This window comes from Tetrao urogallus (assembly GCF_951394365.1).
Source record: "Tetrao urogallus genome assembly, chromosome: Z".
Lineage (NCBI taxonomy): Eukaryota > Metazoa > Chordata > Aves > Galliformes > Phasianidae > Tetrao > Tetrao urogallus.
The window spans coordinates 52,873,346-52,992,351 of NC_136816.1; the positions used below are offsets into that span (position 1 = coordinate 52,873,346).

The 119,006-nt window shown below is 39.5% G+C and overlaps 1 protein-coding gene across 1 annotated transcript; it reads right to left on the reverse strand.

Moving 5' to 3' along the window:
• Positions 1 to 18,124: 18,124 nt before the first annotated feature.
• On the reverse strand, positions 18,125 to 83,647 carry HOMER1 (homer scaffold protein 1; the record flags this gene model as incomplete). The annotated part of the gene is given in 9 exon segments (XM_079548378.1): positions 18,125 to 18,313; positions 22,089 to 22,169; positions 23,153 to 23,263; positions 39,544 to 39,700; positions 63,332 to 63,474; positions 70,324 to 70,416; positions 74,629 to 74,760; positions 83,466 to 83,633; positions 83,636 to 83,647. Coding segments are annotated over 9 exon segments (1,086 nt in total).
• Between the last annotated feature and the right edge of the window lie 35,359 nt (positions 83,648 to 119,006).

Genomic DNA, 119,006 nt, shown 5'->3' on the forward strand with positions numbered 1-119,006 from the left:
CACACACATAAAAAATGCAATTTATACTTCTGCTCCTTACAGAAATCCCGTGAACTTACTTAATACAAAGCTACAGTGCCTGATAGTACTTATCTTAGGCTTCAACAGATGAAGTTAGATAGAACTAAACAGGGATTGGCATTAGATTCTAAAATTAAGGCTGTGTTAGTCTTATTTTTTTTTTATTACAACAGCAGCATACAACACTGGTCTTCTGTGGTGGTTCCTTTCTGTTACTGACGTGTGGTTGAGCTTAAGTCTGAATAAAAGATCCCCTTAAATTTATTTGTGATTATTTAAAATCTGGAGAGAAGAGAGATGACAATCTCTGAACAAAAATTATAAATCTGTTTAAAAATCAAAGGCTATTTCAAGAGTAGGTAAATGTTTATTGTCCTGCTAGCTGCGTTGCAAGGATAACCTTTTTTGATGCTTTCCATCCAGCAGTTCTATGCTGGTTAGTTTTTGTCGGTTGTCACTCTTCAGCTACAGTAAAGTGCTACAGCTGTTTAAAGTGTGTTGGTGGAGTACTGCATTACCTGCTGAACTGTACATTGATATGCTATTTTCAAATAACTATATTTAAAACTTTTAGAAAGGAAAGTAAATTTTGCATTTATTTCCCCATGGAAGATGTCAGGGAGAAGTTCTTTGCTATGAGAATGGTGAGGTACTGACACAGGCTGACCAGAGATGTTGTGGATGCTCCATCCCTGGAGGTGTTCAAGGCCAGATTGGATGGGGCCCTGGGCAGCCTGGTCAAGTATTAGGTATGGAGGTTGGTGGCCCTGCATGTGGCAGGGGGGTTGGAGATTCATGATCCTTGAGATCCCTTCCACCCTGGGCCATTCTGTGATTCTATGGACAAGTATAATAAACTCTTGCTGAAACTGAAAGTTCATTCATATTATTTTGCATTCTGAAAATTCTCACAGACCATTAGAAAGCAAGTCATAGGTGTAAGAAAAGGCTTGCTTTGGAATTGGCTTGATTTTCTCAGTGCAGTTATTTTCTTCGTTTCCCAGATCACTTAGCAAGAGTATTATTTAACACTAAAGAGCATTTATATAATTTTTATATATAAATGCTCTTTAGCTCTTTAGTATATATATACATACATATTTGAAGTCGCTTCTGGATTTATACATGTATGCATCCAGAAGTGACTTTGAATGTTCTTAATCCAATTGCTGAACTCCCTAAACACTTTCCATTGGAACTGCATCCTTACAGAAGTCTTACAAGTACATTGTTGTACTATATAAATCAACATTTTTCTTGTTACCTTTTACAGCCCTCTAGATGCATTTCAGAGTGTTGATTGAAAATCACTGCTATGCAGTACCTGTAGTGCACCAATTCACATCACCTTTTAAAGCAGTACTGAACTGAAGTATCCTGTCAGTTTGCAGCTGTGGCCATTTCCCATTTTAAGGATGCACTTCAGACAAACACTGAGATCCTGTGAAATCAGTTGAACCTAAAGCAGGGTGCAGTGTTGGAGTTGTGAGTGTGTACTACTTGGAGTTTTTCACCCATCCAGAACCTGCTTTCTCTTACTAGTGTCTTACTCTATTAAGAAAACAATCCTTTTCTCATGAGATGAGACTTAGATTTCATTGAAGAATGGTTGTGCAAACTTGCTAACAGAGCAGAAATTAAAAACTGGCCCATGCTATCAAAATATGTGAAATAATCTGCTAGAACAGAAAGACTGAAACAAAGTCATGTTGAAATTCAGCAGAATAAATACTTTTTCCATAGGTGAGTGCTTGAACATATAGCCTGGTTACAGAAGTGTAGTAGAGAAGAAAAAGAACTCGAAGAATAGTATTTTGACTACCATAAGTTACTATTGATATCAGTTTGATACTATCTGTAAGATCTGCACATCCAAAACCAGTTGCATAGGAATATTAGGTTCAAAACAGTTTTACAAAAGAATTTTGTCAGCTGCATTTCAAATTTTGCTTAGTATACGTGCATCCTTATAGACTAAATGTAATGTGATTATTTGCCTTAAGAATAGAAGCTAAATCTATATGTTTATCAGATGCCAAAAAGTGTCTTAGAATATGCATAGTAGATGAAAAAATATTATTGTACACCAATTTTCTTAATTACTGACGTTTGAAGACAATCATAATTAATTTCTGCAGGAGATGTAGCCATATCTTGTATTAGGTACTGTGCGAGTTAAATTCTGTCTAAAACTGTGATTCCCTTTTTTTAAGAGCAGTGTCTTTCACACCTCACTCTAAGCCACATACAGTAATGCTGAGGCATTCCATGTATCTGAGGTACAGCTGAACAAGCAGCGTAAAGATGCAGTGGATTCTGTGTGGGGAAAAAGCGGAACAAGATTTTTATTTATCAGAAGTATCCCAAGCTTTTATAGTACACAGAGGTGGCCATACTACATTCAGAGTACTGTAAGCAGTTGCAAAGTGTGGGTTTCTGGGAATGATGGACAGAGTAACTGGATGAAGAAGTCATCTGTTCTCTACAGCCTTTTAATCTAGGGCTTCTCCAAGCTCAGATCAGTGTTCAATGCAAAAATACAAGAAGGAAAAGGAGACTTTGTTATACTGTGTGTTAAGGTATCATTAGCTTGGGAGCAATGTTGCCCTGGGAACAGAGAATCGGGGCTTTTTCTAGATACATATCAGATTTGCATGTTGGACTTGCCTAATGTGTTGATAAGAGGACTTGTAAAGCTCTTTAGCTTTTCAGATGTTCCTTTTTTTTTTTTCCCCAAACAGGTGATATACAGCCCCTGAAGTGAGACAAGAAATCCCAGTTGAAGATCACTTTTCCTCTTCATTTTGAAAATTCAGAGCCAGCAGTTTTGACCATCAGTTCCACAGGCGGCTTTCTTTCACAAAGAAACAGTCTTTCTTTGGGCAAATGATTCAGCATCTGGAAAAAATGGCTTGAAATGTAAATTTTTCAGGTCACTTTTTTCATTAATGGTTCTAAAATTTTGGTTTGAGTAGAAAGTTAAGTTGTTTTGACATGCATTTTATATAATCAAGAATGCCTGACTCTTCAGCACTTTTCATATCTGTGTTAGTAGTGTGTGGCCAGTTAAGTGGAGAGAGCATTTTGAGCTGGGAGAATACTTGCTGTTAAAGGAACTAGTGATCTGGCTGAAACAACAGAACAGATATAAAATCTACCCTTCACGGCACTGAATATATCATCTGCTTGAAAACCAACTAAGTAGGTCCTCGCAGGAAAGCTAGCAGTGATGTTACAGAAAGAGCGGAATTCCGTGTTGTACTGCAGTAGCTGAAATTCAGTAATGTGCAACTTTTTTCTTCTTAGTTTGAAGAAGTGTTTGTCAGTATGAAAAACAGCAAGTGACTACAGCATAATGAGAAATAGGAGCTGACTTCAGTACATATTTAAGAATGTGTTTCCAGCAAGGTGCATTTATAGCAAGACATACTGGCAGCACCTTTTTAGAAAATCATTTGTAATCTTAAACTAATCTTAAACTTTTCTAACATAAACATTTTCATGCTTTTTTAAAATAATATTCAGCTGTGTTTAACCAAGTATACTTTATCATTTGTTGTAAGAAGCAATATTTTGTAATTTCATACTTAAAATTATTTTTGTTTGGTTTTAAAGGTTTTATTTGAATACTGTTTGCAGCCTTCTTTTAAAAAGATCAAAGCACTTAAGCGTAATTGACACTTCATTTTTGAAAATATGCTTCTCTTGCTTTTTGTTCTAGTTATTCTCTTCAATGGCTGCAGAAGTATTTGTATTTTATACCCAAAGGCCTGCTGGCTGAAAAAGAAAAAATGGTTTCCTTTTGTTAATGACTTTTTGTTTTAAAAGGAAAAAAGTTACAACTTCCTCTGCAGTGAATGCTTAGAATTAATCCTAAGCTTCGTGGCTGATGTCTGCAGACAGCTGCACTGAGAACGTGTGTCACTAGGGTAAGAGGTATCAGGAGAGAGGGAGTCTTGGAACATCCAGAAGCTCCATGTGATATTACATTCAGCCTGTTAAAATGTTAAGGAAGCTAAATTCTCACCAGCATTTTATGACTTACTCTGCGTTGAAAGTCTGCGGTCTGTGTCCTTGTGTAGTACGTCCCATTCACCATTCCTCTTGTAAAATAACCAAGTATTATGGGGATAGTGTTTTTTTAGAGTGGAGTTATGCTTTGCTGCTGTCATACAACAGAACACATACTGTGTCACTGTTCCTGACAGGAGATTGCATGTGTTCCTATTTACTTTTGTAAATAGGAACAGAAGCACACTCCTTAGTAACAGGTTATGTGCAGGAACCTCAGAGGTCAGACCATTCAGCTGTTCTGCTTTGGCTGTCCTGAAATTAAAACTCAATTGGACATCTCAGAAGGATGTCACAGTACCCTTGCTATTGACAGGCATTTTCTTAACCTTGTTGCCTTATTTACAGTAAGCGAACATCCATTCTTAAAGCACCCATGAGTAGCGTAATTTCAGAGTGTGTTGATTTTTGCTGCATGTATTAGTGGTCAGATTATATGCTTCTCTCCTGAGATCAGTTCTATGGCACACTTGATACTGACTTTCCAAGAACCTAAAGCTACAAGGCATATTTTCCTTAAATTGCTTTTCTGAATTCAGTTAATGATGTGGTTGTAAGCAAACACTGTGCTCATGCAACAATAACGGTGATTTCAGAGTTAATCATTAGACGTGGCCTGTACTGTGAGTGGTGCATTTTTGCTCTGCGTTTATCATCGCTTCCAGTCACACTGCACTTTGAAACTGAGTTAATTAAATTTTTGACCACAGCACAAAGCAGAATTTGTTGCAGAATGGTAATTCAGGTTATACAGTTCATCTGAATCTTAGCGCTGTATAAATAGTGGTGATTGAGCAACTATGTCGGGTTTTGCTATTTTCCAGCTTACATTTTCATTCCTTACAGTATGCATATGGGACTCTAGCAAAATTTGAGGTCAAGAGAAAATATCATAATTCTAAAATATAGGTGCAGTGGTCCCTTTGCACAGTGTTTGTGTCTACGGTTTATGGTTGTGTTGTGATAAATATAGGTAGCTCAGTGCTTTACTGCAGATTTCAGATTTATTTGCCATGTGGTCTGTCAACTTTGCCTTGAATGTGTGCATGATTGAGAAAAATTACTGTCCTTAATCTGGTTTATATTTAGTTGAAATCTTAGGTTTCCTGTAATAGCTTAGTTTATAGAAATGGATTTCTCATGGGAGCAAGTGTTTTATGTGCACACAAAGAGTAGTTGTTGTGCTGAGCATAGCAGCTTATATCAGTTCAGAACGGCCATCTTCCAGATGGAATGAAAATGGCATTTTCCTTCACATACTGCTGAAAAAAAAAAACCAAAAAACAGAAAACCACCAAATCCTAGGTTTTAATCTTAAACAAGTCACTAGATGTCACAATTTCACATCCCTACCGTGATACAGAAATTGTGCTTACGTAGTGTGCAAACTAATGCATCAGTCTTCCATCCTTCTCTGCAACTTGACAGTTTGCAGTGGGGGTGGGAGCAGCAAACAGGGAGAGCGTGGTCACAAGAACCTTACAGAACTTCTGACAATCCTGCAGGTGTGGCTCTTTCATAGCTGATAGAAGCTCTAACGAATGTGTTGGTCCTTGAGAAACCATGGCAAGCATCACTACAGGAAAATCATTTAGACGTGTGCAAGGAAAGAGAACCTCCATGAAAAAGGCCTTTCTACGTATCACTGATGTTTTTCCTTTCTAGCTGGACTTCACTGTGGTGATTGCATCCATCTGTTGCTTGTTGTTTATCTTAAGCAGTCTGTCAATTCTCATGCTTTTTCCATCTTTAGGAACTTGCTTTCATGGTTGTGGTTAAAATTGTTTTAAATGGTATGACTGATCCGTCGTGGTAAGGAGTTGGAGGTATGTTTATTGTGCAAATGCTTATCTAAGGACTGAAGCATCTATGAGTGAGAACAAGAAATGAAAAATGAAACTTGTAGGTAACCAAAACATTGGACAAACAGGAAACCTTTCATCAGAAACTGCATCTGCATCAACGTGAATTTCATCCTCTCATTCACGGAGGTCCCAGATCCCTTAAAAACGACCAATATTCTTAGTGCGTTCACTTTCTTTTCATGTTGTAGTTACCTTGCTTAAGCATCACTTCTAAGGTTTTCTAAAAAAATCTGACAGTCTGCGTCCTAAACCAGGCATCTGTAAAATAACTTAGTGTTATTATATATTGTGGTTTTTTTGTGGCTGCATTGGGGATAGAACTCAACTTCACTATGTTATTTGTAAAGAATCATTTTGATATATAAGCACTATATTCTGTAATGTCTAATATTAAGTAATGACAGATGTGTTGTTGAAATGCAACTTACTGAGAGGAGGAAGCAGAAACTGTCATTGGTCAATGTTTCCCTCACTTGTTTGTTGCACTGAACTTCAAGGGTGTAATTTGTAAATCAATTTTCTTCACATGTGTAATCAGATTTTATTTTCATTTTAATGCTTATGTAATTAACTTACCTGTGTATATTTCTGGTAATGATTCCATAAGCATGGACAGTATACTGTTATGTTTAGCACTACAGAATTAACGTTAAGAACAAGTGAAGCTTATTGCTAAGGAGCAAACGGAGCACCTTACTGAGAGAGCGCACTGCGATTGTAGTGCTGCGGGGCTGACAGACAGGAGGTCGTTCCAGACTTGACTGCAAATTGCTCTTCAGTGTAGTAAGCACATTGACACACTGCTGCCAGTGCTGTAAGAAGCCCAGCAGTGGCTGTTTTTAACCTATAAATATACTGTAATTTAAAATTTTCCTATAAAATGAGTTTATATTTAATTGCTGCCTAATACATGTACTTAAAATTAGGATTTTTAGCAGGGCTGAGGGTGGGTGGGCATGCCGGTGTATTTCTGGGCTGTTGTATATACGTTTCTTTGCACTTCCCATTCAGTTTAACTGTTAACCCAAACCCAGCTCTGACTGTGACATTTATGGGCTTTATTGTGATGGAGGTCCACCTTCTGTGGCCCCGAGCTTCAGCATTTGACAGAAAAGGTCTTTCCATTCAAATGTGAATACCCTGATGTACCTCTAATGTGGAAATGACCAGGCAGTGAATTTTACTCTGCTGAATTCAAGATGACTGTGGAGTATTATTTAAAGCCAGTATCTGAAGCTGTTAACCAGCATTTGGAAAGAGTCAGAGGGACGATTGCCTTTTGTGAGTGCAGCCCTAACTCTGCAGCGCTGTCACTGCAGAGATTGTTACCTGTTCCGTACTGTTCTGCCTTAGGTGGCTTTGACTTTCAGATCCTTTCAGGAGCACTTTTGATTTCTGAGTTGCGGAACAGGTGTTGGGGATCAGGGACACTCACTCAACATCTTCCAGTGTGTTACTGTGCTTGCTGTATGTGTTGGATTTAGTCTTACGTATTTACAGATACATCATCATGAGATTAAAGGAATTCAGATGACTGCAGATTGTCTCGCATGAATGACATCAGTAAAGGTTAATGATGTTAACTTCTTCTTTTAAAACCTGTTGAATAAATGAGAAATAATCAAAACCAGTTTGCCATTCACTAGCTTTGTGCAGTATTACTGGCAGAATCGAACACTAGTGCTTGGCAGTAAGGAAGTCCTTTAACACCGTTGTATTCAAAGAAGACATATTAAATGCGTATTTTATTGTAAACAACTCTGCAGATTTGCTATACCTAAAAATGCTCAAGGCTATAAAGTATTAGGCAACAAGTATCTCCTAAAGTAAAAAAAGGTAAACTAAGCAAACATTTCCAGCAATACCTAAAAACTAAAAAAACTGTAACTGTATGCCTTTTGCTCTCTTTTTCTTTAGTGCAGTTTCCCTGCCATGCAAGTTTATTGCTGTGTATTTCATGTTTTTAGTATCGTGACTCAGAAGTTTAAACCTGTACACCAAGTACTGAGCTCACCTTCTTGTACATGCGATGTAACATCATACTCACAGTTTTGGTGCTTAAAAATGATTCCTTTTTTCTTTATTAAAGGATATTTATTTGACCACTGTTTCATTTGAGTACATAGCAATGTTGAAAATATAAAAACAGTGCAGTTTGGTTCCTACCAAAAAATGTTCACCCATTGTTAAGTTTCTGTTGCTACTCTTTCAGTTCCTCAAACTGCCCAACTGCCACTAATGGCAGGTAGTGATGCCTGAGCTGAACTGCTGCAGGGAATAATTGTACCCGTGTAGAATCTTTGTAAACTGCTGCATAAATAAATCAGGTATTGTGGGAGAACCTTGCTCTTCAGTAGTGCAGGGTAATTGAGCTTAAGTGCAAACAGAAAACTAGTTACCATCACTTAATGAAAAGACAAAAAATCTTTACGAAATGAGCAGATGTTTAAACTCAGGAACACAGATTGCTCAGATCCATTGCCACACTCCTGCACCTGAGCTCACCAGTGGCAATGCCATTGTGCAGGGGCAGAGTGGCCTCCAGCTGTGCTACATGTAGAAAGGCAAGGGGGGTGGTGTGGTGGGAGACAGCAGGGCTGGAAGCATCTGGCTTCACTTTTTTTTTTTTTTTTTTTTTTGTACAGGCAAGATGTAATTTGAATGGCCTCACATGGCAGCAGGGGAGGTTAGGCTGGATATTAGGAAGAATTTCTTCTCGGAGTGGTGGTGCACTGGCATGGGTAGCCCAGGCAGCTGGTGGAGTCACCGTCCCTGCAGGTGTTTCAGAAGAGGACAGAAGTTCTTAGGGGCATGGATTAGTGGGCAGTATGCGTGGAAAACGGGCAGTTGGGCAAGATGATTGTGGAGGTCCGTTCCAACCTGCATCCTGCTCTGCAGCGCAGCGCTGTGCGTAGGGGTGTTTGTTGCCATCAGCAGTGTCTGCCTTGTTATCGCAGGGAGCAGATAAGAGGCTGCTTTTCACTAACTTGTAAGGGTATTCCTGTGGGCTGGAAGTAGATCTAGTGCATACAGCAGATCTACAAATCAGTGTATGGTTCTTGATGCACTTCCACAGCAGTGGTAGTCACAGTGAGGCCCAAATGTCTGCACAGCACAGAGGGGAGGTTGGAGCTGAGCAGAGCTGCTTTTTTTTTTTTTCATCTTATATGTCAGACGGAAATGTACGTTGTAAATAAGTATCACTGGGCCCAGGTCCACCTCACACTTAACAAACAACACTTGTCTCACAGAGGTCATAGATGTTTGGGGTTTACTCCTGCTCCAGCACTCAGCAGAGGGGCTGTGGGGAGGGAGAGACTTAAAAACACAGAGTTTGCCAGAGCTCTTTTTCTGATTATTTTAAGAAGCTTTTCTCAGTAGTGCTCACTGCTGCCTTCTGTTTTGCAGGTTTTCCCTTCCTGTTGCAGGAGGGAGGTGACAGCGAGCAGACCAGGTGCAGCACAGAGAGCCCATTTGGGCCTAATGCTGTAATGTTTTGTGCTGCGTTTTTATCTGTCAGGATAAAGCAGTGTAATTAACCTAAATATAAGTGTTCTCTGTAAAACTCAGATGAATCCCGCAGGCCATGCAACTTGCAAGCATCACTCTGCAGGTGCTGCGTGATAGCAGGTGATGCTCCAGATGTTACCCAGAATGGTATCTGTACAGCTGCATTCAGCTGTGGCTGCAGGCACCCAGTTTTCCATTGGCAGAACTGTGGGCCCACCACCTTGTTGCTGCTGTGCCATCCCCCTCTCCCCCTTGCTCTGAGACTTGGGTCTGTCTCTTGAGCTTGTGCAAACCTTTGTTCCTGCCTCGGCTTTCATTAGCTCAATAAAAGGCACACCTCCCTCAGCACTGAGCCTTGGCAGCAGGGCAGCTGGAAAAGGGCAGGCAGAACTGCTGCCTGTCTTCGTTGCAGATGCACTTCTCCTTCATCTGCCAAAACTCTGGCAACAATTGGAATAATTACACTCCAGATGAGCCCCTGTATCCACCACCTGCTCCCTTCCTCCCCATTGTAACCATGTGCAGTCTGTGATGTGTGCTGTGATAACTGCCTGTGCTCGCTTCCCGCTTACCACGTGGATGTGATTTCTCTGCACATCTCACTACACGTGTCCTACATTGCTTGTGTGAGGCCAAGAAAATCCATGATCTTTCAGACATAATTTATTCTTTAGTTCATTTTTTAATCTTTCTTTCTAACTCGCAACACAATCCCTCTGTATATTGCTATTTGAAATTCACAGGAATAAGAAACTTGAAGAATCATGCAATCCATACAAAACATTTATATTGGCTACACTTTTTCTTCATATTTTATTTCAATCCCCATTAAATTCCAGCAGGAATGTATCTGAGCTCTGAGTGTACAAAGTCATCAGCGCATGCTTGAACTGCCATGCATGTTACCCACACAGTGTAGACACGACAGATGCTGTATGAACTGACGTAATGTGAAGCACTATGAGGCAGTGGCCATTCTTTTCCCACCCCCTTGCTTGCTGTGAGCAAACTGACATCTGGAGAAGACAGAGACCCACAAAAAACAGTTAGACAAGCCCCTCCACACCGCACCCAGCTCTTCAAGGCATGTTAAAAAAACCAAAAAAGGTCTTGAATAGACATTATAAATAAACTGCACAGCCTACCCCCTTGCTGCAGGAGCACATACGTCTGCATTTGCCTGAGGGCTTCTCCTTGCGCGAGGTCGCAGACTCCAACCATCAGCACAGAGCCAAGAGGCTGAGGGCCAGCAGTGCCCGAGCAGAACCGCCAGCCAGCTGCTCCTCGTCCCGCCCGTATCTCCACACCAACAAGCCATTCTCACCCGCCCACAGCAGCCCTCTCACACGCCTGCCATCCCACTCCTCTGCTCGCCTTCACGCTGTTGGGCTGAGCTGTTGGCCACCTCCTCCAGGGTGTGTGGTGGCAGATGGGGCCGAGAGAAGCACTGTGCACGTTGCTGGTGGAGCCAATCAGTACGTGTGTGTTCTGAGTGATGCCAGAGGTAAAACTAGTTATGCTTGATAGGGCAAATCTCTGATTAGAGTATGAAATTTTGTCACTTTAAAAAGACCACTGTGTCTGTTCATGCTGTGTTCAGAGGAAAGCAACTGGAGGTTGCCTGCCAGGACATGCTTTGCACAGATTTGCAAACAGTCCTATCTTATATCTAAAAGCCAGTTATGGTCCCAAGTCAATACTAGGTCGTAATTCACAGAAAAACAGACCTTCAAGTCTCAATTTGCAGTAAGAAATGTCGCACAGATATCCAACCAGCATTTGTCAAGGCTGCACCATCAGCAGTTTGGGGTGAACCTGTGTGCTGTTCCTGTCACCAGCAGGTCATCTCTGCACTGGGTGCACTGACTGCCTTCAGAATGTCCTCACAGGCTGCCAAGTTTCAGGGATGCTCCTGAGTAAGTGGCCATGGGCACTGCCCATACCAGCTTGTTTAAACTGAATGCAGAACTTCAATCCTGCACCCTTTGGAGTTCAGCGTGCAGAAGGGACCTACCTGTTCCCTCAGAGTTCTTTTTCTTTCCATTATCCCCTCAACCCCTCACTGGCAAATAATGAGTTGCCTTAAAAAAAATATCCTGTAAATACGCAGAAATACAGTTGCAATTTCTTGTATCTGCCAAGTCACTCAGTATAATGAGGGCCTGATCCTTGGAACACAGTCACCATGGCTGCCAGCTTGGCAAGCAGCAGCAGCATTTCCCAACTCTTCCTACCAGGGCAGTTCCTCAAGCACTGCCTCCTTCTCCTGGTGCAGCACATCAGAAGAGGGACTGACAAACTCCGCCGCCACCCTATGGCTATTCAGAGGCAGATGAGCCTACTGCCACTTCATCCCATACGTAGGGATGGTATGGATGGGTCTCTGTGTGCAGAGCACTCACTAATGAGCTGATTGCGTGCCCCATGGTGCCGTGGCTCCTTTTTCGATTTTATGTTTTGGGTACACAGCCCCCTTGTTAGAGCATCATAGCTACAATTTGGCCAAACTGTGCTGATTTCAGCACAGATTCACAGCACAGATCACTGCCTGCCCACCGTGCCAGTGCAGATCCAACCTGATGCCTATCCCCACACAGGTGCTCCCTGTGAGCTTTTCATGCTTTTACAGCACTTCTTACAGCACCCCCGGTGTTTCGTTGTTGCTCTCCTCCCCACTTCATAACTTTCCAGCTCCTCAGGACTCAGCAATGTCCAAGGACAACCAATGCTGCCCCATACGCACACCTATCTGCCTTCTGTATGACTCTAAGTTTGCATTTGTGGAAATAACATTAATGCAAAAAATGTAAAATATAATAAAAACAGAAAAATTAAAGAAAATTTAGGACATGTAGGTTCCAATGATAACGGAAACCACACACACACACAAAAATGGCCTTCGCAATTTCTTTCAAAGAGTTGGGGAGGAAGTGCTTGTCTCAAACCAGCAATAGTTCTGTTGCTCTCAGAGTTGCACACCAGAATTCCCCTCCATTTGTCGCCCTGCATGCCAACAACGTGGAGCAAAAGGGCTCCAGAAGTAGCAATGTGTATCTGGGACCACCACCACCTTGGGCAGATGGCAAGCACCCTGGAATCCTGCCAAGGCTGCAGGGGATGCTTGTGCCTGCTCAGCTGCACGCTGCCGCCCAGCAGCTCACACCCACTGCAAGGCAGAGCCTCACTGCATTCACACCGTGTTTCCCATTCCTATCGCTGTAGATCCTGGCAAACAACTGCTGCCAGATTCATAAAAGAGCAGTATATTCAGATACAGAGAAAATTCATCTCTTACATTCCCACCTACTGATTAGAGGCTGTGATGTCTCTTTTGCAAAGTCAGTTTTGCTTCCTCTTTTCCTTGTATTTTGTTTAAAGAAAACACAAGTCACCATTTAACAAAACACAATCCAAAGTTGAAGAACTCTAAGGGCTTTTTCCCTCCTTGAAAAACTTCACTTGCAAATTCTATAATCTCACACTGAATGTAACTCAAACGGGGGACTCCACACAGGCAGACTGTACTTAAATGTACTGTGTCACTGTGAATCTTCTCTTCCCTTAGCACTGGGGTGGGTGTGTGCTGCTCATGACAGTCTTGGTGATCAGCTGGGAAATAACTTCTCTTCTGAGTTACTATGCACAGAAACACGAGCTTTCTCCAAGAACACCTCTAGGTGGCTGTTCTCAGCCCAAGGGATCAGGAGCACCTGCCACTGCTGGGGCCCGCAGTGCAATGAGACAAGGGTGGGAGCAGGGGAAAACCCCAGAGCAAGGATGCATGGGGCCAAAACTGCTCACAGCTGCAGAAAGAGAACTGTTGCACACCACAGATGGATGGAGCTGATGGCAGGAAAGCAGGAAGGGCCTTCAGTCACTGCCATGACTAACACCGGTGCCGATCCTTGGGCTAGTGGAAGTAAAAGAAAGGCAGGAACGGGTTTGCAGACTGCAGGGATTTTGGCTTTTGTTACAAAGCACAACTCTAACGCTGACTTTGATGAGCCTGCAGCAGTTTTGGGGCAAGACAGATGTGCTCAGCAGGTCCTCTGTTCTCTGCTATGCAAGATGTTCTCACCTATCTCACAGCTGGTGGTGCCACATAAGCAAATCCTTTTGACACCTATACATTTTTTCCCCCAAAAGCTCTTACATCTTTGTTCCTCCCCCTTCCCATAGTTGCCAACATAACAGCCAGCATTTGAAAATGCCACAGGCTATGGGATGTAATGCTGATCTGAGTGTGTGCAAGAGTAGGCAGGGGGAGAAAGTGGGAATAAACTGCTCTGGTTTCTTTGGTCCTAGGATGAGCTGCAAAGGCAGCACCGACAGCTGCAAGAGAGGCTGTGAGACCCAGGAGGTTTGTCAGGAGCTGCGGCACCACGGGCTGACACCAGGGGCTAGCCAGCACTGCTGCTTGCTCTCAAACACTTAACACAAGGTGAAATCCATCATACTTGTCAGGAGCAACTGGAGTAAGCCAAGAAACTAATTGTGTAAAGAAAAACACAGGTTTTAGGAAATACCTATTATTCTGTGGTATGTTCTCTGCTTAGCACCATTCAGAGGTAGTGCACATATGCAGCACTGTTAAGAAAATGTAAACGACAGTCTGGGCATTGCTTTGCACAGCCAGGTTCATTTCCCGAAAAAACATGGGTGTAAAGCCGTGCACTTCAGCTGGCATGTTCAGCTACTGAGACCACACATGCTTGGCTGCAGATTCTTCATGCTTTTTTTTGACCCCCTGTCAACCCTCAGACCTAATCTCTACTGATATTTGGCCTCAAGATCCAAGGTTTTCTCATCAGCCAGATCAATCAAGCGCCTTTGTTGACACCCGGTTGTGCAGAGAATTAAGCTCCGTGCCATTTTTCCATTTCCCTTCCCATGCTGTACTTCCAACAAAGATTTTCTCCTTTTGCCTTTGAAACTAAGCTCCTCATGAACGAGGTGCTCACGGGGCACTGCTCACAGCCACTCTGGTACAGAACATGAACAGCAACGAAACAAAGTAAGGTTCAGCCCCTCGCTGCAGGGGAGCCTGGAGTTAGTCCCTAACCTGTAGAAAACAGAGCAGAAAACAGAAACCTTCCACAACTGACAAGACGCATCCCAAAATATTCATTTTAATTGACGCATTGCTCACTCCTGCAGGGTTTTGGTGAAGGAATTACCCTCAGAATGCCACCAATAGCATTAGACGATACTTGTTTGTGTTACATCTGTTTTAGCCCTTTATTATATTTTACCTGAAAATGTATTTTCGTAGAGACTTTATAACAATATTTCTGCATTATCAGTTCATTTTGTTTGCCTCTTTCCTGGTATATTAGCCAGGAAAAGGAATCCCCAGTCTATAACAGACATTAATTCACACATTTTACTTTGTGCACATAGAAAAATGCGATTTCTGGATCATTGAGGCATATGGATTATGAACAACACACTCCAAAAACCAACTATCTGGACGGGAATATACTTACAAAAATCTTTTATGTCAGAGTCAGGATTTCACAACATAACACGCTAATGCAAAATCCAGTAGCACCTGAAAGATTAAGGTAGCTGCTGCTATCACTTGCACATACTTGAAAAGATAGAAGGAAAAAAATAAAGAGTAAAAGTACATTCTCCAGAGAACAGCAAGTGTATTTCAAAATAAAAGCTGTATTTCTGATTTTTCTTCAGTTTTTGTTAGATGTTTATCAGTTGCTTGTTTTTTCTCACTGTAATTCTTGTTGCTCTTTTTTTTTTCTTTTTTTTTTTTTTTTTTAAACAAGACTATAGTTGCCATTTAACAAAGTCTATGCAATGTGGCTGCTCGCCTCTCCTATACAAGATCATGTTGTTTTTCAACCTGTAGTACTCAACAGTGTTTTCAGGTACACACATTCCCACAGTTTCATTAAAGATAGATACAATTCATAATACCTGTATCTGGGAAAAGTCACGTTTCAAAGAAGCAAACTATTATCTTGAAACAGAATTGGAGAGGCTACAGTAGGCATAACCACCTATGAATGAACTTCAGATTTCAAACTCTAAACACCCACCTATTGTAAATAAACATTAAAAATACTCATAGCATTCAGATTTTATTTATATGTGCACTTAAGTCTACCTTATCCCATTTCATGTTTGACAACTGCTTGGGAATTCAAAGGTGCAGCCCTCAGTAATTGTAAAAAATGAAATGAAGCATATCTACTGAATGAGAAAAGAAATTCTCAAATATCAATTTCCAATTTAAAATTTAATTTCAATAGGAAAATATTAAAAATGTGCACATCTAAATTTTTTCATGTTCTTTATATACATATGTGTGTGTACGCATACATAGAAATACTCATGTACCACACATATTCACAAAATTTAAGTGGAAGTATTTCTGTCCACTATTTTCCCACATGTAAATGACATCATATCTTTAAAAATGTCAATAATAATATCATTAAAAATAATATTACATTTATTCCATCATCAAGTTTCTAATGTTTTTATTCTTTCTTCATCCTTATTATGTCCACTGAGCAGTAATTAACGGGCCAGATTCTCCTTGCATTTCCTCCAATGTTATGTCAGCTAAACACTGCTGACACCACATCAGGGACGCATCTGGTTTACAGCAGCACAAGTGACAGGAAAATCGGGCCCAAACATCCCCAGTTAAATTGAAATCTTGTGATATTTGCTCGTGTGGACCTGATGAAGACATACACATCACTGCCTAAGATCACTGAAAGAAAAACATGTAGCTCACCACAAAGTTTTCAACCAGTAGCACACTGAGTCAAGCTCCTCTACCCCATCAATAAAGAAAATAGGTGAGAAAATATCCTAAAAATATGGATAAAACTTAAACATTGTGTACATTACATACAGTATAATACATGATGGTTTAGCATTTGACCTAAACCGCTTTCCTGACTAGTCAGGGGACACCTGATAAATCACTGGTAAAGAGAAAAAAAACGTATTTTAGAAATAGAGCATGTATTTCTAATATAAATAACCTGTGTGTATTGTATGGTATTTACATACAATACACACAAAACCAAACTTATCTTTCCTAGTTTTCAGTAGCAGTCTCTAAGTGGAGAAAATTATGTTGTACAAATTTATAAGCAGCTAGATTTCATGTTTAACATTCAAACAAACCTGGGGAGCAAACAGTGCATCTTTCAACTCTGAAGTCTGACATTCATACATTTTAAAAAAGCCCTCTTCAAAATCATAAGCAATTAGTTTATGGCAAGAATGTACTTTGAAGCAAGACACGTCACACTTGGCTTACCTTTCGGAGTTGGTTTTTGTTGTTGGTGGTTTTTTTTTAAGTAAATCTATTATATAAAGAAATGTGTGGTTGCCAAAAGTCTGTTAAAACTTCCTCAAAACAACTTTAAAACCTGCTCATTGAGGATAAAGATTCAATTTTCTCCTGTTTTTAAGCTTTTTGTCAGCAGTTGTGAATACTGCCTGGTGTTGTTTCAATAAGGATGTGATATGAAGACCCATAAAAGAGTAAACATGTCTCCATTTCAACTTGTTGTGACAGCAAAAATTTTACAAACACCCTTCTTGGCTGGACAATTTCAGTGTCCAAGTAGTCCCTTGCAACATCTCTTGCCCTTAATGCAGTCTTAATAAATATTGCTCCCCATAAGCCATTATTCACAAAATCTGAAATTCATGTGACATTCTGAGAAAGTCTCCTGCAGAACAGGCTAACAGGTAATTTGACATAGGTATTTGAAATATGTAGCAAGGCCAAACAGCAAATGACCAGCTGCTCCTCGTTATCTGTGCATGTCAAATCTTACATTTAAAATTCTCATTTTTCCTTTTTTCCTTTTTTTCCTCGGGGACTCACCTGCCATCATCGGTTGGCTTCAACATACAGATTTAGTGGAAATAGTATTTCACTGTAATTACAAGGAATTCATATGATAATGTAAACCTTACAGTGGACAATATTGTAGAACACCAGAGTAAGCTCCATAGAGAAATACAGTATATCCCAGTATATATATAGATTAAAAAAACAAACGAACAAACAAAAACCAGCTGACCAACCAACTGAAATACCCCAAAAGAATAACTTCACACAAGCAATTAGGAACTTTGTTTCAATTAAAGATGCAACTTTCTCTCACTCCTGGCAAGAATAAATTGGTAATGGCACTGTTTTTCCACAGCGCAAAGAATCCTGAGAAATTATTAACAACAAAATACAGGGCTGTCATCAGTAAGTTCTTGCACAAAACATAGCAATTAAATATATTAAATAAATGAGAAGATAGCCTATATTGTGTCTGTCACAAAAAACAGATGTATCTGGGACACTGGTAATTCTTCTATCACTGATAATTAGAAAAGGATTGCATTCAATTAGTGTTAATACCATTCAAGTTATCTATGGCCAATAAAGTACAAGGAGGTAATTTGTAATTCAAGCTTTTTGTTGTTTCTTTTTTTCTCTTCAGCTAGCTACAAGCTGAGTTCTGAATTTTACATTGAAATATGACTCAAATTTAAAACAAACCCTCTCAGAGGAGCATTTCTAATTTTGTGCAACTTTGATGCAGAGCCCAACAAAGTCCTACGAAGAGAGACAGTGCATCTTTAAGCTGATTGGCACTGAAATCCCATTTTCTTTAGCTGCATTCTATTAGCTTGGCCAAGTTATCTCGTAATTCTGTTAGTTCAAATATTTTTCCGTCAAGAATTTCTAAAAGTGTCTTCAAGTTATTGCGAAAAGCTTCTTGCTCATTCTGACTTTTCTCCAGACGTTGCTCTAGGTCAGACAGCTGGCCTTCCAGGTCTTTGTTTCGAATTTCTACTTCCTTCAGAGAAAATACATAACATGTTAACGTATTGTCTACAAACAGAAAGCAGTCAAACCTCCTCTTGGTATTCATGAGCTACTTTTGTTTTCAGAACAATGTGCAATCCTTTAAAGTTTCCGTAGTACTAAAACCAGAACTGACATTTCTATTAGGACTGAATATCTAACCTTTCTTCCATTTTTTTTAGTAATTCATCTGAAGGACAGACGCTTCTGGAGAAGAATAAAATTTTGTTGGCATACAACGTGTTATGTTCAGTTATCACTCTAATATTTGGAAATACAGCACTCACTGAAAATGGCTTTTCAGGTCCCCTTACTTAACCTGGATGAATTGCTGCAGGGCAGAGTCCCCAGGAGGTGGCCTCGCACAGAAGCTCAACCTGGTCACTGCTTTGTGTTGCGAGGAATACCACCTAACTTCTGTCTCAGGTTATTTTCACACTAAAAATTAAGACTGGAGTAAAACCTAGCAGGACTGATCTAGGTGAAATCACCGGTAGCATATTTAAAAACACAAGCGCAAGCTGTGACCTGAAGCAGCCTCCCACAGGTATGGAGCCGTGCAGATGAGCTCTGCACCTAGCACACACCGGGGCCCTCTCATATCTCACTGCTGGAGCATGGTCACACTGCTTTGCAACAGCATGCTGCTCTCATTCACTGCACGTCTCAAATATTCCTGTGGAATTTCTTAATTTTAGCTATGGAAACCACTTCTGCAGGCAGCACAGGAACAGTGTACTTAATGCACCTTGAGCAGCCATTTCTAGAAAAGTGCATTCTGAATTAGTACTTACATACGCTAGCATTTTTAAAATACCTCCTTTTTTTACAGCAGCTTTGCAGCACAAAGCTTTAACAGAGCTGCTCTGAGCTTTCAGACCAACCCATTTCAACCATCCTAGGGAGGAAGGCCTGGCACCCCACAGCAGCCTCTGCCAGCAGCAAGCTTCTCTTCCTGCCTTCCCACCTCCCACTGCTTCCACTGCCATTCCTCTGTTGCTCTCAAAGCTCTGCAAGTGCCACAGGGGTGGAAGGCAGAGCCCCAGGCCTGGACAGGGAGAGCTCTGTTGAGCTCAGGACCTCTAGTCTCATCTCCTTGTAACTGGAATACCTCGCTCACTGCTCCTCTGTAAAGTGGCAAGTTAACAGAGATTTTAAAACTCTCTGGAGCTACTCAAAACCCTCATGGGCACCTACATGTGCCACTGGCTGTAGGGAACCTGCTGTAGCAGGGCACTGCGCTAGGTGATCTCCAGAGGCCCCTTACAGTCCTTACAATTATGTGATTCTGCAACAGAATTTTGGCCACTGGTCTTGAACGGCACAGCTGACAGGAATTACCCCTTGCTGCCAGCATGAAAATTATTTTAACCCATTTGACACAGATCAATATGGTTGCCAAAGGATTAAAGGAAACCAACTGAAAAAGACTGTTTGTAGGCACAACATAAATTAAAACAGATGTGTGCCTAGGTAATGACTAAGCTACCTCACAGCTGTCAGAAACAAAAGAGCTGACTGTCACCCAGCCTGCCCACTGCAGGTTGTCCTGCACCCGGCCTGCAGACCAATGCTCTGTGGCATATGGTGCTGTGTGATGGCTCAGCACCCTGAAGCCAAGCAGCCATGTCCAGGCTGAGCCAGGGAACTCAGCGTCCTCTTGGCTCTGCTGGGATGGCACAGTCCTACCCATAGCTCATGCAGAACTGACTGAGTAAGCCTTTTACAATTAATTTCTGAAAAACATTACTTCCCAGCTGTTGTTTTTGATCCCGACACATCTTTAGCCTGGATGAGTATTAGTGATTTTTATAACAATACTGAATTGAGAATTCATGTCCTGCTAACTTGCAGCCTCCCACTGCAAATCAGTTTTCCTCAAAACTGTTCCTTATTAATGGAAGAAGCGGAGAGGTACCCATGTAACACAGTCTGTTCCCTTAGTTGTATTATAGCTTCCCGTTATATGCAGTTAATCCCAGCTGACAATAAACTGACACTGATGATCCATTCAGGCTCTGGACATTGTCTTCAGATGCTCTTACAGAAGACATAATATATTTTCACATATTACTTCCTCTTAGAAAATAAATAAATTACTCAGAAGTACGAGTTTGCACTGTATGGATCTCTTGGGGAAGTCAGAGAAAAGACCAGAATAAAATATTCAGACCATATTCAACAGCTATACTCAGGGATCAGGACAGTAATAAAGATATCCTCACTTATCATGAGAGTCACACTCATCATGACTCATTCGGATGTCTTAGCTAACAAAATTATTACGTAACAAGGGCCCTGATATTTACCTTTCACAGTGATAGCATACTTACTGAAATTTGCCTATGACTAATTTCTAAGTAATTCCCTGACACAGGTGTGTCAGAAATGCAAAATAACTTGAAATAATAATTTTTGGACAGTGCTTTTCATACAGGCTGCATTCCAATTAGTTATGTAATCCATTTGTGAACACAAGTGGGGAAAACATAAATCAGAAGAGAACAGAGTGTGATGAACAGATACAGACTCTAGAAACATCCATCCAGGCAACAGGTCTACTACATTAACATGTGAGATAGGCAGTCTGGGGCTATGGATGAAAACAGCATTTCTCTGTGACATCACAGACATAGGGTGAAGGATTCAGAGAAGGCTGTTACTATCAAAGCCGGGGAAGTGCTGCAGTAAGCAAATATTCAAGATCTTTTAAAAGAGCTGCATCTGGTCAGCAACAAGCTTGAACCTGAAGAACAGCAACTTCTATCTATCTCAGATCTTAAGACAGCTTTAAACTTATTTCAATAGAACCACTTAAGAAACTGATCACCTACAAAGTGACAGATGGACACATACATAATAGATCTACTTGCTAAGTGAAGACATCCATATGCAAAAAAAAGCTGCAACCTTTATAATTTTTAATAAAGACAGCATTCTTTATTTCTAAGACATCTTTGATCTTTTACTAGTCTCTCATTATTCTGCTTACTGAGGATAGCTGCTTTCCTACTCATTACTACTTGTCATGAGATCTCACACTGATACTATTACATACAAGAACAACTTCTAACTTTCATTATTATCTCTTTTTTAAGTCTCTCAGATAAGTTCCTTTTCAGATGAAAATTTCCATGCTAGTCTAAACTCAGCAATAATTTTTAGAGTAGTGGAACTGATGTATTAAAAACAATCTTCGAAGTAACATCCTAATAACATACTTTAAAAAAAAAAAAAAAGGATGGAGGAAAATGAATAAAGTATTTTCATTCTTATATGGTATACTCTTTAGGTTAAAAATGAGATCGAAGAAAGTTCCAATTGATATAATCTATTTCAAAAGATACTTATTTAATGATCACTTGGCTGCGTACAGCGCGATGGAGCTTGCGTCTAGTGTGAATTGGGTCAAGGTGTACAAGGAACAGCGATGGTCGAATTTAGCGCTTTGGATTTGGAACTATTTAATGCCTGAGTTTCCAGGTGTATCAAAATTCTGAAGTCTGAATTCAAATTCATTTCAGCTCCAGAGTTGGGTGGAGATCTGTGGTGTTCTAAAAGGAATTTGGGTCAGTTCCCTCGGGAAAAATGTAGTATTTTATTGCAGGTGGAAACTGTGGAATAAATTCCCAAGGAGCATCCTGACCCACCACTTATAGATTGATCTGGCAGCTTCACCCAATGCAGCATAAATTGCTGATGTAATCTGCTCACCTGAAGACCATTTTGCCCTTCTATCTAAATGAAGATGATGCAGTATAGCTCACCTGTAACTTCTGGGTCAAAGAATCCCTCTGTGCCTGGAGTTCTCTGGCATTGTCAATTTCTTGTTTCAATCTTTCGATTTCCTAAAGGAGAACAAACAATCCCTTTAACATGACATTATGTAGTTTGGCTTCAGTGCAGGTAAGCTGACTTCTTTTTCTTCTCAGGAATAAGCCGTAGCTAAAGTACCAAAATGGGCAACTGGCTACTGCATGTTAAATAAGCCATGCTCTCAATATTCCTGAATCATAATCCTGAAGAGGCCATTCAATTGTGAATAAACAACAATAATAAGTATTTTCTTGTTACAGAAGTCCAAGCCTCTTCTGCTTCAAAAGATTAAACAAATTTTCTCCTAGAGAATTAAAGGTTCTTGCAGTTGAAAATTGTATACTTCAAAGAATCTGGTCTTGAACAAGGCAAACAAACCATCATTTGAGGCTCCTTCCACCTCTTCCCTATCCTAAAAGGGCTGATTCTCAATCATTCTGTAGCTTTTCTCTAGGACCCATGTCAGTACAGGTCTTATTCCAATCTTTTCCTTTTTCTAGGTGATGGGTCTAGAATAAAGGCAGGTGCACAAGAAATATCAGTCCTGTTACTGGCTGGAGATTTGACTTGCTTTGAAAGGCTGATCTTAGGGACCATAAAAATCAGCTATATTAATAGAGCTTGAAAAACAGACTGGTTGGAAAAGAGCATTGGTCAATTTCTTGCTCCAAATCCCTCTCTCTAGAAAAAGAAAGCATGCTTATGATTGTCTTCCTTCTTACTGAGTGTTCATAGCATCAGTGTGAGGATAACTGCTCTAAAGAAACCACTTCTGCCACAATGTAGATTTATTTTTGCAAAGAAAGATCTCAGAGATACCACAAAGGAAAAAAATGATCTATGTTCAACTGCAATTATATAATAAAAAATATATTTTTTTCAAATCAGCTGAACGATTATTTTAACTTTTTAACATCTGTATGAAATAACAGTGTTTACCAGTCATTGCAAGATTAATATCCAAAATTTTTAGAAATGATGTAACAGTGAAAAATAAATAAACATTAGCAAATACCTCTTCTTTCTTCTTCAGTGTAGATTCTAATTCCTGTATTGTCTGGTTTAATTCTGTTTTATGTGTGTGGACTGCATTGGCTTGACTGCTCACACACTCTAGCTCAGTCACCTGTTGAAATAATTAGTAGCAACATATACAAAATTAACTGTAACAGTTTCAAGGTACCATTACTTCTTTGCATAAATAGCTTCATTTGAAATATTATCACTCCTAGTTCTGGGAGACTTATGTGATTAAAATGAAGATATTCGTATGAAGCCTGCATAAAATTCCTCAAAAAACATTTTTGCAGAAAATGGTTACTGTGTTTCCTACAATAACTTGGAAACAATAAATGTAACATGTGCAAGGCTAATTTAACATTAATTAAAAGTAATACTTACTGATTATTTTATAGAAGAAGCTTTATTACTGTTTCAGAAACAGTAATGGCTAGATGAGTAAACACAGATCTGTCCATTTAACTTACCTCTCCATCTGACATTTTTTAACGTTTCATCATCTTAATCAACTAAGCAACAATGTTCCCTCTCTTCCTAGCAAGCCAATTAACAATTCACAGCCTCATTTTCTGACACTGCTTCAAGTGTAATAGCAGACTCTCAGCTACCAATGCACAGCTGCCAACTTCTTAACGTCCTCTTGGTTCAGATCACAAAGCCACAGCCACAAGTCACAAAGCCAACAGCTAATGGCACTTTTTGGTTTGGTTCCTCTTTATTAGCAGGCAGCATTTTCTATCTGCCCTTCGGTAAGACACCTCACAATGGTATATAACCTTTCCATCTTACTTCCTTGATTGAAGAGATGTAAATATCCTGCCACTCATAGAAACTGACAAAAAAAAATGCACCAAAGAAATAAAACAGCCTAAACAGAAAGTCTTTCTTCACAGACCTCTCAAATTATGGACAGAGAACTCTCACACCGCATGTCTGCATTGGTATCTGCACCAAAACCCTGCTGTTAAATAACAAATTGTCAAAAATATGTGTAATTAATAAATTAATCACTTTTTTTTTTTTCCAGAATATATACACCTGTCAATTTTAGTACTTATTCTTAAATAGAATTGCATCATCTAACTACAGAATAAATCTGCCTCAAAAACTTCTTAGATGAAAGGATGTTTCCATGCTACCCAATTTGGCAAGGTAAACTTGTCTCAATTTAACTTCCTAAGAAAAGCAGATCCCAGACAGTGTGCAGGTATGCTTTGGGACAATTTTCTTGCTTTGATTTTTGTGGAATGGATATCACCAGTGAATGCCAGTGAAGCCGCTGTCATGCCAGTCATTTTAGATTCTGAATTGTTTCTAGGCTTAAATTGAGATTACAGGGTGCAGGGAGAAGTAGAGAGAAAGCCAAGATTGAAATAGAAGAAAATTAAAACAAAATCCCTCTCAGCTTTTCCTTTCTGAGTCACAGGGCACGAACCTTCCCTGTTAACAGTCATGGCTAGTCTAGGTTCTCCTCCTGTAAAGCTGTAATTTGGCATTTTTGCACATCAGGTTTATAGATGTTGAGACACAAAAATTACAGCAATTCTTAGGAGGGATAAGGGAAATTAGGGAAGAGAAGATAGCCTGACAACACCCCCAACATGAATACACTAAGAATTATCTCATTTACTAGAATGGTCCCAAAAGAAATATCTGCACTCATACAGTAACAACACTCAAACAGTAACAACAGTTTATTCAGGTTTATATGCAGCTGAGCATTATGACTGCAGTCTTAGATCATTTTCTCAGTTTGCTAAAATTACATACAATTATATATATTTAGATTTTTTTTCTGACTACTACCAATTGCAACTGTTACAGTGCTCACTATAACACACTAACACAAATGATCAGAATGCAACACACTCACTGGGATAAACCTATATGTAAAGAGTGTCTGACCTAACACGCTGTTTTACACTATTCTGTGGAAACACATCAAGAATGACAAAGTCACAGAGCAAGTTAGGCTGGAAGGGTTGTTCATTTAGTTCAGGCCCTCATTCAAATCTGGACACATTTTGAAGTCATATTTGGTGCTAAGGGTCTTGCCCAATCAAGAACCATTCACCATTTAGTAGACCTGCCACACTTCTACACGTTCCTACATTTCTGCCCTTGGCTCAGCATAAATCCTGCCACTAATGCTTTATGTTGAGCTCTAGTTCATATTAAACTTTTGCTACAACTGCCAAACTCATCCACCACTTCCGAAGTTGAACCTGTTGAACATTTTCAAGCATTTCTGCTGATGGAAGTGGTCTTTTCCCCCTACTTTGCCCTGGTGAGGCCACATTCGGAGTTCTGTGCTCAATTCTGAGCTCCTTGGATCAAGAAAGATAGGGACCTTCTAGAAAGAGTCCAGAAAAGGTCTACAAATATGTTGAAGGGCTTTGAGCATCTACCTTCGAAGAAAGACTGAGAGACCTGGGACTGTTCAGCCTGACAAAGAGTAGACTAAGGAGGGATCTTCTCAACACTCAGAAATTTAAAGAGTGGGAGGAAAGTGGGAGGAATGGATCCCGGTTGTTTTTGGTGATGCCCAGTGACAGAACAAGGAGCAATGAGCACAAACTGAAACACAGTAAGTTCTAACTGAGCATGAGGAAAAATTCCATCATTTTGAGGATTGCAGAACACTGGAACAACTGCCCAGAAAGCAGTTGCGGAGCCTTCTTCTCTGCAGATACTCATAACCTGCCTGGCTGTTTTCCAGTCTGCTTCCAATCTGTACACAATCAACTTTAGCAGAGAGGTTGGACTAGATGATCTTCAGAAATCCTTTCCAAACGGTATGATTCTGTGATTCTGTAAATGCTCATTTACACACTCAACAGGAGAGACAGAAGAAAACTCAGTCCCCAAACTACCTTCCTAGTGCTCCAGAAGCAAGGGTGCATAGGTGTCTCCCACGAGCTGGTGGGAGTGAAATGTTACTGTTCTTGGCTGCCTATATTGCTGCTAGCTGGAAATGCCGCCTGCAAGAGACCATTTATGGCCACATGGCTCAGGTGAACACTTCCCAGTGTGCTCTGGGCAACTCGAGACATGTTCTGAAATCACTTCAGCAAACACAGCTGATTTTGCTTGAGTGAGTACGGTTTGCCACATAGATCTTCTTGCCAACTGTCAGGCACTCCCAGAAGGGCAATTAATTACCCATACTAAAGGGACTGTGATGTGAACTCTAGTCCAGCTTTTCCCTGGGCAAAAACACATTTCTGTGATTCTGTGATTTCTTACTGCTTATGCAAGAAAATAATGCATTGTTCAACTGTTCTGTTTAATGTTTGTTGAAAAAACAGTAACAACAACAACAAAGCAGGCCAATTAAAAGGAGATGGTTACTTTAATCAGTCTTATTTAAATGCCTGTTCCTATACAAATCTGAAAAGATGTCAAATATTTCCATGATGCTCTCTCTCTCAATGTACCTTTACATTAAAAAATCATTTTATGACCTTTTAAAACATCTGTAGAGTAAGATGGGTTGGAAAACTGCAACATAAAGCGTATGCGATTGAAAACATAAGTAACAAAAGATAAAGCTCTAGGCAAAAACTGGATAACATTTACTTGCTCAGTTCCCTTGTTTCAAATTGAATTATTTTTCCTCATGATCATTGGTCCAAAAAAACATTAAAAATAACTATTTAAGCATTATGCACAGAGGGAGGCAAAGAAGAATGGTAAAACATTTTAGTCTGACCCTCCCAACTGCTATTTTCAGGGACATCTTACATATTTTTTTCATATTTAAGAGCAAGGTACAATCAATCATTCAAATTTTTGCACAGTAACATTTAGCAACATTAACCAATTTATTAAAACTCATTTCTGGTATAGAATTCTGACTGTATTCTGAATTCTGACAAAGACTTAAAAAAAAACTTTGAACAATAACAGATTAAACAAAATTCTTTCCACCACTATAACACTGCATAACTGAAAAAAGTCAAAACTGTGACTTCCTAATTGAGACTTAAAAAAAAAAAAAAAAAGGAACATTGCTCTTACCCCTACTTCTGTACTTTACATTATCACCAAAGTAATCACAGCTCATGAAGAAAGAAGGTCTGAAAGGGCTATTTGGTGACTACTTCATAGGATAGTTTTTTATTATATGAAAATTATTATACCTAAATGCATAGTTTAATGAGAAATACACCAGCTCAAATAAGACAGAAACACAACTGTTCTGATAGAGTCTTTTCTGCAGAAGACATTCAAGACTTTTCCAGGGATTTTGATCTAGGGTCAACAGCTTATAAGCAGAGAACACCAGGCAGAAGTTTTCATCGTAGTGTTCAGCTGTTCGCAAGACAGAAGTGAGGCCGTGTAACAGAAGGGAGAACAGATTTTATGTGAGCTCAAGACAGTGTCTGCACAAAGCTACTCCAAGGAAGCAAACCAAATCAAAGCGCTAAGAAACCAAGTGAAGAGACTGTATCAAATCTCAAAACAGACATCTGCTTAACTACTGAAGGTTTTGATCACCCCAGGCAAAGAAGTGGGAATTACAGGAATATCTGAAGAGGCCATCCTCGCAAAGCTCATTTTTTTTCAAACCACTTTCTTGAGATAGCCATGTACTCTTCTGATCTCCATCAATGGAAGTTTTTATTCAGGATCTTACAGTTAGAAGCAGTAGGTCATTATCTTGTTCTTAAACTTCACAGAAATTATTTCAGCTATTACAGAAAAACAGAGAAAGACAGCTTAAGATAAATTTTCAGTGTTACTTTAGTTTGTTTTGTGGATACTCTCACACTCTTTAATCTGCTTTCTAATGATGTTTTTGTCATTTGTATTTATTGTGGAACACAATATCCAAGATCTACTAGCCCAGTCTATAGTGCAGAACAGCAGAATATTCATGTGTAGTTTAAGTATTCCTTATGTATTTTTAGCCAGCTGAGTTACATCTCTTAATGGATCGTAACTGCAACTGTGATAATATTATTCCATCAATAATTGAAGATGAGCTTCCTACAAAGAAAAAATTCTTCTCCACAATGAGAAGAAAAATGATACTGTGTGTCTCAGCAATACTTGGAAGAACTGTTTCACATAATTTTTGCACAAGAAGTTTCTCAGTTCTTCATGGTGGACAGTAAGATGGAGAACAACATGCAAACAAGCCGATCATAAAGAACAATCTTGTACAGCTTTCAAGAATAAAAACTCTGGGAAGATTTTTGGATCTAAGAAATGTGAAAAAGCAGAAAACAAGGAAAATTGCATGTCAGGGTAGATGCTGAAAGAAAAAAAAAAGTGAAGTATTATTAAGATGGATTGTTTCTGACATCAAATTTACTCTTGTCATTTTCCAAGATTTATCCATAGATTAAATGAGAACCTGGGGGAAGAAGGAATTTTTGGGAATTAACAACAATATATAATTTTTCTTCAATTGATAAATCAATTAAAGATTTTGCTGAAAAAGACACATTTTTGTCTTTGGGCACTGAAGCCTCAAGCCATGAAAATATCAGAATGTTTTCCACAGTTCATTTCTGCAGAGTGAAAGAAGAACAATCCATCATTTGCTTGGCTTTTGTGAAGAAAGTAATGAAACCGCAGTAGGAAAATCTGAAAATATAGGAATTGTACTCAATGCTCTGAGCATCAGCCATTAATTGTTTTTTCAACTGATAATTCTGATACTAACTTCTTGGGACATCTCTTTGTCTGCAATCCAAGTAGCAAGTATTTTTTCCAGCTATCTGACAGTTTCATTAAACACATGCAATAGCAAACATGGTACAGATAGGTCATCTTTAATCCTGAGGACTTCAAGTCCTGTAATTTCCTTATTCTGCAGTGGAGTTTTGGAATGATGACAAAGAAGCAGACGATGGGCCTTTAAGTGAAAACATTTTTTTAAACCTTCCCAGACTGACAGCAGTTACTTTTCTAGCATCTCACATTAAGAGTAAGTGAATTCCCTTTATTTAAAGGGAATTCAAATTTAAGAAATTTGAAGCATTAAACAAAGATTGAATCTTGATAAAGACTATACGTGGACTATTAGTATTAGGAATTACTCATAAAATGGACCTGAGAGTATGTGCTAGCCAACAAAAGCCAATAAGAAAAGCAATATGAAATTTAGGATAGTTGAAATAGGCTTGGGGGAGAAAAAATGTGTATCTGACAGGAAAACACATACTTGGTCAAATTTAACATCATTAAACGTAACTTAGACAAGAGCTACCTTACTATTTTTTTTCTTTTTCAAGACTTTAAAGCACAACAAGAATTTGACTGCAATTCCAGATTAATAGAACATATATGAAAAAATACTGATTTGTCTATTTTCTGTGCACTCACAACTCATCAAGTGGTACACTCATCTGTTTCAATCAAATGCATTAAAAAATGCTAGCAAAATGGTAATCCCACTATATCAATTAAATAGCAAAGCTATTAACTTTACCATACTTACCCTTCAAAATGCTTATCTATGTACTTTATAAACAAATGGCGCCATATGTGAATTAAATTAATTTAGGAAGGAAGTTAACTTGGACATTTTTTTTTCTTTAATCAATCATTCTAAATTGAAATCTAATGTAAGGTCAGGCGGTTCTTTAGTAAGAGGAGGAACACATTCTTGAAGGGAGAATGACAAGAAAAAGTCATCTCAGAAAAAAAAGGTTGTTCTGTCAGTATTTTATTTTTTTTTAATTAAAATTCCACTGATCAGTTTCTTGTTAACAAACTTTCTGCCACCTTATTTCATATTTCCAATTTTAGGAAATTTCCTTCCTCACTTACATAAGACCAAACAGTCACAGTAACCTCACACTGGTGCTAATAAATGAAAGCTGACTTCTCAGCGGGTGAGAAGTCCAGAATATCAGCTATGAATCAGCAAGCAGTCACACATCTGCATGTTTAAAATTGAATCTTGGCTATTCAGTTATTAATGCAGACGGTGAAAATGAAGAGGTTACTGATAAGGGTCTGTAAAGATGGTTTATATGGAGTCCCATTCTTCTTTAAAGATAGTTAATAGCACATTTTAAAGAATCTTGTTTTCTTTAAGTAGCATAGAAATGGCCCAGTAAAATGGTGGTATTAATGTATGCTCATGCATTTGTTCAGTGTCCGCTTTAAAATTTCCTTTAATAATAGTGAATCACAGAATCACAGAATTGTAGGGGTTGGACGGGACCTCCAGAGATCATCGAGTCCAACCCCCCTGCCAAAGCAGGTTCCCTACAGCAGGTCGCACAGGTAGGCATCCAGGCAGGTCTTGAACATCTCCAGAGAAGGAGACTCCACCACCTCCCTGGGCAGCCTGTTCCAGTGCTCCGTCACCTCACTGTAAAGAAGTTCTTGCGCACATTTGTGCGGAACTTCCTGTGCTGCAGTTTCCAAACGTTTCCCCTTGTCCTGTCTCCACTCACCACGGAAAAGAGACTGGCCTCACCACTATGAAATCAAGGTCCATTATTTGTCAGGTGTTCTTGATGACTGCATAAATCTTATTCATACTCATTTCATTCACTGGATGAGAGAACCAGAATATAATAAGATAACCGCATCTTATTTCCTAAGAAATTTTGGAAAAATGACAATCTAGAATTCAGGAATTTACCTCTCTGTTCTTTTAGGAATACCCAAGAACTCAATCACTTCCCTTCACGATGGTATTAGAGGTTTCTTTTCCTGCAGATGAATGGTCTTCAAGGATTATAACATTCTTAGTATGAAGTGGTGTTATTAGACTGTGTCATTGCCCAGTGCCATAAGATGATTTACTTTAGCAGCTAGCGTGCAAGAAATGCATAGGTTCCGTTTTTTACTTAACAAAGGCGAAACTTTGGGTTACTTTCCATAATTCATATCACCATTCAATCCTCTCCTTTCTATGATACCAAGATTAATGTACCAATGCTATCTTATTTGTCTCAAGTAGCTACTTCAGATTTATTTATTTTTTGTTACAAAGCTGTTCTAAGCTAATGAGCCCCTTTGACTTCAAAAAGCTACACAGGATGTGTAGGAGTGCTCCCCAGCCCTGTTTAAGGGAAATCTCTATTCTTCTGCTTCTGAGCAGATTAGAGGACAGGAAGTTCAGAACTCTCAGTTCTAGCTCTTGACTGTGTTAAGCTCCTGACTGGCATCAAATCTTCTCAAAATTATTATCTATTTATTAGAAGGAAAAACCCATACAAGAATTTAGTGAACTTTTGAAAAATACGTCTGACAAAATACCAATATACAATATTTCTGACTTAAGCTCATAATATATCAGAAGAGAACACAAAGCTTTAATTTATTGAGACCTTTACGCTCAGTCACACTGAATCTGTGTTCTATTTCTCCTCAGCTCCAAGCATTATTAATGCAGAAAACAAACAGGAGAAAGAAGATAAAAGCCTCAGAGGAAGCAAATAAATGTGGTTTAATGTGAGAAACTGAATTGATAGATGAGAAAATCAGGAAAAAAATACTAAATGATTTTTTTTATGCCATCAAAATCAAATACAGAGACATAGTTTTGTCTCTATATTTTAGAAAGTGTAAACTGTGATACAAAGAAAAACCATTTTAGTCAAATTTAAAGCAGTTACAGAATAAAAAATCATAGAATTGCAAGAATTGAAACTACCTGCAAGATCATCTAGTCCAACCATCCTCCCACTACCACTGCTACCACAAGCTATTAAACCATATCTCGTAGCTCCTCATCCAGACACATGTTGAACACTGCCATGGCAACTCCACCACCTCCCTGGGCAGCCATTCCAGTACCTGACCACTCTCTGAGGGAAAAACTACTTCCTTATGTCTACCCTAAACCTCCTCTGGTACAATTTGCAGCCATTTCCTCAGGTCCTGTTTGTTGCCTGGGAGAAGAGGCCAAACCCTTCCTCATAACAACCTCCCTTCAAGAAGCTGTAGAGTTGTGAGGGTTAAAGTAATTTGAAACATCTTAAAAAGCAAAGCTTGCAATGAGTACTGTATGAGAATCGGAAGCTCTGCAGACGGATCTGGACAGGATGAACTGATGGGCCGCATTCAATTGTATGGCATTCAACAAGGCTAAATGCCACGTCATAACATATCTACGTAGCAGCATAGGCTTGGGGAAAAGTGGATTCAAAGCTGTCCAGCAAGCACCCAGAGGTGCTGGTCAACAGCTGGCTGAACACAAGCCAGCAGTGCACCCAGGTGGTCAAGAAGGCCAATGGTATTCTGTATCAGAAACAGTACGCCTAGCAGGCATAGGGAAGTGTCCCACTGTAATTGGCAGTGGGGAGGCCACACCTGGAGAACTGTGTTCAGTTTTGGGCCTCTCACTACAAGGATATGGAATCACTGGAATGTATTCAGGGAAGAGCAATAAAGCTGATGAAGGGACTACAGAAATACAAAAGAGGAGCAGCAGAGGGAACTGAGATTGAGTCCGGAGAAAAGGAGGCTCAAGGGAGAATTCTTTGCTCTTTACAAATTCTGAAAGAGGTTGCTGCAAGGCAGATGTCCGTCTCTTTTCTCAGGTAACAAGTCAGGACGCAAGGAAGTGGCCATAACAAGTTGTGCCATGGGAGGTCTGGATTGGACAACGGGAAAAATTCCTTCACAGAGATGGTGGCCATGGGACTAGGTTGCCCAGGGAAGTGGTGGAGTTCTCATTCCTGAATGTAGTTAAGAGGCATTTGGATGTAGCGCTAACAGACAAGATTTAGTGGTGAGACTCAGTAGGTAAGTTAATGGTTTGGCATGGTGATCTTGAAGGACTTTTCAAACTCCTATGATTCTTTGAACCAAAAGATTCATTTTATCACAGTGAATGAGAATAACAGAAACTATGAGTGAGATATAAAGTAAAACAAAAGAATGTAAGTAAATTATCACAAACTTGAAACTGATGAAAAAGGTACATAAGATCTTCCTATAATAAATAGTATTAGCAACAAAAAGACTTTATTTATATAAAGAGGCAACTATTTATGTAAATAAGGCTATCTATAAGGCTATTTATATAAAGAGAAATCTAACAACAGAAATAATAACATAAAATTTACTGATATATATTTACTAATATACACTGCATTACTTCCCCCCACCACACTCAACAGAGGATATGAGTCTGCTGTGTCTTGCAGATAGATGACTCAGGCACCAAACCTAAAGCCACAATCGAATTATATATAAACCACAAAATATAATATTAAATTGCACTGAACACAGCAGCTAGAGCTGGAAGTACAGTTCTTAATTTTGGAAGCTGGTTTATTCTGTACAAAACTATGACCTTTATAAATGAGCATATCTATCTAATGCATGGAGATGTACTCACATCTTTCTTCTCCAGCAGGGAAGATTATGTAATAGCCATCTTGGGCATATAAAACAACAACTACATTGCAGCTAAACACGCAAACTAATTTCCAAAATTTTCTTTCTCCTTGAAGTAAATTTTTCTGTAAGTATTTCTATTAATCATTTATTCACCCATTTTCAACACACTTCCTTTATGATCAAATAGCATTTGACTTTTGAATTGGTATCATGTGCAAGTTTCAGCATGGCCAACTCCAATTAGATATTCTCCATTTCCCAGGACTTGAATCATGGTCCTGAGTAATCTGTTCAATCCTACAGCTGGGTCTAACTTCAAAGTTGGCCATGCTTTCAGTGTGGAGTTGGCCAAGGTAAGTTGCAAGTTCCTTTCCATGTAAAATGATTCTGTGATACTGTGAAACAAAGATGGATTTTGTCTCATTTGACTAAAAGCATTTGTAGAGGACTATCTAGATGATTATCTTATGGAGATGGACCAGCACTTACAGAAGCAAATTCACAGACTCTACTAATAAGTTTTCTTACACTAGTACACTTACTTATGTTTTTGTTTCTATACAAATTATATATATAAAAAAAGATCACCATCTTAGACATGGTATGTAACTTTTATAATGTCAGGGAAGATGGATTCCACAGCTTAACAGATAAATATCAGACACATGTACAGACTGGGAGAATAGAGCAAATTCCTGCCAAAAAGGAATTAGAAGCACAGGTGGATTGTAAGCTGGACATGAGCCAGCAATGTGCCCTTGCAGCCCAGAAAGCCAGCCAGATCCTGGGCTGCATTAAAAGGAGCATCAGTAAGGCGAAGGAGGTGATCCCGCCCTTCTACTCTGTGCTGGTGAGGCTTCCCCTGGAGTGCTGCATCCAGGTGTGGAATCCTCAGTACAGGAGAGACGTTGACCTGTTGGACAGTGTCCAGATGAGGGCCACAAAAATGATCCAAGGGATGGAATACCTTCTCTGTGAGGAAGGCTGAGAGCACTGGGACTGTTCAGCCTCGAGAAGAGAAGGCTCTAGGGAGACCTGAGTGTGGCCTTTCAGTATCGAAAGGAAGGATATAAGAAAGAAGGGAACAGATTCTTTAGCAGGGTCTGTGCTGATAGGACAATGGGAAATGGTTTCAAACTAAAAGAGGGGAGATTTAGATTGGATATAAGGAAAAAATTTTTTTACACGAAGAGTAGTGAAACGCTAGAACAGATTGTCCAGAGAGGTGATGGATGTCGGATCCTTGGAGACATCCAGGTTGGACTGGGTTCTGAGCAACCTGATGTAGCTGTAGATGTCCCTGTTCACTGCAGAAGAGTTGTACTAGATGATTCTTAATGTTCCTTCCAGTTATAGGGATTCTATGATTCTTTGGTAAGAACTCACTGAGAACAAGACTTGTGGGTTCTGGTGGACAAAAAGCTGGACATGAGCCAGCAGCACTTGCAGCCTGGAAGGCCAACTGCATCCTGGGCTGCATCAAAAGAGGGGTGGCCAGCAGCAATAGGGAGGTTGTTGTCCCACTCTGCCGTCATGAGGCCCCATTTGGAATACTGCACGCAGACCTGGGGCCCCCAGCACAAGAAAGACTTGGAGCTGTTGGAGCAGGCCCAGAAAATCAGAGGGCTGGAGCACCTCTTCTAAGATAATAGGCTGAAGCAGCAGGAGTTTGTTCAGAATGAAGAGAAGGCTGTGGGGAGTTCTCATTGTGGCCTTCCAGTACTTGAAGGGGATTTAGAAGAAAGCTGTGGAGAGACACTCTGTCACAGTGTGTAATGACGGGTGTATCAGCTTTAAGCTAAAAGAGGAGAGATTTAGGTTAGAGGTTAGGAAGAAATTGGAACTGGATGAGCCTTAAGGTCTCTTCCCACCCGAGCCATTCTGTAATTCCATAATTCTACGATAAACCAAACGGAATGACTATATCATACAGTTTCATAACACTCCTTGCTACTGAATGTACCATAGCCAACAGTATGCAGATGCAGCATTTCACAAGCACATTTGCTGTACGTGTAATGGAGAAATATCTGTATCACAATTTCTTTCTGAAATGGAGCACTATTTCAAATTGAAAGATCAGTTTCCAACACGTGGGATAGAACAGCATTTGTATTATGCTGTACAGGTAATGAATTGAGATGATCAATGCACACTTTTGCCTGGAGAGTTTGATTTACAGTGTTAGCCAAGCCTGTACTTCTCTTAAAGCAATTCCAACACAGATCAGTACTCCTGATGAACTATCCTGTAATAATTTACACACAACTGAGAGCCATAAGCACAGAGATATGCAAGACATCAGTAAGTCTGGTGGTCAACAATTATAGGAAACTTTAATACAAGCATGTAGATGATGACTGTAGGGGCACAGTGTAGATGATCCCATGTTACAGCATTTTATTTTTCTTCAGAAATACAAAATGAGTGCAGGAAGTTTGTCTGGCAGAGGTTACAATGATTACAAATAATCATCTATTAATGAATGTAGCTAATAGTGATTGCCAATAGTAGGACAGCAATATGAAGAAAAAGGGATCATCTATCATCACAACTTGCTCATCTTGTCTCACGGGTCTCTCAGCTGTGGGCAGGAAATTCAGTTATTGTTGTTGTTCTGTTTTACTTTTTTAATCTTTGTCGGATCAGAACTGCACTGTCTCCTCTTTGCTACTGAAGTTATTAATACATATTATTATGAAGAATGCCACTTCATTATGTCTATATTTTAGCAAAAAGTTATTCACTGTAAAACCTATCTAGTGGTCAAATCTACATGAACTTCTGTAGTGTAGTAATCATGATATAAGTTTATAATCTACATAAATTTATCAGCTATGATTATTATCTTTCATTCACAAAACTGAACCGCAGGTTAGAGCTTCCACCATTCCAAAGGGATGCTTAAATGGGACAACTGGAAGCCTCCATACGAACATATATTGAGCTTGTGCCTCAATAGAATCTTTCTGAAGCAAAGCAATTTTGCCATCATCTGCCAATCTCTTGAATTGAAAATAATCTGCAAAAAAAAGCACCAGTTTTAATTGCACTTCATGCATTTAATCTAGACGGATTAACACATGCAGTTAGGGTCTATTGCAAAATGTTATTCTTCCCGATTCTTCCCAACTCATTTAGCTGGGATTGCAAGATTCTCATTTCAAGTCAGTCCAGATATAGGACATTTTCAACAGCCTGATACTTGCTATGGTTTCCCAGGTCATAACCTGTTCCATGATTGTTCCCTAATGTGACCTGCAATCTTAGCTGTTAGCAAATACTAGGTGAGATGACGCTAAGAAAAAGCAGCATGGAGGGCAGAACAGGGTGGAGGACCCATGGACAGACTCCATAATCTTTGCAGGGATGGGGACACAGTGATACTATTGGAACTGATAAGCTGCATTGTTGTAGTGAGCCAGCCATGAACCAGCAGTTTTCCACCTTTCTGTTTGACTAAAGTCACTCAAGCTCCATCTTAAAGTAAGAAAATAGTATACACATGCCTTAAGAGAAGAAAAATGGAAGGGAAGATACCACTGCTGACTTCCAAGATCAGTCAATGGGCTGAGCTTCCCTTCCTCCCCATAGGGACACCTATTGGATAACACTTGCAAACAGAGTTGTGCAGAGTGCTGCCCATGGGAAACTTAGGAATATGTTGTACAGAGTTATTCCCTAATTTAATGCATTTGCAGTTGGAAACATTATTCTTATTTTCAGTCAACCTCATGTGCTTTGCACACAGCTCACTTACCAACAGCAGTCCAAAATAACCTGTACTCGTGCTCCTTTAATAAGCTGCACTGTTCACTAATCCAGCCATGAGAGTTCTCATTGAATGCTGACAAATTCCTTACGGGTCATTGTGAGAGCCCATTTGAACATGACTAGATGAATTGGTCAGTGCGCTACTTGTGAATCCATAATTGTGATAATGCTCTACTGAACGTGATCAGACTTAGAGTGTTGAATTGGACATCATCCAGAATCTAAGCCTAGCCACCCCTACACTCTGATATCTGAGTACAAGCTGGAACACAAATGGGGTAATTTTCTGCCAAACTTATCAGTAACTACTAACTTCAAGTACTGGAAGCCTTCAATGGACAGGTTCAGTGCAGGTCTGAGAGAAACTTTTGCAATTTGGCTAACTACAGTTTCCATATCTTATTTTGTCCAATAGAGTTCACCATGTAAAATCAAATTAAAAGTCTGCTGTGTTTGTACTTGACCTTTCCCATCTGTCAGTTTATTCCAGAATACTGTTTTCATGCACAAAAGCATAGAGAATCATTGAATGGCCTGGGTTGAAGAAGACCACAATCATCTAGTTTTTACTTTCCTGCTCGCCAACCACCAGACCAGGCTGCCCACAGCCACATCCAGCCTGACCCTGAATGTCTCCAGTCTTTCTGGGCAACCTATTCTAGCGCATCACGACCCTCTGTGTGAAAAACTTCCTCCTAATATCAACCTAAACCCCTCGTTTCTCAGTTTAAAACCACTCCCCCTTGTCCTATCATTATCTACCCTTGTAAACAGTTGTTCTTCCTCCTGTTTATACGCCTTCTGTAAGTACTGGAAGGCCACAATGGAGGTCTCCCCAGAACCTTCTCTTCTCCAAGCTGAACAAGCTCAGTTCCATCTGTCTTAATTTCAACTGGGATGGAATTGTTTACTTCAAAGTGTTTGGTATGATGCTATGTTTTGTTTCTAGGAGAAAAACAATGTTGATAACACACCAATGATTACAGTAGCCTGTTAACCAGTGTTGCGTAGAGCCAAGGCCACTCTCAGCAAAGAGTCCAAGGAGCTACTATGGAACAGAATCAGGACAGCTGTCTTAAACTTGCCATATGACATACCATATAACATCACGTGGAAGGAGTTCTGAAGGGGGTGTCAGTTCTTGTTCTCTTCTGCTGATAGTGGGGCTAGCTGAGCATCAGTCGGGGAATAGTGAGCAATTACTTATGCATCACTTATTATAATACATATACATACACATATACATTTGTCATAATTATTATCCTTTTCTCTATCTTAGTAAATAGTTTTATCTCAACCCACAGATTCCACTTCATCTTTTTCTATTCTCTCCCTGTCCTGCTGGGAAGCAGATGAGTGAGTGAACAACTGTGTGAAGCCCAGCGACCTGCTGGATTAAATCACAACAAGGTCCTCTGTTTTGTTTGTTTGTTTGTTTGTTTTCCTTAAGTTAATTTCCTGATAATAACAAAACTATAATAAATTTCCCGAAGTACATCTTTCCTCCATACGTGTCTTATGGCTGCCTTCACTTTGCACAGAAATATGTCTTAAGCTACAATTACAAATTCATGTGGATAAAACAGAATGATTTATAACAATATATTAAGTATTACATAGGAAAAGAGAAGAGAAATTGTATACTTATATTCACAGTGCAGCTTTCAATGTTGCATATTTTTTATTCCTCCCAGAAGAGTGTTACTCTTACCTGCACTAAGCTGTAACTTCTGGTTTGTCAAAAGACTTCTGTGAAAGTAGAGAATGGGATCCTGTCCCTTTTTGTATGCATGCAGGAGCAGATCTTTAATTGCACATTGTGAGCTTGATCCTATGCTCAGTTTTCTTTGCGTGCAAGGACAAAAGGAAGCTGTTCTGCTTCAGCACCTCTGGAAACTACAAAAGGATTTCTTTGACTTACAGATCTGATGTCACATTTCTATGGTCTTAAAGGCAAGAGGACACTGAATGTAATGACTCCATAGCACTCTATGGAGAAGGCCCTGAAACAAATATGATGCAGCTGACATAAAATGAAGATTGAATGCTGGCAAGAATGTTCTATGGTTCACAGCTTAGGTAACTTTTGCTGCAAAAAAATCCTCTACAGAAAAGGAACTGATAAAAAAGAACTTCCTGAGAAACTCCTTGTGCTTTAAAGTGGTCATTATTGTCTGAGTCAAAGATTTAGGTAAATCTTCAACATTATGCTTATTTGTTCTATTTCAGTATGAGTAAATATATTCACCAGTAGTTCCGTCTCACTGACTCTGGCTGTTTGACTTGACTTACGCGCTTATGAAGACGTTCTGCTTCCTCCTGATATGCAGCAAGCTGTTGTTTCCATTGTTTTACATTGGCAGTGGACTCCAGCAGGGCTGCTGTGAGCTTAGCATTATTACCCTTGAGCGTGGCCAGTTCTGCCTCCCAATGCTTGCTGATTGTCGAACTGCAAGAACAGAATGAGAATCCTCAGACACCTCTATGACTAAATGTTCAAATGAGAATGCAAGTGCTCAAATATCCAAGCTTTAAATGCAAAAAATAGTCATCAACAGAATTCTTAATATAAATATATCATTATTGGAAAACAACCTCTAATGTCCCAGCTCAACAGTTATTTTGTTTTAATAAAATGTTAAGGATGATGAAATACACACCAACTTCCCAAATGCAACACCTTGTAATTTTACCATATGCATATGATTAGTCGTCATTTTAACATATATGTATTAAGTGCTTTTTCAACCTATTCCTTAATGAAAGATATTGTAGAAAGAGATCTGTTACAAGAGAAATAATGTAGTGCTTTGGAACTACAGCTTAGTAGCCCTAATGCAAGCCTTCTGTGACTGACATATACTTTATACTTCCTTTTTTAAAATTAATTTATAATTAAAGTTCTAAGATCTCATATTTCAACATCATAATAGTGTTAATTATTCTTCAGTAATATTGGCAAAGAAGCCAAAGATCAAGAACCACAGAGATTTTTTCCATTACTGCAAATTGGATTCTGGTGGTGGGGTTTATTGAGCAGCTTATGGACGAACAATTCCTGCCTATAGTTTAGTTATTATCTGAGCAAATACAGGTCTTTAGTTTTCAAAGATAAGTAGTCATCCATCATCTGTAGACTCCATCCTTATACTGAGTATGCAAAGGAAAAAAAAATGTCAGACCTATCAGGTGAATGTATTAGTATTCAAACAGGTCATCATTGTTTACTTTTGTAAAGACAGCAGCGTATGAGGTGCACACCTACACGGAACATACAGAGAGAAAATAATTCCTTTTGTCTAATCAGGTTACTGTTAAAAGCACCATTGAAAACCAATGATTTGTAACTTCGGTCAAAATGACTTTGCATTTAAGGTGAATTATGAGTAATTATTATAGTCTATTTCTCATTATTATAATGCAATATGTTTAATTATATTTTGCATTTAAATTTATAGGTTTATCTGAACTTTGCATATAGAAACAATGAAACATTCTGCCACCATTTTACCCACTAGGTTTCTTTTTTTGCAATTGCATATGCATAGCCCATCCCACAAAAGCATGTTTCAGAAACATGATAATTCTTAGAGAACTTCCTGAGGTGTTCAAAGCCAGCCAGTCATCAAGTAATATTCATTATCCATTCAGATCACATTTACTGTTTCACTAACACGGGATGTCTGATTCTTCCATGCTCCAGCATTTTCTTCCAAATATATTGTGACATCCACATGAACAGGAATACAAGTTCTTTCAGAAGAGGAACGTGGGTTCTTTCAAATTGTTCTAGCATTGCATGAACTATTCAACTAATTAGAAGTGTGCCACCAAAAATTTTAAATTTTAAATGACTAAACTAATAATCCCATTTCATCAGGGAACACTGACTCACATATTAAAGAAGATGAGAACAAATTTTTGAAGCAATGTCTATGCTTCTGTTTCTCTTATCAAATTTTCATCTACAATAGCACATCATATCAACAAATTCTGTGAAAATTCTAGTTCATCATCACATTCCCATTTCTTTCTGGATGTTCTGATCTTGCAAACAAATGACCACACCAACAGGTTCATGCAATTGGCTATATTCAATAGGTCCAATACAGCAGGACAAGTAGCAAACTGTGTGTGACACCAATCCTGCTTACAAAATGTATCATAATACTCATCTTTCCTCAAGAAGAATTACACACACACACAAGACTATATTCAGTTAACACAGCGGATTATAAGCTATGTGTCTTATTATTATTATCACAGAGGTGAACCGTTTGACCACTTCATATCACAATTGAAGACACTAAAAGGGAGATGAAGGGTTTAGCTTGTACTGTGTATACTCACAATGATACAGGTAAGCTTTTATAAGCTCAGAAGATCTCAGAAGACAGAGTACAAATTAATGCTGAGTAACCATGTGAGTGGGTTTCATGGTGTCTCACTTTCACCTTTGCTCAGTACCCTAACCATCCTGACAAGAATCCTGCTCATATCTTTTACAGATAGTGCTATTGCTCCATAAAATAGAAGTATATTACTTAAATCAGTCTGTTGTGTATTGTCACATACAAAACTAACTTTTCAATTACTTAGGATTATCCTGTTTCTTCTCATAAAAGTCCGCATTCTCCAACATAAATACAGTGTGATGGATATCAATATGAGAAAACAAAGAATCAAAGGCATGGATTATTTTTTTGTATTAACATACTTCTTAAAATCATAATCTGATTAAAATAGCCTGCAACCCATTGTAGAAGTGCTGATTTAGCTTTTTCAAACAACATATTGAGAAAAAAAGAAGTATGCTTTGTGGATTATTTTTATTAAAACTGGACTTATTTAGATTTAAATTAATTATTTTAGGAACTGATAAAATGTATAACAGGCTGCTCTCAAACCATACTAAAATTACCTGCATTAAGGTCTATACCTACAGGGCTACACTGGTTCAAATTTATCTACAGCTCCAGAGTAAAGAAGGAGAAAGACAAACTTTAGGCTCAACAGCAATTCTCCCTTAGGATAGAAAACTCTGGGGCTGAGACCTGGGGTGGGAAACATACAGGTCAGAAGCTGAAAGCACATACACAGGTAATCCAAAATCATAACCAAGCCTATGGCTAGCACTGCAGTCCCTCAGGATACGTATAAGAGGGCTACACATACTCTTTAAAGCCTTTTATTTAACTACTGATTGAAATGCTTTTTGCTAAAAGGAATTGATTGCCCTCAGTGTATTAGAGTGCATCATAGGAAATACCAGCAAAGCTCTGTCTTAATGTAGTCTTAATGGCTGCAAACATCTGAAACAAACACAAATATACTTGCTCATCTGAAATGGGAACATGCATTCAGTGGTGAAAGTGATCCAAACAGCAATGCGGCTCCTGACAGAACACCTTTAAAGGTGTTCTGCACTGCAGCTCAAAGAGTAGAGCAGTCTGTGTACACAGGATGACATGAGCACAAACATATTTGCAGCTTAAGGATTTGACATGACTAACTATGTTTTTTTTGCTGTGTTCTGAAAGCCATGCACCCTTTTACTGGCACTACCACGATTTTAATACACATTTCTTCAGTCCTGTCACAGTTAACAACACTGGATTCATGGCACACTTAAAGTTTTAAGATGGTTTTTCAAAAAAAAGAAACACCCTTCACACTTTGGCTTGTTGCCCCTTTCTCATCATGAAAAGTTCTACTGAACGCTTGCAAGTATTGTAGCAGAAGATGAAGCCTAGTAATTTCCTTTGTGAAAATTCTGAGTGTCTGAACACAAGATAACAAGCTGTTTTACAAACAGCTGCATCAGTACTTCTGCAGCAGCAGAGTATAAACCAATTACAAGAGAGAAAATGGGCCTGTAATGGCTAACAGTAAAACAGGAGTATTATTGCTTTCACTGACCACAATGTACAAAAATTATTTCCATAAGAAAGGCTTAGATCATACTGATTGTAAGTAGAATTATCTTCACAGTGTCGACAGTTCATGGGATTGTGAGCACTTCATAGTAAGTAAACATTCCCAGAACCTCTGATCCTTGGTGTTGGCCACCGAATCTCTTACATGGGTAATATCTGAGACTTCCACAGCCAGAACTGTGCCTGGTGTCCACCTTCAAGGCTAAGGCTTCAACATCAGATATTTAACTTCTGTAGCACACAGTACTTTTATCCCTGCTTTAACATGCTCCTACAGCAAAGCACTGTCTAGTATCCTATAGCATAACTGAGACATCCCTGAAAATTAAATTAGGATTCAATGATCTTGCATACCTCTAGGCATTCTGACCAATTAACACTGAGCTGATCTCTGTTCTCACTGGGTATTGGTTACAACTCCAGTAAGTCACCGAGGAATAGCTTTGCTATCTGTCCATCTGTGACCTGAATAGAGTGCCAGAGGCTATAAATGAGAATCTTTCTCTGTGAAGTAGGTCGCTTACAGAAAATTAATCCTAAAATCTCCAGTCACCATGTTTAGACAGTTGGAGAAGACTTGCACAGGCAGGGGCAGGGAGCACACATTAATGAGCTGCATTCAGAATGAAGTTATTTCAAGAGATGCCTTCAAGAAACAAAGAAACAAAAGCAGTCCAAATCAAGAGATGTTTTCTGAGATATTGCTTATTCATTACCTGCTGCACTGTAGGCAATATCAGCACTGTAAAACACGATTTAAGCTTTACTTTAGATTTACAGAAGGGTGTGCAGAATTATGCTTTTTTACTATTGTATGGCTTTATTACTAGACATGTTGCTTTAAACTGAACTAATTAGAAATTGGTTTTCCTACTCTACTGTAGTCACAGTTGCAAACCATTGGTCAGGGGCAAGTACATTCTTTTGGTGTCACTGATCTGCACTATAGAGGTATGACGAGAGTCACTGTCTTGGGATGACAGAAATGAGAAATTTGGTTGAATGGAGACTGGAGTACTTTCACTACAACATTTGGCATCTGGTAATAGTAACTAGCTCCACAAGACTTGATACACATGAATGAAGCAGAGTCTCTGCAGCTGCTGTTCAGATTATAAATAGTGGCTGGAAGCAGACCAAGAGCCTGGTGGAATGGGCACTATCATTCAGCAGGAGAGGAACATCAGCTGGCTGCTAGCAACGTATTAGCCATGCTGAAAGTAAGGAGCAATCCTTTCTGACAGCTGTGCTGGTGAACTGTACAGAGCAGCTCATCAAGCTCAGGGAAGCAAAGGGGACTTGTAATGATTTTGCTCTCTTACAACAGTATCAGATAGCTCTAGTGAAATCAGTCAGTGTTGCTTCTTCTTCCCTTCAGAAACACATTGTAAGGGTTTGAATTTACATCAAATTCTTGGGTGAATCTTGTAAGGAATTCTGCCCAAGATCCTTATGAAATGTGTCATGTGAAATAAAGTCCTGCAAATGTTCTTCCACAGTGCTGTGAGAACAGTTACTGCTCCCAGCTCAGTAACAAAAACAGTAAATGGTGCTGTAAGGAAAAGACAGTAAGCTTTAAAGGGCAACTTAAGATATCTTCATAAATTCAAGATAACACCAAGGTACTAGGCTGGAAGGGTGAGGACTCTGCAATGGGCTACAGTTGCAGTTGATTCCATTCAGATATGGCTTTGTTAGACACAGATGATGACTGCTGGCACAGAGGATGATAGCAGCATGCCACGAAGTATTCCTGAAAGCTCAAAAGAATCCTCTTTTATTCGCACGGGGTTAAAGTCCTCAATTCACATCCTGATTTAGAAAACATTTCAAACAGGCATTTTGGGAATTTCACCCATTTACAGAGATATCTAAGGGTATTTCCTATGGCCAGCTATTCAAAGTGGAAAGCTACTTCACAATAGAAAGAATTTGAATATGATGTCTTTAGAGTTTGTCCTGCTGCTCATCCAAAGTACCACATGCTATGTAGCATGAAACTCAAATTTCTTCCTCTTAAATATTCAAAACAAATTTTGAAATAGAAAAGCTTTGCTCAGGCATTCAATTATACCTAACTAGGAGTCATAGAATAAACAGAAAGCTGAAGGAAGAGCAATGGAACAGAAAGGCATCAGGTCCTACCTCACCATTCCAGGAAAAGGCAACAAAGAAAAATCCTGGTCACATAAAGTTGTACAAAGCTGTTTGTACAGGCCTAACAGATTCAAACACTCAAAAGATGCTGAAGTAGTGAGCTTGAGGGACATGGTCATCTACCATACAGTTAAATCGTGAAAGTACAAAGCAGCAAAAGAGAGAAAGCTACAGAAGGAATGACAGTTTCTGTAGGTAGGAAGCCTAAGAAATAAAAAAAAAAGCAACAAACCAACTATCTCTTCATGACTACTGTTGATTGTGTTTTTATCTGAAGTTGCTATTAACTGGACACACGCAAAAGGAAATGTTATTTGATAACCTGGAATTTATTCTAATAAATGTTAAGTCTTCTCAAAGTTATAATCAGAAGATAATTACCGGGAAATTGCTTTGAGTTAAATATTTTCAGTGAGGACGATGAAAAGCTAATTAATATTCAAAAAAGATTTTATTCTTAATTAGAGCATTCAAAAGAATTTTTAGCAAAGAAAGATAGATACCCTGGGGAGAGAAGTAGGAATATTAACTAAGCATGAAATATCTGCTCTTCCATGTGGGACAAGGAATATTCATATGATCTGAGCGGAGTTACATCAGCACAAAACAAAGGAAACTTAGTTGTGAATCGGCTCTATAGACTGGAGTAACACACACAGTTTAAATGATAAAGTCGTGTTGTAGCAAAAAGGAGGCTCATGAAGCATATTTGAAGTGAGGAGATATTCAGCATCCTTGAGCTCTCAAGTCCTACCTCAGTGCGGATGACAGAAATGCAGAATCTATTTCTGAAATTTGGACGAGAAGTGCCTATGAAGATATTACAACTTTCTCTTTCAGGGTGTTTCATACATGACTTTTCATTTGCATTTAACCTTTCAGTTTGATCATGTTTTCAAGTTCTAAATTATCTAAAGCACACATGTAGCCCATGGACAGAAAAGCTGACTCTTTGGTGTTCCTACAGACAGTTCTCTTATTAGGCATCTCTTGTCTTACACTGCAGAAAGGTCAAAATCTTTGCAGAAGAGACTTGATGGATGAAGCTGACCAAAGAGGTTGAATAATGGCACAGACTCCTTTCAACTCCTTTCACTGTGCGGCACATGACTACACAATGAAAATCAGTGGCTGTATCCTACTTATCTCCTACCACTTAAATTCAGGTTCTGTACTTCATTAGACAGTCTTAATTCATCACTGGACCTACTGAAACCACAAGGCAGACAACTTTTCAGCATCAAAACTTATCACTGAGAAATAGACCTCAATTAAATTATATTATTTTCAAGAAGCAAATACTTCATGGAAACACTTTCCACCATATCTCAGAATTAAATTCTTCTAAAAGATAACAAAGCTAGAGACAAAAATGTCCAAGTATGGTGATGTTCACAGCTTTCTGAAACACTGGAAATCAATTGTAGTAGCCTGGAAAGGCACTCCATGGGATGGAGAAGATTGGGTATTAACACAAAATGAATGCTTCAGCTACAGTCCTTATCCATCAGGGATTTAAATCCCATTCCTACCCATGTTAAAGTGGGGCAAAAAAAGAAGAGTCACTCTTCCACACAGAATCAATGAAGAAACTTTCCAAGCTTCTTGCACTGTCTGCTACTGAACTCTGGATGGATTTATAAAATCCATTCAAACTCTGATTTTCATTAAATTTACACTGTTAGCAATTTAATGTCTTATTTTAAAAGCATATTTATCTTATTAATGTCTTAATTTGAAAGTATGTCTTTTAAACATCATTTCACAATGTGAATGACTTGTGAATATCATGGCAGCACTAAGAAAATCTTAATTTTTTCATTTTAATTTTACTCTTTTACAAAGATCTGATTTTTGTCTTAGTCATTTAATTTTCATACACCAAGGAGACACTGTGTTATCTTTTCATGAAGGTCATACAGCATAAAACAAAATCAATAACTCTGTTTTATAAATTTTAGCCATTTGCAAGAGCAAGCACAACTAATTAATTCCTATGATTTTTCACACAAAACATTAAAACCTTGGAGACCTAAAATTTCATCACATATTCTGAAAAAAATAAAGATTTGTCCTCACTCCTCTACTGAAATTGCTTATCAATATCACAAAGTATTTTATTCTTATACCTGTAATGTAGCTGATATTATTCAAAATTGATAACCAGTCATGTTTTTAGTCCATTTAGTTAATACAGAATATAAGGAACAATTCCTTGCTGTTGCTATGGAGCCGAATATTTCAAATATTGCAACAGAACTAAATTTTCAAAAGCAACCTAAGTTACTTAGGAACTTATGTCTCACTTTCTAAAATGACTAAGTATCTGGCTGTGAAGAAAGTCAACCTGACTAAAGGTGTTTTGGCACTTAATCATTCACTATATAAAAGCAATTACACGATGTGGTTATCAGCAAGTGAGATATTAGGACACAATGACCCTGACATTAAAATGACCTGAATGAAGGCCACTTTCATTCTGTAACTCATCATTATACACAATAATTTAAAGCACTTTAACCTTAAATTCACACTTTGAATCAGTACAAATTAATTTTCCAGAGGCCCTAGGGAGACAAAAGCCTGTTTTCTTCAAAAATCCTACCTCGAACAATGTGCATCGATACAATTCATTCCCTGTCAGTACCATAAAAAATGAAAAGAGTGAATGTGACTGCCCTATGCTTCTCTCAGTCATTTATTGAGTGCTACTCTGGTTCTAAGAATTTCACTGAATTGTGCTATCAATTACATCTCTGTGAATTTGAGCATCTCTCTCACCTTCTCCACAGCCACGCTGTGACAGTAATGTTAAGGAACAGCTCTTTTCCTAGTGAACATACCTCCACCCCTAAGCAGAACAGGGCCCACCGTCCTGAATGTCTCAAGGCCCTATGAATTTGCAGGCACCCCAGATTTCTCTGGTCCATACCAGACACCAAACTGTGAATGCTGTCTGTATAATCAGACAGGCATCTGTAGAGTCTTCCAAAATCACACCAAAAGGCTCTATGCAATCTTCAGGCATTCCCAGCTGAAACCCTTATGTCCATACGTGCTCCACAGTGGCATGTGACAACGTGGCCACCAAAGCACTGCATGTATTTGGGAAGGACTCTGCACAAACAGAAACTATGTCTTATGCCACAAGGACACAGCACGGGCCCATGCAATAACATGTGAACACTGTTTAGATGCTGGCCCCTGGTGTCAAGGCCTGCATTTGGCAGTGTACATGTAGCTGATGAGGCAGCTGCAGCTATAGGCTGATTCTGCAGATATAGCAGTGAAGGCCAGCTTTGCAGAGTGAAGTTAGACAGAACTGCAGCAGAGTGGGCTGAGGAACTACACCACATTGAGCAGTGAGGTGGCTAAAGGCACCTCTCCTGGTCCCATAAACTGAATACCACACAACAGGATGGAGATCCTTTGCAAAAGCCTCTGCTGCATTTCTAGGTACTTCCTCTGCTTAATTTAGTGTGTGTTGCATCTCTGCCAACAACAGCAGGCATTACAAGTGTTCCAATGTGACAGATATACATGTGCTTACACTAGATTTAATGGAACTTTTTTGTCAGTGATACCAGAGGTCACCTTAGTCTCTAAGACCCTCTTATGCTGGTTCCTCTCTTAGTACCACAACAAACTGAATTAAGCAGAACAGCAATAGCACATGCAGGACCTCATAAACCCTCTATGAGGAACAGAAATATCTTCCATAAATGACAAATACAAATATTTGGAATAAAGTGCAATAAAGATTTTGAATGAAGACTATCTGACCTCTACCCAGCTAGCATACTAGTTTATATCACAGTATGAAATAATAATAACCACTTGTGCAATTAATGCCTGAACTACAACTGTCAATTTGCTTGTCCCAGTAAATACAATGATATACATTAATTGTGGAGTTGGTATAGTAGATGAGCAAGTTTACTTGTTGACAACAGTATCATTTTGTTCCATTAAGGGAATAGAAGCTATGTAAAAGCACGGTACATTTAATTAAGTTTCCTTTATCTCCTCTGATAGCCATGCAATTACTTAGAGGGAATAGCCTACATGTACAGGCCAAGCTTAATAATCTACGGATCTGTCAGAAGAACTTAAAAGAACAAGCAGTAAGTGCACATGAATGAATGCACATGAATTCTGTATGACCAGAATAAACCATACTGACTGGGTAGGTTTGAGAAAAACAACTTACTTGTGCCTTGCAAAACTTATCAGTGGATAGAATCATAAAATCAGTGTATCATGAGGGTTAGAAAAGACCTTCAAGATCATCCAGTCCAACTGTCCACCTACCACCAATACTGCCTGCTAAACCACATCCCTTTGTACCACATCTAAATGTTTCTTGACCACCTTCCTGGGCAGCTTGTTCTAATTCCTGACCACTTTTACAGAGAAGAAATTTTTGCTTAGAGCCACTCGTGTTGTTTTCTGTCTCAGATTTTTATAGAGAGTGGAAGTATTAAATTTCCCTTGTTTAAACCAAATCTGAACCCAAGAGACTAAATTTTTTGAACTACGTTGATCTTGTAGTGAAATTTGCTTTTAAAAAAAAAAGAATAAAAAGATGAAATTTGACACATGAAAGTCTGTTTTCCTATGCACTAGGTTAACATCTAGAAGAAGCATTACTGATACAAGTTTCTCTTGCTCCCCTACTATTAAAAAAAAAAAAAAAGTTCTAGAAAAAAACATAAACATATTATTTTCCTTAACTCACGAGTGGTTGCTAGTTTTTTTTTACTCAATCCAGACTTGTGTGATTTATATGACTTTATTTCCTTCAGTCACTTTCCAGAAAAATGCATAGGTCAGATGATTTGGCTCTTAACTCAACTTATAGATAAAAAGGCAATAAATATAGGCTAGTTCTGCCCAATTCAACACTTAACTGAAACACCAGTTTCAAAAAAGAATCCTCCTCTCCGCTTCAATTTACACATTTATTTTCTAACATTGTGAGTTTTATTTCACTTCATTGATTAGTCATCTGGAATAGGAAAAGGGTACAACAAGCAGCATGATGTGAAGATGTATAAAAGTAAGCTTCCCTAAGCCTCTCACTGCACTGAATGAGTAGGTGAGCCCAGCATAGATAATTTCCCAAACTGCTAAAGTAGAATTAAATAATAACACTCAAATCTCTGAAAAATGTAGCAAGATGATACACAATCTATGTTGTCATGTAATTACATTAGTTTTAAGTTTTTACAGTATTTCCTATATGAAATGAATATGTGAGTCCCAGTCATACACAGTGAGTAAAGAACAATTTGCGCTAATTAAGCTATTTTAATGATCAACTTAATATGAGTTGCTTACATGAAAAAGCATTTGGTTTGAGACAAATGAACCAAAATCTTACCTCTACATTTATTCTCACATTTAGAGAGGGAATTTATTTTTTCTTCAGCAAACTAGAGAGTTAAATAATTTACTACTAGCATGAAGCACAATTCAGTTAGGAGCGCATTTGCTTTGTTTTGTTTTGATTTTGTGTGGGTCTTGTTATTGCAATATCCCAAAAGACAGCTTCCAAAATTCTAACTTGAATTTCAAAACTAAAATCTTTGAATTCCGTGGAAGATAGAACATAGTTACACAGAAGTGCCACAGAACAAAAAATGCAGAAGCAACAACCCTACATACAAAGCCCATTACTATGATTGACCAACAGTCATATTTTATTTCTGTGCACTTGAGAAAACACAGGCCTAGACATTCCAGGCATTTTTTTTCACCACATTCACCCAGCTCCAGGTTTCTTCATTTGCCAAATGGCTTAAAAGCTGATACAGAAAAACTCTCTTAAATTCTACATCACTGCTCATTTGTGTCCACCCAATTCATTAGTGACAAAACTTGTTGACTATTCAGTGTAACTGTAGAATAGCTCGATGATGCTTATGCACTGTCAGTTTTCCAAAATACTACTCAGTGACTTGAATTCATTTCATCAGAGTCATCTGTTACGTGGTCAAAACAGTGATCAACACAAACTGCTTTCTGCCTGTATCACAAAATGTCAGTGGCACCTACAGCGATATTCAAGGTATTCAAAAGAAGCGACACTTTAGGTACAAAAAGGTACCCTAAAGCATAAAATGCTGAAATATTACAGGTGATGTTGATCACCATTTAGCTGTGTTCCCCATTCTATTCCTCAAGCTAGCTACTCCACCAGGAAGAGAATGTGTCACGTACTTCATGTTTTTTACATATAAAATATTCCACTTATGTGGTTATTTGTGCCTGCCCTGAAACTTTGCCCACATGTGCAAGACAAAAATTGATACCCTCAGACTTCCACTGCAAAAGGTCTTCCTACCAGAATGCTACAGAAAATCAAAATGATACCCTTCCTGACACAAATATTTTCAGTAACACAACTGCTGTATGTGGGGCCCAAACAATGCTCATGTGCATTCAGGATGCATTCTAGTAAGGCTTACTTTATCAGCAAGCTTTTACTTGAGCTTTCCAGGAGCTTAAGTTATCGTAACAGGAACTAACACCTGCAGAAGGGAGTCAAATGCATGAAATAACCTACCAAGGAGACAGGGCAGTGTGACAGCAATGCCAGGGAGCACACTGCTGTGTTACCTCTGCGAAAAAGAGAAGCACAGCTCTGAATCATAATGTTGGTAGGAGGTACAGTTTTATGCTGGATCTGCTAAAGAGAATATAGTGGATGTAATACACCTCTTCCAGGTGTAGATGTTCGAAAGCTAAAAGAAATACCATCAGATGGCAGATTTATCTGACCAATGTTAGGCACCTATCTAGGATAAAAGGCATTGGGCACAATAGAATAAAAAATTTCCAGGCCCTAATGTCACAGGAAAATGGCAAAATTTCCTGTTTTTCCCCCAGAAAATCCACACCACAGCTTGCTACAAAGGAATTACTACCTTAATTGGGTTTAATTGCATAGCCTACCTATAAGTAGGGGAAAAATCCTTAGTAATGTTAATTCATTTGGCAAAAATTACACAAACAAAGAGCATGATACTAAGAAGCTAGAGTGGGTCTTCTGGATTTAGACATAAAACCAAAATTTTTATTTTATGTGAAAATTAACTGCTCCCAGGCCTTGGTCCTGTGTTTTTTGCAGGCGTGAAAAGTGATCAGTAAAAGCACACAAAGCTAAATAGCTTATGAAATTCAGCCAGCACTACTCCACGTAAAATCTAGACAAAAATTACTTTGATTATGTGTATTATTATTTTTTTTTTTTGCATAAGAGCTTCATTTGAATATGTGACAATTATTCTAAAAAATAAACCAGATACTCATGCTGTATGTTTTTAATATAGAGAGTCTTCTGCTTTTCTCTGCTTTGTCAAACTTTAGTTTTTAAATATGAGTTTTTTTCAAGAAGTGGACATACTAATCCATTTAGTAGGATCCTTTCAATAAACAAAAAGATCAAGTAGCTTTATCAAATTTACCACAATTTTTTTGCACCACACAGACAATCCTATGTTGGCTTTAAATTGGAGAATCAGAGAATCAGAGAATCGTGGAATCATTAAGGTTGGAAAAGACCTGTAAGATCATCTAGTGCAACCACCAACCCATTCCCATGATGCCCACTGAGCCACGGCCCTCAGTGCCACATCTACATATTTCTCGAACAACTCCATGGATGGTGAGTTCACAACCTCCCTGGGCAGCCAGTTCCAAAGCATTACCATTCTTTCTGAGAAGAAATTCTTCATAATATCCATCGTGAGTGCAACTTAAAGCTATTAGTTCTTCTTCTATCACTGCTACCTGGGAGGCCAATCCCCAACTTTCTACAAATTCCTCTAGGGAGTTTTAGAGTGCAGTGAGGTCTTCTCTGAGCCTCCTCTTCTCACACTGAACAACCCCATATCTCTGAGCCACTCTCCATAAGATATATGTTCCAGATCTTTCACAGTTTCACTGCCCTTCTCTGAACACATTCCAGGGCCTCCATCTCTTTCTTGTAGTGAAGGAACTAAAACTGAACACAATACTCAACAAGTGGCCTCACCAGAGCTGAGTACAGGGGAACGATCACTTCCCTCCTCCTGCTGGCTGCATTATTTCTGATACAAGCCAAGATGCTATTGGCCTTCTTGACCACCTGGGCACACTGCAGCATGTGCATATGCAGCAAGCTGCCAACTAACACCCCAAATTATTTTCCTCTCTGCAGCTTTCTAGCCACTCCGCCCCAAGCCTGTAGCGATGAGTGGTGTTGCTGCGACCAAAGAGACTGGGCACTTGTCTTGTTGAACTTCATCCCACTGGCCTGAGCCCAGCTATTCAGACTGTCCAGATCCCTCTGTAGCGCCTTCCTACCCCCAGGCAGATCGACACTTCTTCCAAGCTTGGTGTCAGGTGAAAACTTACTGAGGGTACACTCAAAACCCTCATCCATGACATCAATAAAGATACAGGGGACAGAAGTGTTCAGTCATCTCTGTCCAAGCCCCTTGGCTGTGTAACCACTGGAGCTAACCCTAGCAGCTGCTTAAGGTACAATTACTCACAAGATTTAACTGTACCAAAGGAACAGGAACTGCAACCACCTAAAAAAAACCACTCTCCTTCTCCATTTCCTCTTAATGCAAGCACAATTTGGCAGAGCATTTCTCATGCCTTCAAATGGAAAAGAATCCATAACTAAAATAAAATATCTGTTGACAGCTATCTAGGGCTCAGGCTTCCATGGTCAATCCCCCAGCAGTAATTTATCTAATTGATTAAAAATTAGCTAATTTGTAAGTCCATATGGGCTTCATTAACACAACTTTAGCACTTCTCAAATGGTGAAAGAGTCCTTTCTGGAGCTTGTTTCAGTCCGCAATTAATAATTCACCATCAATGAATGTGGAAATACTTTATGACTTAAGATGACGAGCACCTTGTAACACAGGTCAAACGTAATGTAAATTCCCCTGAGCAATATCTAATTATATTCTTATAAATGCCAACAAGAATATAGTAATTGATAGACTTTTAAGCATAAGTCAGGCAAAACATGGTTCTCAGTGGAGTGATTTCTGCCTTCAGTATTCTTCACCAAGGAGGGGAGGTGGTTAAGAAAGGAGTGACACAGAAAAAACTAGGATAAAGCAAATGGATCTTTCTGTCTCAAACGTGAGCTGTTAAAGGCTGAAGGTATATGTATTTATATCCTTCTTTGAAACTTGAGGAAAAAAGTTTTATTCTGCCTCAAGAATAGTAATACAGTCATTCATACTATCATGACTGCTTTACGCTATCATCAGGCAATCCAGATAGCAGTGAAACCATAACCACCCAGCATATGAAAATGTTAGAACTCAGTATCTACCTATGTATATGTGCAGTTTCTCATATGAGAACTACAAGTCACTCATGATCCACAGTGACAACTGGTGTCCCCCAGGGGTGGGTATTGGGTCTGATAATCTTTAATATCTTCATCAATGACACTGACAGTGGGGTCAAGTGCAACTTCAGTAAGTTTACTGATGACACTGAGACAGACGTAGTCAACACACCAGAGGGACAGGATGTCATCCAGATAGGCCTAGACTGGCTCGGCCAGAGGGCCCAGGTGAACCTCATGAGGTTCAACAAATCCAAATGCAAGATCTTGCACCTGGTTTGAAGCAACTCCCATTACTGGAACAAACTGGGGGATGAAAGGATTGAGAGGAGCCCTGCTGAAAAAGACCCGAGGGAACTGGTGGATGGGAAGCTGGACATGAACCAGCAATGTGCCCTCACAGCCCAGAAAGCCAACCCGATCCCATGCATCAGAAGTGTGACAAGAAGGGTGAGGGAGATGATCCTGCCCCTCTACTTTTGCAAGGCCTCACCTGGAGTATTGTGAGCAGATGTGGAGTCTCCGGAACAGGAGAGATATGGACTTGTTAGAGCATGTCCAGAGAATGGCCTCAAAAATCACCCATGGAATGGAACACCTCTCCTATGAGGACAGGCTGAGAGACCTGGGGCTGTTCAGCCTTGAAAAGAGAAGGCAGTGAGGTGACCTGAGAGCAGCTTTTCAGAACCTAAAGAGGAGCTACAGGAAAGGACAGACTTTTTAGCAGGGTCTGTGGTGACAGAACAAGGGGAAATAGCTTCAAGCTGAAAGAAGGTAGATTTAGGTAGGATACAGGAGGTAGAAGCGTGGATATAAGGAAAAAATCTTTTACAGTGAGGGTGGTAAGGCACTGCAACAGTTTGCCTAATGATGTTGTTGATGTTCTGTCCTTGGAGATATTCAAGGTCAGGCTGGATAAGGCCCTGGGCAGCCTGATCTTGCTGCGGATGTCCCTGTTCACTACAGGAGAGTTAGACTAGATGGCCTTCAGAGGTCCCTTCCAACTCTAAGAATTCTATGATTCTATGGTAACACAAATCTTCAGCTCTTTTTTAATTTCCTTTCTCTAGAACTGTGTAGCCATTTGAATTATTTCTATGTGGATGGTAATACATAACCTGAAACTAAGGTCTAAACTATTCTCCAGTTTCACAGAACAAGATTACGACATTTCAGGAATACAAAACAGTAAATGAACAAATCTGGAGAAGTTTATTTAGCACTTGGTTACCAGAACAGCTGGTTATATGTTTGTTCTGTGCTGTTAAAAATGAGTGGACTAAGCTTTGTGCTTGAAATGAAGCAGCTACCTATCAGCTACTAGGAACTTTTAGTCTTCTTATATACTACACTTCTTACTAGCCATTTGGCCATAATTTTTAAGAGGTCCTCTTTTGGAGAGGCACAGCATGTGTATGTACAGAAGAGAGCAAACTGGGTGTACTCTTACCTGCAAAACATAAGAAAGTCTTGTCAAACAGGCAAAATTTCAGTTTCTAAAGAAAGCCCTCCAGCTCCTCACCAAGAATTAATCCCAAACTGAAGGGAGGGAAGCATGAACACTTCAGGGTATTTTGGTCATGAAATACTTTCGCCCATCAATTTCCTCAACCAACCAGGACAAAACAATGAAGTTCGCGTGATCTGACACTGAAAAGTATATTAAGAGTTGTCCTGAATAACACCCCCTCTGTCCTTGCTTTTCACCAAAGGCTTCTCATTTCAAGATTCACGACTGTTAGAAAATTCACTTGAGACTTGGGGGATAAATAGCAATGTGTTTTTCTTTACTGGTAACCTTGAGCATTCATGGCTTTCTTTTCCTGAGAAGATACTTTTTAAAGTGTGTCTGAAAAATATTTTTAAGTATGCACTAAGGCTTCCAATTCAAGCAAGGTATGAGATTTGTAGTTTCAATGTATTAAATTTTTCAAAGAGGATTTTTAAAGAATAGCACTTTACAAAGCAGCCACTTCCTCATAAAATTTTTTCACTGTGATTTTTTTCTGGAGAATGCTTGAGCATTTTTTTGTGTGTCCACGCTGTTTGATGCTAATGACAGTTGAGTGTTGAAAAGAAAGATTTAAAAGACAGTAGTGGAAGAGGTATCTGCTAAAGTTGTAAATGATGATCTAACTTCAGCAGTAATTATCAAGACAGAGCTCCAGTGTATTAAACCTTCTTCATGGTGTCCTGGGAAAGCTAAGTTTGCAGTTTATCCCTGTTAGTGGTAGAAAGGTTTCCTATGAGGACTCAGACAACTCTGAATGAAAGAAGTATGAGTGAAGAAAATATGCGATATGAACTACCTGCATAAGATCACCTATATCTGCAGCTGGAATCCTTAAAAAGATGACTTCATTCTTCAGCTTAAAACTCAAATAAAACTAGATATTCTACATACTATACATGAAAATAATCCTACACAAAATTTAGATGTCTCAGACACACACCCAGTATCAGGACATACAAAATAAGAAGTTCACTGGGCATCTAAATTACTGGTAACACATAGAATAAAGAGAATAGCTCATCACCAATGCCTACACATAACAGAAAAAAAGTAACTGTGCATTAAGACTCATAAAAGGAGTTACAAATTTCATAAAAATATATATTTTCTATATAAAAATGACAGTGAGGTAAAGGACACAAACAAAAATAAATAAAAATAAGTAAAAAAATAAAATTCACCTCTCCAGTCTGTCATAGAAAACCACCCCAGTGAGTCTGATTTTGTGTTAAATATCAGGTATTTGTAGAGCTAAAGTTCATAGTTGCTGAAGTATCAATCTTTTCATGTCATCCATGTTTGGGATTGGTTGAACACAACGGATGTATTTTTTTTAAAAGTGAAAGTTCATTCTTTCAGCAATCTAACTCCTTTTCCTTTCTACTAGGGCTTTTTTTTTTAATTGTTATGTATGTGATTGAAAGAGGAAAAATTACATGTTCCAAGTTCTATGCTTTTTTTTTTTTTTTTAAATTTAAATTGCACAAGAATTGTATTTTTCTTCGAAGAATGTAATTGACAGTTACATTAGAAAAATGCTTGCTTGTCCCTGAGGATGGTATTTACAACATTTTTTTTCAGACACCCAGCTCTCATCTTCTGAATTACCCCTTGGAGCTCTCATTAAATAAATGGCAGGAAGTGGATAGACCACGTGCTCCAGACTAGCTCTTGCTTAGCTGCTCAAAAGAGACAGTAAAATTTCTTAAGTACTGGGCTATTTTTAGTTTTGGCTCTCATCCATTCCTTCACCCATAAAAATCAGCTCTATCAGTTGCAGAGTTGCTTTATGAAAGAGCTCAGCAACACATACAGCATGGTCATTCCTCTAACAGCAGACAGAATTCCTCTTTATCTCTCCTTCCATACCTGCAGACATCTTATTAAAATGTGACAGTACAAGCTGTACTAAGCAGTATTTGGTATAAAAACATGTAGTAGTTTACTACGTATTCCAGATTCCCCATAGAATTTTCAGAAATTGTCACCATTAGGAGAATCAGAAACAAGAAAAGGTGTGCATAAACACAAGATCTTCACTTCAAATCACTGGTTTCCTAGCAAGAACTTTATTGTGAAGGATAGCCTGATTCAGCTACATCACTGATTAAGCAAAAGAGTGGGAAGTTGTTAGAGTTGGGTCAGGGAGGAAAGGAAGACTCATTTTTCCTTGTGCTTCTTCATCAGACCACCAGGGTCTTGCTAGCAGAGAAGCAGAATAGGTAGGAGAACAGCACAGCTAGGATCTTCATAATGTCAAACAAATGTTGCTTGAGGTGAAGTCAAGACCTACTTCTTAGGTGCTCTAATAATCTTTGCTTACAATGACAGTGGGAACTGAATGTCTTTGAGCTGGTTCTCTAAATGTGTACCAAGAAATAATAATCTTTTATCAAAAGAGTAGTTGAATTTACTGGAGTCTCTCTAGTGCCCTAGGATGCCACAGTTCTTTATAGCACCATGCATTTCAAATACAGGTACTCTCTTTTATGTCATAGAGATACCTTTTTAAAAAGACATCTAGCTTTAGCAGTCTCCATTCTTGGAGGTTTTCAAAACTCAACTAGATAAAGCCCAGAGCAGCCTGGTCTGATCTCATAGCTGACCTGCTTTGAGAAGGAGCTTCTATTACAGTCTTCCTGATGTTCTGCACAACACAAAAGTATCCTAAGATCAGGCTAGATAGCATTTAAAATCCAGAATGAAAAATACGTTTTGTGCACCACCTGCACGACTTGGTAAGAAAATGGTATGTATCACCATAAAGAGCATCCTAATAATGGGATTTGACTATAAATTCAAGTTACAAGACAGCACAAAAAAACCGTTATCTCAAAACTTTTCTTCAAAGCCAACTTAACAATTAAACACAATCCATAAAGTATTGTTACTGTAATATAACTAAAATACTTAAGCTTATAGAAGCACATTTATAATACACACAGTGAAAAATCTACTAAAAAATTTGTGTACAATTTTTAATGATAACTCAGTGAAAGAACACGACCTAGCAGCAAGATCTTAGGTTTGGCTTTTTTGTTGTTGTTGTTGCTTTTTTTTTTGGTTACAGAATTGGATTTACATGCAGCATTATTAAAAGTTAATCTATCTAGACAGAAAATATCTAAGATACCAACATTTGAAATGAGTCTGTTTTCACTAAGGCAGTGAGTCAAACTTTCATATTAAAAACTTACTTGAATACAAAAATAGGAATTTTAACTAACAAGCAACAAACACACACATATATATTGTGAGTTTGAAATATTAAGTTATAGAAATTCCAACTTTCATTAAGTTTAGATGGAACATCTTCATATATGACATGAAAAAATGATGTAATAGGTTCAAGTTATGGTTGACACAAAATTGAAGGCTTTCAAGATTTGTGCCAGAAGAATCCTCTCATAGTAAGCTTTGTTTCTGAAAGCGTGTTTTATCCCACAGCTTTCTACTGTGCCAAGAAACTGAATAAAACTTGTTATGAACAAATGTATTTTTTTCAAGGGGGAAAAAAAGCAAATTCATCAAACAGTTACCAAAACATCCCAAGCAGCATTTGCAGATTTTGCCGGGCATACTATTCAGTTTCTGTACTTGAATTATATTCTAAGGCTGAATAAGCTTAGAAAAGTATTCCTTTGGGCTCATTCAGACATCTAGGCACTCTACATACTGTGCATCAGTATAATTAAACTTGCATTTAAGAGTCAGGTACAGTCACATCAGAAGTGGTTAAAAACTTACTAGCATCTACTTTCTCCCTGAACTCCATTTTATGATCAAAATATTTTTTAGTTTAAAAAAAATAGAAAACAAAACATAATTGAAAAAAACCAAACAAACAAACAAAACAAAACAAAACAAAACAAAACCTCCCACAATTTAAAGAAAATGCCAAAGGTAAAAAGACAGGAGGAAAAAAGTAAGAAAGACATCTGAGTAGACCAAGACTTAATAAAGAAAGAAAATTTGTCCTTCCTCTAGCCTTATTTTAAATATTAGATTTTATTAACTGGCTTTTATAGAGAAAAAAAAAAAAAAAAAAAAAAAGTGTCCCTGGACTAGCCATCATTCAGCAAAGTACTCATCAATGTCTCGCCAAAATTATTAAAATTAAAATGCCAGCTTAGGCTACTTTTTATTTTCATTTCTTCTGGCAACATTTAATAATGATCGCAATGTTCAGGCTATTCATGACAAACACAAAGTTCCCAGGTAATAATACTTCATAATTCAACATTAACTATCATAGTTTTAAAAAAAGGCAAGAGATTTAACTGCAGGGGTTTATCTTCCTGTGCAAGGCTCATAACAGTTTAATAGTGTTCTCTCTCAAGCAGTTGACTAGAATCACACTGCTTGTGGACAGCTTTAGGACTTTTCAGTTAAGGATAAATTGAAGTAACTAGACAGACTTTTGTTCTGTTACACTTGTGGGACATGAATGGGACTTGTTAGATAAAGTTCATCTCAATACTTACAATTATTTACTGAAATAATAAGAAATTAAATTTCTAATAACAAAACACTAGTGAATTAAGTAATGCTTTTATTCAGTTTTTGGGGTATAAATGGACAGAAAATAACTATAAATACTAAAGTAGTCTACATTTACGCTGCAGAAATAATACAAGCCCAACTAATCACACCAGGACATACAAAGTGCGGAAGACGACGTATCTGTCCAGAGAGATGAGTTAGAACAAAATGAAATAGAACATTTTTCAGGTGTGCAGATTAAAAATGACAAGCGAGATGTAGCCTACAGCATGAACTCCACGCTTCCGATCCTGACCTTGTTAACGTCTATCAGACCCTTCCAGTTCACACAAAAACATAACAGTTCCCTCCCCCAGTGACTGTTCTAACAACAACTTCAACCTCCTACCCCTACCCTCTGCTGCAATGACGCTGCACACAGCTGAGTTTGCCCAGTTCTCAGCAGCAATGCAGCTCCCACCTGGACCTCCACCTTGTGCGGTGCTGCGGCACCTTGCTGCACGAAGCTCCAGCCTCTGCCTGTAGCTTCACCTAAGCCTGCCTTGTGCACCAGCCTACACCATCACTTTTGGACCCTCCCCTGGTGAGCAGGTCCTGTCACACCGAAGCAGAACATAGCTAAATCGAAGTAAAGAAGCTAATTTCCAACCCAAGTTCTGACAATGACTTGTAAAACATAATCATGTAACTGGTATCTTTCGAAATACAAGGAATTTAAATGGTAGCTTCCCTTGGATTAAGACAGTGTTCCTTGACTCTCAGATACATACAAAAAGGCTTCTTTTCCTTCTATACGAAAAAATGGTCAGAAAGTGTTAGCAAGCATTTTCTTCTTCGTTAAATAATAGTATATAAATGTCTTCGGTTGTTGTTTTTTCTCTTCTTTTGCTTCATTACAAGCTTGCAGCTGCCATCAGCAAGACAAAACTGATGTCTTTTGAGAATTATCATAAGAAATGTCATCATTCTATATTTAGAGATATCTAAATATAGACATATCTCTAAAGACAGAGATATCACTGCAATGACAATTCTTGCTACTGGTTTATCACCACACAAGAAACTAAAACCAGGCACTCACATTGCATACATGCAGATGAAAGAAAAAAGCCTGGTAGTTTTGCTACCTCTGTTCTACCCCATCCACAATTACAACCAGGTAGCTTTGAAAACATCTTCAGTCATGCTCCATGCAAAGCAATATCTGGTACTATACTGAGACATACCAGAAGTCATATTTACACTTACATAAATAGAGAGAAGATCTTGCAGCTATCATTAAATACAAACAAAAAAAACACTTACAGTCTGTGGACCTTACCACAACTACTTTTCCCCAAAATAGTGAGAATGCCAACATAAAAGTAAAAAGTACTCTTTACAGAACACTAATAGACATGCAACATTCATAAAATTCCATCAAGATGCAAACAGTGCTCTTACAAGGCACCGTTCCTTCTAAAACATGTAATAAATGCTCTGGTACTAGCTGAAGTATAAAAATAAACACAGTAATTCTGCTAAAAAATTAGTGCAAAAGTATAATTTTTTTCTCATTTGAAAAATGTAAAAGATTACTTCTATTATTCTCTCACAAAAATGAGAAGTTTTGAATAATTTCATCTCTGCTCATTCCAAATTATTTGAATAATATCTAAAGTTCTGTTGTTCCCCAAATTTTGATGAAGGGCATAAAGCTGTATTGAGACCACTTGCTAAAAAAAAGTAATGCAGTATTTCTAGCTTTCCTCTAAGTTCATTAAATATTTATGTTACTCTCCATGGTCTCAGTACATAATGTGTTTTATTGAGTTCCACTTTCAGTAATTTTTAACAAATAAGATACATCCATCTTAGCTCGTTTAGATAAAAACTCTTTGTTTTTTAACAGAACACAATGGAATACAGCATTCATAGAAACATGGAATGGTTTGAGCTGCACGAAACCTTAAAGGCTCCCTAGTTGCAACTCCCCTGCCACAGGCAGGGATACCTTCTACTAGATCAGGTTGCTTCCAAGTGCAATTAATTATAATTCAGTCTGGAGCAAAACTACACATCTCCTGTGTTCTGAAAAAAAAGTTGAAAAATGTTTTCAACTATCGTAACTGTGCGGTTAAAGGCTGCTTTAAACTGCATAATCCAGAAGCGGTATAAGAGTCTTTTTCTTCCAACAAGTTATCACTGAAAGGCCGATCCAATGTTACCAGTTATTTAAATAAAAATTGCAAAAATAATTTAACTGGAATATTCTGTGAAGTGGTTATCTTTACTAAGATCTCAGTCACTGAAATCACGCTTCCTGTTAAAGGGACGCCTGTACTAATGAGCATTCAAATTCTCATGCTCAGCTGAATAAGTTACAAAGTAATGCACTCCTAGTCTCATTCCAAGAGACTTCCCCATACATAATTTTGTTTCTTTGTTGTGAAAACAATGATTATATTGCAAATCTGAAAGCAGGTCCTGTATTTTGTTTTATTTTATTAAAAACCACATGATTTAATTCTTAACTGAGCTAGGTAGAAGCCATGGCATGGAAAAGGTCCCTTTAACAAGGAAGAAGACAGATATCATTTTATTAGGATGTGGGAATTGAATCTGTACCTATGGGTAAATGGCAATGCATTCTGGGTTGGTTCAGCCCTTGGTTCTGAATTCTGTGTCACTTCTGGCGTAGCTCTCTCGTCATCTGTCCCGTTAATGCTTTCTGGCGTTAAAGGAGACTGAATATCCCCTCCAGCCGATTCCTTATGTAAAACAAACAGATGATAAATTAGAATTACAAACTGGCCTGCTCATGATGACAATGTGCTAATAAGCATAACTTTAATTCTTACATAAGATACAAATTTTAGCCAATATTAACGTGAAGCTCACAGATTTCCAGCGTTCCCCACAGACATGTTTCATCATGTGATTTAATTTAGAAGCATATTACCATCAGATTCACACTGTCTTGCACAAAACACAACTGACATGATTTGCAAGCATTCAGCATCCTTCTTATTACAGATGTCTATCACTCTTGCCTGATATTCACATTCAGCCACAAACCCACAACTATTCACTCCCAGGATTCTTACTCCTTACTTTATATTCCAACACAAAGAAACAAATTTTGCTGTTTCAAAATCCAAACTTCATATTCAGCATTAACCTAAGTAAAGAGTAGAAGAGTCTTTGCTGCTGCAGTCAGTCTGATGTAGAAGACTCCTTTGTAAATAATGCTTGGTCAGTAGAGTCCTTGCAAAACTTATGGTCATTTTAGCCCAGTTCTCATTCTTGCTATTCATGGTACCATCTGGGAAGAGCAATATTCCAAATACAAGCAGGCAGCTTCCACTGCTCCTATGTAACTTGATACCTCAAAAACTTGATGCCTGTCTCTTAGCCAGAAGGCACTGGTGTAGTTTCAATCAATCCTTATCATACCAGAATATGCCTTTGTGTTTTGATCATCAAATATTACTTGCTGATCTCTAAACACTGAAAACTATTTCTTTTTTTTAAAAAGTACACCATATAGCCCACTTCTGAACTGAGAACATTACAGGACTTTCAATCCCTGTACACGATTTAATTTTAGTATTTTCTTTCCCATTATACTCTTCATCAAATAATGGCTGTCACAGAAGATAAAAGAGTGATAAGCTAAGTGCCTGTCCTACCTGAAATACCTTAGTAAGCTTTTAGTCGTGAAGTGGCAAAAATCTGACTCATGAAAAAAGACTTTCATTTAGAGTTAAATCAACATCATGACCACAAAGCAGAAGATGGCTGAATAACAACTGTTCTAAAAGCCAAGCATCTCCTACGACCACACAGACTCATACCATCTGCATGGGTAATGGCTAAGGCTGCTACTTAATAATATTAAACTGAAGCAAAAGCACAGGCTCTGAAAGGTTAAGTGCTCCTCTTTCCAGCTCTTTGACATTGCCTAGAAAGCTGAAGAATAGCAATCTCAGAAAGAATTGCAAAGTATGTGACTCATGGTCTTAAAAGATTAAGGTCTAATTTTTAGCATCTACTTGTAGCCTTCAACTAGCTTACAAGGCAGTACTGAATCTACATCTACAGGCAACATGGCCCAGGACCTTTGAGACTTTCATGGAATAACTCAAGATCTTTTGAGAAAAATAAGATCTAGTTGTTGTCATCACCTTCCACAAAGCCCACATGTCACTTATCCAAGAATACTGTAATTCACATTTTTCACTGTATTACTTTCTCCAATCTTATTAAATTCTGGTGGGTTGTAAAGCAGAAAATAATTACTTTATCCTAATTTGCCACACAAATATAAAGTGTTATTTGTAATATAAATGCAAATCATTTATTTCATGAATGTAAACTGCTCTCGACTTTCGGGAGGAAATCTGTTACTTTATACTCAAAAGTTACCTCATATGATAATATCCTAAAAGTCAAAAATAAACCTTGATTTTTACAGAACAATTTTGCTGAACTGAAGCTGAATTGAAATTAAGTGTGGAAGAAGAGTATAATAGGCAAGATAATCAGGCACATACATTGTGTAATATAAATTATGCATTTTTGCCTATTATTATCCTCTGATGTGATAGAGAGTTTCCACCTACATTAAACGAAAGGCAGTATGCACCCAAAAGTTTCTGTTACTTCCTCTTTTTCCCCAGTTACACTTTATGCTCTAAAAAAATACATACTATATCCCATGAAAACTGGTTTGCTTGTATCTTCAAGTTGAAATTCCTGGAACACTATTATTACGCTGATAAAGCCACAGATTATCTATTAGAACATGCTAAGTACAAAAGCATGAAAGAATTCTCTTCAGCAGAAAAAAAAATGTGCAAGTTCCATCTTTGCCTATTTCTTAGTAAGGCACAGTCATAGACTCCCAATTTGAGTGAAAATTGAGTGACAAAAATTCAAGCAGACAAACATGACAGTTTTTGTAATACCTAAAGGTTCGCTGCCTGTAAATCAATTCCAGCTTGTTTTTTTAAGTGTTGCATTGTTTTTTGTTATTAGTATTCCATACACTAGCTTGTATTTCTCTGTCCAGTTCCCGCCTTGCAATTTCACAAGGCTGCCAGCTATCAACTCAGGTGCCATAATACGAGTGGAAACACTTGCACCAATACATCCCACAGTCACTCTTCCACAAGTTGTGTAAGAAAACTGCTTGTCCACAAAGAAGCCAACAGGTGACAAAACCATGACCATTTTGCCAAAATTGGTCTATTCCTTGCACCATAGAAAGACCTGATACAAAACTTAGCAGACTATCACTATCCTAAGTAGTGTGCATATGAAAGGCCCCAGAGAAGAGTCGGATTGTTTTGAATGATAGCACAAAATTTCAGATGTGTTATTAAAATGGCTGCGGTCACAAGAAACATCTAAGGGCAGATTCTGGCTAAGAGAGGAGAAGAACTGAGATTCAGACATAACTTTTAAGAGTGGAGTGAGGGTTCTGTAACATTTAGTTCTGCACTGGAACATATTTAAAAAAAAAATTTTAAAAGGCTAAAAAATCCCAACAAAAACAGCAACAAAACAGTTTTCAGGCTATTGCCTCATGCAGTTCAGTGAACTGTGTAACAAAGTGCTACTCTTTCAATGTGCAGGCAAACCAGTAACAGAAAATAGGCCATAAGTCTCTTGCTACTGTAAGATCCATTGTTTCATTTCTCTGTATTGAAGATGAGTCTGAAAAAGAAGAGGTGGCAGAGGAGAGGAGGCTGTATTTTAGTTTTATATGAACAACATAATATCCTTGCAAAACCCTAGCACAAAAGTAAGGTTAAAAGGACGACAGATAGGGTAGCTATTTGCACAAGTGGTCTTAGAAGTACCAACATTGACATCTTCTTTCTAGTCCACCTCAGACTGATGCTTTCATACAGCTCAGATATAAATAAAGTCTGTACTGTTACATGAATCTGTCTTAATAGAGATGAGTAGAAAGTACAAGTCCTTTGATACAGAAATAATGCTTTTCTCTCTACTAGGAAAAAATACCATGCTCTCAGCGAGACTTACATACAACAAAGCAGCATCTTTCATGATTTGTTGGTCTTCCACTGTAATTCCCTGGACAAGTTATGTTCTTTTTATGGTTAAAGTGATTTTATTTATTACCTGATGTGCTGGGAAATTAAACCAAAGCCTGCTGGTAAATGGGAGAAGGACAAGCAGTATTAAAGAAACAGTAAGAATGTAGAATTTGTAGAAAGTGTTTCAGTGGGGAAAAAAAAAATAGTTGAAGAATACATGTCCTTGAATGAAACAAGTAGGAAAAAAAAATTCTTAACATGGGACTACTACTTCCTAGCCACCAAAGGACTTTTCTAAGGTGGGAAATACTTAGCTAAGCAATACCAACACTTCTAAAACTCCAGCATCTTAGAAAAATAGCCTAACTTCAGTGGACTTTAGATAAGATGGGTCTTAAGTTTCCAACACAGCTAAGTGGAAAGTACACGAGCTATAAATTCCTGTTTTATTTATGTGACATTTCTGTTGTTATCTCCTTTTTTATTTTTCTCTGTACTTTCACATCAAGTTCCTAAAGGACATTCAGAATTAAAACTGATATATGCCAGAAATATTTGCAGAGCTGCATCAGACAATGCTGAGCAGTAAATGCTTTGTGCAGGGTTTTGTTATGCTAGATGTAAACATATTTTAATAAAGACTTAACATGTAGGAACACACTGAATGCAAAAAAAGCAGACGTCCTTCTTTTCCTAGAACTGTGCAGCAGAGAGGGGTGAACAATGTACCTTACCCAATACATTTAATAAACTGGTAAACAATGAGAAAGACATTCTTTAAACACTGCTATAAGATATTTAATGTAAGCTTTAAGCGTATATTTTTCAGTTTTGATATACAGTATTTTCCTATCATTAATTTGATGCAGAAGGACTATCAGAAAGTCTGTGGCAGCAGAGGACTCACCCTTGCAGTTAACTGCAATATTCTTATAAACCACACTGTTTATACACCACTTCCCACCCTTTCCTGTCAAAATTTCCCCAGAAAAAAAACCAACACGTTCTTGGGAAGTCCTGCCTGGCCACTGAATCTCTTTCCTTAAGTTGGAAGGGACCCACAGGGATCACCAAGTCCAACTTTTGGCTCCGGACAGGAACGCTCAATATTTAAACTCTGAGAGCACAGTCCTTTTGAACACTGTCCTTTTGAATGCCTTTTGAACTCTAGCAGGCTGGGGCCATGACCATGCTCTGGGGAGTCTGTTATGTGCCTTTTTCACACTCTGGTGAAGAACCTTTTCCTAACACCCAACTTGAGCACTCTTTGATGCAGCTCCATACCAGTCCCTCAGGTCCTTTTGCTGGAATCCAAAGAAAAAGGGAAAAGAACAGTTGTAAAATGATTAAGAAAAACAACACTGGAGTTAAGTGCCCTGCAACCACTTTTGGAAAGACTATCAAAATGACAGAAAGCACTCCTTTGGTCTCCAGTGTCCCACCTACCTTACCCACTGCCAAGCATCCATCTTCCCCCTCAGTTATAAATTTCTTTGAATAAACCTAGCACCATATAAGTGTCGAAGTATGCCACAAAACCGTCACTGCTCATCTGCTCTGAACTCCAGAATTCCTGATTCAACTGCCTTCTCTCTGGGGAACTGATGGGAAGCATTGAGTATGTGACAACCATTATGCTGATATGTCAGCACTTGCGCTAACTATACCTTTTGAAATACACTGACTTACCAATGCAGTTAAAAGCCAAGAAATAAAAAGGAAGGACTGAATAAGAAGGTGTTCTTAAGTGTACAGTAATAAAATTGCAGCTCTCAACATGCATTACAGAATTGCTCAAGGTAGCATTTCTAAAGCTGCCTACAGCATAAAATGTTGGGCTCCAAGTATACAGGAAATGAACAATATTAATAGCTTATATAGAAAAAGTGAAAGCTTTAACCCTAGGCAACTGCTTGATAAAAGAATCTCGTCTCTGACTAATTCAAACTTACATCCAAACCAAGTAAGTGACTCCATTTGACTCTGTCAGATTTAACTCCTGAGTCCAGACTGTTAACTAGTACGGCAAAAACAGAAGCACAGTAATAACTTCATCTTTAATGTTCAGTAACTAGAGGCCTAGCTGAAATTCTCCACTGTCTTTAAAACTAAGCGTATACACTAGTAAATAATGTCAAAATCTGCTTCCATTATCTATGCACTTATGAAATTTACCATAAATTCAGAGACAGTCATGAAGATCAGTACTAAAAAAAAAAAAAAGACTGCCTCATTTTTCTCCTCTTACAGTACAGACAGAAGCAGTTTCCCTTTGATACCAAAAGTCAACTTAGCAATAGGGCAAAATGCCTACCAGTGAAAACAACATGAAACTATTTCACTGTATATATTCTTGAGGCTCCTCCCCTGACTTCTCCTGGAAGAACATCAGATGTATCTTTCTTCTGAAGCAGTAAACCTACTTCTACAGCATGCTGCAAACCACATACCATCCTTTTGCCATCAGTGCAAAAACACCAAAGAGATGCACTCATTCAATGAATAAAAACGCACTCTCAAAAACAAACAAACAAACAAAAAAAGCAAACACAGCTGCATTAATCCTACATAATAAGGAATCCCTGTTGAAGTTGTAAAGCTGCGTAATTTTCCAAAAATAGGAAACACCTTTTCGCAATTGCATTAAAACACTGGAATGGATGAGTACAAATGCCTCATGCAATTTCTGTTTGTTTTTTTTTTCTCCCCCAAAGCAAATTCAAAGTATCTACTTTCAAGGAACTTAATTTTAGGTATGATTAATGCAAATATAACAAATATAACCATATTATCTTTCTGCTGGGCTTATATTAACCTAGTTCACATGCTTAGAAACATCTTTTTTTAATTCTTCTTTTGCAATATGGCTAACTGTAATAAAACTCGGAACCCACACAAGACTATCATTGACCTTCACACAACACGAATGAACACTACAAAGTTGGAAATAAGTAAAAATAGTTTGCTGCTTTAACTTTGATTTTTGTTTGAATGATTCTTACATAAAGTCCTTTAAAGTGTATCAGCTCAAGTCTCAGAGATATAACAAGTAATAAAAGGTCTTAACTATAGATTTTCTTATATAACAGCTCACCATCTTTACTAATATTCTAGGTGAAGCTCAAAAAAAGGAATGAGAAAGAAACAAACATTTCATTTTTCTCCTCTGAAAAGAAAGAAAGAAATCAACTCCTAATATGGCACTGAATATCTGTTCACTTATGTCAGCTGGACTGTCCGTGCCTCCCCTTACCCCTTGCCCCAACCCTCTGGCCTCTGTTAGCCGAGTCCTGGAGCTGCCCCATGGTGGACAGCAGCCAGATCTAGCCAGCTCCAGAAACAACTCCCTTTGACTCCTCTAGAACATACATTAAAAGTGTTCTTAGACTTCTGAACACTTCTACGGTTGACCATTGAAAGGATCCAAGCTAAATGGGAAATACCCTGTTCCTTTTTGTAACAGAGCATGTGTTTGTAAGATACAATACAAATTCTTAAAACAATATGCACAGAATTTGAAATACAAGCCTTGAAAGAGGCAGAAAAACTCACTTGAGAGGGTGTACTTGTCAGCTCCATCTTTTCTTGTGATTTTTCCTTTGCTAGCCGTGCGGCTTCTTTGAATTCCTGGAATTTTTCCGCAAACTGAATGTACATATGTTATTATAAAAGAAAACAGAGAAAGAAGAGAGAAGGTGTGAATTAGTTACACTGCATGCAGAACATACTGCATTGTACAATGTCAGATTATCTTAGTAGAATTTTTAAATTTTGTTCTCCCTATTAGATACTCATTTGATCAAGTTACACAGGGGCATAGCTTTCAGTAATTTTCAGACAGAATGCACTGTTTACATAGCAGGAAATTAACAATGCAAAAATGTTTCAACCAACCAAACAAACAAACCAGTTCAGATATAGCCAGTAATAGTAATAAACCGTCTTACATAGCTGCTGTCAGATTTAGGTTTCATTCTCTTCCTTACAATGAATAACCAGATTCTGAAGCCAGATTTGGTCACAACTGACATAAGAGCTTCACTCTTTCATGACTTAAGCAATACTAATTCCTTCCCGAATTTTGTAAAAGCTTTTAGAATTCCAATAGCTATCTAAGAAATCAGCAGTGGGAATGCTGTCAAGTTCATTTCTTGCTGTAACTGTCCTGGAAAGCTTGATGTCTCTGCTACACATATTCATAGAACAGCAATTTAGAAATACCTGCAGCCTTAAACCCTGAGAGTTGAACAACTTATAAAGAACTCTGTTTAAATTTTCTGGCTAGAGAAAAATTTAGTGATCTCAGCTTTACATCACACAAATTGTAAGTAGCTAAGCGCTTGATTTCACTTGCTTCTGCTTTTACACAAATATTATTTTACTACCATTGGCCAAACACTGCATTCTGAAAAAAACACTGGGATTTTTCCCAACAGTTTATAAATGTCTCCAGCAGCAACATACAAATACATTTTTTGGAGTTGTTTGTTTTTCTTTTTTGGTTGGATGGTTGTTGTTGTTTTGTTTTGTACTGCACATAGACAGAAGCTAAAAAGGCTACCTTTGTTTGACACAGTCTCAACTATTTTCAATTAGAAATTCACTTGCTATTCGAGACACAAAAAGTCTTATTATCCTTAAATTTCTCCTGGCTATTAGGACTATTAGGAAGTCAAGGCTATTAGCACTTGAGGGAGTATCATTTTTCTTCTCTGAAATCCTACATTTCAGCTAGTAGGTTATTTAAAAACATACATTTTCTGGATACAGGAAGATAAAAAAAAATACCATGCATGAAAACTAATCCAGCATCAAAAAAGGTCTCAGAACAGATGATAAAATTGGCAATGGATCCCCAGAACTAGATCATACTCTTCTAGGAGCACTGATAATCATACATAGACCTCAAAATCTCATTGGTAACCAATTATTTAAGTGCAGTTGAAAAAAAACTGTTTGAAAAAAAACAAGACGGTAAGTATAATCTTCTGTATCACACTGGTAGAAATTATAAAAAGAGTGAATAGACTGGTAAACATGTAACATTCTGAGAAAGAGCCACCTAGGAAGAAAAATCTCATCAATTTACTAGAATTCCTTGAGATCTTTGGGTGGTGGGTAATAGCAATCTCTTGATACAATCCCCAGTTAACAAAGAGAGGTCTCATGGTATGAAAAGAAGAGTACTCTGGAGGATTCATAATCTAAGGAAACGACGAAAAACTGTGGAAGGATAATAGCCATGATGACACGTCATGCCTCATAACTCTTAGATTGTTCACAATAAATCAGGTCAACTAACTTAAATAAGACAGGAGCTTTTCTTCCCATACAGACGAATGTTATCCAAAGTACAGACTTTATTCTGGTTGGGAAATTTGCTTCAGTTTTTGATGAATATCATGGGATATTCTACTCTTCCTACTTCACAAGCAAGAGGGACTATGCCAGAAAATCCTAATACTGTGAAGGGAATACTCTCCAATGCAGAAACCATCTTTTAAAAGCCGTTGACTTCTGCCTGACTCCTTATGGAATAATCTTAAAATGAATTTGTGGTCTGACACATTGAGAAAAGCTCTAATGAAGATAAACAAATGTTTAATTAATTTTCTTGCTTGCACATAAAGAGTTGACTGCCATGTATCTATTTTTTAATCAAATATTCTCATAGCCGCAATGATAACACAGAAAAAAGTTTACCACTGATGCACTCTACTCTGGGAATTAGTTTATGAAGGACAAAGGTAAATGAACCAAATGGTTGCAAAGTCAAATACTTAGTATAAGTAAGCTTTGATAATCATTCTTGTTTAGAGTGACACAGCTAAGCGGACAATGATATAAGAATAAATATTTTATTAAAAGACCTGATTATATGCTTCATTGGCCTTTTCAAATCAGTCACTGACTGGACCAAGTGTTTTGCAGTTGTGGGCTCCCTGAAACTTTAAATACTCCAGAGAGCCTTGAGACACTTCTTCAAAACCAGCTACAAATAACAAGGACATTCACTTTGGGACTCTGATTCATCAAATACATTTTTAAAAAGTTCCCGAATTAATTTCAAGGCAACATCTAGAAGCAACCTATTCCTGAATAAATCTGGGGACAATTTCCTAAAAACATTCTGAGAATTTGTCACCGTAACCTTCAGAATAGGTCTGTGACTCGTTATTTTTCTCAACAGACTTGTGTATCCTCCATGAATCACAGCAATTTGAGTAACTGCTTATCAAAAATGTCCTTTTGACAAAACATCTACTGTACCTTTTCTTATTATTTTTACAATAGCAACATAAAATTTTAAACCAGAAGTATACTGAAAAATCTTAAATACCAGTTTGACAGCAGCTAAAGAATGATATTAAATTGGCCACCGAGGAGAGCAAGGAAAGAGCGGTGGAAAAGACAGATGAAAATACATATGTATGTTCTTTGGCAAGAACAACCCAATGTTGGAAGCTTGGCAAGCACAGGGTATGCATGACTGCAGTATCACATTTTGCTTCCAAAGAGGTGTTTTATGATTGAGAAAAACAAACAGTACATGAAAGAGATAAACTAAATTGGCATTTACACTAAATCCTTTTAGATGCTAACAAAAGCTGTATCTATATTAGTCAGCAAGAGCTTCTAAAATGTACACACCAATTTAAATGATGAAGTTTCTAAGTTCACTGAAGCAATAATGTGCATAAATCTATCTACATGCATATATATAACATTGGTATCACTTGGAATTTTGTGGATTTGTGTTGCTTCATATAAATTAAAGCTGTCTGACTGTAAAATGAAGAAAACTTACAAGAATATTACATTGTCCACATAAAGTAGATGTAGTGGTTGTCTTTTTAATGATTTTCTAACAGACCCGCACTTACCACTTGTATACTAACAATTTCTTTCCCAAATGGATTAATATGTTTTGGCTAGTTAGTTGGTTTTGTGTTGTTTTTTTTTTTTTTTTCAGACAAGCCAAATACGATTCCTTACTTGAACACAAACCATACATTCATCTCTGTTTCAGTTAGGTTTCCAGATCTTTTGTGTACTTCAGAGATGTAGGAATTCTGCTTAATGCATAGACATGTTCTCAAACTGAAAGCTTTTTATCTGTTGAAAGATGACACTGGTTTGTACAGGTTCCCATAATTATTTACCAGATTCATATTAATAGCAAAAGGTATTATAGAAGTGTTTCTCACAACAACTCTATCACTATTCAAAGGGTTTACTGTTTTCTTCAGATTATCTTTGACTCCTGCTCAAGTTGAATAAAAAATATATATATATATCTCGTGTGGCACAGAATGTCCTTATTAGTTATTTCAACTTCAGTACTGCAACAAGAAACAGTACTTTTCTTTTACGCAAAATAAATTTTTCACTAGCTTCACCTTTAGCCTACAGATGTCACATTATCTGTAACAAGATACACATAGAAGAAAAGTTAAAATGAATGTGACTTAAAAGACAAAAAAGCATCAAAAGACTATCAGTAACTTATTTTGTAGGCCATCTCAATACAGAAGTAACACTAACTTGCTGACTCTTAAACTCTATTATGAAAAACTGTAACAGAACAACAACTTTAAAATAGAGAAGCCTAACAAATTACTATTTAAAAAGCTTAAATCTTCTCCCTTTTCCCAGTTAAGAGAAAATACACAGTTATCTAAGAGTTAAAAGCATACTGCCATCATGATCTGTCTAGTCTTTTCAAATTATAAGGGTAGATACAGGGTATTTTTTTGTTATTTGTAAATAACAAGACTGAGTCAAGGCACAACAAGCAGGAATCAAATATTCTTATGGTGCTTGGCTTGCCAAACAGTTTTTGTTGCTCATACTTACTTTTGAAAGATGATGCTCAGATGAAAATCCCAAGCCATAGACTGTATTTGCCCTGCTGTCTGCCCATTGGCCAAACTTCTGGGATGTTTTAGTAAATGTCATGTTGGGGGTGATAGTGCTGTTTATTATTGCCTGGAAAAAAAAGTGAATGTTGTAAAAAAATTGGATGTTTTCTGTTTTTTTTTTTCAAATATTTTTAGACTTCCTCATAATAAAAACTATCAGCATTGCAGTCAAGTATCCATGTACACAGAATGAGACACAAACTAACAGGTAACTTTCTTCTTCTACTTCAATGGCAACTAAATTATGAAAGCCTGTAGTAGCAAACATGTCTGAAAAAAAGGAGCAGAAGCTGGGGTAGAGGAGATGCCTGTTGGCAATTGCAAGTAAAGATTTAATGGTTAATAAGTCTAAAAAGAATCCATCAAAGCAACTGCATAGGCTAATGAGATCTGAAGAGAAGAAGCAAAGTCCTTTTTCTCATGAATGTGTTTCTTTGTCCCCTAAGGCAATGTCTTCCAAGCTCCACTGTTGCAATTCCCCCATTGTATATGAAATTATCACCTGGAAACATGCAATAAAACAAGAAGGTGGTTTTTTTTTGTTTTTTTTTTTTAATGTTTCTGTATTGCAATACCCTGTTTTCCTCTATACACAAACAAAAATGGCTAACAATGCCAGGGTCATATAACTGCAGAAGAAGAGCTACTCTCAGCATTTCTCTCTTCTTGTTATGTAGAGAGTGGAAGAAGGCCATGTTCCAGCATAAAAACGCTAAACAGATTTCAACATATTTCCATCATACATTCAGAACTGTATCTGTTACGCTCAACAGATTCTAAATCTGTGATGTGGAACGATCCAGTTGACATATATGTATGTCAGGATAGATTCTTACAATGACTCCAGTGGGTTCCATTTAACTACATACCTGACATCAGTACAATTCACAGCCGGACAGTATGAACTAACCATAAAATCAAAGGCATGCAAATTAAAACTGAAATGCACAATTTAGTTTCTTATGTATATGGTGCTATTAAGAGTTTCAACTATATTTGTTATTTAATAAAACATCAGTTAGTTAGTAGGATGGCTTGGGTTGGAAGCAATATTAAAGATAACTGAGATCCACATACCCTGCCTTGGGCAGGGTTGCCTCTCACCAGATCAGGCTGCCCAGAACTCCATCCAATTTGGCCTCAACATATCCAGAGATGGGCACCCACAGCTCCTCTGGGTAGGCTGTGACAAGGTCACACCACCTTCTGAGCAAAGGTTTTCTTAACATCCAATCTAAGTATCCCTTCTTTTATTTTAAAGCCATTCCCCCTTGTTCTATCATTACCAGATCTTCTTAAAAGTCACTTCCCTTCTTGCTTGTAAGCTCCCTTCAAGGAGCGGAAGGATGCAATAAGGTCTCCATGGAATTTTTTCTCCTCTAAGAAGTTAAAGAAGACCAACTCCCTCACCTTCCTCCATAAGAGAGGTGCTCCAGCCCTTTGATCATCTTCATGGCCCTCCTCTGGATCCACTCCAACAACTCTGCATACTTCTTGCGCTGGGTACTCCAGGCCTAGAAGCAGTACCCAGATGGAGGGCACAGTAGAGAGGGACAATCATCCCCTATTCCATTATGGCCACGTCTCTTTTGATGCAGCCCAGGATATAGATGGTTTTTCAGGCTGCAAGAGCACACTGCAGGCTCATGTTCAGCCTTTCATCCATCAGAACCCCCAAGTCCTTCTCTGTAGGACTCATCTCAACTTCATCTCAACTGGGAGTTCTTCTCCCAGTCTGTACCCATGTCTGGGACTTCCCCAATCCAAATGTACCTTGCACCTAGTCTTACTGAATCTCATTAGGTTGACGTGGACCCAATTTCCAAGCCTGTCCAGGCCCATCTAGATAGCACCCCTTCCTCAAGAGGTGTCAACTGCACTACTCAGCTTGGTGTCACCTGAAAACTTGCTGAAGCATATACATCATCATCATCTATGCCACTGATAAAGATCTTGAACTGACCCCTGGGGGACACCACTTGTGCCTGTCCTCTTCCTGGTCGCAGAATCATAGAATCATAGGGTTTGGAGGGGACCTCTATAAACCATTGGGTCTAAACACCGTGCTAAAGCAGGTACCCTACAGAAGATCACACAGGTAGGCTTCCAGACATGTCTTGAATATCTCCAGAGGAAGAGACACCACAACCTCTCTGGAAAGCCTGATCCAGTACTCCATCACTGTCACAATAAAGAAGCTCTTCCTTGAGTTTTAGTTTCTGCATGCTGTCTCTTGTACTGTTGCTGCACACCAACTTTAAAAAGTCTGTCGCTACCAACTTGACTCCCTCATTTTATATATTTATAAACAGTTATGAGATATCCACTCTGCCTTCTCTTCTCTAGCCTGAACAGTCCCATGTCTCTCAACCTTTCCTCAGATGGGAGATGCTTCAGGCCCTTCATCTTTCTAGCCCTACACTGGACTCTTTCTAGGAGATCCTTGTCTTTTTTGAACTGACAAGCCTAGAAATGGACACAGTATTCTAGCTGTGGCCTCACAGCTACTCAGAGTAGAGGGGGAGAATCACCTCCCTCAACCTGCTTACTATGCTCTTTTTAATGCACCCCCCCAGAATACCACTGGCCTTCTTGGCCACAAAGCACATTGCTGGCTCACAGCCAACCTGCTGTCCACCAGGACAACCACATCCTTGACAACAATCCGCTGGCTACGACCTTCCAACCAATTCTTTTTCCACCAAGTTGTCCAGCCTTCAAAGCCATATCTCTCCAATTCAGAGATAAGGATGTAGTACAGGACCATGTCAAATGTCTTGCACAAGTCCAGGCAGATGACGTCAGTTGTCCTTCCTATGTCCCCCGAAGTTGTCACTCCATTGTAAAAGGCCACCAGACTCATAAGGGCACAATTTGCCCTCAGTGAAGCTGTGCTGGCTTTCTGGGATCACCTCCTCATCTTACATGTGCCTTAACACAGCTTCCAGGAGGATCCACTCCATGATCTTCCCAGGCACAAGCTCATCAGTCCCTGGTTCCCTGGTCTTCCTTTCTATTTCCTAAAAAAGGGAGCAATGTTTCCCTTTTTCCACTCAGGAGGGATTTTGCCTGACAACCATGAATTTTCAAATACGATGTTGAGCAGCTTAGTAACTAGATCAGCCACTTCCTTCAGGACCCTGGGATGCGTACTGTCCAGCCCTGTAGACTTGTACGCATTCAGTGAGGCCCACTGCCTCTTCTGCTGACACTGGGCAACAATGAAAACAACCTGCTGGCTCCATCCTCTCTGCACCTTTCCTTTAGATATCTATAGGCATAAAAAATTCTCTGAGCCTTCTCTTCTCATGAAAATGGGTTATTCCTTCACAGGTGCGGGAGTTAAAGATACTAAATCACAGATGAAGGAACTTTAACAAAACTAGCAGCTTCTACAGGGGCTTTGGCAGTTCCACCATGTACACATTAAATAGGAAAAGCAAATCTGGATGTAGCTGAGAATATCAAACAGGCAGTTCTCTCTGACAACTTTTGCCTCAAAATGCAAGTTTCGCCAACTACTGTGGAAAACTGTAGAGTTTCGGAATGCCTGGAAGCTGACACTTGATTCAACAAGTCTCATCAGATAAAGAATAGGATTTGCTGTCTGACTAAAGGCTGAAAAAACAACTGCAACCTTAATTGTCCACAAAACTTAAAGCATTTTCAAATGGGACACATTAGACATGTGTCCTACATTATAACAAGAAGTCATTGGTAATTCAGACAATATTCTCCTTCCTTTAAGCGTAAAGTTGAAGGCCCAAATAAAGCCAAGAGGGTCACAATTGAACTAAGGACCCTAAAGGACTTCATCAGGAAAAGCTGTCTGCATCAAACAGGAAAGAAAAATGCATGGGACAACAGAGGTGTACGTATTAGAAAGACATTCTGAGGCTCTCTTTATCTTGTATTTTTTCCTTAGTACTCAGAAGCCCTCCTTATTAAATAATCTGGTGGAAGTCTGTAACAGAGTTCCTAAAGTTCCTCTAACGTTCAACCCTCTTGCTGTGGAAGCTGTCAACAGCAGCACGATTTAAATGAACTACCCTGGAGACAGTGTGGAAAACAATCCTTCTCCCCAGCTCAAGCTATAGCTATATTGTCAGCTTGCTTAACCCCCACTCACTGCCTGGGTAATTGGAACTTATGTCAGATTTGAAAGTGAAGGTATTTTGTCACTGGTATAATACTCTTCAGTGCAGAAGAAGACTCAGAACCTGCAAGCAACAGGCAGGTTGAAAGCATGAGGTCTGGAATCTGCTGCAGTGACTGTAAACCCTGTGCAAAACCTTGGACAAAACAATGAGCTTTCATCTGAGACTGCTCAATGCGTCAGCTGAGACCACATGCCTGCCTATGCAAGGGATAATCCAGGTAATGGCAGACACAAAAAGGCCAAAGGTTTTGACAGCAGTCTGCACTCAAAGTAGATTACCAAAAATACCTCTTTCTATTTGGTAGAAAGAAAACTTTTTAGAAAAATACCATGCTGAGAAAGGGCTGCTACTATTCTGCCCTTTGTTTTCCAACAGAAGAAAAACAAGAATGCTCCACTCCAGCAGACAGTGTTCACCTGAAGATTAGACTCTCAGATCCCATTGACACAAAGACAAGCCCTTTTATTAGGTATACCAATTTTAAAGGAAAAAAATCAAGGCTTTCAATTCTCTGAATTAAAAGCATTAGTGCGCTCAATGTCTCATGTTTAATTAATTATGCTTTAAGATTGTGCAGTGCCAGAGCATACTAAAGATACAGGCAGCGTTCACTACTTCTGGAAATACTAGATACTAGTATTCATAAATTCAGCTTAAAAAAATAATGTTTTTAGAATTATCATTTATTATTAACTTGTTTCATCTATACAAATACTGTTTTAACCGCTCTCCTCCATGTCAGGAGATTGCACTGTAGAGTCACTAGTGTAAGGAACGTCAAATATGTCATCAACTTTTAAGAACGTTGTTAGTCTAAATGTACAAGAATATCTTAAAAACAGAACAGAGTCAATCTGACAGGCAAACATTTAGCTTTTGAAGAAAGTGATCTTGTTATCTTTAGATTTGGTTGGAATAATAAAATAGCTTTCATGTTTTACATTCAAATGAGTTCAGCTATGAGAAAATAGAGCACATGTCTAACTAGGCTGTTCATTTTTCTGACTGCAAGTCCAACACTTGCAAGAAAAACAGCAGCAGTCAAGTATGATTTCAGCTCATGCTAAAGATGATGGCAATAAAAATTAAGACACAGAGTATCTCTAAATTTCTTCAAAGTAAGGTCACTGAAGACCTGGGCTCATGGGACTTATCTACAACCTGTATTTAGCATTATTATTTTAACATATGATTAATGTATTTTACAAGTCATTAAAATGTAAAGATCACTAATGACTAACTCAAAGCAGAAACATTATGTGCATGGCTTATGAAATCTACAGACAAAAATCACTCTTTTCCTAAGTTGTCTTTTGTTTTAGATAGACACAAATTACTGCTTTCTTTCCAATTTTACAACAGTGAAAATAATATCAGAGCATTCACTGGTACCAAAAGAACCACTTTACTTATTCTCCTTCCTTAGTGGCTACCAGAGATTGAATGGAAAAGACAGTGGGATTATGGGAATAAATTAATATCCACACGCAGTGTTACTGGAGAAATAATGGAGGCTTCCTTCCAATACCTACTAGAAAGAAGAACTAAGACATAAGAAGATATGAAGTGACTATATAATTAATGAGAACTGAAAGCCTTAGCAACAGCTTCTCAATGTTGTCATGTTGTATTGCATAACAGATTTTATTTTTCAGGCTTTCTCTTGATTTCTACTGTTATATGAAGAAAAGTTGCATAAAAGGCATTTGCTCGCAGTCAGGTTTGAGTTCTACCAGATTATCTGCATCAGGATCTCTCTGCAATGGGTGACAGATACTGCATACAGCTATAAAATGTGTCCTGTCCAGTGAACACATTATGGTCCTAGAACATTTATCAGAGATAAGTTAGAGGGAAATGCCTCATTTCTTGTACAAGGTGTTTTATGAAGACATAGAAGCTTTGGAAAACATTACACAGAGATGGGAACCAGTGTATAGCTTGAAAAGTGCATAACATATATAGCTGGAATAATCTCATAAAAGAACAGTTTAATCTACCTAAATACTACATCCACAAGAACCATTAACCCAATGACTTGCCTAGCTATGCCTACTTTTACATGAGAGCAATTTACAAACTAAAACTGATGGAAGCTAACACAATTTTGAGTAGGATGAAGCTGTTTGGAAAAGGATGAGTTGTGCTTGGCTGCTCCATCACCTGGTTTATACAACACATTTATTTGAGCCTCTAGAAGGAGTAAACAGAACATGTCTAACAGCTGTATCTTGCTCACAAACCAAGTGAAATGGAACAAGGAAAAAATAAAACCTCTTAAAATGCATCAAAGATCTCCACAAGCAAACTCAAGTGTATCTGAAATGTATGGTAGGATTTCTCAGAAGTGAGTGGAGATCACCCCATAAAAGATCATATCCTGTTTTAAAGTAGAACAACATAGTGAAGTTCAGTCTTTGGGTAGGAGTTCAATTTTATTCAGGAAACCTAATGAAACCTGAGGGGGGGGGAGGGAAAGGGAGAAACAGGATCTACAAATTATATGAGGCTTGTTTGTGGTTGTCCCCTAAAAACTAGCACCAAAACTCTTGCTTTCAAGATACTGACATGAAAATTTTTAAAAATGAAATAAAATAATTGAAGAATTGTTCCAGTTACTAGTGAAGAAAAAATGCATTTGCTTAAAAATAGTTATGGAAAACAGCTAGTAGAGAAGATATCTCTATACCCCAACTTGAAACACTCAGCTTATGGCTGCCTGGCTGTAAAGCAATCTGAAGAATGCATCTTTTCCCTCAGGGCTGCAGAGAGAGTACATGGTGAAGTCCTGCTCCATGAGGGAGCTCTAAGGGAATGGAATGGACCTGAAGATTGGAAAGGGGCATGGATGGCAGAAGCAGGACTCAAACCTCACTCTCTCAGACTTTCTATAGTCCAGGTGGAAAGACTGTTCGCAGCTATCACCAACTCACTACTTAGCACCTAGGCCACTGTAACTGAGCAGCCACATGGTCTTCATTCTCTCCAGACCCATAAGGTACTATAACCTCATCAGCAATGTGGCTTTCAAGAGAGCCTAGCAGGATCATCTATTTATTTTTATTTATTTATTATTATTTGAGTTACCTTCTGGTACTCAACTGTGCATTTCAGAGTAGTGTAGCGATCCCTGAAATAGTGCATCTTAATCATGGTAGGGGTCCTAGATCTTAGTCAGATACACAGTGCTTGAGATGAAAATATTACTGTGATTGCAGCAATAAAAGAGAATAAATAAAAATGACAAATTGCATTATCAATATACCTTGCCAATTGTATTATAAATACAAAGGAAGTACCGCAGTAGACAAAAGAGCATATAAACAGATGAACAACTACTTGACAACATAACTTAGCAGTCACACTGCAAGAATTGTAGCATTAGGCAACAGAACTCTCTGTACTGGAAGAAGAATTTTGTAAACTGAGCAGATCAGTTTGGGTGCTATACATGACAACTATCAGCAATGATCTTATACAACATCAAGTTGAGATCCAAGTCTTTCATAAATAGTCATACACATACACAAAAAAGGTATCCTAATTATCTGACAGAAGCAAAAATCATTTGAAGGAAGGCTGGAAAAGGAAGACAATAAAGACAAAATTTGGAAAATGTTGGTAAGCTTTAATACCAGAGCCTCAATCACCTAAATGAATATCATATGGAGATCTTTGATAAAAAATTCCTAACACTTCTGTAGAACCTTTTTCTTCCTCAACCAAAGTAGCAATACTCAAAACTTTAAATATGCACAGTAATGGTTTTCAGCTTTCAACAAAGCCAAGAAATCTCCAGAAACACCACTGTGCTTTAACAATATACTTTAGTTCCAACTATCATGAACACACACATTTCCAGAAGCTGCAGTTGAAAGTAACTTGAAAAGATTACTGCTTTTGATAACATTTTGTAAAATGTTAGTTTTCTTACTGATGAGATTTCTTGACATGTTGCTTCCACAACTACTGTTTTTAGACACATTTGGGATAGAACTTAAGAAACAGTCAAGTGTTTTCCCCAGGTCTTCCAAATTACTATCTTAACCAGTTCAACATATTACCTTTCCCAGCATAGAAAAATGAAAAAACAAAACATAACCCTTATCCCAAACCCAATCCAAATGACTTTTGCTAACTGCTTACTTTGGAGAGCTGTAAGAAGGAATCACCACAAGCTGTACTGCAAAAATTGGAAGATTAAGTAACAAAGAAGGATTTATAGAGTGATTACAGGCACTGAACAGATGTCTTTCATGATGAAGGATGAAATCAATGACTTCAATACATCATTGGACACTGAGAGAGAAACAATTTGTTGGAACACTACTTGTAGTTTTTAGTACACCTCAAAGGCAATACCTTTTGATTGCTCAATATTAGTAGGTCACCACTTAGATTTATCAGATTTATCTAAGTCTATACAAACACTAGAAAACAGTATTTTTCAAAGAATGCTTAAAATAGCTAATAAAACAATATAACCATTTCAACACATCACTTATCACTTACTAAGATGCTGACAAGAGCATCTGAGAAGATAAATCAGCCTGGAATATAAATACAAAAGTCAAAAAAGAAGCAAGGAAGTTTTCTCTAAAATAAAACTTACCTTTGAGCCATCCAAACTGATTATCCTGTAGACATTTCTTGTGCTGTCATAGAAGTAGGACACAGTAACAGCATGCTTGCTGGTGGGAACCCAGTTCTTCTTAGTGTTTGGGTCAATCTGGAAGACATGAGCTCGGGTGCTGAAGATAGGTTGTTCCCTGAAGGACAGAAAGTGAAAGTCATGAACATGACTGGGATGTAATATTGTTGTGCACAAGTTAACTACCAGTTGTGCCCAGTAGGTTGCAAGTATTTCACTTTAATTAAAAAAGTTCTTAGGAAAAAAAATATCATGTGCTGATGCATTCAGCAGATAGACTAAATTAATATACACATACAAGCAAAATGCAAGCCTCCAAAAGCAAAATCAGCACTTAACTGTAGAGTCAGATAAAGGCTGACATCTTTCAACAAAGATTCAGCCGTGTTCCATCACTTCTCACTCATTACTTTCCATCTATCCCTTCAAGCTGTCATTAGCACATGTGTAACTTCTCATTCACTGCACGTTGCCGAATGTGTGCAACTTTGAACACCCATCTTCTGAGAAGCCTTTCAGTATTCTGATTTTTCAATCTCAAATTATAATCTGAAACTGAACTGGCTAAATAAATAGAGTTACTCGAAAACATTAATTATGCTTAAGAACAATCTCATCATTGTGAAGCCCTCACTTTTTGGAGCTTCACACCTAAATGTTCTCACAGCAACACTAAATACATACAACATGAATTGTTCAAAGTTAACTGTTTAGCAAATTAAGTCATGCAAGGTAAAAAAAAAAATTACTTAATGATTTATTTTCCCTCGTGATCACTATCAAGACATGCAGTCTGGAAAGAATATAGGGATGCAAACCAAGACATTTAGAAATGAGATCAGGAAAACCAAGCTAGAGTTCCAAACTCCTGCTGTGTGCTGCATTGCTATCCATCAGATCAGGCTGCCCAGGGCCCCAGCCAACCTGGCCTTAAACACTTCCAGGTATGGGGCATCCACAGCTTCTCTGGGCAGCTTGTGCCAGCACCTCACTGCCCTCTGAATAAAGAATTTCATCCTAATGCCTACTTTAAGTCTACCCTCTGTTAGTTAAAACCATTACAGCTTGCCCTATTGTTACAGGCACAAATAAAAGATCTCTCTCCATCTTTCTTACAAGCTGCATTGGAAATAGGTAATCTTGGTTCCTTCTAAACCAAACCATTCCGTGTTTCTAATTAGTACTGCATGAAATAAAAAATGTATTTTAGCATTACTACGATGGCTGTCACCTTAGCTACATTTTACTGACAAATAGATGGTTGTATTCTTCAGGAAATGCTTCATTAAATAAGAAAAAAATGGACTAAAAGCATTTCAATTTAGGTTTAGCTTTGCAGGCATTTTTAATTACTTTTCTTTTTCCTGTTTCTAAAATGATAATAAACATACCCTTTGTCCCTGCCCTTTTCTCCCTTTAAGTAAGAGGCTAAGCTCTTAATACATTTTTCTGCCAAAAATAAAAGCAAAAGAAAAAAAAAAAAAAGGTCTTGGAGTAATCACAGTCAAACAGTTACAATCTGGCCTTCTTATAAATCAGTTATATATGAACTCTCAGTAACACTTCTGCTGCTTGGCACTGAATGCACTCAGAACCAGCTGTCTCCAGTAGCAGAACTGTACTCCTCAGCTGGGAGATAAGGCCACTTGAAGCCTGTCTGCTGGAAGAGGTGGTGATCTCCTATGCTAAGCGTTAGAAGAAATGGTCTGAGGAATACAGAACAGAACAAAGACAGTATTGTTCCAGTGAAAGCTCAAGGAGAATACGTGCAGTCCAGAGGGACGAATGTATGTCTTAGTCCTCCATACAAACGTCACAGTACACTTAATATCAACTAACGTTCTCCTTATATCACCCAGTTACATAAGCAGTATTCCTGATTACTCCTGATCCCAATCCCTTGTACAAACACAAAAATTATGTACAAGCGACTTTCATAGTTCTTGTGTTTCAATATAATCTTTACATTAATTGCTCTTTTGAATGTTTAGAATAAATTCATCATACTTAAGATTTCATTCTCGCTTTCAGTATTAGATAAAAGCATCTTCCACCTACCATCCAGTTAAGCACACCCAAATGTAATGTGATGCATATTACCATAATGCAACCAGTTATTTAACAGTGAGGCAGTTTAAGAGCTAACCAACACACACACAAAAAGCTATCCAGAATTATCCGTATGAAGACTGATATTGGAAGGAGAAAATGATGGCCCTAACTACACTAACTGAAAATGCAAAAGAAGAGCTGAATCTAAATCACAGCTGTGTGGTGAATGAATACTTCTGACCAGAGCTGCTATCCAGTGCTATCACTGAACCAGACCTCATACAACTGAAACATTCAAAAGCTAAGGTTTTGTTATGTACAAGCCACGTGAAAACTATATAACTAAAGCATTTAGGAGTGCCAGTAAAAGTTCAGTTGGTGAGCCCTGAGATGATGTTCTCCTGTACTGCCACCTTCCATAGACCTAGCTATGTCTCTTCTGTTTGATTAGATTGCTTGCATGTCACTGCCAACTGATCAGCAGCGTTTCTCCGGTTTCACAAACCAGAGCACTTTGCAAGGCATGTGTGGCCAGCATATGCATCACATTTAGATAAAACACAGCATTAATAAAACTTCATGTGCTGTTTTATAACTTCTGATAAACAAGTTACAAAGCATTTCCATGCTCTGACTGAAGCTAGAGGTTTGCTGAGTGACATGCTGTCTCCATTCTGTGACAACAGAGCAGTAGGTACTGCTAAATCCATGGCATAAAAAGCACAAAACAATTAGAGAAATCATAATTTTGCCAGATTACTGGGGTAATTAAGAGGGTTTTTTAATAAGGATACTAAACTTTAGATGCCTCTAAAATATGTTTTGACACTTGATGATGAACATTTATACTGATTACTTCTTCACACAAATGGAAGTTACCTTATCTCTACAGGACAAAGACTGTTAAAGAATCCGTCACTGATTTGCCAGTACAGCCCTTCAAAGCTGCTGTACAGCTACATAATTTGTACTTTTCTGTGGCAACACCATAGAGCTACTTTAACTTTACATTTGCTAAGACGCTCAGAGATGAATGTAAGTTAATATGTAAAATAAACACAATGTTTACAACTTTTCCTAACCAATCTTTACTCTGAGACTTTTTGTTCTTCTGTTATCAAAACAGGTCACGATGCCCTACCAGTTTGGAAGTTTAAATTAACTCCATTGAAGTGATGTTACTTATTTAAGAGTTTCCTTTTTCTCTTGTTAAGTGCAAGACACAGTGTATGCATGTCTCTGTGTGTATACAACTACATATACATGCACATATACACAGATAACTGTAGTTTTGTCAATACAGAGCTGCAAGAGAAGAGAACATAGTTAAAAAAAGAAAAAATAATTGTATGGAAACTATCAGTTTGTTTCTCTTCCCTTTCTTTCACCTTTCCCTTAACATTCCTTCATGACCATAAAGAACTTAGTACTCAGTATTCACTACTCATTAAAGACAGTAGTAAGAACTGAGACAAGAACTCATCACTAATTGTAGAGAGGCACTTATTTTTCCAGAAATATCTTAAGTAAGAAGAGAAACTAGCAGCCTGCCACAGAAACACAGATGGACTATCAGAAATGTCTGCTCCCGCACAGCAGGAATATTAATGCTAGTATGCTGTTGTTAATTCACTTAGATTGCAACATTACAATGGTCAAACAGACTAAAACGAATTAAGTGGTAAAATCCTCCTGGCAATGAGAGATCCAAAGAAGTGTGACAAGCAGCATTCAAATAGGTAGAGTCACACCATTTATTTTCCATCACTGATAGAGAAATCAGCTTGTTGATATGTGATCTGTGTTAGCCTCGGCTTAGGAGGCAGTCCTGTGTCCTAATAGTCAAATTAATTGTGCTTTCAACCACCCTTTCCATTTTGACATCTTAACATCTTCTTTTCACAAAAAAAGCAGACTAATGAATGCAAGTTCCTGTGTGTTCCTTCTTCTATATCTGGGATTAATTAAAGCTTTCACAAGTGAAGCATAAGTTAGTACAAAAGGTTAGAAAGAACTTTCCTCACTAACCCATGATTGGCATTAAGAAAAAAGGATTATCATTCTTGTATCATTCACTGATGTGTCTGGTAATTCCAGACTGCGCCACCCTAGTGCTAAAGACCACCTTACTACCATGCTTTTGTTTATCATGACTCCTAAATCATGCTCACATTGATTTAACATCTATATCTTCTTAAGGCAGGGTTTCTGTTTTCTTAATTACTATAAAATTAGAAAAGCAGGTATGATTTTCTACAGCACTAGCTGACATCCTTACTTGCCTGCCCTTCCAGTATGCTAAAAAAAATAATAATAATTCCCTTGATGCTGGGCTAAGTTGACATGGTTTTGGTAGGAGAGGTGTTGCAAAATGTACAAGATGGTCAGGAACCAACTTGTGGAATGCAGGAAGAGCAGGAGAGGGACTATAGAAAGCACAGTGGGAGTCAGCCAGTCAGGGTCTGGAGCTACCCAAGCAGGAATAGAAGGATGACAGAAGAGTAGGTGACTGGGGAGATATTGACTTGTGAAGGAATAGCATAAGGAATAGGGACAGTAAAAGAAAAGAAGTCACCAGACGCTGACTCTTGCTCTGTGCATAGAGGGAGCTGTGCAATATCTGCAGTATGGGGACAGGGATACCAGGAAGGGTTTGGAGGGGAAAGACTAAGTGATTTCTGCATTTATTTAATCATTTGTCCTCATGCTAATTGACAGTCAACTTGATAAGCTGAAATGTCATAAATCAAAATGGCCTACTCCACTCTTGTCCCACTCTTATCTTAGTCATGCAATCACACTTGCCCCCACCACATACACAGACATAATAGACCCAAAACATCATATAACATTTCCTATGATCTCAAAAATGTTGAGATACTACTAATCCTCAAACAGAACTATCTTCCCCACCAGCAGGACAAAAGAAGATAAATAAACAAGTCCAGTACGATGATATCCTTCTACTCAGCTCAGCTAAAAGAGCTCTCAAGTATCCAAGTAATGAAAAGCAAGTAAGAATGAAAATTTATGTCCCTTTTCTCAGTCACTTCTGTTTTCCCGACATGGATCTTAAAAACTTAACTATGATTTTCCAGTGTGCATTACCCATACTTCCTGTTTCGGAAGATTGTTTTCAAGACAACTCCAACAATATGTGCTTGCAAGTCCTTGTCATCACACCTGCAAGTTGCAAATGGAGTACGATCTCACTCCTCAGATTCCAGTACCAAGAGGTTCTGAGGGAGATGATACTCTGTATGCTCAAAACGAGACGACATTCCTGTGCTCCAATGTGGAGGAGTACAACCACAGGCTGTCATATGCACGGTGAAGCCTGGAGAACAACTTTGCTGCCCTCAGAACACTAAAGCAACACACACAGACGACCATGACATGTGGCAGCCGGCGTGCTCAACACACAGTGGCAATCTCAAAGACTGCTCTCTGGTAGACTTCACACGTTTTTGCAGGTGGTAATTCTGCACTAAGCTTCTGAGGACCTGTACTATCTGTCACCCGAGCTAATTTCTCCTTCTGTCAAAAAGCATTAATCTTCTGCATGATCTGTTGCACTCTTGCTGATTATCCGTAGGTTTAAGATTAAAAAAAAACCAAACGAACAAAAAAAACCATACTGCTTTTTCAAAATGACAATACATCAAGGTCACAGCTCCTTAAAGAATACCTTCCCTGGCTTGTTTGCAGAACGGTCGCAAGCTTTTGTTTCTCTAAGCAGCTTCATGAGAGATCCTAATAAGAAAACAGTTAAAAGTGCAGTTACAGTCAAAACTAATTTGTCAGCAATGGCATCCAAATATGAACAGTGGTTTCTCAAGAATCAGTGTCAACAAGATCTAAACGAAATGCAAAGCAATAGTAAAATACAGAAATTCAGTCCAAAAAATGTAGTTCAAAAAATGCTGTGAGAAATCTGAAGTCTGATAAATATACAGTAGCTTATGGTGATAGTGTTGAGTAAGCTTGCCTTCTTGATGTATGATGTATGAAAAATGCTCTAATACAGACTTAATCTGAACAGAAGTAACAACTGTGAAGTGAGAATTAAGATTATAAAATATTTGAAACATATTCAGTGTACTCATGAAATGTGTAAATCTTAAGATTTTGCTTTTGTTATTTTATACATATAATAAGTGCTTTAATGTCTTAGAACAAGATTTGAAATAGTAAGAAAAAAAAGTTACAAGCAACCAGATGGAAATCTCTTCCACACCACCAGTTGTTTATCTACTTCTACATTTACACTCTTAAGCCTGCTTTTACTGCTAGGCTCTGGGTTTAAGGCAGGCTTACTGACAAACAGTAAAAGCTTAGGAATTAGTTCCTAAAAAGCTTAGAAGGTTTTTCATATTCAATTGGAAGTTACTATGTAAGTATATATACTTAACTATGTAACATTCAGTGGCTAACTTCATACAGTGTATTTTAGCACTAAATAATACAGCACAGAGCTCTGCCCTCAAGCTGTTTTCTATACTGTTCTGTTCCCATTAATATTAGATCTTTGACCACTTCTAAGTTACTGTATCATCAAAAGTAATAGCAGCAATTTGTCAGGAGTTGAGAAGAGAAAAATGGGCTAGAACATTCCATTAAATCTTTAAGGTTAAGGAAACAATACCTTTAGCTGTGCCAGAAACAACACTGCATTGTTAGATTTTCAAGGATCTGAAGTTTTGATCAACTGCAGTGCTTCAGCGTGAAATCCAATATTGTGCAGTACCTAATGGTCATAACTCACAGGAAGTTAGAAGAAAACAGTTCATTTACGTGTTCAAATTCTCTTTCCTATGAAAGTTGCCGTCTGTAACTGGTAAACAGAAAGTAAAGTCTTGCCAGTAATCCACAATACACCTGCCTAGCCTAATCAGCTCTGGTTAGCCCTAATACGTTGCTTTTCCAAGCATAAGCTGTAGCCTTTGCTTACAATATTCACTTTAAAAATCTACAGTAGACATTCTAATGCCCAGTACTGCCTATTCTTAGGCAGGAAAGGTCCAAACCCTGGCCTGTCAACTCCTGTCCCATCTCCTCAAGGGTCCTTTGTGCATGCTACACAAACTGTGCAGTTTCTCCCACATTCTTTTTCTCTTCATTGTTCTGCTCTTACACGTGAGCAAGGAAATTTCAAAAATGGTACAACTACATACCATATTTTGAAATAATTACCATTCCTATTAAATTAAAAATCAGATTGAGAACACTAAATAATTATGCAAACACTGGATTTCTAAAATTCTTTAGATGTCGCTTGGATTTTATGTTGAGGGACATGGTTTAGTGAGTACTATTGGAGATAGGTGAATGGTTGGACTGGATGATCTTGAAGGTCTTCTCCAACCTTGGTGATTCCACGATTCTGTGATGTCAAATAACTCTAACAGACAATGGCAAAACTACTAAAATGATGAAACAATTTTTAATATTAAGCGGTATATAACTAAGCAAAAGCATTGTCGGCCTCCCCACTTAGTCAAACTACACTGCACAGTGGTGACAATAATGTTAAATGGATTTTGAGTCATAGCTGGTTTTAGAAAATAAATGGGGAATCACAACACACTGTAACTTGCTTCAGCAGTTGTTTATTACTGGAAATGATTCTGTGACAGGCTTGCACAGAAGCATCTTCCATGAAAAGATTCCAGAACAGTGGTATTACTCCTAGTGAAAGCAGACAACAAGGACGTATTTCATTTTTGCCATGGTGATCCTAAATTATCATGTGGCTAACTATTAATCAGTGTGTGGAAGAAAACAGACCTGAGGATGTGGCTGGCCATGAGCCAGCAGTGTGCTCAGGTGGCCAAGAAGGCCAATGACATTCTGGCTTGTATCAGAAATACTGTTGCCAGCAGGAGCAGGGAAGTGATCATCCCTCAGCACGTGTGAGGCTGCACCTTGAGTACTGTGTTCAGTTTTGGGCCCCTCACTGCAAGAAAGACGTTGAGGCTTTAGAGAATGTCCAGAGAAAGGCAATAAAGCTGGTAACAGATCTGAGAACAAGTCTTATGAGGAGTGGCTGAGGCAGCAACGACTTTAGTCTGGAAGAAGCACAGGGGACACCTTACAGTTCTCTACAACCCTTAAAGGTTGTGGCAAGGTGGGATTCGACCTAGCAACAGCATGAACAGGAAATGGCCTCAAGTTGCACCAGAGGAGATTAAGGTTGGACATTAATTTTGTCTCCAAAATAGTGGTTAGGCACTGTAACAGGCTGCCAGGGAGGTGGTGGAGTCCCCATCCCTGGAAGTGTTCAAAAAAATGTTAGGTGTTGTACTAAACAACATGATTTAGTGGGGAAATAATGGTGGTAGGTGGACAGCTGGACTGGATGACCTTAGAGGCCTTTTCCAGCCTTGGTGATTCTACGATTCTGTGAATGTTATAAAATAAATATGAAGAAAGGTAAGAAGATGGATTTGCAGAAGGCAAAGCAGGAGAGATTCCAACAGAAACGTTACATAGGATTTCATATTCACCCAGTTCTACATCTGCACCATTTTGTTTCATCCTAAAGAGACAGCCTATCGTTCAGTTCTACATACAATACATTTAATAAGAAGTTGGTGCACTTGACAATCGCTCTTCCTTAGCAAGATATCTAAATATCTTTTATATCCATATCTAAATATCATTTCTACAGATATCATTAAATATCTAAAATTATCTAATCTAATTAAATATCTATATATTATTTATATATTATTAAATTATCTAATAATCTAATTAAATATCTAAATATCATTTCTACAGATAGAAATACAGATTCTAAAATATTTGTGTAAAAGGAAATTTTATTTCACTGTTCAAAAAAACATTTCTACCTGTTCCAGCCAAAAAAAGGTTTACACCTAACATCTCCCAGGTTTTAAGGGCATAACTCGCCTGTATTTTCATGGAATTCTCAGAAATCTACTATCTTTGAAACATAATGCTCCTATTTTAAAGAAATGGCTGAAATTTTAGAGTAATTCAGGAAGGATGAGGAATAGTTGCACTATATTTGTACATCTTAAAGTCCCAGACTTTCAAGAAAAAAAAAAAAAAAAAAAAACACCTCACAATACTCTACTATGGGCTCAGAGATATACATTACAAGTACACAGTCAGGCAAATTAGCTTTAATATGGATAGATATAGGGTAAATTTGACAAGAACAAGCAGACAACTTTAACGAAGTGAGCAAAGATAAACAAATCTGTATGTCTACTTGAATTAGTACGTACCAATAAATAAAAGTTTCTGTATGACATGGGAAGCAAATAGTCTCAAAAAGCAGAGCACAAAAGAGTTTTGAGATCTGATCTAATAACATTTTGGCTCATCTGCTGAAGTGGATGGCTTCTTTTTGAGCATGCAATCCTTTAAAACAGTCCATTCAGTTAAAAAAACAAAACAAGAACAACAAAAAAAACAACTCACAACCCATTGTGTATGTGCAAGTCTCAAACAAACACTCAAGAAGCCCTTGAGATGTTCCAGAGGCAGAAGAGAGGGTAGAAAGGGGGAGGATATTCGACAAGCATGCACTGCAAGACAACTATAACATATTGCCAACATACAGAATGATAGGAGTTAAGACTGCTATAGCTGGGAAAATGAGGCTCTTGCTATTAAACAACAACAACAAAAAAAACCATGAAACCAACAAAATGAACAGAAGAGCTGTGAGAGGATTCACTTAAACCCACTCCTCTTCCGTATTTGTTTCCAGTTCATAATTAGGATAAGCTTCACTGACCTATTAACAGGACATTTCTTCCAACTAAAAGTTAACGATCTGTGACTGTTCCCAATTCCCCCTCTTGGGAGCTAAGATGACACAGCATGCTGTGCCCACAGGCTCCACTAGGAGCCATCTCCCCACAGCATCACACATCCACTGTTTGGTTCTCTGTTAGCATGTTACTTACACAGCTTGTTCCTCCTACTGACAGGTACCTGGCTTTAATAACGTGCACTTATTGCCTGGAGTCCAACCCTCTTCCCAAGGATGGGCAAGTGATTTCTTAACATGTAAATTGTTGTTTTTCTGCACCTGTTTTTTCTTCTGAAACAGTGTATAAGCTGGGTGGGTGCAAACACTGGGCAGAGAACAGGAAAAAGAACAGGAATAGAGAAGGAGATGCTACCAAAATATTTTCCCACTGTGATCATAATAAAGCTTCCACCTGATCCATCTTATGCACTCAGAGTACCTATACCTGCTTACAGATAATAACAGTTCTTGGCAAAATTAAGAATAGTAAAGAGCATCTTGCACAGCATAAATTTAATATTAACTATATAGCAGAAAGATTAAAATCTCACAGATTTAATGACAATGGCATGGCAGCTGGCAAAGCACAAGACAAACCAGTGTCCACACACCCGCACTTCATAGAAAACAAACAAACAAACAAAAAAGTCAAACACACTGAATTTCTTGTGGGGACAGTGGTGGTGGAAGGAGAGGCACCTTAGAAAAGAGTCTTAAATGGGGGCCCAAGCATCCAGGCTTCAAACCTCTCAGAATTACTTTTCTAACTCATTGCAGGTCATTCATTTGACCTCATTAATTCTTTCTTGACCCCCCTACCTCTTTGAACATACACTTTTCCAACATATTTCAACAGCAGTTCTGTTCAGGCATCTCACTGGCTATGAAACTTTACAAAACAGCAAAAACAAGAACCCCAGAACACAGCAATGTTAGCCTACAAGCTGCTTTGTGCAGTCCACCTACCAACCAAACAAAACAGGTCATAAAAGTCCTGATCACAGCAGAACACACTAAATCACACTTGACACTAAAGCAGCAAGCTTCTACATTCTGAAGAAAATATATAAAATTAAGGTTTATATTCTAGACCAAGAAAAAAGCAACAAAATTCTGTTGGATTTTTTGAATAGTGGCACTGAACGCAGAGATGCTTGATTCGTGGGCTAAAGAGTTTAAAAAAGAGTAAACAAAAAACAAGATATCTCAGTATCTGGAAGATATAAACTGTACTGTTAACTTCATTTTTAAAATAAAGAAAATAAATGAAAAATTGACTTGCTACCACTTCTATAAATTCTGGTATTTTTTTAAAGACTGAACCTGGGAGAAAAGTCTTTTATCTAATACCTCCAGCTACTGCATAATGCTGAAGCTCTGCATAGGCAAAGATGGTTGTTACTGGAAAAATGCGCACCAATAATTTAATACTGACTATGCAAGCTTTCCTAAATTTAGTATTTTCTAATTTGACCTTCAGTGAGATTTTGTGTCTTCCATCAAGTCTCATCATAACCTGTATCAAACTCCTAATGGCTGTATTTCAGAGTATGCAGCAACAGGGGCAAAACTGATGCATTTGTCAACTGAGATATATGTAGATTTCAGATCCTAAAAAGGAACAGAAAGATAACAAGATCATAGAATCATTTCATTAAGTGCTTCCACTGAGATAATCAGCAATTACATAGCAAACAAAGATAATACTAGAAAATGAATATTTTTGGATGAAGTTAAACTTAACTAATGTTTTTCAGATCATCTTTGACTTCAAGAGAACACAATCAATACTAGTCATAATTTTGATGAACAGACCTGTCAGCAACTTGTGCACTAAAGAAAAATAAGGAAATATCTATTCTCCCAGATTAGCATGAGACAGACTTTGTCACTAATGAATTTCTGTTGAAAAATACGGTTTCCACACTTGGCATCATGATTTTTAGCAACTTGCCCTGTAATGCTTCTTAGCAGTGTACTTCCACTACCTTCTTTAGTTTTAGAATTAAATAGGAGCTTTATACTCCTGTCTAATTCACTGTACATCTTCATACAGAAATACCCATACCTCCTTACCACTACTCACCCCCATCAACCAAGACCTTCTTTATCTTAAAGGTACTAATCATAGAATAGAATCATAGAATAGAATCACAAGGTTGGAAATGACCTAAGATCATTTAGTCCAACTTCTTCTCATCATCGCTGCCGCCACAAGCACTAACCCATATCACGCAGCTCCTCATCCAGACGATCCAGATGCCTCTTCAACACTGCCAGGGACGGCAACTCCACCACCTCCCTGGGCAGCCATTCCAGTGCCTGACCACTCTCGGAGAGAAAAAGTTGTTCCTCATGCCCAACCTAAACCTCCTCTGGTACAACTTGCGGCCATTTCCCCTTGTCCTGCTCATTGCCTGGGAGAAGAGGCCAAACCCCTCTTTACCACAACCTCCTTTCATGAAGTTGTAGAGTGCAATGAGGTCTCCCCTGAGCCTCCTCTTCTCCAGACTGAACAATCCCAGCTCCCTCAGCTACTCCTCATAGGATTTGTGCTCCAGACCCCTCACCAGTTCCGTTGCCCTTCTCTGGACACGCTCCAGGGCCTCAATGTCTTTCCTGTAGTGAGAGGCCCAAAACTGAACACAGTACTCGAGGTGCGGCCTCACCAGAGCTGAGCACAGGGGGATGATCACCTCCCTGCTCCTGCTGGCCACACCATTTCTAATGCAGGCCAGGATGCCGTTGGCCCTCTTGGCCACCTGGGCACACTGTGGGCTCATGTTCAGCCAAGCATCAACCAACACCCCCAGGTCCCTTATTTCTTCATAATCATCCAGCCACTCATCCCCAAGCCTATAATACTGCATGGGGTTATTGTTTTTATGTCTTCTACACATGGAAATGTTTTTTATTCCAGTTGGTCTGTCACTTGTTATTCCTTTGATTTCAAACTTAAAACTCACAAAACTTCCACTTGAATATTAAGAAATCACCAGTTAGCAATCAGTTTAGAGTGGTTTTACACTAAACTCTCAGAAAGACACACCTTCAAGCAAATCACCAGAGCAATGTGCATTTACACTGCAGACACCTCTCACTGAAACTATGCTCCTACCAGCAAAGTATCTCAACTTACACATGCAGAAGGCAGAACAAATCAGGCTGAATAGACATGCACTTCAAAACTAACACCATCAACTAGTCTTCCAAGAATTCAGAATTCCTTCCAAGATGCTACAGCTGCTTACTATGTTTCAAAAAGAATCATTGGCCCACATCACAAGATGAGAATTGGATTATTTCATCTGTGTCAAGGAACTGAATTAGACTCCTAGAAAGGTAAACAAATTAATTTTATATTCATAGGTAACAAATCAATTTGTATCATCCCACTGAGCACTGCAGGAACTATAAAGCCTCTTTAATTCACTCTGAGTATGCCATTATCTTGCCAGCAAGTCCCTCCCTCTGGATAACTTACAGCCTAGTAAACTACTGAATGCTGGAAATAGAGGCTGCATCTCTGATGAGCCATAACTGCAATTGACAGATCTCTGTTTCCCTAATTGTTAACACTATACATATGCAAAACAGGTTCTGAGACATATCCCACCCCTGACAAGCCTCTGCAAGGGAAATCACCCAAAGCATTCATAGCATGCCTCCAAATCCTGCTTCCCCAGCTATTGATCTGTCAGGTCACCCAAAACTTACATGTAAACATATACAAATAGAGGGGCTTAACTGAACCATCACATAAAAATCTACGTAGAAGAAACAGGCAATCTCTGATCTCTAATAGGTTTTGCATTTAGAAAAACAATACTTATTATGCAACTGAACTGCGTAACCTAGTAAACAGAATGTTATGAGTAGAAAGTACTAATACCATAATAAACTGCAAAAAAATATCAGTGTATACAAGCAAGAAAAGATGGACAATTCTTTAGGAAGTGATCATATATATAACTTGATAATTTAGAACAAACTTTTGTACTTGCAGTTAAGTAATCACTAACCTGTTTCATCTTTGTCTGACACTTGATCATGATCGCTAATTCTCCAGACCTCTGGCATAACAGTACACTAGTTTATAAGCTCAGTGGCACCTGAAGTCAGAATTCTCTTTTTTTGTTCATTTTTTCACTTACTAGTCATCGTCACTGTCACATTCCAGTCAACAGGGTTAAATGCTATTGTGCCATCCTGCTTATAGATATCTCTTGTTCAAGATGATAGAAGTTTCAAAAACCACCTCTTCCCTAGCAATGTCTATTATTTCCTGGTAGGAACCCCAGAACTACTTAAGTCTAGATGTTCTACATGTCTAGGCAGCAGGCTTGCTAAATCATACAAAGGAATTTCCTCCATGTTTTGTAGAACAAGAACAGTTATTGGCATGGAAGAAGCATATACTGGGGTGCTGACAAAGTGTTTGGAAAACATTATCTAGAACCTGAAAATAATTTAAACAAGGATAAATTTTCTTGTCTAATTGTAGATTATATGACTATATACAAGAGATAAAGTCAGCAGAAAATGCAACTGGTGCAAAAACACAGGCCTTCCAGTTTCAAGGTCAACTGGCCAAGCACCTGCTTAGGGCCCCTGTTTTTTATGCAATAATTTGACAACAGTGTCACACAGCATACATTTTTTGCATATGCTTATTTTTGTTGGCAACTAAACCACTATGCACTCTAAGACCACCCTGCATTGCATCATAGTCCTCAGTAAACCCTGTGTTGGAGAAAACACATGTAACAGTTTCTCCAGTATAATCCAGTACACTCTTTCAGATTTTCGTACAGACAAGCCAGGTCTAGCAGACTGTTGGAAATTAACAAGCATAAGAAGTAGGAATTGTGAGAACACATGTCAAAAATGATTTATTTCACCAACACTTCACTGTAAAGTGTTGACCATATAAATGTCATTCTTCAGTTTTCAAAATTCAAGGAAGATCTCATATCTCACTACAAGAATAGCTTCAAAATTAGTTATGGATTCAAGACCATAACGTATTCTTGACAGAACAAGACATTTAAAAGAATGTTTTTAAAAGTTCTAGAACCTTTATGGTATTATCTAATATGGTCTTTATGATGAAAGGCACTATGAATGGCAGAAAAATGCTCAAAAAGCTGGGAGACAACCTAATGGACAAGCCTCAAAAACATCTTCCAGACTTCGGCTTCAAAACTGAGTAGCAAACTAGGACATGTATAGCTATGGCTCTGAATTGCTGGAGGTTTTCCGATCATGTCATGTCAGGCAGACAATGCTACAGAGAAAGGTAAGCCTACCCCACCTGTATTGACACTTTGACTGTGTCAACTCCTCTACTTGCACAGACACACAGTAGTAACTCAGTCAAATACTTATCTGGCATATCGCATACTTAGGTATTTGTGCTGTAGTTCAGACAAGAAAAAGCAGTTCACATCTTCTATTGTCCCCTCTTTCTGGTGGGAAGCTCAGTGAAAACTTGATGTCAATATGTTGGCAAAGAACACAGCCACAAAAAAGGACAAAACACTGCCTGTGAACTGTTCGTGTGGATATGGAAGAAGAAGGAAAACCTGAGAGGAACTGCATATTTCAAATACCTCCTTTTTCATTCAGGTAAAAGCCATTACTCAAAACCCATCTTACTGATTGGAGTCACCATCCCTGGATGTTTGCAAGAAAAGTGTAGATGTGGCACTGAACAACTTGATGGTGATGGGTTGACAGTTGGACTAGATGATTTTAGTGGTCTCTTCCAACCTCTGTGATTCTATACTGTTTCTTCAATTTGCTCATCTGTAACTGGAAAAAAATCATTGCGAGGATATTGTAAATGTCAATATATGCTCATATCTGGCAAACCAGCATTATTTATTGCTTAAACAGAATCTCCTGGACCAAATTTTTTAATGATGACTGGTATTCACCACACATTGGCCAGCAGAAAAATGTGACAGAATGCAATACTGCCAGATTTATATTTGTGAGGCAGCTCCAGAAAAATCAATACTATATCCAAACACAATTCCATTACTTTGCAGAATGGAGCAGACAACATTAACATTACCACTGGGACTCTGTGCTGATGCAACAGTACCCAGTAATGCAAGACCCAAATGGGATAAAAATCACAGCTTCCTCTAGCATTCTTTCACATCTTACCTCTGTCTTGAACATATTAATTTTGGTGGATCCTGAACTGCTGAGCCTCAGGAAAAATAAAAACTAAGATACTCAAAACAGAATCAGGAAAAGAAACCTATATTCACAGGTAGATCTGAAAACTGACATTTAGTGGTGCAATTCCTCCACACCCATAGCACCTTATTTAAGACCAGACACGTTTCAAAAAGCTTTGCAGGGAGAGAAGCATGAAACACTGAAATAAAAACCATGCTTGCAGAACCTACAGATGGTTTTTTCATAAGAAATGCCTTTAAATATACATTTCAGCCTAAAATAGCATCCAAAGGAAAATGTACAAAGTTCTCTTAAGTAATACGCAATGATTCGTTTCAGTGCTCACTATTACTCTTCCTTGTTAGTATGACTACAGCCACATGAAGGGTTGCTTCAGATACAACAGGCACTGTGAAGACACAGGCATACTGTAAGAATATCTGTAAGTATATGCCTACAGTGGTGAGAGCTCCATGTCAGGTCCCAGGGTCACTGGGTACGTCTACAGCACACTCACTCCCTTGCCTCTTAAATAAAAGAGCTCCTGATCTAGAAAAGTGAACAGCCCTTGACACTTCAGGCTTAACAACTTCAAAATTAAAGATATCTAAGTGTGGAAATGCTAAGCTTCTAATATGCACATGACATTTGCACGGTTTAGATGGGCACTCATCTTGGAAAAAAATGGAAAAACATAGACTCAACTAAAACTATGCCCCAGGCACCTTTACTACTGAAAACCTAGTAGTAAGTCAGAGTTGCATCACTAGATAACATCTTCTCCTTGTAGCATACTAGCACAAAGGCATAGATTCAGAAGGCTGTGTGTGACACATCTAGTTACAGTCTTTAGAGATAATCCTGAAAAGTAAAGTTTTCCAACAGAATTTCCATAAAGGCACTGACTTCCACTTATTTTATCAATTAGCAAACAGAAATGGTCTAATGCCAGTTAGGTGTCATTGCCTCCCCTAATCAGAAGTGACAGCCTGTTACAGTATACTGGTCCGTTACATTCGCTCTGGTTTCAAGACCAGAAATTTCCTCAAGGAGAGGCCTGTCACACAGTTAAGTGTCCTGCAAGGTGATGGTAGTAGTAGCAGGGTGGGAGCTCTTTGAGAGAGAGATATCACAAAGACACACACAAAGCATTCATCTGATGTTTGCCTACAGTTACTGTGAGTAAAAATAATCTCAACACAATGAATTAGAAAGATTTACATGTTTTTCAGCAGAACTAGGACTTCACTCACGAGCTGGTCTATACTCTCCTTACAATGCATGGCAATATTGGAGCAGATCAAATGCAGCCATAAGGTATTACGAATCCCTTCACTGATTAGCATGAAGATATCCCCCATGGCAGTCAGGACACTTGTTTACGTATTGCCCATTCAGAAAAGCTGTTTTAGTCTTCTCATGCTTATTTTATAGCCATAAAACTACTGTGACAGAAGATAATTTAGGCAGGACTGAGGTCTCTGTGCATTACTGTCTGACAGAAGGGTTTATTAACCATTCAATGCTGATTTACATATCCATCTGTCCAGGTATTTATACCTTACTAATTTTTTTTAAAGGACAATCACAATACGTGAGTATGTTTCTGTTACACCCTACACAGTGTTACAGAAGACAGCATAAATTACTTGCTGCCACTGCTTTCCCACAAGAAGCATCGTGTTTTACACTTGAGATAGCAAAATGGCCATGAATCACAGTAACACCAAACTACCAAGAAGGAGCTGCACCTTTTCGCCCTCTTATCTGCAGTATTTCTGTGTCAGGAGTACTGCTGAAGGAACTGTTGCTAAGAGGAAGCTTTGGGAGCTTCATTGATCTGTGTGAGAATGAAAAAGGTCAAAGAACTTAAGTGAGGTCAAATCCAGTCGCTAACAAAGTTTCTGGTTCCTAACAGCATTGTATTGCTGTATTGCTAAAGAAAGAAAAACAAAAAGTTTAAGGTCAAGAATTCACTACGAAACACCTGAACAAGCAAGAAGTCACCAGGTAGCAAACAAAAGCCAGTTTCCACAGCAGTATTTGTCTATTTCATATGCTCAAGCTGTGTAGGTTTTCATATAATTTTAGATTCTAAAGCTCCAACCTGGTTTCGTAGGAGTTATTACAAGCTTGAGCGTAGAACAATCAGCTGTAGAATACTCCCATCAGATTCAGACCCTATACCTTGAATGCCTTGAAGACATGCATCTGACCAACCCTCTATGCTTCAACAAGGGGGGGAACCAAGAACAGACCAACCAGCAACTGCCATTTTCCACTGACTGACAAGAACTAAAATGAAATACTTATTTCCAGGCAACGATAATGTTAATAAGTACATCTTAAAATATTCATCTTCCACAATACTCTCTAGCCAGCTTAAGAACTCCAGTATTGTAATTCTGCCATCTCAAACTGACACATACCACAACCATCTCTGGGAAGATAACATACTAAATATAGTCCAAAGTGAAGAGAAGCTGAAGTCTTTATAAAGACACCTTGATTAATGTGACATGACAGCAACAAGAAGATCTAAAGAAACTTCTACCTTGTAATTCCTTGCCATTCAGGATGAGTGAAAAGCTAGTAAAATGAAGTTGGATACTTGTCCGCAGAACAAAAGACCATGAAGAAAAATTGTTACAGAGAAACTACACATTGATAAACTAGGAATTAATCCAAGAGACTAGGTTTTACAGAACATCAGATTCTTGATTTTGGTAGAATCCATGGCTTTGTGGCTTCCATACTGCTTCTAGCATGAACTGTATCCACTAAGACTCAGTAATGATGGCATCACAGCCCACGAGCATCAAGCTCTAATTCCCCCGCCACCAGCTCAAGTAAAGGCAGTACCAATAACCAGTAAAATAAGGTAATAATTTGCAGCTTTCAAAATAAAATTTAACTCAGCTATGTACACATTAATCTGGGCTACCAATACACATTCTTAGTATGTTTACTTATGATCTACTTCTTTGGAATTTTTAAAATAACCAAACCTCAGCTCGAAGATGACCAACTGTACAGTACTATCATTTTTTTTTTATTGCTCAATACTTTTGTATTGGCAATAGAAAAGAGACATTATGAACTAGCACAGAACATACTGAGTTCTGATTTATGTAAAAGTTAAGGTTTTCTTATTGAAGAACAGTCATCCAGTGGGGACAATCTGAGAGAAAGGCCTGCACTGACAGTGACTACTGCTCAAAACTTCTTATGCAAAAGGAAGGACAAATTAAAAGAGGAATGAGTGGCAGGTAGAGGAACTAGAGCACATGTGTACTGCCCCTGGGGCTTGATTCATTTACCTTCTCCTGTGAGTAAACAGACACACACAGACTTCAGAGGCAAAGAACCAAGAAGAATAGCTACACCCTATAAGCTGCTCTGAAGCTTCAAGGTTCTCACTGCAGCTTCAAGTATTTCACTGCAGAACAGCTTCAGAGACCAGCAACCTACAGCTAGATATTTACCAAACAGCTACTTCATTTGTCAGATGGTGCTCAACTAGCAATGCAGGGTGAATTATTCTATCAGAACAGGGAATTCTTCATAATAACACATAAAACTAAGAAAGGCACTGCTGGTTAGCTAAGTAATTATTTCTCCCCGGTTCCAATTTCTCTTTGCCCAGACCATAGATAAAAGTAAACTCTCCACCATCCAGACACTACAGATTCACCATACAAACTCATGCCATGACAGCAACATCCATTAACTACCAAATATACAAAGGTTGATCAAAAAGTAATGCATTCTACTTATTCCCATGGAAACCTCAACAGATAGAAAGAGCACAATAACTCTATTTGATAGAGTATATCTTTGCTACTTTAGCCAACTTGCACAGAGCAGCAGATCAAGATGCTCTTCATTTCGTGGTCTGACATCTGTGCAGGGGTGTCCCTAGCGTGGCTTGTCTTTCACGTCCCTACTGCCGAAACACACCACTCACTGCCTCGCTCTACTCACATCCAAAGGTTGCTCTCCACAAACTTCCAGCAAGCACCTGTGAATGTCAGCGGATGCTATCTTTGGAAGAATTGGATAGAAGTGGATGGAAGAATTCAGTGCCACACCTTCACTTCATTCACACTTCCATGTCAGATGGCATTTTGTCAGGATGCCCCTCATGCTGCCATCTATCACACAGCAACAACATGGAATGGGATATTGGTGGGAAGGTTCAAGCTTTACTGTCATACCACTGACATGTGCCCTTGATCCTGTGATTCAACATAATAAAATAGGAGGCATTACTTTTGAAGAGTCCTCACATGCACGGATGCATGATTATCAGCCATTTCCCAACTTGCTTCTAAAGGGCTCGATTTTAAGACCTTAGCAGAGTATCAGAAGACTATTTTGATAACTGCAGTGTTAAGATTCTAGTACATGTTGGTCTCAAAATAGCCCAAAATCCATAGGGAACTGCATTTAGATGCTAATTCAAAACAGCGTTTGAAAGAAGACTCTGAACATCAGCAAATGCCCAACACATAACTGCAGGTCTACAGGCTTGGTACAGGCTTAGATGTACTCCTCCAAACTTGCATGGCAGGGGGAGCATCAATAACACACTCAGATTTCTAGTTATCTCCATCTTGTTAAAAGTGAGTCTGCAAAGGAACACTGTTGCCATACCTCAATGTGTATCATCTGAAGGGTCCTCAAAACACATGCCAACAACTTTTGCTGTCTTGACCTCAGTGCTAAGATATCACCCTGAAGTCATCACAAAAATATCTTTGCATAATTTCTCCAAATATTTTTGTATAGTTTTTCAGTATTCACTCTTTTCACCACTCTCTACAGATATCAGTTTGCTCATTAAGAAACTGCAGCACTCACACACCAGCAGCAGTCTGGGTTTATTATAAATAAACCCATTAAATTATAAATACTGAGTTTATTAAATGGAGGGAGCTTTTAATCTTTTTTTTTTTAAATCAAATATTTGTTTTCAGAAAGCTCTGTTAGAGGAAAAACAGCACAACAATGCTTATTACTCAACAGTTCCCAGTATTTGCAGTAAGCTACACCTAAACAACATATCTGCAAATAATACTGGATTTAAATAAATGTGCTTTTCCATTATTCGAATTTTAAAACATGAAAAATTCTATGCCTGTTCAGCAGCTTTAAGGACAAAGCCCCCAAACGGTGTACTACCATTCAGCCTTTTGCCAGGCTTTCAAAACATATGACCACTTCCCTGAAGATGCAGATGGCTGCAAGTTTGGGTTTATTCTGCACGGACTTTTTTTTAAGTGGAAAATTAAAGCTAAAGACTAACGAGACGTTCCTTTTTACATCTTGCACGGTGAACGTTCCCCGCTGACTCGGTGTGATGGGAAACAGCTGCCACCACCACCACAGTTAGGTTCGTACATTGGAGAGTTCCATGTGCCTTTGACAGCTGGAGGAGCGATGTACCTGCAGCTCCACGTTACTGCACTACGCTAATTTCACATCCAAATTCCTGAATGACCAAAAAACAAACGACTCGAGTTGTAACTCCTAAATCCTGAGCTATACAGCAGTCTCTGGAAAGCAGTGTCCTACTGATGCATTAAAAGCCTGCCTCCTTGCAGTCACCCAAATCACGTCGTGCTTCTGCTGCTTTGGAACATGGACGAGCTTCCACTCCATCCAGAGGTTAGCAGGCAAGCACCGCAAGCAAGCATTATTTCATCATTTCTCTGTACAAATGCGAGACTGCAAACGTGGAAAGTTTCCACAGGTATCTATGCCACTCTTATGTCTCCTAGATTAGATGCAGCTAGTTTTGTCTCAAAGAATTTATTCCTTCCCATCTGCTTAAAATTTCGGGTGGATTTCCCCACGTATTTGGGGGACGCGCTGTGAAGCAGGTCTCTTGAGAGCCTTCCTCACATGTGGGCACCTTACACGCTCGATATCCCCAGAAGACTCCAGGAGAGCTACAACGAGCCCCGGCCGCGCTGCAGCCTCCCCACCACATCGCCCGCCAGCGCCGAACAGGGACAGATCCGGCACTCGGCGCGCTACGGCGGACAGAGTCCCGCACAGCGCTCCGCAGCCTCGCTCGGCGCCGATGGCAGCGGCACCCGCTGTCCTCTCCGCCCGCCCCCACCCCACCCCACCCCGCCCCGCCGCAGCCCGGCGGCCCCGCGAGGTGCTTACCCCATGGCGGCCGGCGGCGCCGGGCACCGGCGGTGCCGCGCGGGCCGCGTCCCCGGGGCGCTCCTCGCCGCGCCGCGCCTCGCCGCGCCGGCAGCTCCGCAGCCCCGTGGCGGCGGTGGGTACGCTGCGCTGGGCTGCCCGCGCCTCTCCGCGCAGGCCCGGGGGTCGCGCCGCCGGCTGGCAGTGGCCGAGCCGAACCGAGCAGGACCACCCGCGCCCTACGGAGCGCCCCCCGCGGGCCGGGCTCGCATGGCCGCCAGCCCCGCCGGGCGTCCGCAGGCAGCAGCTCCGGCTCCCGACCGGGTGTGCGGCGGCGACTCGGCGTGCGGACGTGTCCCCAACCGCGGGCGGGAGGGCGGGCGGAAGGCGCTCGCCTTTTTCCGCGCGGGGCTGGCGGCGGCTGCGGCGCTTCTCGCCGGGCGGTGCGCGGTCACCGAGCGCTCGGCGCGCCTCAGAGGCGGAGCGGGACGGGGCGGGCGGTACGCGCAGGGCTCCGCGCCGCCGCTCCCACTAGCAGCGCGGCGGGCAGCCGTGCATCTCCCCGAAGCGGCAGAGCGAGCCGCGGCACAAGCATCGGGCTCCCGGCGGCTGGTGGCGAGCACCGGGGCGCCGCGATCCGCCCGCCTGCCCCCGGCTGCGGAGACGCGGGGCGCCGCTCCTCCTTCCCGCGGCGGGTTCGCGCCTGGCCGTCACGCCTTCTTCTGCGGCGAGCGAGCGGGCATCGCTCTGGGGCGCGGCGGGCCGGGCGCTGCCAACGGGCGGGGGGCGGGAGGGGCGGCCGCCGCCGGGTCGCGCTTGCTCCGCGGTGGGGGCCGCGGGCTCAGACCCGGCGGTCGGGCGGGAGGATAGGGGGAAGGAAGGAGGGAGGGAGGGAAGGAGGGAGCGAGGGAGGGAGCGGGCGGGGGGAGTGAGCGCCGCGTCAGGCGGTGCCCGGCTGCTGCCCGGCTGCTGCCGGCTGCTGCCGGCTGCTGACAGCCGCTGCCTGCGGCCGCCCGCCTCCACCTCACACCTCTGCCGCCGCCTGCTCTCGCGGTGGGCAGGCGCAGGCGCAGCCCGCAGCCGTCCCACCGCCCCCGGGCCGGGAGAGGAGCCGGAACGGGAACAAGGGTAGGAGCGGGAACGGATCCGGCCGGGGCCCTACAGCGCCCGCAGCCCGGTAGCCGCTGCTCGCGGCAGCACCCGCTCGCTCTGCCTCCATCCTCCGCCCGGGGAGCTTTAAGTAGCGCACGTCACCGCGCTCCCCTACGCACCGACGTCACGCACTGCTCCCGGCGCTGACGTCACCGGGTGCGGGGGATGATGTCAGAGCGGCCCGCGCCGCCGGAAGCGCTTCTATAATAGGGAATGGCGACGGGGGGGGCGGCGGGCGAGGGTGTTGGGCACGGCGCGGTGCGGCCGCCTCCGTGCACCTCCCCGGGGCGCCGGCGGCACCCGCCCGCCCCCGCGGCGCCGTCTCCGCGGCAACGCCGCGCTCGCCCACGGGGCGGCGGAGGCGGCCCGGGTCCGGGGCGGCGGCTATGGCATCCCGCTCGCGGGGCCGATTACTGAGGGCGTTCCGCGAACGGCCTGACCCCCGACCCCGACCCGCGAGGGAACCGCACGGGCATTCCGATATCACCAAAAGACGGCTGCCGGCACGGCTGTGCAGGCGGAACGGAGCCGGCACCGCGAGCGCGCCCACAGCGCTCCTTTTGTCCGCGTCTCTCTGCGGTGCCGTGCAGCGGGTAACGTGTCCCGCTGCACCTCACTCAGCAGAGCAGCCCCGATACTCCGCGTCCCGCCGATGGGCACCCGCCTGTCTGTATCAAGTGTAGCCGCTGGTAGGCAGGGCAGCAGTGCTGCGGGGTGGGACACGTCCTGGCCTCTGCTCTTCCGCAGACAGTTTTCCCTGTCCAAGAAAAGTGGTAGCCACCCCAAGCCTATTAAACTACAATGAATATACTGGAAGATACCAGTGAGGTGCAGACATCAGCCCCTCTGCAGAAATGGCAGAAGATCCAGGTTTTACCAACGAATTGGGCATGGTACTGTGAAACACAGCAAAGCAACAGTGGGTTCGCACCTGCTCCTCAACAGAGGGTTCTTATCACAGAGACTGAGGTCTCCCAGAAAGAGGCTGGAATGGAAGAGAGGACCTATCCTACCTCCCTGGGTGAAGGCAGGCACTTCCACAAGTGGCTGTAGTTCATACATTTGTGTGTGTTACTGATCCTAGCCTCAGCATCTGACCTATAAAAATTATAGCCATGGCATGAATGGAAACGAAGCAAGCAAGTTAAATAGCAAGGGAAACCTCCAAAAAACAAAAAACAAAACAAACAAACAAACAAAAACTAAGCACAATAAACTTTGCATGAATCATTTGTACCCACAGCTTTTTCCCTTTGAGGCATATAGCATCACAAGGAGAAAACAGCAGTTTCCTTAGTTTTACATTTCTTACAGTAACTCAGCGCAGTGAGGCCTCAGCACTAGGGCAGCTGCAGAGACTCAGTGTCACTGTCCTGTGTCACACTGTTGCTGTGATTAATCTGCTTTGTCTTTCTGGATGGCTATTATCATTTTCTGTTTTGGTTTTGTGTGCTCACTCTGAGGTACATGGAATTCAATGTATGTTCCACTGAAAATCAAGCTAGATCTACTAACTTCTGGCATTAAATAGCTGTTGGCAGCCTCAATTGTTATCCGGAAAAAGACAAGATCCACACCAGCTCTTTCTGCCACCTTACAGCGGTGATGAGAGTGAAATAGACTGTGATCAAAATAATTCAGTCTAGACAAATGTAAGCAGCATGCAGCTTATAAATATATTCCCTGATGTCAAGTAGCAAGGAGTCTAGATTGATTAGCTTCTAAAGGGCTTTCATGACATTTTACATGCAGTAACAGCGGGTCAAGAGCAAAGGAATGAAGGCTCTAAATCCATAGACAAGTAAGTGTTGCGTCAGTTTTGTTCTTTCAGCTAAAGCTTACACACTAATGAAAATGCTTTAGTATTTCATTATGTCCAAAGTGTTTTGTTTAGATATCACAGAGATGGCTCCATCTGTCTCTGCCTTTCAACTTGTTCGCATATTTGGCTTGCATGAAGTATTATGTTTTCCCAACTGCATGGGTGCAAAAACAGAATTCACTAAGGCTGAATATAAAAGAAAAAATATAAAAGAAACCAAACTGACACAGAGCCCTGGGGGAAGAATTCTTAGTGCACTCAAGAAGCAGAGGTGTGAGAAGATCCAGGGGCAAAGAAAAATTGCTATCTCCAGAACAGCTGTGGAGTGGATATCAAGAATGTCTTCATTGACTGGTGAAATGTCCGATATATTTCATACTCCTCTGTAAGTAATAACGTAAAAGTATAGGGACAGATAAGATCCTGAGTAGGGTAACAGAGATACAGAGACAAGGAAATTATCTCTCCAAAGCAATCTCCTACTTAATCTTTCTTTTTTTAACCCTCCCTCCCCCCCTCTCGTTCCCCTCCCCTCCCCTCCCCTCCCCTCCCCTCCCCTCCCCTCCTCCCCTCCCCTCCCCTCCCTCCCCTCCCTCCCCTCCCTCCCTCCCTCCCCTCCTCTCCTCTCCTCTCCTCTCCTCTCCTCTCCTCTCCTCTCCTCTCCTCTCCTCTCCTCTCCTCTCCTCTCCTCTCCTCTCCTCTCCTCTCCTCTCCTCTCCCCTCTCTCCTCTCCCTCCCTCCCCTCCCCTCCCCTCCCCTCCCCTCCCTCCCCTCCCCTCCCCTCCCCTCCCCTCCCTCCCTCCCTCCCTCCCCTCCTCTCCTCTCCTCTCCTCTCCTCTCCTCTCCTCTCCTCTCCTCTCCTCTCCTCTCCTCTCCTCTCCTGCCCTTCCCCTTCCCCTTCCCCTTCCCCTTCCCCTTCCCCTTCCCCCTTCCCCTTCCCCTTCCCTTCCCCTTCCCCTTCCCCTTCCCCTTCCCCTTCCCCTTCCCCTTCCCCTTCCCTTCCCGCCTCCCTTCCTCCCTCCCTGCCTTCCTCCCTGCTCTCAGACAGCAGCCTTGAGCTGTAGAACACTCTGCCTGATGGAAACCGTCCGCAGATCAGTGGCTGTAACTCTCTGTAAGAAGTGCACCATGAAACAAGAGATGGATGCTTCAGGCAGAGCAAAGCACAGTATGGTGTGGGAGAGAGGCTGCTGTTTGCCTGCCATGAAGCAGCATATTCCTGGCATGTGTATTCATAGGCAGCAGCCAAGCTGCCAAACCTCTTCTGACACCACTGCCCTAACTGACCAGCTGGGGCAACGCTTGTAAACCTGGCAGCAGCACCAGTATCTCTGAGAGCAGTTTTGTGTTGAACCCCCTGGTGTGATACCTATAGCAGGAAAAAAGCAGATGGCTGTGCCATCTGAAGCTCAAGCCTGCTGAGTACCAGCATGGCCACTGGCATGGCCAAAGTTTTGAAACAGCAGCAGAACAGAGCTGGAAAAGCAAGAAGCCCCACAGTGGGTCTGCATTTTGACTAACCCTTCTTAGTACCTCTGTATTCTCCATACAAAATCATATCTGCATTAGTAAGTCACATATTGGTTATGAGCTATCATTCTTGTGGAAAGGGCAGACATGCTTGTACATGGAAATCCCATTTGACAGATTTGGTATGCAATCTCCTCTAGGTTCTAGTCAGCACTTTCAAGAAAAGGTACTACAGCTGTACCAAAACCAGACAGTTGCTAAAGATATTTAGGGAACTTGAGAGCAGTTATTTGAGAATTAAAAAAAAAAAAGAAAAAAAAAGATTGGCTTGTTTGGTCTATCAAACCAAAACATGAAAGAACATAGTGTTGTGCTCCAAATATTTTGGGTGTTGTCAATGCAAATAAAGGAACAAAAGTTCTGTTGAAGGGCAAAGGAATAAAAAGGCATAAACTTTCTCCTAATAACTTATGGCAATCCAAAGGATCTTTATTTTCAAAAAACAGGTGGCTTGATGACTAGCCTTCCAACGTACAAAAACAAAAGAAGCAATGACTGGAGAGTGGAGAGAAAACCACAGGAGCAAGCCTTCCCTGACTCTAGGTGGGAGAGGTGATAGTGGCTGCAGGGACAGAGACATCCTCCATTAGTTCGTAGCCTGCAGTCACCACCAGGTCCAAGCATCTGGGCTTGGGTACCACTGCTGCTCACTTACATCAGCTGCTGTTTGGTTTAATACCCAGAGTTTGTGCATTCCAAAATTCCTAAGGAAGTCAGGGTGTTCATTCCCTTGGAGAAAGAGGGAGCAAGCACCTCACACTGTCCTCACCTTCTGAAAAATTGCCGTGGTGCTGTATCTCTTCCTTCCTCCTACACTTCCATGCCTTGTCCTTGCCCTGCTTTCTCCTGTCTAATCATAAATCTCTTTCCCCACACACATGCTTCTGTCTGTGTGTGGGATCACTTCTCCATCATATTCCCTTACAGAATCTGTCTTTAATTTATAAATGAAGTAGAGAAGAGATGGGAATACTGTAGATGGTATCTTCTTCCCTGAGCTCAAGCTTTCTGTCTGTATTTCCATCAGCCCAGAAAAATCTTCACTGTCATATCAAGTGGCCTGGAGAGATTCTGGAAAAAATTATATTCACCATTTTTCCTCTTAGAATCCACTTAGAAAAAAACGAAGTGCTCCCTTGTATTCAAGGAAATGCAGTACACTGAAACTAGGACTAGATTTGTTTTTGAAAGCAACTGTATGACATAATTCCCTGAGATGCCTTATGGTCCAGTATTTCTCAGTCCTGCTGCCAGGGAGTGCTGGTTTTCCGGCACCCACTTCCAACATCTAATTGTCTTATCACCAGAAATAGATCACACATCTCCTACACAGTTCTTTGGCTCTACGCCCCTACAGAAATTTTTTTAAGATATTGAGCTCTGAGTAATGCTTTCATTTCTTAGTCAGGGTTATCAGTGGCTGCAGTTCCTTAACATATTTTTCTGACCACGGAGAAAGCACAGCTTGTGCTAGAATACTGATTATTTTGGCATGTCATTTCTATTTATTCCATATTTACCTAGATACATTACTGAACTTGCTTTGCAACACTTTAAGTTTTGGGGGTTTTTGTTTGTTTGTTTGTTTGTTTCAAGTTCAGCTAAAGAGACTGAGAATACTTTAAAACAAACAAACATTTCTTACTTATGAGTTTTGAAGTGCTGCAGTAATGGCACTGTGGATCTCAAACCTCTCAAACAACATCCCTTTCCTGACGAACTACTTGCACACATGGAGTCTTCTTTTCTACTGCTCTGTGGGTCACATTTGAGAAACTACATACATATAAAAAATGTTTCTCAATCATATTTACATTAACAACAATATGATCTCTGTTTTCATGAAGTCATATCAATCATATGGCTCTTTTCCTCTTGTTAGAGAAAAATATCAAAGTCCTGCCAAACCAGACTAACATCATTTCTAGTTGAGTTCCTAACAAATTCCAAATTTCATCCATGATCTCTGTATCTGTTCTTCCTATTTCTTTCTCTTTGCAAAAATAGCTTGATATTTTTAAGACGATTTCACAGCTTGAAAGCTTGTAGTATATAAAATGCTCATTTACTATGAGATTGTATTAGAGTAATTAGCTTATGATTTCTGCAGTTCTCCTCTTCCACTTTAAAAAAAAAAAAAATCTTCTAGATGTTTTAACAATGGAATCTCTCTGTGAATATGGGTGGGGGGAAGAAAAAAAAAAAAAAAGCTTAATTTTTCTGCCTGAGAATTTCTTCTTAGAGATGAATTTTTCTGAGACTTTGAGAATTGTATTTGGATAAAATTATATTCCCATAAGGAATCTTTACATAAAGACATTGGATACTTTCAACTATTTCCAACCAGTTTTCATGCACCCAGACTTGGACAGCCGCTGAGAATGAAATCCTACACATCCATTATCTTGTCCATGGGAGAACGTTTTGCCCAGGCTTCTTTTGAGAAGCACTAACATTTTCATGCAGTGATTCAGGAAATGGTAAGTCCGGGAATGTTTCAAAAGTTGTCCAGGTGTTTTTCCCCCCAAATTTTAGTCTTTTTCCATTCCTCTGCCAGTTGTTTCCAATATCCACCATACTGAACTTGATTAGTATGACTCTTCAAACACACTTGGGAAATTTATCTACAAATCTCTAGAGATTGCTGATTGTGTAGCTCACACTTGAAAGAGAAGATGACTTTGAGATTAAGATCAGTTTCACAAAAAGGCAGAATGGCACATGACATTACAGGAAAACAGAAGTTTAAATGGAGACCATGGCTAATGACCAGAGAGTGAAGTGACAAGTGACTGAGTGGGATCCAGTGAATCAAGGATCAAGTTACAGTCAGATGAAGAATCTGATGATACAGGCTTGGAAAAGTACCAAGAAGACAAACTGAGTGAAAAATAAATATGGGGAGAATCTATGGTGGAGGGAGGAAGAAGGGCTTCAGACTGGAAAGTACTGAGTGAGGAAGAAATTGGAAAGTTCCAGTCAAAAATACAGATGAGTCAAAAGAGAGGGTGAAATGGGGTGTTACGGAGCAGGCAGAACTGCTCGGATCTGATCACTGAAAGAGCATGAGAGATGTGCTTAGCAGAGCAGGTGTTTCCTCCAGGTACAGTACATTAAGAACCAAGCATGCCATCTCTCTATTGTCAGAACACAGCAGAAAAACCCATGGGCTCAGTCTGTATTTTCACCCTTGCCCGGTGCTGACTGTATAACAACAGACAGCTGTGAACTCTACCACTTGTTCTGAACAGTCAAGTAATAAAGTAACTTGATTCTGCTGGTGACTCATGTGGGTGTGTATGATGCCAAAGGATGGGATTTGTCTTATACAGTTCAAATTTTCACAGAATTCACAGAATCACAGAATCACAGAATTGTAGGGGTTGGAAGGGACCTCCACAGATCATCGAGACCAACCCCCCTGCCAAAGCAGGTTCCCTACAGCAGGTCGCACAGGTCGGCATCCAGGCAGGTCTTGAACATCTCCAGAGAAGGAGACTCCACCACCTCCCTGGGCAGCCTGTTCCAGTGCTCCGTCACCTCACTGTAAAGAAGTTCTTGCACACATTTGTGCGGAACTTCCTGTGCTGCAGTTTCCGGCCGTTTCCCCTTGTCCTGTCTCCACTCACCACTGAAAACAGTCTGGCCTCGCCATTCTGCCCCCCACACATTAGATATTTATAGACCTGGATCAGGTAAGAACATTTTGTAAGAACATTTAGAGATTGTGCTGGAAGGCTCTTAAGGGTCAGAAATTCCAGAATTGAGGATGCACAGAAATGCCTCATCTTCTTCTTGTGCATATACATTATGATTAAGTTATCACATGACTATGAACACTGAATCATAGAATCATAGAATTATTAAGGTTGAAAAAGACCTCCAAGATCATTCAGTCCAACTACCACCAGCACTGCCCACTAAACCATGTCCCTGGGTACTACATCTTCCTAAACACCTCCAGGTATGGTGACTCCACCACTTCCCTGAGCAGCTGGGAATTCCACCAATTCCTGACCACTCTTTCTGAGAAGAAATTCTTCCAAATGTTCAACCTGAACCACCCATCTCATCTTGAGGCCATTCCTTCTTGTCATATTGCTAGTTATCTGGAAGAAGAGGCTGATATGACTTCCCCTTGCTATATACTTTCTTGCACAGAATTCCCACCTCATTCAATGAATGGGGTAGCTCTACTGTAAAGAGAGATCTGCAATGAAGGAAAACTTCTGTCTAAGAAGCACGGTCTACTCCTTTACTTGAAAAATATGCATTTCATGGAGGAACAGCCTTTACCTTCCTGGAAAACAAACGAACAAACAAAAAATAGGCTTACACTACAAAGCTACAGAGCTATAGACAATCCATAGAAGCAGGTCTTAAGTGTAAAAAGAGAAAGAGAAATAAAGTGGGAGAGAGAATGATTTTATAGGTGTACTTGCTGAATGCTGTTTAAGGGAACCTCACTCCTCCCCACTGTACTCCATTTGTAATTCTAGTTTAGGGGCTTTTTTAAAGTTGGAGGTGGATGATGCTATCCACCTCCTGGGAGACTTAAGATTTTGGGAATAACAACAGTTAGGATTGGTGTTACAGTATTTCTGTTTGGAGAGACAAAAGGATATATTGTTTCAACATAATGCATGCTCCCACTGCGAATTGAAATTACAAATGTAAACTCATTTTTGCAATTTCCTAACCCACAAATAATTGGTTTTACATTTAAACTCTACTGGCATTGTTTGGCATAGTTCTTTTTGTGTTTATGATTTATGTGAAGGTGTCAGGATTTTCCTTTCATGATCTGTGAAATATAGAATATAGATTGGGCAATGTTACTGCTCTCCTGTATCTCTGTTCCCTTTTTTTTCCATATTTCATTTGTTCCCTGTGCCTTATCAGTGTATGCTCACGATTCTGCTCTTCTAATGATCTGAAGAAGCTCTGTAATGGCCCCATGTCAGTACCCACTGTCTTGTTTCAACACCAACCAGTCACCGCTGGCCTCATATTTCTAAGAGTCCAAGAAAAAAATAACTTCCTCTCTTCTGCTGATGCCAAGCACCTCATCCTGTTCTTTCACTACTCTTCTTTGCCTTCTGTTGATCACACAAACAGCTCGTAAGCTGGATAGGGCAGTCAGTGCAGCAGTCTGTACATCCCCACCCCAGTTCCCAGTCCTGTGGCACAGCCTTGTGGCAGGTTAGCAAGGGACAAAGCATTGCTGCTGAGACTCTGCACAACATCCTAAGACTTGCAATGTATACCCGAAAAGGTGCTGTGACCTCAGGTGTTAAACCATTTCAGACTATGGGATTCTGAAGCTGAGTAAACTGCTTCTCTAAAAAACAGATTTTCCTCTCACCAACCCAGCCCACCTCTCTGAAAGAGTTCTAATGAAACAGGTGAAAATGGTTGTTTTGTTTGTTTGTTTGTTTGTTTGTTTACTTCCAATACAGTAATATGGTTGATTTTTCACCATCGCCTTGAATTTCTTGAGGTTAAATATGCTTTATGATAGTTATGAGTCTACAATAACTTGTGATTGATTAAAAAAAAGAAGTTCGTTTTTCTTTTTTTCAGCTGAAAACGGATATGAGCTTTTTTTAAAAATTAGTCTCTGTAGATATATGTTGTGGGCTGACCTTCTCTAGCAGATTCACACTCAACCAGTGTGAAATTTAAAAAGTTAATGCATCAAAATAGAGAGAGGGATCACTTACACCATGGCCAAAAGAGACTTGACTTGGGGTACATTAATTCAGTTTACTGCCAAATAAAAATAGACTAGAGAAACAAAGACAGAAAACTAAAATACATCCCTCCCCTCCTTTTTCTAAGGATCAGCTTCACTCCCAGATATTACCCAGAGGAGCACAAAGCAGATGGGAAAAGAGGGGATGCAGTCAGTTCCTAACAATCTATCCTTGCTGTTTGTTATTTCTCAGACTTCTGCCCTGCCTGATGGGAGCAGCTATAAGAACAATCTATTGGTAACAGGAAAAATACTGACAGAAAATGTCTGCTGAGACACTGGCAGAAGATGTCTGCCAGCCCAGGAACTGCTAGCCTGGGAGCCTGCCTTGAAAACCAGCCTTGTGAACCTGAAGCGTCCTTGGAAGGCACAGCTGGCATCTCTGAAGTGCAGCTGGGCACCTGGGAACCTGAGACATCATGAGATACTCTCAGTAAGCACTAACCCAAGAAGCTATTTGTTATCTAGAGAAGTAAAACACAGTCAAAAGGTGGAGCAGCCTGGGAAAGGAGGAAATAGTGTGCGAGCTATTGACTCTCAGTAGAAGAACAGGAAAACTGTCTGGGGAAAGTGAAAATTGGTCTGAGAGAATAGAAAATATCATCTGTTGGCTGTCCTAGGTGAAAAACAGAAGTTAGCAACAGCTACTGGCTGTTCTAGGTGGTGATGTCAGGTGACCTCTAATGCCTCTGTGACACAAAAATTACTTGCTTTCTACCCAGAATTGAGCCTTACTCAGAGACATCTCATCACACAAACTTTTTCTATCAGACTCTCTACAGACTCAACCTTCACTTCATTTGCTGACTTTAAACTCTGCAAGGAAGACAATTTTTTACTTTGTTCACCATCAGTTGGCTCCACTCCCAGAATGGTTTTATGTATATACTTGCAGCGTGGGTAAACCCTTTGATTGTGATGTTGCCCTCAGGTGGATTGCTCCCCATGGGCTGCAACTCCAGTCTGGGGTTGCTCCTGTGGGGGCTCTCCATGGGCTGCAGCCTCCTTCAGGCTGCTGCACCATGGGCTCCTCCACAGCTGCATGTGCAGATCTGTTCCTCATGATGCCCGTGGGCTGCAGGGGGACAGGCTGTTTCTCCATGGGCCTCTCCTGGGCTGCAGGGAACTCCTGCTCCACACCTGGAGCACCTCCTGCACTGACACTGCAGTCTGCAAAACTGCTTCTGTCATGTTTTCCTCACACTGTCGTTCTTCACTCATTCTTCAGCTTGCTTTGACAGCAGCACTGCTGGTTGCCCTGACTGGCTCAGTTGTGCTGTGCCCTGCAGTGGAGCCACTGGAGCCATCTGGGACCAGCCTGGAGCAGCTACAGCCTCTCCTCACAGAGGCTGTCCCAGCAACACTCTGACTGTCTACATTAAAAATGATCATGATGGCTAGAAAATGTAGTGTTTTGGAAGACAAATGGGCAGAAGGCTAAGCATGCAGTTGCTGCAGTCAGCAGATGATCAGTGTGACAATACCATGGACAAACTCACAGCCTCCTCCAGAAAGCTGTTGCATCTCAGTTGTTTGCTCTCTACAACTGCCTGAAGGGAGGTTGTAATGAGGTAGAGGTCAGCCTCTTCTCCTATGAAACTAGTGATAGGACTAGAGGGAATGGCCTCAAGTTGCACCAGGGGAGATTCAGGTTGGACATTAGGAAATACTTCTCCAGAAGAATGGTCAGATGCTGGGAGAGGCTGCCCAGGGAGGTGGTGGGGTCATCAACCTGATGGTTTTCAAGAAGTGGTTATATTATACTCAGTGTTATACTGAGGGACATTTAGTGGGGACTACTGCTGATAGATACACAGCTAGCCTGGATGGTCTTAGAGGTCTTTTCCAACCTTGGTGATCCTGTGATCATGTGATGAACTTGGTGTCAAAGATGTGTGCATTCTATTGTACTTTTTTCCAAAGAACCATGCATTTTCTCTTTTTCTTTCTTACATTACATGTCCAGTTTTATCTGGACACATTAATCAAAAACTCCATGGTATGAGGAGGAAATATGTTACGTGTTTTTTCTAAATTCAAAGGAAGTGAATCATCCACAAACAGTAACACTCAGAGTCTTGACCCGTGCCTCCTTAATTGTTTAAAAATAAAGTTAGTCACATTCTGTTATCGTTTTTGGCATTTGAGATGTTTCTTAGATGTGTCCTCGTAACTTGCTCGCATCTCAATACCTTGTAGGCTAATCCTAATTTTTTTATTTATTGTCAATGGTTTACAGCCCAGTTTGGCCCAGTTCCATGACTAATGGGGCAGGGGGGACCCACGGACCCACGGACTGAGGAAGGGGGAAGAGGAAAAATGGAAAAGTGTAGGGAGATGGGTCTAAAAACAGAACAGTGGCAGCGATCTGAGGAGAAAAGTTAATTTACTAAATATGATATTGGAATACAAGATAACACAATACAATACAATATAATTGGAATTGAAGCTAATAAATCAAATAAAATGAGAGTGACTGTTCAAAAACCGAAGGCCTTACTCAAATGCTAAAGGTGAGACAGCTAGGGAACACATGCTGCAGAGATGAGCACTGGTGATCTGTGAGCAGTTTTATCTTCCCCTCTGAACGGAAAATGGAAATGAAAAATTCTCTGGGATATGTAGTTATTCTCTTCTGAAACAGGCATAGCCAGAACTATTGACAATCCACAGAATTGGAGCATTAATTCTTTAACTCCCTGTGCACTACATGATGTTATGATGTGGAATACTGATAACAAAAATCATAAAGCCATGACACCTTTATTTATTTGCTTGTCCTCTGCACAAGAATGGTGTCTTGGAAATCAAAATGTTGAAGTATTTAAATCTATGTAATAGGGAAAATAAAGCATACCAGATACAGTAGTTACCAGATTCAACAGTTACACTCTAACTAGATTTTTAGGAGTATGAAATTATTTATGAGTATAAAGCAATCTTCATGTCCTCTCAAGAGGAACTGATGTAATACTGTTTTTAGTACTGTGGATCTTAAAAAAGGTAAAAATAAAAACAAACAAAAAAAAATCAAGTGATGAAAATTACAGAATTCAA